General features: G+C 37.6%; 2 protein-coding genes across 2 annotated transcripts; both read right to left on the reverse strand.

Annotated features, from left to right (window-relative positions):
• Positions 1–346: 346 nt before the first annotated feature.
• LOC136982003 (chondroitin sulfate proteoglycan 4-like) lies at positions 347–64421 on the reverse strand. The gene is given in 5 exon segments (XM_067278438.1): positions 347–2248; positions 2250–3727; positions 7703–12140; positions 17208–17371; positions 64203–64421. Coding segments are annotated over 5 exon segments (7260 nt in total). The 5' UTR covers positions 64270–64421; the 3' UTR covers positions 347–1135.
• Positions 64422–93513: 29092 nt separating this feature from the next.
• Positions 93514–138457, reverse strand: LOC136982005 (alpha/beta hydrolase domain-containing protein 17B). Its single transcript, XM_067278440.1, has 2 exons — positions 137506–138457; positions 93514–96098 (listed from the first exon to the last, which is right to left on the reverse strand). Exons 1-2 carry the CDS (start codon positions 138162–138164, stop codon positions 95882–95884), a joined length of 876 nt encoding a protein of 291 aa, XP_067134541.1. The 5' UTR covers positions 138165–138457; the 3' UTR covers positions 93514–95881.
• Between the last annotated feature and the right edge of the window lie 5722 nt (positions 138458–144179).

Here is a 144179-nt window from a genome sequence, read left to right on the forward strand (position 1 = left end):
ATATTTGCAATAATCCGAGAAGTTCTCGAGATTGACGATAGTTTGAAGCGCCAAACGAATTTGTCGGCATTTACAGAAATTGGAAATTTCTGGCAAAAAATGGCGCCGGGAAAAGCGAAACTACGCCCGACAGAAGAATCGCGCCGCCGTGAGAAACAATTTAAACTTATTCCAACTCCCGTTGCAGAAACGTAATGACGATTACGCGGCTTTGAAAAAATCGTTGTTGTGACGAAATTTAGCCGAATTTACGGGAAATAAACGATTTGAATTACGAAGAGGCGCATTGGCTGGAACATTGTCGGTCGTCCGCGGCGCCCGCTAGGAAAGAAAAGACGGACGACGGTTTATAAAAACAAAAATCTTTATTTGTCGATGCGCGTGGCGCCACATACAAACATCGACGACGACATTTTGTAGAAAACGTGTCGCACGGACGCTACCTACCGTCGAATGGAAGACTTGTGTTTCGGCGCTCGAAGGGCTCGAGCGTTCCTAATCCGACTAGAGGCCCGCCGACGGCCAATAAATTAGTCTAAAATGGAGTCTATTCCCGGAGGGGGGTCGACTCTCGTCCCGAGAAACGAAACGTCGTCGCTCCCCAGACTATACAGACCAAGGCACTGGGGGAGGACGACGCCGTCGGGCTAAAAGGGCTAAGGGGAGTTCCGCTATACGCTACTCTAATGGCACGCGCCTCTAGGGCGTCGACCAGTTTTGATTTCGGTAAAAAAAAAAAAAAAAAAGGCGACGTCCGGTCCACCCGCCACCGTCGGCGCGTCCCAGGCTCCGACCGGCGGCGGGACGGATGAGAACTGGGCCCGGTTCCCCCGTCCCGACGGTGGCTGCGGGGGCCGCCGGGCGGCCCGCCGCTTCCGGCTCTAACTAACGTCTCTAAAGTAATCTAGAGGAGGGGAACGCCAGTGGAAGCGCGGGAGGAAGTTGGGAGAGAAGGGGAGGGACCGATCCGCGGGTGGAAGGAAGGGGATGCGAAAGAGGACGTCGTCGTTTTGTACTGATTGTGCAGAGGGCGCGGCCGGCGCCCGACCCTTCGTCGTCGGGGCGGCCGAGTTTCCTCGGAGTAAAGAGTAGAAAGTGCGGCTCCTCCCGCGGCTCCGACGTTCTGGGCGCCGTCTCACACCCAGTACTGGTTCTTCCTCAGCATCAGATTGCCCGGAGGCCCGTACCTGATGTCGCCCGGGTCGTAGTGGTTCCACTCCTCTCGATCCGCCATTTCCGCCAAGGGCGACTTGAGGGCGGTCTCGCCCAGTTCCGACCTCTCGCGGTGACTGAGAGGGGTCACCTTGCAGGTGGGAACCGTGGGACTGACCTCGGTCCAGTCGCCCAATCCCTCGGTCAAGTACGGCGGCGGAGGAGGAGGAGGCAGCGTCCCTTCTCCGCTCTTGCATCGGGACCCCGACGTCCTCTGGCGCGGAGTGGCGCTTCCGCTGCGACTTCCGGTGCTGGATGGAGAGGTAGGAGGAGCGGGAGGAGGCAGATCGTCGGACAGAGACAGACTCCCGTTGGACGGCAGGTGATCCGAGGCGTCCAACTCCGTCTGGGCCGTGTGCGAACCCGGAACCTTTCCGTCCTGCCGTTTTCTCTCTCTTTTTTTCTTTCGCTTCCTGGTCTTTTGGCACTTGACCGCCACCACCAGCACCGACAGCAGGACGGCCACTCCCACCGCCACTCCCACCGTCAGCAGGTGATCGCCGCTCAAGACGAACCCGTCGCCTGGGGCGGCGGCGGGAGGCGGTTCTTCGGCCACGCCTTCTATCGCCGTTTTTTCGGTGGTGTAGTCTCGTGCCGAGGGGGTGGTGGACACGCTGACCGTGTCGTGATCGGGCGGCGATTTGCCGGCGGGAGCCTCCGAGGCCGCGGTGCCCATTCCGGGTCTCAGAACGATGACGAACTTTCCCTTGGCCGGCTGCACGTTGGGGGCGGTCAACAAGTACTCGAAGCTGTCGGAGACCGAACCTCTAAAGTCCACGTGGCCGCTGTTGTAGGTCAATTTACCTTCCGCCACGTCCCCGTGAGTAAATCGAAATTGCTCCGACGTCTCCCTTTCCTTCCTCCCTCCCTTCAGCTGCAGAACCCCGTACTTCGGCCCTCTGGTCACGGTGTACACGGGGTCGCTCTTGGTCTTCCGGGCCAACTTGCTGGCGTCCAGCGCTTCCAGCGTCAATGCCGTGGCGGTTCCGGAAGTGGCGTTAAACGGTCTTTGCTTGACCAGCGGAACCACAGTGACTGTCTACGGTCCGATCGGCTATGACGTTTTCACGGTTGGAGACGCTGACCGCGAACCGATCGAAGGACACCGTCAGGTCCAGTTGCATGTACTGAACGGTCTCGGCGTCGACGTCCACCTGCCTGAACTGCGTGACGATGTCGTCGCCCAGGAAAATTCTGCCGAATTCCGGTTCTCTGGTGACGTTGTACCAAATGTCTTCCCTGTTGCCGTTGGTGACGGCGCCCAGATTTTGGCGTCGAACGAAGACCTCCGTCGAGCCCTGCAGCACTTCGATGCGGCTGCAGTTGACCAGTTCCAGAGACAGGGGCTCCACGTAGATGTTGAAAGCGGTGTACACCGCCTTGTGTTTGCCGTCGCTGACTTTAAAATGAAAGGAACCGGTGTCGTTGGTCCCGTCCTGGACGAAGTACACTCGACTCCGGTCCACGTCTTCTTGGGTGAAGTTGTAAATGGGGTTGGAACCGTTAACTCCGTAAACCAAAATTCCATTGCTGGGCTTGCTGATGATTTCGTAGACGATGTCGGAAGGAACGTTGTCCGGATCGGTGGTGTTCAGATTGTGGCCGGTCAGGGCCGCGCGCTGTCCCTGCACCACGTCCAGTCTCGGAACCTTGGTCAGCAGCTGGAAAATGCCGTCGTTGACGGGTCTGACGGTCACGTTTAAAGTCTTGTTAAAGAGTAGAATGTCCTGAACGGTGTCGTCGCCGTTCAAATAAAACGCCAAAGACACGGAGTCCGAAAAGGTGTCGGAATCGTCGTGGACGTAAAACACTCGTTTTTTTCTCATGTCTTCTCGGGTGAACGATACTTTAGAATAAGTGGAGTTCTCTCCGTCCACCTCCAGCCACCCGTGAAGTGGTTGGTCCCAGACGGTTATTTTCAACTTCTTGGCGAATTCGCTCTTTCCTTTGCCCTGCCACAGACCGGAGAGTCTGCTCAGGTCGACGTGTTCCTGACTGATGGCCGTTTTGCCTCCTTCCTTCACCGTCAGAGGATGCAACTCCACCATCTGATCGAAGTTTCCCGATCCGAAGTTGCCGACGGAGATTTCTATTTGGAAATTCACGCCTCTTAGCGTTTCGGCGTGTTGAGTTTCCACGTCGAAGCCGATCTCGTCCACCGCCGTCAAACCCGTGATGGATTCCGTCTGTTCGTACAACACCAGGTTTTTGTTAATCTGGTTCTGGGTGAATTGAGTGGCCAAACTTAAAGATCCGTCCGGATTTTCCAACAGGATTCTGCCCAGAGAAGGCTCCCGGATCACGCGATAGACGATCTCCCGGCCGCTGTCCTGGTCGTTCGTGGTGACCAACAAGTGGTCTTTGGTGATAGACTGCTGCATTCTGGGTAGCACGTTTAACTTTTCGTTGACTTCCATCACCATTCGCAAAGACTTTGCCGTTATAGTGAAGACACTGGACGAGCCGGAGATGAGTCCGTCGTTCACCTCCAGTCTGAATCCTCCAGCCTTTTCTCCTGCCAATGAAAAATTAATCCGTTATTCATCATCCACCAAGACGGAAATTGCCCGATTCCCTAAATACAGAAAATTAAAGGACGAAACAAATCGCCGTGTCCGACTCGATCGCGAAAATGCTATTCGTAGAAATAAAATGCAGCCAGCTTTATCTACCGAAAATGGTCCGTGTAAAACAGAATACACATTTAAGTAGGAAATCTTTGAGGCATCGACGACTGCCAACGTACCATGGATGTTCCCGCTTTCGAAAATTGTCCACCAGTTTTACAAATAAACGGCCTTAGGTAAAAAATATCTGCCAATTGCATACGCGTCGGCCATACGTAAATTTCTACTTAATATCGGCAGCGCGCCCATTTGGGCAATGGCGAACAAGACGACAGATTCCAATGGTCGATTTATTGCCGATCTTAACCAAGGAAAATTGGATTCCGACAATGCAGCCGTTCCTTGCCTTCTGTCATTTAAACAATTGGATAAAGTAAACAGTGGAACGACGGCCGCATTTGTGAATTATTCCTCGCGAATTTCGTGGTCGAAACGTGGGAACGACACAATGTTATTTTCTACTATCGACGATGGTCGAGGCCGCGCACAAAGTGCGTACCCTCCATCCTAAACTGATCTACGTCACGTACCTGTACTTGGCCCGTGACCTCTATCGAGTTGCGGAATATATGTAATATTAGTCTATTAAGGTAAACAATTTAATTTCGAAGACTAAGAAATATTTGTTAATTAAAGCACTTTGAGGGTTCAACAATATCGAGACACGATATCAGGGGTGCTTCTACCGCCAGAGTATGTGTTAAAGGGATGGAGAAGGTGAATCCAGGCGTGCAAATTTTAACGATCGTTACTCTCCGTGGCGGAGTTTAGCGGAGAGATTTCACCAATGAACATATGCTATCATTAATACAGAAACACTCGCAACTTTTTTCGGATTAGTGTTTGAGGTAGAAAATAGCGAGGATGAGGCCGAAGTTTAAACGCGAAAACGTGTACGTCGGACATTGAACGCCGCTTTCCTGTAAGCGTAGAAGTTTGACAATGGCGTTTGGAAAGTCAGTGGAATCACGCTCGACGTTCTAAACGCCATTGCCAAACTTCTAGGCTTACAGGAAGGCGGCTCCGAACGTCCGACGTACACGTTTTTGCGTTGTAAACTTCGGCCTCATCCTCGCTAATAGATCGAACAAATTGCACGAATGATCGGAAGAATATCACCTCGAACGTAGTACGGCGTGGCAGCGAATATAACTAATTAAGCAGGATAGAGAAGAATCCCATAATTTAACGAAATGATTTCGTCTAATTACGGACAGATTAGTGTGTTGTTCCGGCAAAAGTTATTATGTTTATTATTATTATTCAGTCCCGTTTCGTAAATTTATGCAAGAAGTAACTCTCACTAAATAATATAACGAACCAAGTTTTATTCGAATTCGAAAATTTAGTATCTCGCTGATATAAAAACATGTATAAATTAATCAAACCGATACTTTTTACTCTGGCAGAGAGGAGTGCTGTAGAAATAAGATTTCGGCAGTTAGTGTTATGTTTAAGGTGAAATACTTTCGATCATCGGTGCAATCTCTTCCATCGTTTTTGAACGAGAGTTTCCATTCGTTCAATTTGTCCATCGCTTTTTTGTACTGTACGTCAAACATTTCTGTAAAATTAATCCGCAAATAGACGAAAAGTGTTACTGTATTGGTAATACGCATATGTTCATTTGTGAAATCTCTCCGCTAAATTCTGCCGCGGAGTGTAATCATAAAAGCATCCAAGATGCGATTCAAAGTCTCGATAGAGATTCGTCTAGCCGCATTGCCGACTGTTATGATGCTTTTGAAAGTAGGGAAATCACTCAACAGTTGACTTATATCCGGAAGAGGGTGGATTACACCTGATAAAACATTGTAGGTGCTGAGAAATGTCTACGATTCGCTATCTCCAGTCCCTGCTCAACCGGCTAGAAAAGCCGAGGAATATTTTAAATATGTACTTCAAGGAAATCTCAGAATTTGAGGTTTTACTTTAGATGCCATTCTATTGGGAAACGAATTGCAGGTTCTTCTTGCGATGGGAAACGTCCCCAACCTGAACTACGTTCCCGCAACATCGAGAGATCTTTTTCTCTGTACAAACTCATTCTGAGTGTATAGTCTGGAGTTAAGACGGGTTCCCAATTCTTCGAAACCCGTCTCATGATTTTGAAATTTCTGTCTCATTTAACTAAACTTGTTCTCCGAATTTAAAACAGTTTACGCTGTTTCTTGATAAGCCGTGTTTACTTTTTGCAATCCTTCACTTAGAGATAAAGAGTGTAACTTTGTGCACACACTTGTCAAGATATACAATTCTTGACGACCGAAATTTCTTAAGTGATCTTTCGTCCAACTTCACCAAGAAAATGTGTCGAGAATTCTTCGCATTTCGAATACTCTTTCTTTTGTAAAAGCGCTTAAGAAATCTTGTTTGCTTGGCGATACGACCCGACTTCCATATGCAGCGCCAGAGCTTTGGGCTGACCGTCCACGTCTTCATATCCTTATTTACAATGGTCGACTTTTACAAAACGATAATCTGCATTAATTCATACACTTATTAAAGATGAAATATTCTTAACTGTTACTGCGTGTGACATATTGTGTAGTGAATGCTCGCGCAATTTTCGATAGTTTGTTCGTGTTACCACACCCAGTGGTGATATTCAGCGGGTTCGCACAGGTTCGGCCGAACCCGTTGGTAAAATTTTCAGTTTCCCGAACCTTGTTAAACACACGTAACATTTCTCAGTGGTTTTGTTTTTTTAAATAAATATATTAAAATATACGTATTATACTCTGTAACACTACTAAACTAGAGCCTTATACCCCGTTCGCACCGAGCATTTCAATATAGATTGTGAGCAAGATCGGGGACTATGCATTGGTGCGATCTCTCTCGACCGTTTCAATCTCGACCGAAACGAGGTTTAATCGCGATCGATTCGAGAGAGTTCTCGAAACTAGATCCAGTCATAAGAGAGATCCCACAATCCCACGCGCGCGAGATAATACAAGATGGCTGCGGAACACGTGTCGGGCTATGGACAGCGAAATAGAAAGGATATTGTATTTCGAGAGACGATGACATCTGTCTATTATCAGCAGTGCCATTCGGGGTGAAAAATTTCTCTGCTTAAAAAGAAAAAAGGTCGACAGCACTAATATACTAACGTTACCTGGTCTTCGCCCAGGGCCCCTTACGTTCCAAATACGCCACTGATAATTATATATATCGCAAGAAAAGGTATTGTATTTATTTCTAACCAAAACTTCCATTTCGTTTGTCGGTGATTGTTAGGGAAAAATTTTCTGCTAGCAAACCCTTTGTTAAATATTTCGAATATCACCACTGACCACACCAGCCGTTAAATTTGGCATCATCGATGCACGCATCGACACGTTGTTCCACGCATTGTCTAAAGTTATTGATACGATTGCGTGTGCTCTCACCGGCTGCATACTTTTACAAAATTTTACGTAAACACGTGCCTTCGTCAATAGACTTACTTATCTGAGTTATAACGTACAAACAGAAGCAAAATTTCGACCTTAATTCGTCTGATCGTAAACAGAATACTAATACAGCCTAAAAGTGAGCATCTTCTCCGTAATAACAGCAATACTGATTAAATACATTAAAACTCACTGTTTGGTTTCTGTTTAGTACTAGACCCGCTACTTAAACGCCCGATAAAAATATTTGACACGTCTTTCGAACCATCAACTTAAAAATTAGTTCGAAGCACAGATCTAACTTTTACGGCGTTTTCAATGTGAGATTACGTCAGTCGAAATGAAAAGTAAGATCGGTAACGAAATAGCTATGCATTTGAAAACAATAGTCTGGTGGGAGAGATGTACTGTACTCGCGAATCTTTTTAAATAACGCGAAAATCTGTTTTTACGTCACTCACTCACCTGTATGCACGAAGACCACCATTCCTTTATTGATCTGATCCTGGGTGAAACTCAGAACCGGAGTGCGGGTGTCGTTTTTTAGAGCCACGTAACCGTTACTGGGAGTGGAGATGACGAAATGCAGGTCTTCCGCTTCGGAATCGTCGTCCGCAGCCGCCAAATGACGATTGGAAATGACCGTGACCGCTCCTTCCCATACCTCTAATCCCGTATTGTTAACCACGTGGGGAGCTTCGTCGTTTACCAGTTCTACGGTCACGTGGATGGTACTAGGAGCGCTCTCCTTCTTCAGGCTGGGCGCGTGAGCCACCAGGGTGAACCAGTCGCGCGAAGTTTCGCTGCCGTCGTGGACGTAGCGGATCAGCCCCAAAGACAGCTGCGACGTCTGGAAACCTTCTAATTTCACGTCGGGTAGCTTGACGTTGCGAATGTATCCGTGTTGAGGTTGTTCAACCACCAAATACTCCGTCACCCGCTGGGCGTAGTAGGCGTTGGCCACCGTTATGTCGTCGGCGGTGATCTTCCCTTCTTGTCCTTCCAGGACCGAGATATTGCCCGTCTTGATCAAGATTACTTTGGAAACGACGTTGAAAGAGAATTTCAGGTCCTTCAAAGCCGTGATGCCGTTGGTGACGGTGAAGGAAAAAAAGTCCGTCGAAACGTTCTTCTCCGTTTGCACGTAAACTAATTTCCCGTCGTTCACCGCGGCTTGGTTGAAGGTTTTCAGAAGAGGGTCTTCATCCGCCTCCCGCTCGGCCGATCCCAGTCGCAGAAATCCGTGTCGGGGAGGTTCCGTGACCAGGTAGGTGATGTTGCTGGGGTTGATGTTGACGTGAGCCACCTTCAAGGACGACGGATCGATGACCACGCTCTTTCCTTCGTCCACGTACAGCGTCTTGTTGCTGATCACCTGCAGCGGCTTCCAGTAGATATCCGGGTAAATCTTGATGGGGAATGTGTCCTTTACCTGGATGTCGTCCATCTGAACGCTGAAGTGAAACGAGTCGAAGAAGACGTCGCTGTTGTCGTTTTCGTACTTGACGGCCGCCTCGTCCAGTTCCTTCTGAGTGAATTGGGTTATTTGCTTTCCTCCGATCAGCAGGTCTCCGTGTTTCGGCACCGAAACCACCTTGTAGATAATTTCGGCGGGTTCCGTGTCCAAGTTGGTCTCGACCGTCAAGTTGGCCGAGGTCAGGGGAGCGTTCTCCCCTCTTCTGACCACCAGACCGGTGTTGCCCGACACTCTCAGGAAGGGTTCCGAAGCCTCGATCTCCAACACTCCGGTGGCGTAGAACTGCCCGTCCGTCACCCACAGCGCGGCCTTTCCGTAATTCGCACCGTTATGCTTGAAAACGATTTTACCCTTGTCCAAATCTTCCTGAGAAAACTGATACACTTGCGTGTCGGGATTATCCACGTGGTACAATCCCCCGTTGGGAATCTCCCTTCTTGTGTACTGAATGTCGGACGTTTTCGAGTCGATGTCCATGTCCACGTAGCGAACGTCTCTTCCCGTCAGTCTCTTCTTTCCGTTGATCACTACGTGAAAAGGCTTCTTGACGGCGCGAGTGGGGGAATTGTCGTTCTTCATTATGACGTTTATGTGAAGAACGCCGTAGTATACGAAGCCGTCCGTTGCGGATTCTTCGTGAGCCACGAACTGAATTCTGTCGGTGTCGTGTTCGCTGTCGTCGTGAGCGTAAACTACTCTGCGGGCGGCGATCTGGTCCGTAGTGAAAAACGGAGGATGTTCTTCCGTCGACGTGTGAGTCGGATCCAAGATTCCCAGAATGCCGTGTTTAGGATAAGACGTAATGTTATAGATAATATCCGTGTATTTGGGTGTTTCGATGTGCAGATGCGACTTGGTGATGACCGCTCGATCGCCTTCCAGAACCGTCAATTTCTCGTTCACTATGGTGACGTCGGTTTCTCCCGGTACGTGACGAATGTGGAAAGTTAAAATATCGGAGGCAGCACCTCCCGGGCAGTTCACCCTGTAGTCGAAACGATCGCTAACTGCGGAATAAGATCGTCTGTGAAGTTTGTACTTGACGTGTTTACTGTCGATGTCCTGTTGCGTAAAAGTGGTGCCGACGTCCAGTTTTTTGTGTCTGTGCTCTAAATTCGAAGACTGGAAGAGCACCAGGTTTCCGTAGATGGGTGGATTAAGAACGGTGTACACTATTTGGTCGGCGGGAGTGGAAATGGGATTGGTCTCGAACTTCACTTCCGAATCTGACAGATGTCCTTCCAACACTCTTTCTAGGATCAATTCTTTATCCACGATCCTCCTTAAGTTGACGGCGATAAAAGTAATTCTAAAGTCGTAGACGTTGGCTACTTTCAAGTCCGCGCAAGATACCACAAATTTGAAATCGTCGTAGCTCGGTCGTCCGCTTTGATGAATGTATCTAATCTTTTCCTTTTTCACCTGTCTCTGCGTGAAATGGTTGACCGGTTGCCATCGTTCGTTCCCTCTCAGTCTCTGAATAATTCCGTATTGAGGCAGTCGGGTGATATCGTATCTTATTTCTAAAGTCTGATCCGGCGAATTCGTGGTAAAAGTCAGATTATCCGATAATATAAGAGCGCTGGAGTCGTACGGTAACAGTAAACCCGTATTATTAACCAAAGAAAGGGCCAGGTCGAAAGTAACCACCCTTAGAATTCCCGTCTGCCCGGCTTCTATGCCGTCGCTCACTCTCAAGGCAATTCGAGAATTGGCAACGCCTCTGTGTACGTAACTGATGACGCCATTGTTGATTTCCTCCTGAGTAAAAGTTTCTATAGGCTGACCCGGGTTCTTAGCGTTTTCGATGAAACCTTCGTTGTCACTGCCCAAATTTAGCACAGTGTACACAAGATCGCCCGGCCCAGTATCGGGATCGTCGGCGTCCAGTATATCTTGACCTAAATTCTTTTTGGTGTTCTTAGCCAATCTCATAACTCTGTTGGGTGGCAGCTTGAGTCGAGGAGGATCGTTAACGGGGGATATGTGAATGTGAAAGAGAAACCTGTGCCTCTGTTCCAAGTAAACCGGTAGACGATGATTTCTCTCTCGAAATTCCAGTTCGAAAGTAATGCTGTCGCGATGATCCTCACTTCCCTGGTGAGTGTATCGTATCTTGTCCGTATTCAAATCGAGTAAAGTAAAAATGCTATCGGCACTCCTCCTCCAGATTTCTATCTCCAAAGTTCCGTGGCGGGGAGGTTCTAGAATGTGAAATAACACTTCACTATCCCTCACCCCAAATTTTTGATAATCCAATACGACTCGAATATGTTCCGAAGTTATAAGATCGCTCCCTCCTTCCGAAATCTCCAGGGGCTGTAGAGTTAATATTTCCAAGTCTATGGGTAACGAAGATTTGGTGTAAAGTTTATAAGTAGACGAAAAGTTTGCCCTGACGCAAACCGATCCGTCACACATGCAACGAAAACTGTCCGTTCCTTCTTGAAAACACTCGGCATGAGGTACGCAGGGATCTTGAAGACAGGGGTATTCCCAAACACAGTCCGTCTGCACTCCGTGAGTTCCAATCACTTCTCTGAATCCCATTAATTGGTTGCTAATTTTCAAATTTTTGATGCATCCTCTCAAAGAGCTGTCCACGCCCACGGCCAGAACCGACTGCAAACCTTGCTGCAGGGCCCTCGACTGCTTGTTTACTTCGATGCCTCCTACGTATAGATAACCCGCCAAATCGAAATAGCGATTTTCGCCTAATCCCGGCCTTAGATTTTTGGCTTGACCGTCGACGGCTATCTCTACGTAAGTTGGACTGAACTGCAGATCGACCCCGTGCCAAATTCCGTCGCTGACCACCACTTCCGACTGCAAAACCAGCACTCCGTTGCCCTCGTTGACGGAGAAGACCAGTTTACCGTTGATGATCTCTAGAGAGAAGAAATCGGGTTTAGCGGGGATTCCGGAATTGTAGAAGAGAACGGCCATGGAAGACTGAGTTTTTATATTAAAAGAAACGGAGCCGCCGCTTCTGGAATTCCATCCCGGAAAGGTGACGTAGGAGCCTCTCTGCACGAAACTGATTGGCTGATGAGAAGAAGCCTCGAACTGATCGCTGCAGTCCCAAGTTACCCCGAAGATGTTCCTCTTGTCCGAACTCTCGCTGGCCAATTTGAGGATGTCGTTGTCGTTGAACGTCAGCTCGTCCAGACAACCCCGGAAATTGTGTAGATTTCCCAGGAAGAGTTCGTCGAACCCTCCCAAACCGCCGACGAAGATGCCGAATTTGATGTTGAGTTCGAAGAAGCGTCCGGGGATGTCCAGGTAGGTCGAGTGGATGTTGTCGATGTTAAGAGTCAGTTCGGCATCCGTCCGATGGATTTCTACTTCGTGCCACAGGAGATCGTTGAGTTTCAGTCCGTGAGGAGAATTGAGCACAGCCTCGCCGGCGCCCAAATTGATTCGGACCTGAAAAATGAAATGGCCATCAGAAATATTTTATGCGCAAATACGTCCGATTACGGACGAGCTTTCATCCGTTTGAATACACCGATTCATTTTTATATTGATTCGAAGATTTCAAACTACAAAACTAAATTTAAACACATACCTTGCCTTATATTCCGTATTTTGGTAACTTAGATTCTAAATTTATAATTTCAAATTATAATTCTAAATAAATACCATTTAAATAGTCGTAGTTTTCAGAAACGCTTGTTAAATACTATTATCATTAGTTTTCCTCTGACAAATTTATGTATATTATATATATATATATATACAGTATACGGGCTGTATAAGCAATTGTGACAAATTGTAAATTTTAAGACCACGTAGTGAAAATAATACAGAGATGAATTTAAATGTGTCTGCCCGGATGTATTCGGTATTTCGGGTTTCCATATTTATTGTAGTTTGCGGTAAGGTATTGGTTTGTTTTTCGATCTAATCGTCGAATCGATAAAGAAACCATTACTTTAACAAGAGTGAAATAATAGTGTGTAGCTCGCTGCTATTCGAATAAATTTCTTACCGTCTTCGAATGTGGCAGAAAGTTTACTTATAAGGATGCAAATTTTGGACGTAAATCCAAAGCCTTAAAACTTATTAATGATTTAACGTCGTAAATTTAAAATTGTATATCGTGGAGAGTTCGTTTTACATAAATTAGATATGCCTATATAAATAGTAACAAATTAAAAATATTTGTTTATTTGACTTCGGACTAAAACCGATACAAAAAAGAAGGGATGGGTGATTGTTACAGACGAGAAACATTTCGTAGTGTGACGATTTAATACGGAGATAAATATTCCGGAACTACAGTAAATCCCGAAGACAAAAGTCGTCCGGGCACACTTAGTAGATTTTTCAACGATAATTGCCCCTCGTTCGCGCTGTGAGAAATGCGGGAAGATTATAAAATAAAGAAAATTCACTTTGATTTATATATATATTTTCAAACACCAACATACTTATATAATCTAAACCAGAATAAAATACTTAATTTGTAATTAATATGCACCTTAGACAGATATTAAATTAATTTGAAAACCCAAAGTTGTTTTTAAATAAAGTCTAATTCCCATTACTTCGGAATAATCAACCTTTTATTAGGAATCACACTAGTAAACTTCGCACGAATTATAAAGTCCCAAGGATTAATTTACTTATTGAAATAATTTATGACAGTACAAATAATTTCGGGTCATCCGAATTTCCACCGGGAGTCTGCGGATGGGTGTAAACGCGACAAAAAACGACCCGAGTAATGTTTTGAAAAATTTTAATACTGTTCGTTGACGTCGGATCCTCGAAGGAAAGGTCGATACGTGTATATGTGTTCTTTTTTTATATCGTAATTGTAAACGTGTGCGAAAAATTTCGGGGCAAATTCTGGGAATAGTTTCGACCGTAAACGTTGAAAACGGTGCAGTTTTAAAGTTACGGGACGTTTAATACGTGGCCCGAGTACGACATGGCCCCGTCGAACCCCGCGAAATAATTCGACCCCCTACGGTTGGCGGAGATCATTTTCCACAGTTATTGCAATTACTCCGTTCCGAACACGAGTCGGTGCGCATTTTTACGGTTGGAATTATTGGAAGAATCGGCCCCGAAAACTTTCGCTTATACTTAGAATCGCCGCGTATACGCGTGTGCGCGTTTGTGTACGTGTAAAAGGCCCCCGAGACAATTTCTGGGTGCATCGGTAGTTTCGAGTAAAGTTCGTTTATATGGTAAAAGAGCAAAGTGTAGCTTCTGTCAACATTTCTAATTCAATTTGTAAAGAAATTCCTCTTTATTCCCGCTCGTACACTGTAGCCGTAGCCAACGTTACCAGAATAAATGAAGCAATCGTTTCATTTTATCTATTTTACATATTTTTCGTACGTATTATCTATAATTTCGATTTCGATCCGAACTGTGTGGAAAATATATAATAAAGTAGGGATACGTCCCATTACTCCTCGATAACTTTAACTAGCGAGCGATTAAACGGTAAGAGGATCCGGTGCACGTTACTGAAAACTTAAACGGATTTTTTGACTTTTACCCAGCAATTTTGGCTAAAGCGATACTCTCTCGCGAGTTATATCGTAATTTTGAAGAGAGTATTCGACGGAACAGAAGTAATTTTATTACATTCGCTACTCGCGGCGTACTTACGTACCGTGTACGTTTACGTGAATATCGTGTCGTAATTTTCATCAATTTTTCTGTCACGACTTTGCTTTATCGTCTCCGTCAGTTTTTCCTTCCGACTCGACAATTATCTTTCGGTTAATTTGTGGCTTTCTACCCGGCATTATTAGAAATTTCCGAAACGTTATTCACTTACTTTCAGATCTATACGCGCCATCCGCTTTAATACCACTTATTAGATTTAATTCTCGATCGGCGATATTCGCTCGAGGTGCATTACTTAAATTGCATCTATCAGTAATTTAGTCTCACTTGCCTCCCTCGCGCTATATTAATTAAAGAGATATAGTCGTGGAAATATTTATAATTGCGTGCTACGTGTGTCGAGAGCTCTTCCACCGCCATATAATTACAATCTGCGCATTTAAGATTTATTACTTACGCAGTTCGTTATATTACGATAAAGTAATACCGTCTGAAGACACGTTGGCACTCGAGGATAGCGCTTCTTTTCGAGATTACGAAATACACTAATTAGAGAGGGTGGAAAAAACAGTAGACACGATTGCAAAATAATTGGACGAGGAAAAGAGATAGTGTTTTGAGATAAAAACCACAACCGTATTATTAATAAATGCCGAGATAAAATCGATACAAAGATTTAATAACTCTACGAGTACGAATTCCGATTCGGGTTTGGACGACGAAAAATTTATTGTGGGACAGATAAATTCGTCATTTAATTTGGAAAACCAACGACATTTTCGAATGTTTTTCTTTTGTTTTTGCTATCGTAAAACGTTGCTCGAAGTTGCCGTTCCGGTGGCGGAGGAAAGGGCGACTCGAAGCCAATCCATTCGATATTAACTTAGTCGACAATTTTTTCGAAATTTCTCGACCGGGTTTTGAAAGGAAGGAAACAGAAATTGTTACCAAATTGAATATTTCGACGGTATAAAGTTTGATTAAAGATTGCCGGCAAACTTTCCACCTCCGTCACCGAACGAACGTGAACATCGAGTGTATTTACGGTACGAAGTTGTGCCGCTTTTGTGTCGATCTAACGACTCGTTTTGTCCTAAATACGTCAAAATATTTTGTATTTGTTTATATTTTCGTTTCTTTTTAAATGAATTATTTACAAGAATGGCTCTTTCTCCTACGTGACGGCTTCATTTTTAGAGATAACAAAGACGTCAATCGATATAAGTTATGGAATTTTCTATGCGCTCCAATATTTCTGACTGGAAATTGTATTTTTTCTTCGTTTCGCTTCCGATACGAAAATTCTAAAGTAACGTAACGAAACACAATCGGAAGTGGAAAGAAATCCCAAAGTTTCTTCCGACTTTCGATTATGTTTCGTCAGTCGATACGCGAGTCGGACGTCCAAACGTGGAAATTTTACTTCCATCGACCCGTCGTAAAAAAGTAACGAGCGTTTGAGCGGGTCGACTGGGTTAAGCGGCCAATTTCGGATTTCCGTTCTGCAGTTAATCGACGATGTCGAACGGAACGGCTGGAAAAGTACTCCGACAAAAGCCACACACCCGAGCTCTTCCTACGTCTTCAATTATTTAATCCAGGTAAATTAATAGAAAAGAGAAAACAAATTTCTTCCGGTAATCGTAATCACTTTTTAAGAAATTAAAGCAATCCGCGCAATCGTTACGCGCCTATAGAAGCTGTAGATAATATATATACAGGCACAACTAGAGGCTATAACGCGATATTTGTACGAGAGTAGTGCTTTTAAAAAATTAATAGATTCGAGTAAAGAATATTTAAGTAGCGTTTGTAAACGATTTACGCTCGACGTAAAACGTGTAATTAGTAAAATTTGTCCAGAAAATTCGGAAGACGTATTTCCGAAAATTAAATGAAAATTTAAACATACGTTTTAAACACGGCGTAATGTACTGAACAGTACAGTTTTTCCTCCATTTATTAATTAAATATTAGACGACAAAGTATCTTTTCTCGTAGCTAGAAATTTTAACCGCCACGTCTAGGATTATAATAGAAGCGGATTAACTTTTCTAATTTTCTTTTTTGCATATTCTAGTAGGTAAAACGAGTGTAGAATATTTTATTAAAGTGTCCGTTTATCCCGGTATCTTAGCCGAAATGTCTCGGTAATCGATGCCGGGGCTTGGCAATACTTTAATGCCCGTAGACTTTCGGATTTCGATAAACTTTCACCGGAAGAATAAAGTATTGGCAGAGTATTTTCGATTTTCCGCCGTAAGATCTTTAGAGGAATAGGTCGAGAAGACGCCATTTCCGTCCGTAATAATATCCCCGTGTACAGTTCGACATTTATTTCTACAAAATGTTAAAGTTATATCGGGATTTTAACCCACCGGTCCACTTCGAAAGGCCAGCGGCGGTTACCTATGGAATACACTGGACGTTCTTAACGGGCAAAAACAAAAAATTCCCGCGGTTTTTAATAACGTAGGTTAATTAAATAATTTAATCCGCGACTGTTATATTATTTGGGCCTACATCCGTTTATCGCTAAAAGTCCGAAAGGTAAATCGTAAGCGCGACGGTATTTCACCACGAATTTACCGGAGAAGAAAACGAACCGTGGGTAAAATAGAGCGAAGGTAAAAAAGGCATGGCTTACGGTTAATTTCTTGTATTGGCGCTGGGTTATGGCCGGGTACCGTACAAAGGGGAAGACGGCCCGACCGAAAAATGGAAAAGGCCGAGGAAAATTTACCACGGGTCGGGTTTTAATAGCCGAGGGCCGGGCCACGCCTCCCGGCAGATTAAAAAAAAAAAACTTTCCGTGGACGTTCGTCCAATTTTCCCTCGGTTCTCTCTCCCGCGTAAAGTTGGCGAAAAGAGGACCTCGGGGAAGGGCGGAAGAAGTGTTCTTACCTTGATTTCTCCGGCTTCCAGCACCACCAGGCAATAGTCTATGGAGCCGGCGGCCAAGAAGAGCAGACAGTCCGCGCGGTGGGTCAGGAACCGGAAGTAGACGTCGGTCTTGCTCTTGGAGTCTTGCAGGGGAACCGATAGGTGACTCACCCCGTAGAAGGAAGCTGCGGGATGGAAAAATTATAAATCATTTTAATTTACCGTGGTAACCGCGGAGAAGGCGCTTTTTGTCACTTCCGTGCGAAAGTCGTCCGTTCCCGTTAGAAAAACCCGTTTTTGAAAATGAAAGTGCCCTTAGCCGTTGGCTCTTCTTTGCCTTCGCCCGTCCATCGCCTCCGCGACCGGTATCGATAAATTGCTCTCCTTTCGGCCAACTACGAAGAAGACGGCGGATGGAGCGGAACGTTTCTTCCGCGCCACGCTCTCGTCTTCTTCGTCGCATTCGAACCTTCCTTTTCCGGTTTTAAATGGGAAAACCTCGATTCGATCCGAAATGTTTTATTTTCTTAAAAAATTTAAGTTGTCGGCCACCTTCCTTCTCGGTCTTTTTTCCTATCCCACGCGTCGACCGTTCCCGTCTTCGGTTCGAAATTACCGTCGCGATCAATTTGCAAAACGTTCGTCTTCCTTCTCGGTTTGTGCTTGTGTGTTAATTCGCTTAAGTTCGGTGCCCGCAAAGTTAAAAAGTCGACTTTTACCTACGCTACAGAATTAAATACGGCCGACCGTTTTCTGTCTTTTGTCTTCTTGTGTTCTTCGCCGTCGTCTAATTGCCTCTAAAATCGGAACCTACGAAAATTCAATTTTTGCTACGTCTACCGATATTATAAGGCGAGAACGTCACCGGTTTTTAATCTCGTCTGGAAGAAATATCGGGCCTTGACGAATCGTATTCTATCGTTTTAAATACGGGTATCCCCCTTACGACGCGGTTCGAGAATTGGGTAAATCCTCCGTACAGACTTTCGACACTTTTCAGTGCAAACTCTGTTCTTCTATATTTTTTTATTTTAATAAGCAAATTTTCCCACGGATTTCGGAATATCGAAACTCTCCATTTTTGTGCTTTTCGTCGGGTTTAATTAATGAAAACCGATGGTGCGATTTGTTTCGGCTTTTCTTTCGACCGGATGTCGTTGTCGTTGCTTTCGGACTTTAGCCCTTAACGTTGTCATCGTGTTTTCTTATTGTACATTAAGCTTCGTGTTTAGTAAAAGTTATTTAAACATTTTTAGGTAAGTGTTATTAAACGTTTTTAATCCGTGGGTAAACAATCGTTATTAAAATGACCGACGAAATAGGTCGGTATGTCGGTACTCGAACAATTCGGTATTCGACCACAAATTCCGAATAAAAATTCGCTCGTACTGGACTGAATAAACGAGGGTCCCTAGAACAAATTTTCGATTAATAACAATTTTTTTTATTTCTTTATCCGTAAATATAAAAAATAAACCAGCAACGAGTTGCTCAACTTTACCGGCAACATTTAAAATTTTGGTGGCTCCATCTGTTATCATGTTTTATTTTAAAAACTTCGTATCTCTAACTATTATAAAATGACAAAAAGCTTAATTTCGAGAGTAGGGACGAATTTGATTTTTTTTTAATTGTAAATGGTAATAACGAGTAAAATCCTCATTAAGTCCAATTCTACTGGAAATATACACGATCCCCATTATCTCCCTACCCCCTCGACCTCGAACCACCGAAATTTAATAGCCTCAATCCCCTGATAAACGAATTTCCCACAAAATTTCGGAATTTTTCGACATAAAGCGCAGTAGTTATTAAGGTTTAAACGGGGCGAACAAAATCGTGCCCCCCCCACACACACACGACCCACCAATGGCCAAGCGGATCCGTTCCCCGAACACTGGGAGTTCGGTCGTGGTTTCGCTCCTGGCCGAGATGGGCTGGCTACGAGGAGTTTTCCGGGTTTTTGCACGTCCAACACCCGAATAGGACCAGCTGCCCTTAAAAAGATCTCCCGGAAGGCATCCCCGGCAGATGGCCCAAGTGTTGAGTTGCCGTAACTTAAGAAACAAACACACTAACACGCATATATACAGAAATTACCCCGAATTTTTTTCTATTTCTCTGCATTTCAAAAATATAAAAATCATAAAAAAATCAGCCCAAAAATATAAAAATCTGGGGGGGTATTTTTTGCCGGATGTCCATACTTTCCCTCTGTTATAACAGCCGGGAAAGCAATACGAAGATGTTGCCGATATTTCTGACCAAGATCGACAACGAAGCTCGGAAGACGAGGATACTTAAACGCTCCGGTTTAAGTAAAATTAATATTAACGCGCCATACGGTACTTTTAATTGCGATTGTTAGTTAATTATCGATCGCTTTAATTAATAAACGCATTTCTCTTAGTAACGAAAAAGAATAGTACGCTTTTGCGAACCTCTGGAACGACCCCATGTTTTGCACTAGCCTTTGTTTCGTACAGCACGGATTGGCATAACACGGAACTTTATACGAGGGACACTCGCATATTTCGAATAAGAAAACACACGATACATTACATATAAATCCAAATTTTGTTAAAAGAAAATTCCTAAAGAATGTTAAAAGAACATTCTTTAGGAATTTTCAAACGTAAATACTGTACGTAGGGGAAGGTCGTCTAGTACCGGACAAGCGTTGTTTCTAATATTTGCTCAAGTGACAGAACCCGTGAAGATACCAGCATATTGGGTGAATAAAGAAAGTTCGGATTCCCGCCATATTTAGTCAATCGGTTGCGTCGTCGACACGTGGCAAAAAAATTGGTAGTTTTAATAGTGTTTCGAGTGAACGAAGACGACTTCCGGTCGTCGTAGCTCGCTCGAAAATGAGAATAAGTTGTTTTTATGTTTATTGTAGAAAACAACCTTTATTGTTCTTTAACTCGTAGGCCGGAAATCTCCTTAAGCTTACGTATGTGGTAACCTATGTTTTGTTTTACGATGGTTCGGGTCGTATCGGACAGTAACGTTGCGGTTTGTACGAGACAGAGGTGTTGCGAGTTGTATCGGAAACGGATTAAAATTGATAAGAATAAAGACAGAATGCATTTGTCATTAAAACGAATTGTTAAATTTTCAGACTGATAATTTTTTAATTTTTCTTATTTATACCGCTTTCTTCTCACATATTAACTTAGTTTTACAATCCGTAATTTGTACTTTTATAAATTTCTCGATAATAACTCTGCCTAATAATAAAAAGTCGTTTACGAAACCAAAAGTAATTCTCTTCTGGCAGATTTTTGTCACGTCCGATACAACCCTCCGCATTTGAACTCGGTAAAAATCTAACGACGTAAAAAGTATTAAAAAAATGATTAATGTTTTTGTCTTAGAAACATGAGTTTTAACGAGTGTTTTTATAAGACGACGAAGTTTTGTGCGGAATGTAATCTAGACCAATTGAGCTATAAATTTTTTTATAATATAGGAAAAGCTTAGGTGTCCGGTACTAGACGACCTTCCCCTACGTAGCTTAAATTACCGATTAGTATTTTTATTTTGTATTTATTCGATTGTGGATGATCCGTGGTACTTTCGTACGAAAACCCAAGAAATTCTGAACTGTTGAAAATCGAATACGAAGAAAAATTCGAAGCGTAGAACACAAAACGAAAGTGGAGAGATTCGGTGGTGGAAAAGGTAACAGAGATTAATTCGCGTTATCTATTTTGTCTCCGGACGGCATCGAATACACTAGTAACAATGTCGAGGGATGCACAATCGAGACAGAAGACTTTTATAAATTATCGTCCGAGAGATTTCTAAGTTTCAATTTCACGGTGTTTACTCGAAATTTTTAGAGTTTTCTCTAGCCGAACGGAGAAAATATCGTTTTAAAAATCTGCGGTACAAACGGTACAGTACCGTACATTTAAATTTCAACGTTTCCCGGACTTTTATCCTCCATTAATTCTCGCAATCGATTTAAATCCCAGCATCGCGGAGAGAATCGCTCAAATCGTTTTCGAAAGCCAAGCCGGACGTCGGCGATAAAATATCGCGCGGAAACCATTTAATACCCGCACGCGATCGGCAGGAAATTTAATAACGGGCGGAATCGCAAATATTAAAAATGCCGACGCGCGACGCATTAACGTGGCCAGACATTGATGCGCGCGCGCAATAAACAATGCGCCGGGTCTTAGTTCGGGGGGTTACTTTCCGCCGAAGGTCGTCGCTCGTCTTTCTAGTTTCGATTACGTAACACGTTTACGGCGTCGGACGGAGCCCGGTCGTTAACACCGGCTGGCGTTTAATTAAAACAGACGAAAATTTGTTTACTTATTAGCGACACGTTTGCCAATACAGAAGACGTATAACGGCGTAAAAATCCCCTACTTCGATAATCGTATACATTACGCGGTAAACCGGCCGTCGCCGGTCCGCGGACCGTATTCTTCGCCCGGAAATTACGCATCGAAATAAAAGAATACGGCCGAGGAACGGGTTCCGAAGAACGTGGCTACGTTACGGAATAAAGTCGAACTTTGTCTTCCGCTAATTTTCATTTAAATGTTTGAAACGAAATTCTCCGTTCCGTACGAAAATGTAAATATTTATCTCCGGCGAAAGTACGCTCGCAGTCCGAGCGAACCGTACGAAAGTCGCGAAATATCGAGCGCGCGGACACCGAAAAAGAATTTAAAGCGGGAACGATCGAAGACAAAGAAGCGCTTATTTCTTACAGGCCAAAGAAAGAACCGGGCATCTTTTCGGAGAAGGGACGACGCGGCGCAATAAAAATATATATTTCGCACCCCTTTAAGAAGAGAAAACGTAACCCGACTCGGTTTAGATTTTCGCGTGGAAGGAGTCGAGGATCGTTTCTATCTGTCCGTTTCCCCTTTACGCGTTTTCTAACGTTTACTCCTCACCCTTTTAATCGTTTATATCTGCCTATAAATGTTTCTACGACGGAAAAGTGCCAATTTCGTATCGTCGGTAAATATTTCGAATTTCTTTGCCAAAGAAATGCTTTTTGATATTATAATCAAATTAAACGATCCTATATCGCGCGTGATTTTCTCCCGCCATAACTGCAAAATCGGTGGTGTTCTACGTCCGCGTGACGGCGGAGAACGGCCAAACGACGTCCGTCGCCGGAGAAGGCGAAGCGGACGAGCGAAAGGTTCCAACCTCCCGGTTTCGGTATCCTCCTCCCGAAATCGAAATTACCCGGGAGGAGGAGGAGGAAAAAGGAATTTCGGACGCCCCGACCCGGTCCTCCTCTCGTAGTATTTTTGGAAGGAGGTTACCGGAGCGGAGTCCGGTCGGGTTCCAGCTGTCGTCGTTATTTTTACATTCGACTCCCGTCGACGTCGCCGTCTCGGAAACTGGTGGCGCGCGACCCCGGCTCTTACGAGTAATACGCATTTTTCGGATATCGGACGAAACGTCGTCCGATCGGACGGACGGCCGTTCGGTTCCGGTTTTTGCCGCAAAGTTTGTCGTAACGAAAAAGACGACGGCGACCTTCGGCTTAATTTTTCGGAAAATGCATTCGACAAATATCGGTAGTTTTCGGTAGAAAATTTTACGGACCGCGTTACTCTAAAGCCCGTAAAAATTAGGTCGAAGGTGGCCGCGTCGGCTCCTCCGTCTACGCAGTTTTCTTTTCTCGCCACTCGGTTTAAACGGTATCGCGAAGAAAAGAAAAGATCCCTTTTTACAAATTACATTTCCTTAGGTAAATTCTACCGGTAGTCCTCGTTTTCCGAAAAGAAACGAGACGAATTCTTCAAATTCTTACGATTTTGGAATTTATACGGATGCGTTTAAAATAACCCAATCGAAACCTAAGCTACGCCGTACGATAAGTTGTAAATACTAAATCGCGTCGAAATGCAGTTAATATAACAATATAACTTATTAAAATATACGAAATTATTTAAATATTACGGGTAAACGAAGAAAGCCGGAACGATGCCGAAAAAGACAAAATCGTTGTGAAAAGGTTGGCGTAAAATAATTCGGACGTTACGCGATTGTAAGATTTACGAATTACGACGCAAATAATTTTGTGCATCGTCGCATTAAAAATTTTTGTCTTTACCAATAAATTTGTAATTATTATTCGTTAAATTTTCGACTTTTCCTTAATATTACCGGGGTGGACTTACGGTGAGATTTTAATACACTAACAATTTTTGCAGCCGGAGTTCCAAAAGCTATCTTTACGCGTTTTTAATATAAAAGCGAAAGTACACGTTGCCATTGCCGAAAAATTAAACTTACGCAACGCCGAGCGACGTAACAACTTTCTTATAAAAAAGAAAACGTTTAAAGCTAGCTAAAGTGGACGGAAAATGACCCAAATCCGCGAGGAATTTGCTAAACGTAACGGTCGACAAATATATTTGACTCGAGTTAATCTTAATGCAGTTGTACCGTACTTAAGATACCGCCGACCGGACTCGGTCTTATTTCGACTTCGGTAACGTTTCCCGTCGTATTCCTCGCATCGTACGCAAAGTTGCGGAAAACTTCCTCGGCTTTCGCAATTAATCGTCCGTGTCGGATTCCCACGCACCAAAGCGCCGTTTACACTCCGAAATTTCCGACGGATGGGAGAGAGGGAGCCGAAACGGTTCTCGACGAAATTTTTAGCCAGTTACTAAAGCGAAAAAATCCCAGTCTCCCAGCCGGAGGGGTAGACGTCGGCCGACGTAAAGTAGCGCCGTATCGGTATACACCGGAGAAGCCTTTATCGATTGGCGGGCGATTTGACGCGCAAAAAATTTCCACCGGTGGGAGGCGATTCGGAAGCCGCGTCCGGGCCGAGGCGAGAATAAAGCCAGGTCGGAGGCGTCGGAGTGGCGGCCCCGGTGGTCTATTTTTAAAACCCTCCTCTCCTCTCCGAAACGGAAATTCTCGACGAAACCCACTCCGAATATCGGTCGATGGCGCGTTCCCGGCCTCTTCGGTAACCACGCCCGCGCGGTTTGTCCGGGCCTTTACTCCGTTCGTTTCCGTAGCCGTAAGCGCCGACGGCAATAACGTATTTCGAAAACAAAAGATAAACCGAAGAAATCGCCGTAACGTCCGTCGTGGGTTTTGCCCGTCACCCGCGCTATTTATCGTTCCGGGAAGTGGCCGGTTTTCGCCGACGGACGGGTTCGAAAGGCACCCGGCGTCTACGTTACCGGGGTGACGCGATCGTCGCTACCTAAGAACTTTTTAGCCAATTCCTCCGGTCCATTTTATTACAAAGTAATTAGAATTTCATTATATTTATAAAACTATAAAAATTGTTTTATAAATGTGTACCGGTCGGTTTATTTTCTTCTATTATCTGCCGAAAGTCGGGAACGGACGGTCGACATTTGTAGATTGTACTAGAGGGCCTCGGCTCGCTTTTTCGGTAACTCCCTGGCCGTTCGTCGGTTTCCGACATTTTTCCCTAAGCGATAAACCTCGATGACGAATTTAACCTCGTGTTTTGTACGCGTAGAATAGTGTCGAATTATTTTTTTCACCCGGGTAAAATATATTATACGCGCCGCTTTTACGTTCGACGCGAAGCTCGGACCGCGAAATATTTACCTATAAATAAGAAACGGACCGGACGGCCGCCGCGTAACACCGTACCGTACGTTCTCCTACCACGTCCGGAGATTCCTCTCTCCGTCCCGGTGATTCGAGTTTGCGGGCATCGTTTCCCGTTCCTCGATACTTTTCGGCCAATCGATGGCTCGAATCCGCCTATTCTAATCGACTTTCGTCCGTATTCGTTTATAAGTAAAAACAAGTAGGCCTACACAAAAATCGAAAAAAAACTGAAAATATTAAACGACATTTATCCGTCGTATTTCTTATCGTTTAGATATTAGTTATAAATCGATTAATTTTTAAGCAAAAGTTTTACCGTCGAAAATTAATGCCGGCAACCGAACCCTTTTAGGAAAAACCGAAAACCCATATCGAACGGGCGACGAGAGTGGTCTCGTTTCGTCGATTCGGCTTTGTTTTACTTTCGGTTGGCAGTAAAGCGCGGTCGGATGTAAGACGATTCGACACAAACGACGTACCACCACCGGAATATTCCGGTGTAACGCTACAATTTGTACACGGTACCGATTTACCACCTTCGACTTTTTAAAATAACTCACCGCTTACTCGTCTTTAAATTTTGAAATTAAAATTAACGAGAAGACCGATGGAAATTAATTTTTCCACGTTACTCGTTAAATACCTAACTCGGTATTTTAAATACGTAGACTCGCGGCCCGAGTCTTTCCGCGAAAAAAAAAACGCGATAGAGGCGTATTCGTAAACCTCGGCTAATAATTATAGTTCTCGACCGGAAGGAAAAAACCGCAGACGTCTTTTTCGTCGATTCCGTTCATTCGGAAAGACGCTGCGATTAAAAGAAACAAATTGCCTCGTCTTTACGAGTAAATGGAATTAATCGAAAACGAGTCTGTCGGTTTTTCGTCTCGTCCGCGACTACGATAACGTAATCCTTCGACCGTACGACGCTTCCGGCCAATAATACTTACCGCGCTACCGTATTACGTTCGTAGTAATAAAATAAGTTACGATAATAAACGCGGGTTCTCCCGAATTCGAAGCGTTTCGAAACCGGTTTGGCGTCTATTTAAAAGCGTTAACCCGTTTCGAAAATTTCCGCTTTCCGCCGCAGTACTTTCGTTTCGATATAAACGCATTCTAGCAAGATTTTCTCTCCAAAATCGTAAAGACGGGCTATACGTTTATAAGGATTTCTATAGTTTTTTTAATCGCCGTATACATTTATTACGTATATTTATTTGTCTTTTTTACATTTGTTAAGCTACGGAAAGAGCTTCGGCCCCGTTGCCTTTTACTTATTCTTTAGCCAATAATAAAAGTTATTATTATTATTACTTTATCGAATTTACAGTAGAGAGTCGTTTATCCGAACAGCGGTTATCCGAAACGTCGGCTATCCGAACGCTTTCCAGTCGGACCGGTCGTGCCGAATCGAACTTTTTTGATACTAGATTTACTTCTAAAGTATAATTTTCGTGCGTTTATATTCTTCGATATATTTATTTTGTTTGTACAAAATAAAGAAATAATTTTTAACGATAGGATAGCCTCGATTATTATTATAACAATTTTCGTTAGGCTTAAAATCGCCGAAAATTCGACGAGAAGCGACGGGCGACGGAGAAAAATTTCAACACAAGACGGGTTAATATATTTTTTCGTACGCCATCGGTTATCCGAACGAGTCCAGTCCCCGATCGATTCGGTTAAACGACTCTCTACCGTATCTTCAAAATTAGTGTTCCGTTAGCCAAAAAGTTTTTCCGCCATCTTCGGTATACGTTTCGCGTTAGCCGTGGACTAATTACCGTAAGAGCTTTTCCTTCGCAGAATTAGAAAATCGCTACGCGGTTTAAAACTTCGAACCGATATTTTTGTTCGGTTAAAAAAGAAGTTCCTAGCAAAGTAACGTTCAAACGCGTACTCCCGATTCGCGATACGTATCGCGCGGTAATATAATTGCCGAGCACCGTAAGCGTCGTTTTACAGAAACTAAAAAAATTGACGTTTAATTTTTCTATTTTAAAGGTCGTCGGTAAAAGCGGTTTATTCGTTTACGCGGTATTACTTCGAAGAAAGTATTCTATTTTTCCAACAGCTCCGAATAAGCTAATATTTCGCGACGTTACCGAAAAGTCGAATAGAAACTATAAAGCTATTTTTCGCCATCTTTATATTCCGTAGAAAGTCTCGGCCCGCCGGCGGATAACGCTACCGATCGCCGGTCCGGTCGGTCGCGTGCCGACGGGCCAATCACGCGGAGTTTTCCGGGTTTCTTAGCATTTTTAACACCTAAATAGAGCCCGATTTCCCTTAAAAGTCCTCTCGGGGGCGTTCCCCTCGGCGCATCTCCCGCCCGTCGCGTTGCCGTAACCGAATAAACCAAAAGAAACCGGTAGAAGGTCTGGGAATTAAGTGAATCCGAATCGGTAAGGAATGTATTCGATCCCCTACTCCGATACGCGCTTAGATTTTCGATTATAAGTTTAAAGCCGGGGACGCGGTCGAAATGGCAAAAGCGAAGGGAAGCTCGAAGGCCGTCGTAAGAACGCGACGCGAATCTTTCGTCGGAACGCGAACTCGAAAATTCCAGATCGTACCGGGCAAAATGCGAGTGGCAACGCGATTATTTAAATTATTCGAGCGGTTAATTATTTGCATCGTAACCGGGCGCTTTAAGGCGGTGGCAGTTATTTATTCGACGGCAAATTTTATTCCGTAGAAAAGTTTCAAAATATTTCCGAAACAAAAGTTTGCGGGATTTCGAAATCGCCTTTCGCCACGTTTGGAAAATTTTAATCGAAATTATCTTTACGACGATACGAAAAATGGCAACGAAACAGAGACTTATTTGTATATCGTAAATTATTTAAGTAATAAAATTCCTTCTCCGGCGAAAATTTAAAACAGAAATATTTCAATTTGTTTTAAAACTCGTTTAGCTTCGATTAATTTCGGTCTTACGAAAAAAGTTTAACCGTAAAATTTAGTTTCTCGCCACTAAACGCCGCCGAAACGAGAACCGAGATCTCGTCCGGAATATTCCGGAAATACCCGCGGATGCGGCCGGGGTTCGAAGCCGAATCCCATTCGGATTCGTAGATATTTCCGACGACGAAACGATTTAACCTAGCGCCGGTGCGGAAAAATGCTTCTCGGTAGATTATTCTACCCAAAATTGGTTCGCGTAAATGTTCCGAAAGATTAGCTAAGAAATAGAATCTAAGAAACATTCGATCGATAACGACTATAAACTCTTTAAGCGCAGATTAGGCGCCGCCGTTAAAAGATAACGGTTAAACGGAACCTAACGCGCAATCTTAAACTAAATCCCGAACTAAATTAATTCGACGACGCGCATTATCGTTAAGTATCGTTAGGATTCTCGGTCCGGCAATTTTCGCAAAACTTCCCGGAATCTCTTCCGTTTTGCACCGGAACCCAACGTCTTAGTTTACCACCGGCTCGAAACCGTCGAGTCGCCGTTTTCGCATCCCCCGATTAGCGAATATATTTAGGCGACTGGTAAAAGATTAAGCGATAAAAATAGAAAAACTCCCTCGGCAAATCTCCGCTACGTCCGTCATCTTCTTCGATAATTTATACGCGTCGCGTCGATAACGTTAGCGACGACGGTAGCCGAAATCGGGCCAGACTTTACGGTTTAGTAGAAATGTAAATGTTCTAATTAAAAGAAGGCGGCGTCGAGATAAACGGAAAACGGAAAGTCGCGATATTAAGTCGACGGCGCCGAAAAGAGAAAGCGCCATCGACCGGAACGTTACGACTAAACGTAGATCGATTTTGGCGTAAAGTTACGATTAAATAAATTAAAAAACACTTTAGTCGAATTGTATAGAAATCGGACGACGGGAGAAATCTAAAAACCTAGTTTAACGTAGTACCGACGAGGAGTAGACCTAACGGAGACGAACTCGACATCTTTTCTCTATTCTTCGGCCTAGAAAAGAGTTTGGCGATTCCGGATCGGAGGAAACGACTACGAAAAGTGTACGGGGATTTCGTTTTCGATCGAGGCGAAATTTACGCCGAGTCGACGCGTTTGGTAAAACGACGCGGCCGATCGAAAGACCGGCGTCGTTAGCCGAGCCGATTCCGTAACGCGTTCGAGCATCGAGAACGGAAGTCGGACGCGCCAAGACGGGAAGCGTAACTCCCCCGCCCGTCGATGGGAAAAGGATCTACAAATTCGGACGCGGCTCTCGATCGCGTCTAACCGAGGAACGTACCGAGCCCGTTTAACGGTAGGACTCCGGGGAAGGGAACGAACCCCGGCTAAGGAAATAATTCGATTTATTTTTAGTCTCTTCCCCGGAGGGAGACGGGTGTCGGGGTTTCCACCGTCCGTGGCCGTTTTAGACGCGGCCGTTAGAACTAGAAGAGTCCGGCTACCGACCTACGTTTTCCCCCAAGCCGCGCGTCGGGGACGACCGCCGGTGGCGAAAACCGTTCCCTCCGCCTTCGTCCTTACCGTCGGAATGCCACCGAATGACGAAATGTCGGAAACGTTTAACGGGCCGAGAGGATCCGCTTCGCTCGACGAGTTATCGCCGTCGTTTACTCCGACCATCCTTCCGCTCGCGCTTCGTTTACCGTCGGCCAAACCCGTCCCCGATAAACTTTATACCTCGCCCTCCCGTACGCGACTCGGCTTCCGTTCTTAAACAAAAATGCCACCGCGCGTCGCAATTCCTAATAAAATCGAGTAAATTAACGAATTTATCGACGAAAACGCTCTTCGCGTTATTTGAACGGTGTATTAAACGAACTTTTATTTCTCTTTTCGAAAAGTCCGACGTTCTTGTCTCGCCGCGGGCCGGTGCGACGCTACGCCGGTCATTATCGAAGATAAACAATAATCGAATATCGCGTCGAGAATAAAACCCATTTAAAACGTTTGACGGGAAGAAAACGCTCTTAAACCCCGGGATAAAAATACTTCGGAGACGTCTTTATCCTCTAAATATTCGAACGGAACGAAAATCGTCGGAAAAAAACTTACGATTTCGGTTCGGAACGGTTTGGAAGACGGACGAAACTCGTCCGACTATTATTATTTTTCACATTCCGAAATTGTTTTCGTTCGACTCTCGCTCGAATATATCGTTAAAACACATACTCGATCCTCAAAAATTACAATGTAATGTTCCAGATATTGTAAATCGAAGAGGATTTCGACATTTCGTAAATAAAAATAAAAAATGCCTATTTTATCTAATACTCGACCGCCAGGAAATGTCCCGGTAAATATTGTCGATATTTGCGGTGTTTTTATTTACATAAAATCGTCCGCCTCGACTAACTCCGGGTGTTTATTTGTAGAAAGCGCGGCACTTCGTCTACCGAACGAGTATTTTGGGGGATGAACAAAAACGACGTAAATATTAAATCGGAAAGTTAATACGAAGCTTTCGAAATGTCCAAGCGGATTCTCCGAAAATATAAATCGAACGACGGCGAGATTTTAAACCGGCCTAGTTTATAACTCGATTCGCTTCCGTCGATATCTCTTTTTATATTAGAAACGAGTTCTTTGAATATCGGAACGAGAAAACAACCGCCCGTCTTCCGGTCTCCTTTCCGGGTGTTTTTGGCAAAATAGTATAAAGTAATTGCCGACGAATGCGTAGGCGTAGCCCGGGTAAAAACCGAAGAAATCGCCGCCAAAGTCGAAAGTTCGTCCGATTATCTAATCTCGTTTTTCGACGAACGAAAACAGAAGAGTGCCGGGGATTTTCCACGCCGATTTCCCTATTTACTTTTCGTCTCTTACTTGTACTTTTTATCTTTTATTTGCGGATCCCCGTCGAATGGGAACGGACCGACGAATAAATATAGCGTTTTCCGCGGTTTTATCGGAGACGGAATAAACGGACGAACGTATCGGGTGTTTGTAACTTTGATCGTCGCCGGCCGCTTTCGAAGAATTAATAAATGTTTAGTTTAAGACATCGATCGAACGTACGGATGCGCCGAATGTCGAATCTCCCCGCCGACGTTAAGAAGAAATACACACGTACTGTACGTATAACGAACCGGAACATTTTTTCCCAGAATATTTACAAAATTAAGTCTTCTCCGCCAAAGGTCGTCGACCTCCTTCTAGCGGCCAATAACTTACGACTTACGATAAATCAAATGTCTAAAACGTTTCGGTTCTTACGGAAAGAGCGCCGAGTATCGAGTGACTCCGCCATATTTTACAAAAATAAATGGAAAAAATTTAAGGTTAAAAATTCTCGTAGATTAGACCTACCGGTTAAGGTCGGTACAATAATTCGTTTCCTACCCGTTCCCGTCCTTAACGAGGAAAAAACACATTTTTACGTACTTTCTTTTACATATTTATAAGGATTAAACTCTCGGTCGAAGGTCTACGAACGCGATAATGAAAGTATTTCGTATCGCGTCGTCTTTTATTTAAAAACGTCTGAAAAGTAAGACTTGTCCTTTCTAAGACGTATTGTTGTTTTTCGCGCCGATACTCGGGTAAAAAGAATAAGTTTGGCAACGAGATCGAGTTAGAATACGCGGTGATTGGAACGTCGCCGTACGAAACGCGGACCGCCGGAAGAGATACGCGGCGTATAACACCGGAGGCGTTTTCTGCCGCCGCTTAATCGAGTAAATCTTTTGCCTACGAACGGAGAATCGAATCACTCTATGCAATTAACTTAAATAATTTTAAATTGTTACATTTACGGGGTAGAAACTCGATATTTGAACCACGAATATTATATTTAGACGCGCTTTAAAATTAATTTGCACAAATTCTGGATATATTTTAGTCTAAATTTTATTAACGAATACTAATTCTAGTTCGGTAGACGGAAGATAAATATTAAACAAATAAGCGTTTAAAATGGGAAGGAGCGATTTACGACTTTTCCACGTACCTCGAACCGCGATAGGCGACGAAACGGCGAACCCGGATAGAGTCGGAAGTGGAATTTCCGGGGACGCGTAAGACGAACAATTTTTCCGTTTACCGAGAAGGAAATTTCGATCGGCGGCCGCCGTAACGGTGGGATAAAGCGTATAAAATAAAAGTAAAAATGTTGTTTAAAGACGACGTATTGCCACGTTTATTTTAATACGAAAATTGGACTGGCTTATAAGTTAGGAAGAGTAAATAGAAAGCGGCAACCGAAGTAATAAAAGTTTCGTTTAATACTGTATCTACAAACGCGATACCGGCCTATTAGCCTATTACGGCAGATTGCGGCCACTTATTACCTTTCGTCCGTACGCTCAAACCATTCCCCGCCATTCGTATATTCCATTTATTGACAAATACCCAAATCGTTTCGAATATTTCCGGATAAAAATTTACTCCCCGGCTCGTACCTATTCATTTTGATATTAAATTTATTACGAACGAAAAAAGCCTAAAGCGCCCGGGTATACGACCACCGAAAACTGGCAGCGGGCCCGTGGAGGAGTTTTGGCCTACCTAACGCCTAAACGGGGCCGGTTTCCGTCGAAAATTCTTCCGAAAAGCGGCCCGCGTGTTGCATTGCCGTAACCGCATCGAATTAACGAAGAAAATTATGGAAATTTACCATAGACCCGATATATAATGTTACGGAAAGTATTGATAACGATTCGTTTACTCTAAGTCGTGTCGGGCAAATTGACCCGACACGACTTAGTTTTTAAATCAAAGTCAGTCATACTATTTGAGTTTAAAAATGTTAAAAGGAAAATAATTATAATTTGTTGTAAAAATAGCCTAATAGTTGGGAAGAAACTCCCAATTCCTCTAAAGTCGACCGCTTCCGGAGTAAACATTTAGCAGAAATTTTAACAATTGGCTTATTTCGAAACCGGGAAATTAGCTTTGTCTTCTCAAAAAGTACGGCCGAAACTGGAGTATCCGAACCCAGTCCGGGTTACGGTCGGCGCGGGATCGATACCTACGTAGCGAGGATCCCCGGTGGTTGGCACGGTAACGAGGACGTCGTTACGGCGACGGAGCCGTCTTTTGTCGCGCCGCAAAAAGGGTACTGCCACCGGGTGGTTTAATATTCGTTGGTCCTCGCGGCGGACGACGTCTCCGTTACGTCTCTTCCGTCGCTCTCTCCCCTCTGTCTTTATTAATAGAAGGACGACGAGGAATCTTCTCGAGTTTCTCTCGTAAATCGCATCCCCCGTCCCAGTTTGTACCCGATCTGGTGTACACGCCGGGCAAATATTCCCCGGGCGCATTTAACACGCGCCGTCTCCGAAATTCGGAAAATTTGACTATTCTGACGCGGATCGTCTCCGCTTCCGTCACTTTCTATCTCAATTTTCATTTAATAATAGCTTCCTTTATTTGTTCTATTGGACTATTATTATTAGACAAAAAGAAAATGATATCATCGAGAGATTCCTATCCGTAGAACGGAATAAGATCCGCCTTTCTAAGGATCTCTCCTGACGAGGTTAAAAAGACGGTTCTTGTTTAATTAAAAAGGAAAGGATTGTAAAATCTACCGTCAAAGATACGAAAAAGACGTGGCGTAGTCCATCCAAACGGCCGAAAGTGAAGAATTTTGAAAGAAAGTATATTTAAATCTTCGTGGTTTAAATAAGCCGAGGTGAGAAGGCGTTGCTTTAAGATTCGCCAACTGACCTAATATCCGAAAACCGTGTCGTACGGACTACTTTCTTTCTCTTTTTCTCGTGTCGTCCACTTTCGTTACTTATCTTCCATTTTTTCATTCGTCTTTCTTCGTCACTTCCGGACGTTGCCCTCGCAAGTGTTTCGAAGACGTAACAAATTGTTTGTATTTTTGTTTTCGCTCTTTCCCCTCCCTTTCTATCACCGGACTTTTCCTCCAAACTCGTGTAAATTCTTAAATGACATTACACGTACGAAACGTCGGATTTAGGCCAAGGTAGAATTTCGTTTCGGTAACATTCTTCATTTCGTATCAAAACGGCAGAGATGCTATAAAAATGCCAGTGTTGGGAAGAGATAACGAACGTTTTATGCAACAAAGTGCTTCCGCCACTTTATTCACTTTTACAAAAGTTAAAGTTCTCTTCTCGCGCCCACCTTATTTTGCGTAACCGTCGTCTAGAAAAATAAATAGGTCTATTGAAAATTACGTCACAATGTAGTTTTTTCGCATTGGAAACTTCTTGTTGTTTTTCTCCGTATACTTTATTTTGACGTCTTTAAATAATGTTTTAAAGAATATTTATATTTTTCTTCAATTATAATTCAGATAATGCAGTATTTTCTCAACGATGGGCTCCGATATCTTTTCTCCCGGGTACTATATTAACGTAGTCTATCGAATAAACAATGTTTAATGTAGGTAAGAAGCGAATCGAGTAAAGATAATGTTTTGGGAAATTGCATTATTTTTTTGTTTTTTCCGTTTTTTCGGAATGGAAAGTAAATATTGCCCCGGAGCCCATCGGAAAAATTATTCGAATAATAGAGAATTTATGCAAAACAACGTCAAATCGGGTAGAAAAAGTCTTTCGTTACGTAAGGGACATTTTCGAAACCATCTAATGGAGTTTTACCTGGAAAACGGACGTCGACCGAGTTTTAGTGAACGAATTTCGGTATTCGTCTAAATACTTAACCGTTGCGGCGCAGTTTCCAACACTTTGGGTCCTCTCTGAAATTTCCAGAAACCTTCGACCCGTTATTCTTTCTCGATGGTCACCGGGGATTTTCGTTTAATTACCGTAATAAAATAACTGGAATGTGTCTTAATTTAAATACGAACTGTCCGAGACTACCGTTAGAAGCGTAGCAGCGGCAACCGGGCGTTTTCTAACGACAATTACGCCGACGTAATCGAGTTATACAAACGGAGAGTAGAATCGAAAATCGGGTTTGGAATTTACGCGGAAACCATCGAAAACAAAATTCGAGTAAATTAGGGCGACGAAATCAATAATAGAATCATTCGAGTGAAATTCTAATTAATGCTTATCGATAGTTCCAAACTTGGAAACTCTTCTCCTGGCCGAAGTGCTCTCGCGTTCCAAAAGGAAATTTATTTATTTAGTTCATTTCTCCGAGTCCTAGGAGATGGAGGAATTTCTCCGGTCCGAAAGGTGCGACTACCCGTTTAAAACGAATATGTGAGTAGAAAGGGGAAAAGAAGCGGAGACGACGGCCTTGGTTAATCAACGCGCTTATCCTAATACGTAAGTGAAGAGTATTGTAAGAATTCGAATTATTTTACTATCCTTAGATTATCTTTCCGCTTCTTTACTGTATCCGTTTTTCCGGGAAGAGAAATGGTAACCGTTTCGTCCCCGATTCGATCTTCGAAGACGTAGCGATCTCTTTAAACCCGGTTAAAAATCTGTTAACGAGATTGCCATAGATCGCATTTCCGCTTACTTAGCGCTATTCTTCTCCATCCCATCACATCCCAATCGTAATCTCTTTTCCTTTCTTCCCTAACCTTCCGCTACTATTAGTGTAATTATACACCTCCGTATAGCTTTTAATTCGTTCTGCCGTTTTATTTCCTAAAGAAAATTACCCGGCCTTTATTTCGGGGTGTAATTTCCGCACGACGTTCGTCTATATTTTTATTATTGCCAAAGCCAAGACGATTGGAAAAGCGCGTAAGGTTCTTAAATGTTTCGTCCGAGTAGAAAATAGTCTTTGGCGCGTAACGAAATGTTTCGATTCTTGCCGATAGGGAGAGAGGAGACGTAAGGGTGTGGAGGAAGAGGGGAGAAGCGGTAGTAACCGGGAGCAATTAGTAGTAGGAAAGGTGACGACCGTTCCTATTTAGTGGTCATCGTCACTCGTCGTTCGATATCCCGGTCGGATCGATGGCCGCTGTATCGATCGAGGACTAGCGACGATGGTGGCGCGTGCCCACTTTTACCGGGTCGGGTCGGTTACGTCACCGGTCAGACCGACGTCGTCACCCTTCGGTCTACCCAAATACCACGGGTTTATTAAACTTATTTCTGCGGTGGTGGCACCAACGCGCGGATCGGCCCATCTCGGCCGGGCTTTTCCCTACCGGAAATCGTAAAAGGAATTATCGGAAGGGTCGTTAACCGCGGGCCCGACAAAAACCGGAATAATTCCGAAAGCCGTTAACATTTCCACGGCCGAGTATAAATTTTCCGGATCCGTCGACACCATCCGGAAAATAAGCTGTCGATTTACGGGCAGATTCGGGGAGTCAATATCCTTTCTTTTATTAAAAGTCTTTGTGTTGGGGGAGAAAGAGATTCTTTGTCCAGCCCGACGGCCCTCTCTTAAACAATCTGGAAGCAATTTTGCCTTCGATTTTTCCACCGATGCACCTTTTATCCGTCCGGTGAAAAGGCTCCGCGGCTTCCGATCGAAAAGCCCCAGTGGCCACCCCTCCGCTTTCTCGGGATTTCTTCTTTTTAACGGATTGCAGCTCTGGCCTGGGCGCACAAAATGGCTTCCTTGGCCCAAACTATCGGCCGGAAACCCAAACCGATAAAATCCTCCGTCCGAGGAAGGAGATAAGAAACGGCCGAAAATTCGGAAGAGGAAGGAGAAAGGGGAGCCAGCGGCAGAATAGACTACGGGAAAAATGAAAATTTCGGTCGATTTTAAAAGGTCGGGACGAGGTAGAAGGAAGAGGCCGGCTTACGCGCCGTGACCGACCGGAACGGTTTCGAAGGAGGTAAGAAGTATCAATTTTACAGAAAGAGTAAAGCGGATGACAAATTGCCCGGGAAACTTTGAAAACGTCCGGGCCGGGATTCTTCTCCCCGTAGAATTAGGCTTTTCGCTTTGCCGTCTCATTAATTTGCGCGCGTCTACCCTCCTCCCCTCTTCCGCCGTCGGAGACAGATTATCCCGACTTCTTGCCGTTACGCCGACTAAATTAAATCACCTTAAGAGATTTTTTAGCTTCTTCGGAGCGTCCTTCCAATTCCCTCGGCTTAATTTATTTGTCTCTTCTGGAAAACCCTCCTCCCTCGCTCTTAATCGAGTTAAAAAGACAAAAAGAGGAAGAATTGGCCAAAGAAAAATTTTTTCTATCCGTACTAAAAAGACCCGAACCGTTCCGGGTGTAAAACGGAAGAGACCGGAGATGGAAATTCGGCCGGAAGAACGAAACCGCACCCGTCTATTTGGAATTAAGGCAGAAATCGAGTGGAGCGGCCAACGTAAAATCGAAGACGACTCCCAAATCGAAGGTAAAAGGCGCTCCCTGAAAACAGACGACGAAAACTCCGCTCTTCCGTCTACCGGGATTTACAAATTAGGTAATTAAGCGGTTTTTAATTCTGGTTATTCTCCTAATATAACAATTATTAAATATTAAATGGGCTCGGCGTAAATAAATAAAGGCTGCCTACGGCCGAGGGAACCCGACTTTCACCCCGGGGAATCGAGTGGCTGGGAAAAACCGCACTCGTTCCGTTTGTAATTAACAGCTAATTACCATATAAATTTTAATTTTCGTATTTTTACAGCATTTTTACTCGCCGACTGTTCTACGGACAACAGGCCGCCGAAAATGGAAACAATAAGAAAGAAATTTGAAAAAACCGAGAAACAATAGCCGGACCGTTACAGCCAATCGCAGAGACAAAGTTTACGTTGAACGGCGTCTAGACGTTGGCTGGCTGAACCGCGGTTTAAACAGCAAAGATCGTCTATTCTGAACGCCGTCGGAACGAACTTCGATAGAACGTTAATTATTACTTTCTTCGCTGTTACGCACCCTTCTCTGGAGTCGTTTAATCCATAGGCTCATTCGTTTACCACGCCAGAAAAATGGCCACGAACAACGTGTTCGGAGCATGCCGGAATTTTTCCGAAGAAGAAAAAAGTGTCCTGGCGGAAATTATAAAAATTATTCCACAGTCGAGGAGAAAGGTAACAACGATCGTATTCTGGGATGACGAGAGATGGATGATACAGAACGAATTTTCTTCGTCGTTTCCTCGTCGGTCCGCTTATTCTTATTCGTCAAACAAGACGTCATTCTTATTATAAACGTCTCTATCGCTACACAAAAAACTTTTTAAATTTATTTAATGGTAGTTTGACGGATACGTGCGTACAATACAGACGGGAACTCCGATAAGATCACCGACTACTTTCTGGAAGCTTCCGGTGGCGTAAAATCGTAATGCCGTCAACGACTGTCGTTCGGTAGTTAATGGAAATCCTCTTCCATCTAGATGCTTAATTTCGTCGTCAATACGATTTAAAATACGAACGAATCCAGATTTAGAAAATCTATACCGAATTCGAAATTTGTCTCGGGAATAGATTTCTAAAGGATTATTCCCATCTCGTATTACCCTCTCTCTCCGTAATTGTCGGGATGAATAATTCTCTCGATTCGTCTCGTTTACAAGATTTATTAAATGAACAATGTCCACTATAACATAAACTTTGCCACCAACAAATGAATAGAGTGACTTCTAATCGAGTGAAACGGTGTCTAAACCAGGTATCGAGGGAGTCTAGGACGTAGGTCGAATAACTCGTTCTAATCTCTGTCTACATTGTGGCAAGCGAGAAACGTCGTGTCTGCAATGATATTTTTCCGAACCGCGGTCTACGCCATCTCTAAATCTTCCTCGGCGTCTAGACGTTGTCTCCGCAATCGGCTGTTACAGTTTAAGTTAAATATCGGCACTGTACAGTACGTACGGAATAAGGATCGAGTCGAAAAAAAAAAATAAACAAAGCATTTTAAAAGGCCGTTTTGGAAATTTTGTGGCACGCCCAATCAAATAAATAAAACAAAACGCCCGAGTTAACGTGGCCCGAAAACTCGCAGTTTGGAGTGGAATCGAATATTCCCGTTTGCGTAGTTTATAGAGAATTTACTTTGTTAGACGTGTCTGGCGCCGAGATTAAGCGCAACGATCGGGCGTATAAGGAAACAAAACCAGACGTGGTGCGTCTACATTTTTCAAACTTACCTCCGTATCCGTGGGTGAAGAATCGAGAGACGGGCGCGCAATTTTTATGTGACGGAAGTTAAGTACTTTAAATACATCGATCGAAGGATCGCGCGTGTCCGGGCTTTCGTTTTCTTTCCGCTGTCGGCAACCGCCATTTACCCCGAGCCGTACCGACTCCCATTCGGAAAATTAATGGAAAGCTTTTTCTTCCATTTCCGGAAAAAGGAGAGTCGCGCCCGACTGTCTTCTATCAAATCTCCCAAGGATACGCCAGACGGACATTTAATACACTTTAAACGCCGTCGTTTGTAAAAGTAGGCCACGTTTCGCGCAACTCCTCCTTTCAAAATGGCGTCTGCCGTTTTTTATTCGGAAAGACGCGATAAAAGTCTCCGTTTAGCGTATTTTTTCTGGCTCTCGCCTTCCCGGGGGTCGTTTTTAATTTATTTAACCGTCTTTCGTGAGACGCTCGAAAAACAGTATTTTCTCGCCTCGCGAAGTTTTTTAAACGCGCGTACGTTTTAAAGTCGCTAGATGGCGGCACTCGAGCGAGTCCGAGACGGTTTTGATGTTTTCCGAAGAGTTTATTAATTTTAATAAATTCTATAATAAATATTTCCGCCATTTATTTATTTACACGCTATATAACGTATTTTAATATTCGCACGATTAAAAGTCGTGACGTCACCACTCTACCGTCCAATCGGGTCTGGCTAGTTCTTCCGAGCATTAAAAGCCAATTTTAAATAATTTATATTATCATTTATTATTAAATTTTCGCCTTCGCTTTATTATTAAATATTTATTAGAAACGCTAATTTTAATATTTATAAAAATATTTTTTGGATTCTTGTTTTTTTCTACTCGACGTGTCGTCGCTTCTCCTCATTACCAATTTAACAATATTACTCCGCGCCATATTTTAATAAGTATTTTGCCGAAAAGTCGGTGTTTACGCGATTATTAAATGGGTGACGAGTTAAACTCGTGTGGTTCTTAATCCGAAAGAAGGTTTAATTGCTACAGACCAATACTTTTTTATTAATTACAGCTGGAAAGATCACGAATTTATTTACGAAACTTTGCGAAAAAGCCCGATTAAACGTCTCGATTGGGAAAATTTTTTAAATACTAAAGAGAACGGGAACCGTTATTTTACGAGAGAATCCGCCATGTTTAAAGAAATTTAACGTTGACGTAAGACAAAGTCGGTTCTGGATTGGTTCGTTTGTCGGGAAATTTCGTGGCAACGGCGACATTCGGGAATTGACGTAACTTTCGCGTTTGTTAGCGATTCGCATTTGCGTGAATCGACCTACGATTGGTTAACCGACGTTGTAAAGAGCGGTTACGTTATCTGGAACATGGTTTATTTATTAAATCAATCTTCGAGCCGTATTCCGGCCTTGCGCAATTCCGATTCGGATCAAATCCGTCAACGTTATCGAAAATAAGATATAATATTTAGAAAGCTAACTTTTAACTGTTATACTGTCGCGCTTAATCTTATTTTAAGCAATATAAAAGTAGTTATTACAGTTTAAAACTTTGAAATATGAGAATCAAAACTATGATTTCCATATATATCTATACGGAAACCTACCGCTTAATTTAACCGTGTGTAATACGTTAACGTTATTATTTACGGTCATTTCGTCGGACGTAGCAAAATTACGAGGAAAGAAAAATAAATTGCTGAATTTTTTAACCCACAAAATTCAATTTTTTGGCTCTAAAGATTCCAAAATTTGTATAATTGTGAGGTATAAAAAGAGTTCTCGCGTTACGAGGATCCATTCGTATACGTTAAAACGTTGCTAATAAGCTTAAATTGTAAATTTTAGAGAACGTAGATTTGGCTAATTTATTTTCTTCGTTTTTCTGTTTTCCACTTCTCTGCGGATCTGTTGCAAACTTAGTTTTAATCATTGACCAGAGTTAAGACAATGGAGGAGGACACAGGACTTTTTAATCTGGTTGTAAACCAAGCTAATTTCGTAGATAAAAACGAGAAGGAAGCACCCCTTTCTTGTCAAGTTCCAGTCGAGATTGTAATTTTCTTGTAATGTTTCTCTTCTTTTTGTTTAGTTTGTTGTTAAGTGCTTGTAATTGCGGGAGTGGAATCTAATATTATTCCCACTCGTGACAACGTTACTCTTTGTTGGAAAGTTACGGGACATATTTACGAAACTTCCACCTTTCCTTCTCGAAACGTTAAGACGTGATGCTCTAAACATTTTAACGACATTTTAGGATGATTTTTACAAGTTTAACGTAAACCACGACTCTATTCGATAAGTTATTTTCGAACAAGAATCATGTTAATATACATCTAAATATAAGTATCATTGTTCGGAGCGAAACCGAGTATGGTTGAGGAGTTCGAAAAGAGCAAGGTTTGCACTTAACGAATAAAAATAAATTAGACCCGAGTAAGAAATGATTGATAAGGACCCTAAAACAAACCATAAGGTCGGGAAAGAACAAGAATAAAACCAGTTAGTGTAGCGAGAACACGGGGATGACTCCCATCAGAAAAATAATAATAATAATAATAATAAAAAATGAAAGTTCGAGTGGAAATTAATTACAGCAAACCACGAGCGAAATTAAACCAAGAAATTCCGAATTAGAGATGGGCAGAAGAATTATTTAAGTCATTAATTTCATTCTCATCAAGTTTTTTAAATAAATCCCAATGTAAAATAATTTCAATCGGATTTAATTAAGTAAAAAAAAATAATTTTTAAGCCCTAAACAATTTTTCATTTTTTTACAAAAAATAAATGATGATAATTAAGTCATGGAAAACCGATATTATTTTAAAACGAACACAAAGCAGTTTTGCCAATTAATTTTTATATATTTTGAAACACATCGTTTGACCTCTGCTAGTTGTTCTTCTACTTTAATATCTGATTACCCTAAGGTAATCAGATATTAAGGAGAAGAGAGAAAGGAAAACATCTTCTAATGAACGTTACTTCCAAAAATAAAAAAGTGATGTTAATGAGAATCTCGACTGGCGATGCCTTTTCAACGTAATTCTAACAAGAGAGCCGGAAATGTTCTTTTGCAATTTGATCCTCGGCTCGTCAGCCACCCACAAGAAAAATAAGAAAAATCAAGCATTACTTATTCCCATTTTTATTATTTAAATAAAACTCGTCTCTTCGCATCCGGCAGAAGAACAAACAAATATTTTCTCCTCCTTTTTTTCCCTCCCTTTTTATTAAATTATCCTCTTCATTGATAAATAATTTGTTCTTCTCTCTTTGGATAAATCAGATTTTCGTGTTAAAAATTCGTTTTCTTTCTTATTTTTTTAAAATTTCCACTAATTCTCGGTCGAAAGTAATTTGTCGAGGGATTAACGTTAACGAGAATAAAAATAAATTTCCATACGAGTACTTTTAATTTGGAGAAAATGTCGAACAGTGTTCTATATATATAAGATCTTTTCCGTCTTTATATAGCACCGACGAGTTTACGTTTAGCGAAATTAAAATATATTTTTGTAAATTTAAATTTGTAGTTTGACCTAATTTTTAATAACAGCCTTTCAAATCCAAATTTCTGTCTCTTTTATTTAAAAAAAACAAAACTTGTGTAATTTTTTCTTGATTTTTCTTTTCGGTAAAAAGTCAATGGTCAACGACAGAAGGCCAATAAATCGATAAATATACTGCAATAACTGCCAGCATTTCTGTCATTTTTGACGCCATTCATTCCACTTAAATATCGAAGGATATTTTTTAAAGAGAGTTTCACTTCATTTTCCGAGATTTTTTACCAACATTTTTATCGAGTTTTCTTATCGAACGATATTAACTTTTATCGATTAAAATTGTTCTCCCCGTTCGATAAATAGATACGCGCAGTAGAAAATTCCAGAAACCATAATATACAGAACAGAATGACAATCTACGAAGAAATATCCAATCGCGCGGGAAATAATTCAAACAAACCAATCGGAAAAGACCGCGTTCAAATCGAAAAAACGTAACAATCGATTGGAAAATAATTAACCAATATCGAGGGAGAATCGATTTCGCCAATTCGAACGGACAAATAGGAGAATTAATCGATGTTTCGTTTACTCGAACGCACCAATTAGCGTGTTTGAACGGGAAACGATTAAAATATTGCGGGTGGAAAGACATTAATAATCAGCAAATACCCGCCCGTAAAGATATAAAAAGGAGGAAAATAATCGACGAGAACTTCGACTGTTAGGAACATTTTTCCGTTATTACCGGCGACAAAGTAGAAAATTAAATTTTCGAACGGGGTATAAAAAGTGGTAAACGTTACGACAAGTATCGCTCCGCATATTTTTATTAAGCGAAGCGAGAAAATAAAAATAATATTTAAATTCTGTATAATCTTTTGAAATTGTTGCCGTGTGGAAAGGAGATTTTTTCTTTCTCCCGATACATTTTTACAGATTGCGACACTTCGGGGATTTGAGATATCGATGTAAAAGGATGAGGGAGGAAAAAACAGGGACTTTCCGAAATCGCTTTTGTTCTTTTCCGATGTCGATAAGGAGTTCGAAGACATCTCAATTTCGAATCTCTCCTACTTTTAGGCCATCGATCTTTATTAAATCGCCATTTAATTAGCGGATTTTCGTCATTATTAAATCGTCGATTTAATAACAATCAATCATAAACTCGAACCGGTGAACGAAACGTCGGAAACGACGGCCACCCGGATTAATTGTCACGGGCTCGTGTCTGTTTAGGTTACCCATTTTCTGTAATTCGATGTAAATGCTAAAAAATATGTTCGTCGCATCGATCTGTCGCGGCGGATGGGCGTTTTTAATTCTTTACGCCTATTTGATTTCTATTTTTACGCGGCGTCGCGTCGCGTCCATTAAGCTATATCGCCTCTTCGCGCACCCGATGGCCAGCGCCGAGCGCTTTCTTATTCGTTAAAGTAGCCCTTCTACCCGGACAGAAGCAATTTCTCCAAGCTAAATTTATTAAAAATAGAAAAAATTCTTTTTAATAAATAGTTGTCGCCTCGGCGTCGTCGAGCGGCGCGTAACGACGCGAAAACTAATTTTAAAATTTAATTTAATACCAGATTTTCGACCGAGGTGCGACGCGTGTTATATGTTCTTTCTGGCGAAAACACTTTCTATCGGCGAATCAGCCATTTTAAATAAGATATCCTCCACCCGGCATCTTTATAATAGAAATATTTCCAATGACGGACAGAGAAGAGCGGAAAAGTTTCGCGCCAGTTCTTTATTTATTGAGGGGAAAGACTGGCCGTGTGTCTAAATGCCAGTCGAAAGTGGAAACGAAATGACGGGTTTAAAGTTTTTAACAAGATTAATTTGGATGAGAGAATTCGGTCGACCTTAAGAGGGAGAGAGAAAGTGGGACGATAATTGCCCGAAATTGAACTAAATTGAGACGTGGAAGAGGATGTAGCGGAACCGTTTTCGACTCTTTAAAATTGATGGCCCGCGAACCACGTGACGGCAAATCTCGCTCCACCGGCGAAAATAATAAATTTAGCGGACGGAGAGTAATTCGAGAGAGATGCGTGGCCAACGACAGCTTATCAAATATTCAATATTCAAAATTGATAGGATTATTTCCAGGTGAATGTGATTGACATTTGCCAAAGCAGACGTGGTTTTTCTCTTCTTTAACGTTCGCTTCTGATCAAAATACGCTCTTCTCGCGAATAAGAAATTAATGTACGCATGTAACCAATTAAAATTAATATATTTTATCCATCAATCAAACTCCTGCAAAATCTTTGACAAGAGTTTCGAATCGATTCGAAACCGCGCTACTCGACTTCTCGTCTGCAAAAATAGAATCAAAATTAATAAAGGTTTACGATTTTTAATCCCCGTAAAGGGAATTTTACCACTGGTTTTATATTTAAAATTAAAATTCTCGATAACGACTGCTCGAATTTAACAGGATCCGCTTCTAGACGAACGTTTATTAACACTCCGGGATGGGAATTGCTCGTCTATCAAACGAGAACGGGTACTACGCGGTGATTGGCACCGGACGACTCCCAGAAAAATTGATCCTAGACAATTATTTCCGATCTCTCTGTTCGGTTTTTAATTTTCTCCCAGTTCGACGTCTTTAATTTCATTTTTATAAAACTTTACGCGTATTTCTCCGTGTTTTTCTTTCCGAATTCGTCGTAAAGTAAGCGTAATGCGTAAGGGACGGACGAGCGCTGTACGGTACCTATAACTTATGGTTACGGCGGAGCCAGTCGTACAGATTTGACCGTAGAAATAAGAAAATACGGGCAGATATGACCTAAAAAAATGTAGTTTTTGTGGTCGACTTAATGGCAAAAATACCAAGCACCACTTAAACAAACACGGAGGCTAAGAGAACTTCATAAAAGCTGTCTGGGATCCCGAGAACCGGGCAGAGTCAAGCTGCTCGATATTTATCATCTCCAAAAATAGAAAAACGCCTATTTTTATACAAACACCCCGCAAAACGAAACGGAAAAACACTTTTTGAAAGTTCTACTGACAGAATAACGACGATCCAACCGGTTTTCTAGCAAATTAGAGGCGTGCTTTCTCTTTCATTTCGGGTGTTCGCACTCGACAGACCTAACGAAAAGCGAATCCTCTTTTCAGAAATTCGCTCGACTTTCGTTAAAGCCGGCTTCCGACGGAAACACCCCCCGATAATGGTTTAAATAGAGTGACGTGGCCAGATAGAGCAATAGCGTTATTGCAATTCGGATGTTGAGTGACAGTCCATTTATAAGCTATCCGAGTGGGAGGAGAAGAACTCGAACCCGAGGGTGGAGATCAAAATAGTTGGGCGTTAACAAAATAAGAAAATTGTGTTTTCTCCCTTGTTTATCTTATTTTTATTCCAAAAGAAATTTCTCCTTCGTTTGAATTTTAAAAACCGAAAATTCTTCATCCAAATTTAACTTTTAAATGAAAAAAAAACTAAAAGAATTATTTGTATCTTTCTCTCGCGCGCAAGTTATCTCCATCGGTTTAATATTCTAACTTCTTAAACAGTTTTTCTTACAGACACAACTTTTTAATTTGTTTGCTTGTGCAAACGTATCCGAGCGTCGACTGTATTTCTTTTTTGTTTTTAAGCTTTTCCTCCGACTTTCGATAAATTTTCTGCCGCTTAATATCTTCCATTCTCGTCAAAATACGAGCGAAAAATATCAAAATTCAATAGGGGAGACCGTTGCCAAGTTCGGCGCGCTTCTTACGTTTCGATATCCGGTGGCCGACTGCCGTGGAAGAAGCCACGATCGTAGCGCGAGCTTGGAAAACGGGCGATTTCCACTCTTCCGAAGAATAATAGGTTTAAATATTTAATCAGAATGGAGCGTAGAGATTGGACACGTCTTAATCAAGAGCGCTGTTTAACATCCGAATCTCATCTAATCACAATGTTCGTACGGCTTCCAACCTACCATTCAACGGTACTTTTGGCTCGCGAAAATCTAATTTGTCGAGTAAACATATCACCTCCTCGCAGGCGCTTGATCTTCTCTCCTTAGCGAAAACATGTTGACATTGGAAGCTCCCGGATCATAAGTCAACAGAATCGCTCCTTTTATAGTTGCGGGAGCTAAACTACACTTTTTCTTCCTTCTTTACAGAACCGGCCATCGACTATTAGCGATATTTTGCCACAGACGCTAGGTCCGGTGTCAAAAACGTCATTACCGAAGACCCTGGAAAACTTTTGCTGGCGTCTCGGCGAAATGACCGTCGTCTCGACAATACTGCGAACAATACGCCGATTCGTTTCATTTTCATACAGTTTCGACTATTGTAAGTGCTTTTCCCACTAGGGAAGTGCAAACGAAAGGTTTTCCTATTCCTCCTTCGCTGGAATGGATAGGCCTATATACTACATTGATCGATTAATTGAATAAAACGGAGTAAAGCTTTAAATTTTGTTTTCTATCCAGACAATTAATTACTTTTGACGTCATTGTCGATAATTTCTTACACTCGACGAAAAAAATTAGCAGACATATTTCAATTTAACAATCGAATGTTGAGGCTCTGGCTATAAAAATAATGAAACAGAATTTATTTAAAATTTTTTTCCTCTCCGTTAACAATATGGAGTCTCGCGTAGATAATTACGTTGCCGAAATTAAAGCTATTGATCATTTTTAATTTAAAATTTTCGGCGTTATAATAGCACGCGCTTCTTTAAACATAATTAGATTTTTAATGAGGTATCATATTTATAAATTGGAGATAAAAATTAACGAAAAAATAGAAACTTTTACAACAATAAAAGGTTTTTTATGAAAGAGGTTTCGACGAAATAGAAAGCGAAGCGAGCATTTAAATCTGAAAATAACAATTTTTCTGGTCCGAAAGTCATTGCGAAATGGCAAAATACTCCTTCCTTGGGGTTTCCTCACTTATATCATCTTGCCCGGTAAAATTCGCTTTCTTACTTCTCTTTTCCCATTTACCGTTAGATCCTAAGGAAGGAGAAACTAGGCCAAAAGCGGAAAATTTTGTAACGATTAAATGTTAAAAACTATCAGTAAACGTGAACGAAAATCGAGTTTCATTAGAAGCTTGGCAATTATGAAATAAGTCTATAAATATCGCGATCGAAATCGCGTTGTAAAGATAAGTACTCGGGAACTGGAAATGAAGAGAAAATGGAAGGTTTCTACACAAAAAAGAAGGTGGATAGCAACGACCATTTTAAAGTATTCCGCTAACTCGCGATTTAGTGAAAAAGTCATTGGATGGCAGAAAAGGTTTTCATCGAAAATAATTACGTTTAACGAGGTTGGAGTAGGAATTACATTTAAGAAAAAAAGAAATTGTCCATTAGCGCCCGGTCGAAGATGGCGAGAAAGAAACTCTTTTAAGCAAAATTCTCCGGAAGCATCTACTGTAAATCGCATTACATCATTTTAGCGTGTAATAGTTTCTTCCGCATAAAATACCCTCGAATCGAAGGCCACGTCGACATAGTTTGAATACTCCGACGAAGAAAAAACTAGTCTTCGGGGCCCCGCCGCTAGGAGAATGAAAAGCGCTGCGCAAAATCGTTATAAGGACGATTATAAATTAAAAGTTAGGTAATCTATCGCTCGCGCCGTTTATTTCTATTATTTTACCATTTATTTTTTTTTCGAAGGAAAAAGTCGGCGCCATCTTGTTTTGCCAGAGACTCGAAGGAAAAAAGAAATTTCTTCGGGCAAATCTTATCTGCAGAAAAGAATTCCACTTGTGGCTATGAACCGTTTTTCTATCTCCTCTTTCAACTCGCACACAACGACGAAATCGAATAAAACCCTCTTCTACACTTTTTGCAGCTTCTCTAATCATTTTCTTAATGAAAAGAATTTTTTTTCTGGATAATTCTCTTCGCCGAGTTTTTATATTCCGATAAAGAGTAGTTGAGTGAGAAAAGTCAAAGCTGGACTTTTTTAGCCATAAAAAATAACTTTCTCGTTAATTTCTTTCGTCTGTTCACAAAATTTCTCGAAAGCCGAAAGAACTGAAAATTTGAAAATTCAGAAATTAAGTTACGTTTTCCTCGCCACGTTTCTGCCGTCTTTACGCAAAACAATACGTCCTTTAAGATTATACAAAGTATTGTTTCTTCGGCCATTTAATATTTTGTAACAGAGAAAACAGAATTAAAACAATACGGACTTCAAATTAATGAATAATTTTATAATTAAAAAGGTTATCGACGGATTTAGTTTTAAATATAAATTATGCAATTAACACTGCCTTACAACTCGTATGACGGACGATATTAATTTCGGTTGCATATTTTAGAAAAGAAAGGAAGTAGTTAAAAGTACACTGGCAGACGGCTCATTCGCGGATAGTATTAATAAAAATGAAAAATAAAGACGAAAGAGTGCGAAACACTTCGGGAAAATCCACATTTCATCCGGCACAAGAGCCATATTTTCTGTACGGCATATATCATTTTCTTCCACTCTTTCCCTCTACTTTTGTCTCGCCAGCTTTCCATTATAATTTTTCTCGTGTCTCCGGGAGTAGAATTTCTTCCGCCGTCGATCGTCTTCCTTCCCCTCTTCGTCCCTGGTATCGGACATCTTGATTTTTCCATCATTAACTTCCTTACGAGGATCACTTTGTATAATACGAGGGAAAAAAGGAAATTCTTTGGCGCCGCGGATCTTTGACAGATTAGACGGAATTTAACAATTTTTTTTTTTTTTTACGAGTAATTTCCCGACATTCGCAGCCATTCTCTTTTTCGGTCGATGACGAAAAGGTCAAAACGAGCCACGTTCTAATGATATCGCGAGCTACAATTTGCATGTTTACGATGTTTAAACCGAACTTAATGACAGAAACAACCTAAATGGATTCATTTACAATATTTTAATGGCATTATTATAATAATCGTTAAATTTTCTACTACTTCAACTTACCGAAAATAGGAGGGTGGACGTTTAATAAATAACTTAATTATAGCCTTTAATATTCGGATACGTCCTTCTCCTAACATTAAGTTTTACGATTTTTGCAAATTATAAAGTTCATTTTTTAGTCAATTTATTCGAGAACGACCGGCCACAGCGCTTTAAAGAGGGTATCGAATCGGTCCATTAAGCCGGTTCCCTCTTCTCTGGCGTGGAAGGGATCGGCTTCTTTTCTCCACTCGGACAAAAGCTTTGATTATAAGAGCCGCGCGACATATGGTGCATCTACCGGATATGGACTCGTGTCAGATAAACGCCACCCGACGTCTCTCCGACATTATAAGAAACTTCTGTTTCTGTCTCTAAATGCTTTAAACAATTAGAAACGCTTTCTCCAGTTCACTACACAAACCGCAGATAGTAGAAGAATGTTTAAATAACCAGTCAAAAACTTGAATCTTTTAAAGAATTAATCATACTACGAATTTTCAGATTCCGTTAGTAATACTTCTCAAAGATTATGCGGATAAAATGCGCGAGAATCCAGTCAACATTCTGGTGTAATTGCATCCGAACATTCGGTCCACCTTTAACACATTGCATTTTGATCCAATCCGGGCGAAATTTCGAAGATATTTAAAAATGCAAACAATCTGAACGGCGAGAAAGCGTTAGAATCCCAATCACCTCACACCGGGGGAAGGAAGCAGGCGAGAACATTGCTTGTTTCGATGTTGTAGGATGAAGATGGGTGACAAATCCCGAGAAAAATAGGGAAGTTGTCTCGAAAGAGAAATCGATAGTTTATTTAACTAAAAAGCTAATTCCGGTCGGAGAGGTGGCAGTCATCCATCAGCCGTAAAAATTTCGGACGAGGATCCGAGAGCATCATCCGTCTTGCTCTTCGTCTTCCCGCTCCGCATTCAACTTAGAATAAATCTGAATATCGATTCTCCGGCGAAAAAAGTAGAAGAAACTCCTCCGATTTCATTTCCCGAATGCGGATCCACTACAATAGTTTCAAACGAAAGGGGTAAAACAAATCGGTCACCTTTCCGCAATGAAAATCTCGATAAATCTGTCTCTAGTTTTGGATATTTCGACACTTGGCATACTTCTGGTTCATTTTTCAGCCTGGTGGCACTAGAAGATGTTCGTGCCGAGTGGACTTTAACGGCATTTACACGATTCTATATTTATTTAAATCCATTTTGGTGACGAACAAATATTCTACCGGGTAACACGTTTAAGAATCATCTGGCGAATGTCTGCCGAGTCAAGATTTAAGTTTGAACAAGACGGCTTTAAAGGTTACATGCCACGCTGGTAGCTGATACACTATCGATTCCAGGTAAAGGAAATTTATTGAAAATTCTTTTACTGGAATAAAGAATGTGGAAAGTTTTTATTAAGAAAAATCTAATATAATCGGTTGAACGGAATAATTCCCTTATTTTCGATGTTTTCCGACAGAGGGCGAGTGTCCCTCTTTCAGCCCTCCCTTTCTTTCTGCTTCGAGGAAGTGGTTCTTTGTTAATGAACTCGGCGAATTTCTCCATAAAACAATGAGCGCGTCAAAACTGGCAACACTTAGGATGAAGTCGACGACCAGGCAAACTTCGTGCGTGACTCGGATCGTTTTACAAATCGTGGCAAGGAATTTAACGCGTAGGTTAGAGGGAAATTCCAAGAAAAATCTCCAAAATTCGGCATTACCCGGACGAAGTAAGCGATCCGCTCGAGGAAAGATTCGCTCATCGATTGGCATTCGGGAGAGCAAAGTATGCAGACAAGCCGATCGTCGTCCTTCGTCCTTCGAAAAACCGTTCGAAGGACGCCTTCCGATGATGACGTCAGAAACACGCCGAGCGACAATAATGGGAAATTCCGTCACTGACTAGTCTGAATTTTAAATTTCAAACGGGAAATTCTGGAAGATGCGACATTTCGTACCACGACAACAATGCGCAATTATTGGAATAAAATTTAAATTTCTGCGCTCAAGATTTAAATTAGCCAATCAAATTTTCCATTCTCGGTAATTGGCTAATCGTTTTCGGCTTTGGAGCTCGTCCGTTAAAGTCGAATTTAAATCGATTACGTTAAGTTCTAGCAATTAAATTTAGAAATTATCGAGTCAAAGAAATGAGAAGCGCATTGGAACGGATCTAAAACGAAGTTGACGTCCAGAGACTTAACGCAAATATCTTTCCCACAGAAACTTTCTCAAAAGTCAAAACACGCGACTAGATATTACGTTATCTTAATTCCCCGTTTAGAAGAATGACAACTCTACTTATCTCCATAAATTTGAGTTACGTGGGCGGATAGGGCGGGTCTACGGCCGTGACGTATTTCGAACGTCGGCCGTCGGGATCGGGTCGAGTCATCGGATTCGAAGCGAACCGGGAAGCAAATTTCTTTTTAGAGGAGGATGACGGGAACGTCGACCTTTCGCTCTCACCCGACCGCCATCCATTAGGCGGAGATAAGAGGTAGCGCCATCTGTCGGACGATTAACATTCCCGGGTAGAAGAGGGCCACCCTCTTCTCGCTTTCCGCCGCGCGTAAATCGCCAATAGTGCAAACGTGGCGATAAATGTCGGTACGGAACGTTGCCGTTTGGTGGAAGAATTGGAATAAAACGCTTAACGCGGAGGGAAAACGTTTAAGTTAATTACTTTCTAGATTTTAACAGTTTTCGGCTTTTTATAACTTTAGAAATCAGAAAAGTTTAATATATTTTTATGGAGAAGTTCGAGTATGGCCACGCGCTAAATACATAAACGCTCTTGTTTATCCTCGCTTGACACGTTAACGCGTATTTTAGTATCGACTAACGTTTTGAAGACGAGAAACCTCCCTCTTCGTGTTACCACGCATTTATCCAATTACATCTAAAGAGCTTTTTTTTATATACGGTCACAAAAATTAGAACACGTAACACTTAAAAACGCGTTACCTCTCGTTACAGTATAAGAGAACAATTTTGTATTACGAGGAAGAGCACAGCTTATAGGATATTGTAAGCAATTTCGCTAAATTTTGAAGAAACAATATATAAATAAGTTTTTTGGGTGTGGTTTCGTCACAAATGTTAGATTTCGCATTAACAATATAGCGTCTAGGGGTGAACATTAACTGCTGGATTCTATCTCGATAACGTGACGAGATAAGTCGCCTCTAGAGTCATTTTTTATAAGTATTAGATTTATATCATCCTTACATACTGTTTACAATGTGTCAAAAATGCATTTTTTCTTCAACTGACACTCGCTTTCTACAAAAATAGATTTTTGGAAATGGAAGCTGAGTGCATCGATGACGTTGTCGATCGAATTTTTCTTTTATTATTTTTTTTTACCGATAACTGCCGAACAAAATTGGCTAGAAAGCGATAGTGTGTCATCATTAGACATGTAATATACTTCATTTCTTTTTTTTCTTTCAGGAATTTCATAAATGTTCTGGCCCAACAACGAGCACGAAATGGTCTTCTATGTCGGCCATTTTTATCAATTTTTATTTTCTTGTAGGAAGAGGATTTTCTCCGCTTTTCCGAGAAGAAAACCTTAAGAGATGGCAACACGCAGATAAATTTCCTACTCCAACGTTTTATTATTTTGTCAGTCGGAGGTAAAAAAGTTACTCGCGTGACTGTGGCTTTAAGTATCACGTAAGAAAGAAGAAACTCATTAATGGAGAAATACGGCACGTTTAATAATGACGCGAGTAACGCGAATATTTAATTAGATGAATACATCAGTAAATAACTAAGCATACATAAAAAAAATTGAATGTAATTACATTCTAGAACCGCGTTATCAACCAAATCAGTTTAAATCGGTATGGCAAAGAGAACAGAACGAGAAACGCTTTGTTACGCGTGACGTATATCCTGACGAAACACAGAAAAGTGTCTCCAGACAGATATCATTATTGACGTAAAATATCCTGTTTTTATTCCGAAAAATATCGGAGTAATTTTCGAAAAGTACAGTGTCACGTTTCTCGTGTTTGTAGTTTTGAGTCGGAGAAACAATGACGTTTCTGGGAAAACTCTTCACTACTTTATTTGCGTCACACTACTAGAAAGGGTGCGAAGTACGTAATAAAACAGATTTCTTGGATTTATGTCAATACGAATATCGTAAATTGGCTCCGTTTTCACAATAACCAAATTCGTATTTTATAGCGCGTCGTATCAGTATAAATAGCGCATAAATTCCAAAATTCCTGCCCAATCGATTTCATGCGGAGTTTATGCACTTCAAAGAGAAATAACTCTAAAGAAAATTAGCCACGTGTTTACCCTTATTGTTCAAAATATTTCGTGTTCTAACAGAACACGATATATCTTGAATATTTCATGCATTTAACTTCGATAAACTTTAAAAAGAACTTCCTTACAGACAATGCGACAGACTTACGGGCAACGGTATAAAAAGCCTATTAATATAACGATTAATTACAATTCAAAACTGTTTTACTGCGCATTTGTTACCACACACGTCTAGATTGACTTAAGTGTATTATTGCTAACCTCTTGCATAAAAAATGTCGACTTCCCGTATTTCTCTCGGGGTTATTTAAACAGTCATTCGAGTTTCTGGAGAAGGTAATGCAACCATTTTTCATTCTTATCTCTGTCGAGATATAAAAAAAAGCGTTTTAGTCGCCTCCAAACTCGATAAGTGGTCTTCCCGTCTGGGCTAGACGTTTTAAAAGCGTTAATTTTCGTAAGGGTGGTAATTTTCTCCTCTCGCCAGCGGGAAAAGTCGGATATTTTAATAAAAAAATTGTGGACGGAAGGAGCTTGCAAACTCTTCTCAATTCCGAAAAGTTGCCGAGTTCGGGGGTGTTTACCCGGACGTCGCGACACGAAACGACTCCCCTCCCCTACCGTGTTCGGTTGTCATTGGTTCGAGTGTTTTGGCTTGTGTGACGTCTTCGAACCCTCTTTCGAACGCGAAAGGAGGTTGTTCTTACAACTATCCTATCAAGTTGTGTAATTGCGCGTTACATCTTTCCTATTGTGCAGCTTGGAAACGCATATTACTCGTCGAAATACGGCCAAGAATCTATGAAACAAACGGCGCGTTTTCTGCATATTTATCCGTAATTTTCACGATATATTTCTTTAATTTCAATACAGTTCCACGTATTACAAATAATTTATTATAAACAACCCTACCGAAACTCCGTTTTGATTAGATGAAAACAAAGATGGAAGACGAAAAACGGAGATTCTGACGTTGGAAAAATTGGCGTCATCGGATAGAAAACGAGGCCAGAACACTCGCACAGCGATAGTAATAAAGAAAACCACGGAATGTTTCGCTAAATAATGATAAATTCTTTAAACGCTTTCACCGTTAGAATAAATAGGAACTGCTGGAGTCTCGCATTTCCTATTTGTTCTAACAGAGATCTTCTGTTGGTCTAGCAGCTAGACCAACAGAAGATAACCGAATGTTGCGATTTTATGTTAAAGAATTACGGAACAGATTCGGTTTGCATCGTCATCGCCCGCCATCTTCCGATCAAAAGCGCTTTGTTACCCGAATGCTAAGGTAAGGAATAGATCGCACTTCTATCAGAACCAAGGTGAAAGGACGAAAGATAAGGCAAAAGCTATTTGTCGGGAGGAAATTTTTGGCATTGTGGGTGGCGTTAATTGTATGTGGAAGAGAAACCGTGGCATCCGGAGAGGGCTTCCGCGGTCACAAAGCGGATTATTGAGCCGCCACAAAGCCGAGTGTCCGGACCGAGGAGGAGGAAAAAGGTGGCATTCAGCAAAGGGGGAGTGAAGGACAAAAGCGCGCGCTCCTCTTTCGACATCCAAAATATTTCTCCTCCCGGCGAGAACGTTAAAATTGCATTTACGACTTCGACAATTTCCTATTGTTCCATTTATTGCGATTTGGTCCGAGTTGCGAGAGAAAACAACTCTCATTTCTGGCTAAAATATTACTCCCGCATTTCCCCATCTTCCGATCAAAGACTCTTTTCAAATAGACTTTTTTGTGCTGCCCGAACACAGCAATGACTAATTTCTTTAAGTTCCTGGCAAAAGAAATGTCCTCGCCCAACGAAACCCGGAGTAAAACCGAGTAAATAAAATTAGCTGGCAGGTAGAGAGCTTAAGAAAAGTAAGATTTCATAAGAGGATCGAATTTTATAACGAGAAAAAACACAAAAAATACAAAAGACAGCTCCGGCATCCATTTGCGAAAGTAAGAAAAAGCATTTCATTAGGCGAATTGTGAAGTGGAAAGTTTATCGGAAACTCCGAATTTCGGATAAAGAACTACTACTCGGATGCGTAACAATAAAAAAGAACGTTCTCTGACGCAACGCAGCGACGTAGTCCTTTACGATTTTCGAATTAAAGAAAATGACGAATCTACTGGAAATAAATTTGCCTCGGCCACCAGAGGGCTAGTCGGAAAAAACCGAGATCTCGTATCTAGACGTCGAGATCTCGCCATCCGGTCTTAAATGTATTCTTGCATCAATTTAAATTCGAAAATATTGTAAAAGCGGCAATAAAATTTCTCCGATGATTTTCGTATTGATTTTTTTTCCTATTTTAATCACATTTTATTTAGGATCGGTCGCAAGTAAAAAATTCAAAAATTACAATTTTATTCGATTTATTTCGGCTACGGCCGTCCGGTGCAAATATTGAGCTCTCGTCCAATAGAACCGCAGCAAAAATAAATTATAAATTGTATGGAAAAAATTGAAAAGTATAGAAAAAAGTGCAAAAATTTAATTCTCCGTCTTTCGAAACTTTTGCAATATTAAAATAAAATTTGCACAAAGCAGGAAGCGCAAAAATACAAGCTTTGTTCCACACCAAACACCGCTATTTTTAATGCTCGGATAAAGGTAATTTTGTATCTAGAAATGAATCGTTGCAGTTATTGCACGATCGATTGCACGTTTCCTTTTTTGCGAGAAACGAAAAACTGCTCTCGTTGCTTTGTTCCGTGTTCTCGACGAGAAACAAGAAAAAACGTTCCTCACTCTTTAATAAAAAAATAAAATAAGACAGAAACTTTTAGTAATTTCTGGACTGTTTTCAGTTTGCGGGAAACGTTTAGTTGGATTGACGTTGTCCTTGGATGGAGAACGACTCGAGACAAAACCAATTTATTTGTGGAGAAAAACCGCATTAGACCTAATTTCCGGAGAAAGATTGACTATTAAAAGTGATCTACGTCAAAATATCGCCCGAAAAAACCAAATTTTATGACGTATTTAACATTTAACGCGGCTAAATTTATCGTATTTATTAACGTTACGTTAAAGATGAAACGATAAGAGACGAAACCCGCACCAGGCCTCACGCGACGTCCGATAGTTATTTAAATGCTCGACTCCATTCGACCATACGTCACGCGGAATTCTATATATATATATACCCGTAATTAACTCGCGTGACGTGACCGACTCGACAGCTCCTCAAAACGTCGAGACAAAAATTAATAAACACTTTACGGAGATTTTGTTGGCATTTACGTTTAAGATTAAACACTTGGAGCGATAAGTACATCGTAAGCTTTTTATCTACTCGGAGGCGAGGTGATAAATTAGTTTAAGAGAGATCCTCCTTTGGCGTTAGTGGCTTACCCACGAACTTCTCGCCAGAGACGGCACTCGGACGAGAACCTTTCGCACTTTTTCGGTCATTTTAACGAAGAAGAAAGTGTCGACACGGTGCAATTATTCGTCAAAGTGTATATTTTATCCAGGCCGAAGCGGAGCGGAGTGCCGTGGACGGAGCACTTTGTTTGCTAGTTTTCTTCTAGTATTTATAAGTTAACGAAATGGTAAAAATTCGATATATACAAAAGTAGGGGAAGAATCCCCGGATGCATTTTCTACTCGACTTTCCGGGGTCGAAACTAAAAATAGGATTTTAGGCGAGTTGCGCCGTTCGATCAACATTTTTAAACTCGTCGATAAATCGATAAAGTTCTATACTTAATCGATTTTAATTTAGAATCGGCGAAAAGAATTTGGAGGGACGAGATGCATTATTAAAAAGGCAAAAGAAATGATAAACACGTTACTTAAAAATAGATGATGCCATTCGGAGAGAGACAAAAGTCGATTGTTTATTATCGAAGAAATTTATCGCCGAGCGAACAAAGCGCGGAAACGATGTCAACAAACGTCATTTCCATCCAAAGCGAACAAAGATGATGCGACAAACTGGCGTATACATACAAATAAATGTCGGAAATGGAAGAAAAAACTCGAGCGGTGCACGAGAGAAATTACAAAAACACGCATTTTTCTGGTGTTTCGGAATGGAGCCATCCGTGACGAGCGACACGTTCGGACGACGCGGAGCGGCTGCATTAATGCCACAATATTTCGCCAGGACGTCGACGTATGTAAAAATCTTCCTTTGGAATTTATTCCCCGAACTGCCGAGCAAAATCTTCCTTAATCACGTTACACATTTACATAAGAGATACAGAAAACGACACATCTGCCATTCGATCTAATCTCGCGATAAAAAGGGCACCGGCGCCCATCGCCCGGTATTCGAAAAAGCAGAAAAAGGCAAACGAGTAATTACTAGTTTAATTAGTTAGGAAGACGTCGGAATTCTTTCTCAAATCGGAGTCGTCGTCGAGCCACAGGAATCTTAATCGGGTCGCATCATTCTTCTTTAAAATCCTCAAGAATTCCCACAAATATGTAAGTCGGGAACGTCCGTCTGTCGCGGTCGAGTTAAATTCCAAATCAACTTTTCTGCTGGGCCATTGTCCGAACCGGAAACAAAACCCCGGATCGAATAGAGTCGTTCGGTAAACGGTTAAAGTGGTGGGCGATAACGAGGAAGAAGATATTTTTCTGGCGAGAGGTGGGGGCGAAATGACCCGGTCACGAAGAAATCACGGATTGGCTGTCGCACTAGAATCGTATTTCATTTCTAACCGAATTTAGTCCATTATTCAAACGAGAGAGGGGAACGTATCGATCGACGGGGCCGGGCGCCGATGAAATATGAACGAGGAGGAAGTGTTTACGACACTTTGGCTACTTTTCACCCCCTCCTCTCCTACTCACGACCGACGTGGCGGCCGTAGAGTCTAACAGGCAAAAGTCAAACGTCGGAGGAATTTCTCCGCTTCCTTTCTCCATCAACGCGAAAGCATTATATATTCGCGAATACGAGGGCAATTAATATCGCAGGCAAAACATCTACTTCTTAACCGCTACTTATTAGTAGATAACGAATAAACGGATATTTACGGTGGCTACGGCCACGGCAAAAATTAGGTCAGTGAGTGAAGGGTCATTATCGAAACGTCGCGTTGCGAGGAGAGGAGCATCGCATCTAGTGCAATTTGTTTCTAGGGCGATAGAACGACTCCGTAGAGACCGCCGACAAAAATATCACCCCATTTAAAAGAGAGAGAGAGAGGCCACCCCGACACTCGGAGAAGATTTAGGTTACGGCTGGAGAAAACCCACCAATTAAATTCGGCCGGGCGGAGAGATTCCCAAAATGTCGATATCGCCGACAATATCTTCGATTTAAATGGACGCGGTAGTTCCTTTCGGGTAGAAAATAACGAAATTAGCAGCCAACAGGTAATTAACCAATGGCGGGCCGCTACGTCATTTCCGGCGGTGGTCCGAGCACCCGCAGGGAATTAATCCGGAGTAAACAACTGCGGACGACGTCATCGATCGAGCGACGACGTCGACGACAACACCGGAGCCCAAAATAAACAATTTGGAAGGAAACGAAATTTAAGCGATAAGAGCAACCGGCGACGGCCGAGAGTCGAAAAGTCGAGAGAAATCTTTACTCCGCAGGCGAGGAACTAGATAAGAGGTGGGGACGGTCGCGCGGCCCTTCTCGGAACGTTACCCAACACGCCGAAACCATTCGACGTCGTTTCCCAACCGGTAGGTCGCGACCTTCCGCGGTAACTCGACGGTCTTCCGGCACTCTACGACGAGGTCGTCGACTAAACGAGGTCGGGAACAATGGCAGATACGCTACGACCGGGAAAGCGTAGGTTGAGCATTCTCTGCCTTCCCGCTTTCGGCGCGATTGGAAACGATAGCAGACGGAGATGACGAGGGTGTCCCCCCGAAGAAAAAATAAGACCATTATTTTATTTGGCCGCCGGCGCAACCGGTCCTTTTACTCAACCACTTTCTTTCGGAATAATATTTCACCGCCAAAACTGCGCTCATCAATCAACTCTCGTCGCCGCTTTTTGTCGACAAATGAAGACGTTTCCGCGGCTCTCAATCCGCGCTCGGCAGTGGCTACGAGTTCTCCCGCATCTCTTTAAAAATGGCGCGGCCTCCGCCATTTTGAATGCACGCGGCGCGTTACTCTCGTTAGTAAGCCACGGCCAGAGAAATCGTCGACGGCCTAAGTGACTCTCGCGCCGTAATGCGGTCTCGGCTGCGCGACGTGGCGAAATCCGAGCCTCCTACCGTGGGGTTTCTTCCCTTTTCTAGAGTCGCGAGCGGGAAAGAAGCAAAAATCGCTAAAATTATCTCCAAAAAATCGCCCGGGTATTTTTAGCGGAAGAGATGGCCGCAGATAAAAGAGGGGAAGAGCGGAGTCGCCGAAAATCGAATTCGGTTCGTCAACATTCGCTAATTCTTAATTCGCATCGTCTGTGAGAATTTCTCTCCGACGATTAAATTTGCCTTCGCCTTTTATTAACGCCCAACTTTTTCAAAAATTTCGGAATTTTCGACTACGACTACATTTAATTCGACTGGCCGAGGGAGAAACGTCTTTTAAAATTTCCCGTCGGCCGGCGCCTTTCGTCACCGCCAATTCGGTGCAAAATATGAAAATATGTCCCCTTTGTGCGGAGGTTTTAAAATATAATCCCGCTAAGTGATCGATTGTACGTTGCGCTATTGGCAAAGGAGCGATCTCCCGAAGCTCCCGGGAAACAAGGGATACGCTTAGGAAATTTTCGCTATTTTTAAATATAAAAGTACGCAATTTTTCTAATAAAAATCCGAAAATTAAATCTTAAAACATTCGCCGTCTTTTAATTTAATCAAATAAAGAAACGGCTGGTACAATCGGGTGTATGATTGATGAATATTATAATTATTTACCACAATGACAGCACTCGTCCCGTATCGATCGGGCAGTTCTCGGTTTCGTTCTCGATTTTTAACGACATTTCTGTAACAAAAATGTAACTTTTCCTTCTATCGGGCGGCTCCGGCAAAAGAAGAATAGGAATTCTAGAAACGACCCGTTAGCTCCGGCTTCGATAGAGAAAAGAGAAGCAAAGAATCAATGGGTTGTGAGTATACACGAGTGGAGTCGGTAGAGTATGGGGATAAGAACATCGACTTGCCAAGCTAACATGCGCGAAAACACTCCCTGAAGTGTCATCGACGGTGCGGAGTTAAGTCATTACACTGGATGCCGTCGTTAAAACACACGATGTTAAATCTAACTGGCAATTCCTACTTTTGTTCTTTATTTTCCACGAGAAAAGAAACTTTTTTTTTTTTCAAAAATCTGATTAATGTTATCTTAACCGCGGCAATTGTATTTGGCTCGTTTGTCACTTTGACTAATATTTAATTAATGAGTGACAAAATTATTTATTTCTGAATTCGTAATTAATTAAAACACGTCATTTCTATACTAGAATTTTTCTTAAATATTTCACGTTTATCGCTTAAACAAAAAGTAAACTAATTAAAAATTCCGCCCGGGAACACGAAAAAAGTTATGTTTACCGGCAAAAATATGTTTTCCTTATTAAAATAAACTAGTGAATTTTCATTCATTTTCTAAATTAATTGCCTCTAAACAGTTTAAAAATAAATAAAACCGCCAGGTTTCTGTTTACAGCCGTGAACAAGTACATTTTTTTTGTTTAATCTCTGCACGAGGTCATTGCTATTCCGGATTTAGAATACATTTTATCGTTATTGTTTTATCTTCCATGAATAAGTATTAGTTTAAACCGCAGTTCCCCATAGAATGACTCTAGAAACGACAATTCTCTTTTTTCTTTCTTTCTTATAACCGAATAACCCTCAATCTATATAAAGCGTATATAAAGATAGGAAAAACAAAAGTGGAAGTGGCAGAACAGGAAAGTACAACGAACACTTTAACATATTCTCTAGGTGAAATGTTATGTAAAAATGAAAAAAAAACTTTCGAAACAAGAAAAGAATTTTCGCAAAGTGCAGCTCCGGCTCGTTCTTCCGACTTCGATCTATTTGTTCTCCCGTCAGAATTTAAATACGGCCAGAGAACCGAATTACGAAAAAGGAAAATTTGGCAGACGATTCATCGGAGTCGTTCGAGTAAACATCGCAACCGCCAAAATTGGGCGGAGCGAAGTCTAAAAAAACGATTTCCGAGAGGTCGATGCACGTCAAACGCACCCAAAACAACCACGACTTCTTTGTCGACGTAAGCGGAAACGACGTCGACAATTCGAGTGTTAAACGCCAGAAGCGGACGAGTCATTCAATTCGCAAACGACCCACTTAACATCGACACAATTAATGTCCGAGTGCCGGCGAACCCGGTTAACGCGGCGATAAGATCCGAATTAATTCGAAGGGGACACGGGAAATGACGACAAAAACTAATAAACACCGGGGAAGGAGGAAGGAGAAAGAAGAAGACAACGACGGAATCTTCGCGGCTTTAACGTCGTGCGGACAATCGTAATTATTTCATTTTGGGAACGATTTCTCCATTAAATTTATGAAGCTTAAATGCGCATCTCGTTATTCGAGTGATGCCGAGCTTAACGGGGAAACGGCAGTGGCCGCTCCTTTCTTTGTAGTCGAGGTGTGTTACACGCTAATAATATTAATTCCGGATTAATATTACGGCCCGACGGTTATTAACTTTAAGCGTTGGCAACGTAAACAATAGCTCTTTTTTCGTAAGATAAACAGAGGAAGCGACCGAAAGATACCTAATTAAAATCGTCGAAGGACGACGGTGGACGAGCATTAAGAGGAGTTCATTTCGTGCCTTCCGCCCTACCGACTTCCGAAATTCGAATTCTTTCCGTAGTAAATTGGAAGCTAAAAATGCGTAAACGAAAACGTTAAATGCGAGCGGGAATATCTTTTTATCCCGGAGATTTCTTTAAAAAATATCGACGACATTCAAAAATTTCGTCTAGGGTCAGACTAGGAGCTGTTGGATGAAAAGATCAGAGAGACGATAGCTTTTCTAAGCGGCGAGGAAAATATTTGAAGGAAAAATCGAACCATAAAATAAGCAGAAAAAAGTAGGCTTTACGGCAGAAATACACCACAATATGTAGCAAAAAACGCGGAGTAAAAAGAAAAGTATTACATGTTGCGATGACATGTAATGATCTTGTAGAAGAGAGAGAGGAATCGGAGAAACAAGCCGCGTACGCCAGGAAATTGGGAGAGAAAAAAAGGCAAACTACTTGTTGAAATAAAATTACACGGAATCTTCCTCCCTCCATTTATAAAATCAATTACCTTCGGGTAAAACGGATTTAAAACGGGTTAATAAAATGATTTTCTTCCTCCCACGCGGACGGATTCCGCCGCATCCTCTCACGTCGACCGTCTCCGAGTCAAAAAAGGAGAAACGGATTTTTAAAAGAGCGGAAAATAGAAGAAACGAAGAAGAAGCCGTCGGCAATTATCGAAATAAAATTAATTCGGTGGGGAAAAATCGGGGAGATTTGTGTGCCGCCGACTTAATACTTAAAAATACGGTCGACGGCTAAGGAAATATCGAGAAGTTAATCTCGTTTTGACATTAGAAGAGACAAAAAATAATAACATCGCGCCCGGCGCTTTCCACACGTGCTAAATCCTATTTTTACATCTTTATCCATTAAAGCGACTGCCGCGAATTTTCCAATATTTAAAAATAGACGACCGACAGCGATAAAAGTCTCTTTTTTGCGCTGGCTTTTAATCGCGACTCGAAACCAAAGAAATTATTTTCGCATTAGTTACGAAAATCGTAAAATAAAAACACGTTTTGTCGATAAACACGGAGTTTCCCGGGCAAAAGGAAAAACGCGGTATTTTAAATAGGCGACTCGCGCCTTTTTTAATCGATTCCCCTTTAAGAAAGGCGGAAATCGATCGTTCGACTTCTGCACAAATCGGTTGTATTTTTAATAATCGCTCGAATAAGGACACGCGTTTCCGAACGAAACGTTTGAATTTTAAAAAATGATCAATTTCGCGCGTGCTTTGAAATCGATGGGTTAAAAAACTGTCAATTTCAATTTCAAAAGCCCTTTTAAACCGATTTTAAATAGGAACGAGCCCGTTAATTAAATTATTAATTATTTATACTTTCGGCCGTTTTAACAGGCAAACAATCGTCTAATACAATTTCTAAAAGTCAAAACGTTCGGATATTTCACGTTCCATTTACTTTTAAGTTTTTCATTTTTCGAACGGGCGACGCCACGTTATTACCTCTTTAATTCAATAAGCGGCTGCGACTAATTTCGACGGAAAGTGTGTCGGCGACAGATACGATTCGGCCAGAAGAGAGAAGAGGAAAGAGAAAAAACAATTTACCGCGCTATTTATTAAAAAGTAAATTCGATATTTTATCGGCAAACTTCCGAAAGATTAATATCTGGAGCTAAACAACGCCAGAAGTGGCCACCGGGCGAAATTAATGTTACTGCGGCAACGGAACGGACCGGTTCCGTTTCGGTAAGCGATTCTTCGGACGGTCGGGCCAAAAAGGCCGGCTTTTCGGACGTAAACGAGTCAAATGCGCGATAACTACGTCGTTTACCGTAAACACCGACGAAAGACATTAAACGCGCGAATAAATAACGTCGGCGCTTTCGATAAGGCAAATACGATAAATAATACGCGTAATTCGTAAGACGAGGGAGCCGGGCCGGAAGGGCGAGGACGATACGAGCGGGAGAGAGGAAGGTAAAGGGAAGGGGAGATGCCGCGTCCGAGACGGGTGTAGGCGACACCCCGAATTGAACGCGGGCCAAAGTCGGTCGGACCGACCGATCGACGACCGGCAAGAGTTGTCGGGAGGACGAGAAGGAGGAAGGTGGAACTCACCGGGGTGCGAAGGTCCGACGGTCCAGGCCAAGGCCAGAAGGAGCGGTGAAAAGCCGAAGACGAACATCTTCGCCGCCTCCAGGTCACATTATTGTCAAGAAGTGCGCCGAACAACGACCGACTTTCGCTGGGCTCTTTTCATATGTAACTCTAAACCGCAGCCCGGATCGTCTCGACGCGCCTCTCCGCTTCCACCCGTCTCTTACCGGCCGCCGCGCCATCTGGTGGCCTCCGACCGAAACTCGACGGGCTAACCGGCCGCATCGATCGCCCTTCCCCGTCGCTTTCCTAAATACGAATCTGCGGCGCGGCTAATTATTGTTTGGCGCTTATTCTAATTTGTTTGGCTCTTTCCGCAGTAGCAGTTTTAACGCTTCGTCACATTCGCTTCTCTCTTTTACGCCGCTCCCTCCCCTTCTTCCTCCCTCTTTTTTCCCACCCTTTCTCCCGTTCTTCTCTCGCTTACGTTACGTAACGGCACGGGCGTTCCTAAACGTAACGCTGGCGGTGCCGGCGCGTAACGGACTGTACGGTACGTACCGTCGACTCCGCTACTTTCTTTTTGCACGTTTTCCTCGTATTATACGCCAATTAAGGATACTCCGACGATTTTTATCCCCCGTAATAAAACTAATTTTGGTAGCAAAATGTTTAATACTTTTTACCGGTTTCTTTTACCGATTGTTTCGGTGTTATTACGACGAATAGGTAATTTTCGGCGAGTTTACCGGATAAATTGGGTTATAAATTTACTTAACAAAAGCCCTTTAATTAAAGGGGATAAGAAAAGAGATGCGCGGGTGGAGCGAGAGGCGGAAGGGGGATTTACGGCGGGAACCGGACTCGAGTCTAATGGAATAAGCGAGTTATTTCGATGAAATCGAGAAAGTCGAAAAAATCATTATTTTTAATGGGAAAAGTTAAAAGATGATGATTTCTTTCCATTTCCAATCGTATTTATAAAAGAAAATATCCAGACTGAAATTTTAAAATTAAAATAAGATTTTTCCATTTGGCCTATTAATAAAGTCGATTTTTTAAAATTTCGTTTAATAAAATTATTATTTTATATTCCAATAAATACGTAAAATTTTATTTTTTCGTCTCTGTTTTTGATTCGTTTCGGATTTTATCCGGAAAATAATAACTTAAATTGAATTTAAGGTAAACTTTACTCTATATAAAGTGAATTCAATTACGCCCCGTCCCGCGAGATTGGACATGGAGCCGAGTATAAAATTCGATGACGAGTCGCGTCGTTCGACACAAATAAAAAGCGATGACGTCGAAGAAGAGTCGACAAATCTTCTTTGACAACGGCTCCGCCCGATGGGCCCGAGGCGGGGATGGCTCCCTCCTCGGCAGTCGCCCGTACTACTCGGTCGGATGACCCAAAGGGGTCGGACGCCATTTATAAGCGGCGCGACCCTCCTTTCCCGCCATCGATCGGGGTGATTTACGACGACGTATCGCCGGTAATGAATGAGAATTCAGATTAATCGCTTCGATAGAATCGATAGCCATTGGAGAGTCGTCGGCGATAATTTTTCTCCGGGTCCACCCCAAAGGTAAATCCGTTTGTCATCGATCCCGTTCGAAGGGGATCGAAGGATTCGATCGCCAATTTCTCTGCCTCCTTTTCTCCCGGTTTCGCCTTTGGATATCCACCACCAAATTTCTGCCGTATTACTCGTAGGCAAATGGCTCGCCCTCCCGTCCATTGGACGAAACCCGATCGAGTACTGCGCGTTAATTTAAAGCAAGTGGGCAAAAATCCACCCGACGTACGTTTGCATTGTGTTCGGTCTCCCTACACCCACACCGTTATTTACTATACAAAGAAGTCGCTTATCGAACACCTCTTTTGTATACTGGAATGCCACCGTATTGAAATTTATTACGTAACTTTTCAATGTTTTTCGAAACGCTTTCGCGAGATTGTTTTTCTAGAATATATTTTCATTACGCCGTATCTTCGCTTATCTGAACAACCGAAAGATAAAAGCCAAGAAAATACAATAACCGAGAGACGGAACAAGTTCCCTCTACAAATACAAACGTCTTCCCAGCCAGACGCGGATTAAATTCTATTTGTGGGTCCGAAATTTTAAAGAATTAAATACGGTAGACCGACTTAAATTTAATTATTATAATTTTCCGCCCGTTGGCCACCTCGATACGGTACGCTTCCGGCAACAAAACTTCGATTGACCGCTGGAAACTCGGGGAAAATTTGAGCTCGACTTACGACGTTTCGCTTAACGACGGTTTGTCGGGAATCAATTAGTTGGTAAAAGCGGGGTCTACCGTAAACATAGTTATAATTATTCGTTTTCCAGACATAAGAATTAATTTCTCGGATAATTAAGTGTCTAAGACTCGGTTATTACTGTCGTAACTAAATATAGAACTCGACCGTAATTGGTTACTTTCGGACGTTTTGAGACCGGAGGAGTGATTAATGAAGCGAGATCGTCCTTTCGTTATTAATTTGGAAACATTGTTTAACGGGTGTTTCGGCAAATTTAAAAAGAATTTATAGATTTTATGCCAATTTAGTGTTTAATTTTGATGGGGAAGACGTAAAGTCACTATCGGATTTATCCGCCGGTTGGCGTAAGACGTGGCAATCGTTCCGACGAAACTCTCCCGTTGCTCGGTTGCTAACGAAATAAAAATTTCATTCTCAATTAAAAATAATGGATTACGAGGACGAGTTTCGTTTATTGCGACAATTAAGTCCGTCGGTGATTGATCCGCATAATTAGCGTTAATGGGAAAGAGAATATTTGCATTTTGGGTGCAACCGATAATGCGATTCCGATGTTTGTCCGTTGTTTATTGTAAGTCTGCACTTTTTCCTTTCTCCTTCTCCTTCCACTAATTATAACGAACGGTTAGTGCCTTTATCTTCCGGTTGTTTTGCCAACGACGTCGATCTATCCCACCGGCCGCTAGGGAAATTCTAGCGTTGACGAAATTCGAATTTCGCAATTATTTCGAGTAACGCGGTTCCGATTTTCCTCAAAAAGTAAATTTTACGTCGATTCTATTTCGTCCGCACTTTAAAATATTTAAATTCATTTATATAAGGAATAAATGAAAATATCTCTCGAAATTATTAAAAATTCTTTTCATTTATAAATCTTCGATGGATATTATCGGGTGCGATGGAAAGTATTACAATACAAACGGTTGGCGTCCAGAAGTTTGTTTTAATCCTCGGAGGCGGATGATGGAGAGGAGAGAGAAATTTAACAAATTCCAGAGCCAGAGTAAAGTAAACAAAAGTCATTCTTAGATTAAATTAATTATAATTAGCGGATATCACTTTTATTACTTTAAAATTAATAATATTTGTACGACACGTTGCAAAAATTCTGCACAGTCCAGGGTTCGGTAGTTCTAAAATGTTCGCAGATACTTAGAAACAAGGAAGAAAGCGCATTTTAAGATTTTCGTCTGTCGAAGGAGATTTATCCTTCGGTAGGAAAAGTCGGCAAGGAACATTTATTCTTCAACGGATGGAATAAGACGTGGAATATTTCCCGAAACCTACGCGACACTATCAGTTACGGAATGTTTTCTTAATGACTGGCTCATCCAGACTGGATTTTCAGCTCTAAGGTTTCTAATACCAAATTACGAACCTTACGATGTCAGAATTTCTGTAACAGTCTCTTTCGAGCCGTATAATAATGGAAATCGCGCTCGGTTTCTAGTATCGAGGAATCCGAAATCGCCTTCGGCCCGGGATTTCGAGAATACAGCGCAATCCGCAGCGATTGAAACCTCCGCGAAGAACCAATATATATATACATAATTTGCTACCTTTGTTAGTAAGTACAAAGAAATCCAAGCATATTTCGTGTTTTTTAAACTTTTCGACCAATGGCGACGTTTCTTACAAACCCTTCTTTCGCGTTTGGCAAGGGGCAGGCAGAAACCGACACTCGCCAAAGTAATCGTTAAAATTGAAGTCATTTAGCTTCCTCGCTGTTCTTTCTCCGGTTTTCATCGCTTTTGTTGGTTTATAGCTGTCTAATTACCGAAGAACAATTACACTCGTCGACACTTTTTATTTCGTTTCGTGCAGATTAAATTTTTAGAGCGTTGTCGGCATTGTAACGCCTACATCGATTTTCCGCATTCTTTTCTCTACCGAACCAATTTCACACAAAATTACTTTATTCGTGTTTTTATCAAACTGATTCGTTTCTAAATATTGCATTAACTCCGACGTCTTTAAATAAATTCCCAGCGTTGCCGTCTTCTATAATTGCAATCCGCAAAACATTCCTTAATACCCGAAAGGATACGGAAATCCGAATTATTCCGAGTGACGAGTTTAACTTTATACATTCGTATAATTGTGCCTCGCTTCCTCCGCAATCCGTTACTGTTTGGTTTTCTATTCCGATAAATCAATTTAATTAGATATCGAAATCTCGCCAGCTGCGATACAAACGGCAAAAACAATACGCGAAATAAGCAAAATTCGAAAACTCCAGCGAACATTTTAAAACTCTTTCCACCTCGAGACGCCAAGGGTCATTTTTCGTACTTACCGTAGGCTCTTTCGGTCCACGATGGAGCCAAAGACGAGGTCCCCGCGGCCGGACCCGTCGTACTCACACCCGGACGTCCGACGATGCCGTGTCACGAAAATTTCGGAAAAATTGGAATTTCATTCCGTAATAATAGGGTAACTTGGTGAATTTCTGGAAGAATATTTAGATAAAGCGTAGTCGACGACAAACCGTTACCACACCCACTTCGTATCTGTTTTCATTTACCAAATATTCACGCCATTATTATTATTTACTTTTTGTAATCGTCTCCGAGTTTGATCGATGGAAATTAATAAAGAAGCCAGCGCAGAAAATCTGTCTTTATTTTAAAATACATTTAAGGCGCGTGTGTCGTAGAAATTTATTAAAAATTCACATTTTACGTAACCAAAGACCGCTTTAACGTAATTCTCGCGAATCCTTTTCTACGGAAGCCAATCCGGCAGTCCGAGATTGGAATTACGGTGTTCGGTGTGTCGCGGCACACAAACGCCAGTTTGGAGAAAAATAAGGTTCGACTTTAGTCATTGTAAAGGTTTTTTTTTCATTACGGAGATTGAAAATGCCGCTTTGAGTAAATCGCCGTACCGACATTCGTCCCATTTTTCACGTACAGAAAGGACCGATATTAAACTGTTTTGCATATTTTGACAAAACTTTAGATTGACGTCGTACGACGGCCACAATCGTCTCCGATTAGAGAGAGTTTAGAAAAATTATTTAATAAATGAACTTCCAATTGACTAAAATGGAAACATTTTATCGAATTTCGTCGGCTCCCACGAGACGAATTTCGGTTTCGTCGGCCAACTTTCGTCACGTGTCGTCGAAGCGAATTGGTGGCGCTTGGACCTCGTTTCTCCCACCAAAAACTGTTTTCGTCGAGACTTTTACGGAGTTATCTTCGACGAAAAAATTAAACGTGTTTTATTTGTTACTCGGTTAATGATAATTAACGAAATTAATTTTCTCTCGTACTTAATTATTAATTTGTACCTACGCGCCGATTTAATTTCCAGGAGCGATGACGCAAAAGGGGAGGAGAATTGATAAGACCGGGCATGTAAATACGAACTGGTTGTTTTAATCAAAATGTCCGAAACTAACATTTGTTGACGGTAGATATCGTCGGATACACTTCTGTTCGTTCCTTCCGTTCTACGCGATTACCAGATGCAGATTAATAATCGGGTCGAATGAAATTAACATTTAATTCTCTTAAGTTTCCATCCCGCTTTAATTAATGGCGAGTGACCAAAGTTTTAATTAATAAATCGGGTCTTAATAAATGATTTTAACTCTTCGCTCGCCGTCTGGACCGAGAAGTTTTCGACGGATCGGACGTAAACCGTCCGCATTCGACAGTCACTTAGACGATAATCGAAAGTTTAATGGACAGAAATCGCATCCCCGGAGTTCTTGCCCGAGAATCTTCGGCGCAATAAAGAAAATTCCGGGTTTATCCCGGTGTCGATAAAACCTGGAAGTAAATGGACTGGCGCGTATAGAAGCAAAATATCCGTTTAAGGAAACTGCTTACCGAAATCGAAGACGTCGACATCTGTTATCGATTATTCGTCGATTTTAATTAATAATTTTAAAATTCGACCTTAATCGGCTCGAAACTCCGTTAAAGTTCCAGTGACGCTCGGTGTATTAATCCCCGTGAATTTTTAAACTCCGTCTAAACCGCGTTTGAACTTTAACGATGCTTCTTTATATAATTTCTCTTATAAAATACGCCGAGAAAATTCCGAATGACACAAAAAAAGATTGAAAAAATATCTTCTTTACGCGCAAATTTAGATATTAACCTTAAGAAGAATATCTAAAAATCGTTACCGGGAGCCAAACAACGGATTATCGATGGTTCTATCGAAAACTATCGATATTAAATTTTCTTTCCGTTAAGAAATTTAATATTTCCTTTCTGGCCGAGATCTACAAAAGATCCTCTTGACGATAGGACGAAAAAATAAAGAGAAAAAGAAAGAAGTGAAGAAGAAATCGATCGGTTGGGCAGCTGTTGCATTGTTGTTTGCGCTTCTTAACCGGATTGAGAAAACTTTTGCGTGCATTTCCGAGGAGAAATCTCTCGAAAACTTATTGAAATTTGGCAATTGTAAACGTTTTCTCCAGTCGCCACGCGGTCCACCCGGCATCTGTGTTTGTGCACGAGTCGTTTCTTCCGGCCCAACATTTTCGGGTTAAATTACGTTCGGCCGCCCCGCCACACAATCCGCCGATTGCCTCTCGACTCGCAGCATTTTTAATTTCCTTTAATTTCTTTTCTATCGATCATTTCCGGTTAGTTTTTTCTTTCCGGTTTCTTGTTTCCTTTGCCGTCGTCGGTCTTACTAGAATATTATTAAAGTATAAAGCGCGAAATGTATTATTTTCCGCTTTATACTTTAATAATATTCTAGAATTAAAACCCAGGAAGCACAAAGTCATACTCAAAAAGCTGAAAAATGAGATTTGATCCGAGGATTAGGATCGCTTTAAATAATTAGTGCTAAAACTCTTATTTATTATATATTCGGTGGCGTGCAATCCGTCTCCTACCCGCTTATTAGCGCCCGGTCTTCCCGATAATTCTACGCCTGCCTGTGCTATTTCGCATTATCTTAAGTAACTCCTGGAAGACCTTAACCGAGTATAACCCGCGATTGAAACTCCACGCATTAGGCGTTAAGCCGAGCAACCTTTAAAAGCAAACTTATTAAGGACATTTTGCGGAAAGAGGAAGTTAAAGTAAACAAAGGGAGGCGGGCGAAGCGGGGAGAAAGACGACTTTCGCCGGCGCCCGACACCATTTCTGTTTTAATCTGGAAAAATTGTCCGACGAGCTGCGGGTGACGTCAAAGGGAGTCACGTGCAGCGGTAGATAGCTCCCACTTCTCTTCCTTCCTTCGACTACACCTCCATTATGAGAATGTCTGGCAATTGTTCCGGGATTTCCCAGGATTCCGGATTATTATCGAACCGAATGGTTGTCGTGGGGACGAGAATGATCCGCCATTTCACCAATCTCGCCTTCTTCTATACCTTTCATTGTTTTCTCTTTCTATCAACCGTCCTCTTTCTTCCTCTCTCACCCTTTGTCCCGGCATACAAAAGAAATCTTTCGTGTAATTTTCTTAATTTTGTTTATAGCTTTTCGGCTTTTTAATTTTCTTGATATTTATAATTTAATTTTGCTTTTTCTTTCTGCGCTTCTCTACGCAACCCCCAAAATCCGACGCAAAGCTTTGATTTTGCCGGGTGTAAAAGAGTGTTCAAATCTATTCATTGAGATTTTCGGTTAAAAATATATTTACGCTTTGCAATATTTTTTCTAAATGGACGGTTCTATATTTTCTCTTCCAAATTTTTCTTTTCTCCATTAAATTTCGAGGTGCCCAGAATAGAAACTGCACTTTTATTGCGGTTTCTATGACGTCGTTTATGTATATTACTTTCTGGTGTCAGAAGCCATCTTTCTTTCCGCTCGACTTCCTTCTCTTGTCTCCGCTATAATTCGTTCCCTAAATATTCCCGACGTTTCCGTCTCTCGTTATTTATAAATTTAATTACTCTTCACTTCCGGTGATGTTCCGATCGTCGCTCTATTCCTCAGAATTATCAAAATCTCGACGCCTCCTCCTTTCAAAATGAGCATTTCTCGACCTCCTCCTTTTGAAAACTTAAATTCCAATATCTTATTTTCTCTCAGAAACGTCTGACGTACTTTATAAGATTTGTCCCGGGGACAAATCAACTTGTCAGCTGTTTCTTCCGACGAATTGCACCTCTGGCGATTTCGACGTTCGGACATCCCCCTTTAACTTCCATTATCGCCCGCGTAACTTTAAAACCGTTCTTTCTAGCTTTAAACAGAGAAAATCGAGAGGTTGCACTTAAAGGGGACGAGCGAGAGATTGTGGAACGGGGCCACTCCTCAACCCCTCCATTGTAGAACCCGAGATGCTTCAATTAAGTCCTCTTTTTGTCCCTCTCGGTGGTCGGTAATGGATCAATTTATTACATCTAATGCCTTTTCCAATTCTGTAATCTTCTGAAAGAAGTTGCATCGTTTGAAGATCCGACACTTAAAATATATGAGCTAACCTTTTCTTTCCGTGTTCCAATGCCATTTCTTTATTGGAAAGTAACTCTCGAGTAACGTAATTGATGCTAACGCCTCCACGTCGTTACTCCTTTTCGATTTCTGCATTCTTTTTGCCAATGTCGACTGCACAACATTTATTACAGAAGAAGAAAATGATCGATTGGCTGTTACGCTTTTTTCTCCCAGCACAAAGCGAATATAATTATAAGCTAATAAATCCTTTAAAGACGTTTCGTTAGGTACAGTACAGCACGCTCTTCTTTCCTTCTCTCTGTAATTAAATTACTCCTATAATGGCGCCTTTATCTAAATTTTTGATAATAATTATAAAATCGACGAAAATAATATCCCAGCTATCCTCTTCCTCGGTCCAGTTTTCAGAATAATTAAATTGGCTACTGCGAAATGAGCTAAAAATAGATGAAACGATAACTTTTTTTAGCTTTCGACTTGGTTTTTTATAAATATTTGTTGGCAAACACGGTAGAGTTTAACCTTAAATATCTAGAGCACAGTTTGGGCGGAGCGGGATGATTAATTTGAGACGGGGTGACATCCAAAAATGTATTAACACCGGGCGAATTAAATTACATAAAAGTTAATTGTTTCTTTTTTCACGCATCCCCTTCGTAAGCTATCGAGAAAAATATTCCAAAATGATCTGGAGGAAATAAAAAATGGTTTAAAAACTCATTTCTAGTTAATCTGCGAAGAAAGAGCTTTAATACTCCTCTCTGCCTCTATCTGTTCTAACTTAATTACAATTTTGCCACCTGGGGCACGGACATCGCTCCCCGCTAACAAATTAAAAAAAAAGAGGAAACCACACACGAGGATGTAAAAAGTTTATTAAAAAAGAAGACCTTCTAAGGCACGTTTAGCAGAATTCTCGACATTTTGTGTGCCATTGTCGACTGTAATAGTCGTTAAAGAAGGAAGTCGGCAGCGCATTGGAATTGCATCTTTATGGCAAGCGAGTGTTATCTTTACGATTCTACCTCTTATCTGTTCGACCCTCCATCGAATTTAAATCCTTCCTGCGTTCATTTATTGTTGATGGATGCAACGACATTATCTGTTTAAAGTTTGAATGGAAAATTCTTTAAGAGTCGTTCTTTGCAGATCCGTTCCCAATATTTGCGTGGCTTTATTTTAAGAATTTAAATGGAATCCTCCTGTTTTTTTCTATTTTATAGATTACCGCAAACGGCATAATTCCATTTAGACGATCGACTTTGCTTTCTCTCGATCGGTAATCGAACCCACCTTTAAGTATAGGAAATACGACCTATAGGCCGATAAATTATTTTTCTTTCCTACTTTAAGAAGATTTCCGTAATTCTTCGGCACTTCGATTATTACTTTTGGTGTTTACGTAATTATCTAGTTAATTAGATAATGGCGATTGGAACCCGAAAACAGATATCAATTTGGAACTTAGAAATCCGCACTTTCCACTTCCAGAAATTGATTTTAGGATTTGACCTACGAAATACATCCAATTATCTCCCTATCGGTTCGATTAGATTAAGGAGTAACGTGTGATTAACAAGGGCAATCGAGTAAAAGACTTGGAAACTGATTCCTTAAGAAAATATTCAATTTCCAATAATATAAATTTGCACAATGATGATGTCAGCTGTTGAAATAAATCTCCTTCGCAACATGACTAGAAATCGACATCTAAATGTTGCGAGAAAGATCCATTTAAACAGCTGTTACGGTTTTCAAAATTTAATTCCGAGTCGTTTGCATATTTTGATAAACAACTTGTTAGGGGTGGCCAAATTTCAGTTAACCATCGCAAAAACTAAATCGCAATAAGTTAACTGAATTAGCTAAAAACGCTGTTAAAAAAACCGAATTCGCCAATCGTAATGAAAATACACAAAACAACTGACCTTTGGGACCACGACCAGCCAAATAATTCCGGCTCTTAACAACTTTTGTTTGAATTTAAAATTGCTTTTTCTCGCCTTATAATTTTTATAAGCTATTTTAGGAGCCAAACAACCCCTAAAATAACTGATTAAGAAATTTAATTTAAAATAAGCTACCAGATATTTAATTAAAGCGTTTTTTATACGCATAAAAGAAAAATACTTTTCGACGCGATTAATTTTTAACATAAACAAAACGGTTTTTAAAGTAAACCTCTGTTCCATCGACAATAATCGAAATTCGAGTTTGAAGTCGGTAACAATGCGCAATTGTAAGCGCTGTTGTATCGTAAGTCGTCACCTAATTAATATAACAAACAAGTTGTTACTTAGTTTCCAAATAACCCAATAAATAAGTTGTTATTTGATATTTAAATTACGTAATTTAGCATTTATAACTAGTCTAAAATTTCAATAAGGGGCCATTCACCTGTAGTCTATTCAGGTAGGAGGGTAAACAATTTATTTAAGCTTACAAACACCGGCCGATCTGCTCGAACCGATTATATTACGCGTATCGAAAGCCAATTGTCATCATTATAAGTAACTAAACGATTCTAAAGACGATAATTACCATTATTATAACCGGGTAGTTAATTATCGTTTATATTATACTTGGAGGATTAATCTACAATTGTTCGGAGGAAGGAGTCATTTTTGGACTTCAGAATAGAGTAGAATTTTCATAATTATTATTCTTCTATAAATAGTTCGTTTAAAGGGGATGACGCAAGAAAATAGGCAAGTTTTGACTGCCAATCAATCCTTTGCTTTCACACACGTTACGATAAATGAAGCGTGTTGGGGTGATGAATGTCACGTGGCATAGAGAAAGACAGAGGACTTACTATTTCTTTTTGACTGATGAGGTGGTGATGTTGCAGTCCGGCTCCATTAGTCATGTGTCGTTGGACTCTAACACTTTATCTTTTAATTATTGATTGACTCGCGCCTTTCTTCTCCTCTAATCTGATTTCCTTGTTAAAGCTAGAAAGCCTTAATTAATTATTTTTTTTCTTTAATTCGGTAAGTTATCGGCGGCATTTTCTCTACAAATTGACAATTGTTTACAACGTCCCCTCGTTTCGATCTTTCCAGAATCACGGCAAGATTTATATAACTAAAATTTTAATCGCAATTCGAGTTTTAAATACTGAAATATGTTAATTAAACGTAGAATTATATAAATTGCACGAAAAATATAAATGCAATTAAGGCTGAAATTATACAATTGTAATTTTCTCTACGCCATGTATGCAAATTACAATATTAACGATTCTAATTAAAATTAATTTGGAAACTCGTTAGCGTAATGATCATTGGCCGGAGAAGGTAAAATATGCTCGTTTTGACCAATAGTCGTTAAGAAGACTCGGCCATCGACCAATCTCCGTAAAATCTTTACGACTAGTGCTTATATATTTCTCACAAGCCAGCCTATGTTCATCGTAACGTTTATTTATTTAATTTTTATGTTATTTTTTTCTTTTATTACATTTATTTTCGGATATTTATTTACCCGTTCATTCTTCTCCTTTCCGCTTTATTTGAACAATTTACGAAAAACGGGTCCGTTTTCAGTTGGGCCGAAATGGACGGATATTCGTAACGTTTCAACAAACGGACACTTTTTCTCCCCTGTAATTAGGTCAACAGTTAGAGTAAACGACGAGACGGACGGCAACAATAGCCTAATGAAATTATAATATCATTTGACTATTCATTAATTTGCAGCCATTATCATATTAATACCTCTGGCGTTACGGGCGCCATTAAAGATCAGTCTCGTTTTCGTGCCGGATTATAGACATTTCCTGTCTTTGGGAGACAGATAATTACCATCCAGTAGCAAGTTCCAAATTATGTTGCTGACGGTCTCCACAAAGACCGAGACTCGGCTACATTCATTGTCTTAATGAAGACAGATGTTACACTTTGTGTCGTTATTAATGCCTTAACAGGAAATTACTGCGTTGCCAATTGTTCGAGTTATACGGGTGGTTGCGCTCCAAAGTGTTCTTTTGTTGCATTCCCCGTGCGGTTTGTAAAACGTTTGAAAAATTTATATTTTATTTACACTTGTTAAAAATTTCCGAATTTTCCTTTAATAATGAAAATTCGGGTGTCTTCGATGCGCCGTGCACGAGCTAAATCGGACCGTCGTGCGCTTCAAATATTTTAAAGAGAAATAAGTTGTGAAGTTAATTGATCGACATCTTTAAAAAGAAGAGGTTAAAATTATTCCACGGAGAAAATTTTCGGATTTACTTTACGAAGTAACAAAACTGTAGCAATATTGCAATGAGCAACACGTGGTTACGTGTTATCCGTGACAATACTGGGCGTTATATTTACATAATAATGACGTAACAAGAGTAAAACGTGATAATCATTGCGCAACAATATTACAATGCACACTCGGTTACACAGCATCTACATTGTTGCATCGTTGCGTAACACACAATTATATTATTAATATTTAACTTTTCTCGGTGAGATTTGTTCGGAATTTATTCACTTTTTAAAAATAAATACATAAAATGTATAAATCACTTTTCGTGTTGGTGTAAATGTAGCTATTAATTTTAATTTCTAGAAAATATTTATATTTTTCTGCAAGAGATTACCATTATTAATCCTTGTAATGTTTGCGCCAACTTTACTCGCGGTTATTAATAGAATTCGAGATGTGTTTCCCATGACATTCCGCAGTTATAAAAAGTGACGTAGGGCGATATACCCCCGGACTAAGGACAAAAATTTTCCTCCCCTACCTTATAAATATGTAGACAACATCACCCCGCGCCCTTCCACCATGTTCGGTGATATTTTGGCCACACGCCATTATGTAAGTTGAAGAGTCACCGAGGAGACATCTCTTCATAACGAATGGATCGAGGCGTATATATATATATATACACACACACACGTCTCGGTAATAAATGGAGAAGAGTAAATCTTGGTAATATCCCGGGTAAAAAATTAATATAAGAAATGACTGCGAATTATTCGAACTTCCGACCTCGAAAATATTATTTTGGAAAATCATAAGCATTATTTGTTAAATAATAAATATAATTTCGTTATTTTTATTCGAACGGATATGATAATACACTTATCTCGGGTGATACGAAAGTTGTTTGTAAGTAAAGAGGTGGAGCATCGGGGTTAACCCCAGAAGCGATTTGTGCACCATTCTGACGGAAGTTCCCAAGAGATGTTAGATAACCTCGACCGGGATTTCTCATTACCCACGACAAAAAACCGATAGTATTAGGCATTCGAGTCGATCCGCGCGGCCGACAGGGTCTGTGCCAGTAATGTCCCGACCATCTGTGCCGACATGGACCCGGCTCGCTCGTAAATTCGATCCAAAGTGGCTCTACAACTCGCAGTCTACACGCCCTACATTCTGCAATTCCCGACCCTTTGTCGCTCTAAAAATCTCTCTTCCAGTTCCTCACCTGACGGCAACGACATTAAAAAATTCCCCCACTCCTGGCTTACGTAGTGTTTTTACTCCATTAATTCCCTTAATTAGGGATTGTTTTCGGTTAACAGACGTAATAAAGTCGGCAGTAGATAACATATAATAAAATTGCCACGGTGCGTAACACGTATATAATAAGAATTACCTTCGGGGATATTCTTTTAATGGAGGATGCTATAAAATACTTTTAACGATGTGAATAAAATCCATTGTAAGGATATGTTTTCTTATTTAGAAACCAACACGCCTAGGATTTAAATTAAGCGCAATACAACGTAATTTTCGTGCAGAAATGTTTAAAACTCAATTTTCCTTTCAAATTCCGAGCTTCACTCTATCACCCTTTATCAACCGATCTGTACCCTACAGAGCACAGGGATAATAAAAATAAATTATAGTAAAATAGAAATGATTTGCAAGCGGCAGCGGTAGCAGAGTTACGATTATTCTACAACCGAAACCGGGGAGGGGAAAAAACCGAGGAAAGATGGAGTCGAGACTCGTTCCGATAATTTTTGGTTAAGGCAATTTATAACGTCGAAGAAAAAGTGATTTAATGGAGTTAAATTAAAGCAGAGTGGTGTTCGATTGGTTGTTTTTTGGGAGGAAGACGGGGTTAACGGCCTCCCGGTACAAAAGAGGGTGTCGGAGGCCTCCGAATAGAAATATTCGATAGGTGTCGTAATAAATCGGAACCATTAAGCCAACTAATCCGGTGGCTGCGGAAGACGTTAAATGAGCCATTTGGCAGGAAATTCGTTACCGATCCATTAGATACGCCCCGTTTAAATTTCATTATAAAACTGGGCGATTGACAAGCTGTCAACTCGATTTTTCTCTTCCTTAATTTTCGTTTTCGCCTCTTCGCCGTCCACCAATTACGGCAATTGCAGTTACGCCCCAAACGTCACTTCTGTCACCACGTCGCTCCTTCTCCCAGAACTTCTTAGAAAATCCGAGCGCGCCGACTTACCGACGTCGGAATCGAACCTAAAAACTTCGGAAAGTTTCGATACGTGTTTAATGAACTCCCGTCGCAGATAAGTATAGCCGGGGGCAGTCGTTCTCCGCACACTCGTTACCGTATTCCACTAAACAGAAATAAATACGCGAAACGTCACCCGATCGATTGCGGTTGTTTCGGGAAATATCTGTTATTTACCGTGTCCAAAATAACATTTGCGCATCGGAAAAGGTTTTTATCATTTCAGATAAACAGTTTTGTTCGCTTTCCGACGTTATTTTGACCCGGCGGTCGCCATTTCTGCCTTTTTACAACACTCGCCGACGAAAACTTTTCCACGAAAATTCCGTTTTTATAACCTCGGCAAAGTTTACAACGGAAATTCACAGATAACGTTTACCTGGTGGAAAATCTGCAGGAAACTTTACACATTTTTTACGAATAGAAACTCGTATTTTTGCTTCCCGGAGCGCAATATCTAGTAATTTACTTTCCTGCAATTCTACGGCGTAAGCACCTGTTGATAACTTTCATTCAAATTTTATAGAATTTGCTTAAATCTTTTTTCTTATCTAAATTCAATCGACAAAGCCTTAATTGCAATTTAACCGCACTCGTTCGGGAATAATCGATTGCCTTAACCGAATTATTTCAATTAATCGATTCGTTGAACAATAAGTTCGAGACGATTAAGTTCGGTCTTGGCAACGTTTTCGTAATCGACCCATCGCGGAAAGATAATTTTTAAAATTTCCAATCGCCATTTTTCAGTTGCAGAATATTTAAAGGAAATTGACGAAATGACGAAAAATACCGTACTCGGACGAAAAAGTGATTTATAATGTAGGAAGGAGCATCTTGAGCCTCTGACAAAATAGTACGCTGGCGAATTGGCATGTAGATGGACCGCCGAGCATAAAAATCCTATTAAAAAGTACGTTTGGGTTTAATTAAATTTCAACAGCTGAAAAAGAAGTTTTCATTAAAAAATACGATACAATGAAATAATCGATAAGGTTTTTAAACTTTGCAAATAAATCATCACTCCTCCATAAATACCTGCGAGTGAAGGATACCTTAAAATAATAGGCCCAGAGTCGAATATTTATTATATATTTTTAAAATTAAATTATTTAATAAATGGTCCGCATTGACTTATTTCGAGTTTCGTGTACGGATATTCGAGGGGCGTAAATATTCTGGGAAACGTTAAAAACATTCATTTTGACGATTTATTTATTATCTTAGGTGTCGTTTAAATCGTCACGCCATCGAAAGGCCACCGAAGTATAGTCGTAGCGGCGGTTCTAGGTATGGCAAAATACTAGGGCCTCTTACTCTCGGAGGCCTCGGATATATTCGTGTATGATACCCGATTTCGGTCCAGTACACACGTTGTAGGCTTTATATCTTATAAAAGAAAGTCACGAGTCCAGGCTGAACTAGAACCTAGCGCTGTCTAAAACCACTAAAGTGTAGACGTGGGGACTTCCGCCGATCGGAGAGTCCGGCATTTGAGTTAATACGAAATTCTGGCGTAAGAATATTTATATCCCTCTCGGAAAACATATCGGGCATCTCTTAGCTTCCGTGTCCAGTCCGAAACATTATTCTCCACGAAACTTTCACTTTAAAATATGACAAGGAAAGAAAATTTTAAAGAAGAGAACCGTCTGACGCATTTATTATCGAAAAGACTTTCCCGTTTCTTTTTTCCCAATAGAAAAAAAGATAGCGGAAGAACGGAGAGCGAAAGAGAAAGAAGAGAGAAAGTGAAGAAGTTTCGGCCAAAGAATTGGAAATATTTTGTTCCATTTTTTATTTTTAGAAATTTCTAAATCCTTAGAAATCGGTTCAAACTTGGAAATGTTTTTTTAATCATTTCAAAATACGAGCTGCTTCTGCCCTATTTTTGTCTCGAGATTCTAAGGAAAATGACGAAACGTCCCCTAACTACGCGCACTTTTTTAATTCTGAAGGAAAGCTGCGGTCACGCGCACATTGACCGGAAGTGACGATAAACGAGGACGTCATTAGGCCAGAAAAGTGATGCGGGTATTACTTTAAAATAGAAGTGGTTTGCTGGAGAGTAGATAGGAAGTAAAATTTCATTAGGAAAGCGATGGACGGCAAGATAAACATCGTAGTGTACTTTTTCCAGCCATTTATTTCTTAAGAAAATAAAAAGAAAATTCTTGAAGGATTTTTAATAAGATTTGGAAGCCGCAACGAGCAGTTTCTCCGATACTTAATATAAGAAATCAAACTTTAGTCGTCACGAAACTTCGTATCGATAAATTCTAGTCACGTGTCTCCATTAACTCTAAAGAACATCTGGAAGAACGATCTGTTTTAGACGTGTCGACTCGAGTTATTCCAATAAAAACACATTAAAAATTATGCCTTAACACACGGGAAACCTTTCCACATAATTTTTCAAACAGATAAAAAAGTTGATTATGATAGATCTTACATACTTTTTTCGCCCCAAGTATTCGTGTTCGACTCCTGTTTTTTGCCTACTTCATAGATTCATTGATTTTTATCATCAAGTCAGAATGACGTGTCTGGAATTTTCAATAGAATATTACAGAAAAACTTTTTCTTTATTTCTTTACGTATTTCGATTCACCTCCATAACGAAATCCAAGAATTCGGTACTAACCGAAATATAACCGAATTTTCTTCGTCTGCCAGAAGAAAGTAAAACCAGAAATCGCGTTACAACATCCGTAGAAAAATAAAAAGTAAAAACTCCGTATCAGAGCTTCCTTTCCTTCCGGTCCCGAAAGGGACCGCCAGGGCCCGGTCCCACCGACAGTGTATATCAAAGGTCTCCCAACCAATGAAGATTTCTGTCGGTGTCTTCGAGCGAACTCGACAACAATACGTTAACAAAAATCAATTTTCTTCCGTAGAAACCGAAAAGTTTCTTCGTTCTTCTCTGCTTTCCCATTGTTGTCGGTATTGTTAAAGAGAAGATGGCTTCCCTGGTAGTAAATTGTATACATTAAAAGCTCCATTAAATCCTTCCGATGTCTATTAGAGATTAAACTTTAACGAATGTCATCTCCGCAAAAATACGTCATCCGGTAATTGCCTCTATTAATCCGAAAGTTAAGTAGAAAGGATGTTCTGGTTTTCAAAACTGTAGTCGGAGTGTCCGGAATATTCACCTCCCCCAATTCGTCCCTAAAACGAATTTAACCGCGAGAAATGCCAGCAAACGAACCTAATCAAAACGGAGACGTTTTTATCCGACAAACTGGTAAATTTAACATTCGTCCATCGTTGTGAGAATTTCCCGGACACGGGGAAAGGCGACAAAACCAGTTCACCGAACCTCGACCGAAAACAATTAAGACGCCGAAAGTTCTGTCAAAACCGCCGAGTTAATTAACGGAGAAAGAGCGAAATTTGTAATCGAGTCTTGTTGGAAGAAGGTGGACGTTTGTCTAAGAGAGGCGCGCGATTTGGCCGGAAAGAACGAGAGAGGAGCGCGGAGGTCTTAACGAGTTTCGATGGCGACTCCAAGCTGTATTAAGCAGATAAGAAGAGCGGCATTCAATTCCGCGCGAGCGGAAAATTATCCCCGAAACGTGTTCGGGTCCGAGATTATCGTCCGAGTTATTAACTGCAACAAAGAATCCTATTGGTCGATGGAGCGAGCCTTTAATGACTCTCGACAACAGACTTTCTGTAATTGCCTTAATAAGCGCCACCTGTACCGGCGTGGGTTTTTTTAGCGCGAGAAATTACTAAAAGCGTAGATAACCCCGTGTCAAATCTGTTATTTTAATTACGCCATCGGTTCGATAAGGAAGATGCGATAACGAAATTTCTTCACGTTTGGAGAATTGATTAACTTGATACCCGAAGAAAAATAAATCTTTCGAATTTTTCCAACGTCTCGCGAGACCGACGGGAGTAAACTCTCGCTGTATTTCTTTCTTTCTTCTTTATACCTTCCGCGAGTTTCTCGAAATATCCGTCACGAAATACGACTGCTCTATTCCGGAATCTAAACAATTCTAGGACGATGGCGGCCGGAGTCCTTCCGGTAATTACGTCATCAAAGACGACGGAATCTCCATCGAAAAGTGGACCGTGCCGTGTTCCGACCTACGTATTACTAGAAACAATGGCAATCAATAAGCACTCGCTGGATGATCGCTGAACCGGAAGTAAAACTCGGATTTCTCTCTCTCGTATCCGTTCGATCGTAAGTCGATTCGGAGAGCTGCAGTCGTTTCTTGCTTCTCCCTCGGATAAATCAAATGTTTTTTTATTTTTTAAAGGAAACTTTGGGTCGTATTCCAATTATTAGCCCTTTAGTCTACTCCTTTGTAAGCGAATTATCCTCTTTCGCTCGGTCTACTTCTCGATAATGATATTTATACATTACTTCCCTTCTTTACCTCTTCCGACGAGAAGGAAGCTAAATAAATCGAATCAAAACTTCGCATTACAAATTATTATCGTGTTTTAAATATATTTGCGAGAGAAGCTAACGGCACGGAATTCTTTTACATTTTGTTTACGTTTTCAAATCGTATTTTTCAAAAATTCTATCCACGCACTTTATAATATAAAAACCACGAAAATTACGGGACAGAGTGCGGAGAAGAACGTTTCTTTACTAAGGTCCTCCCTCAGCACAAAAATATCGTTTTCTGTTTTTGTATATCTGACTTCTTTGCGCGCCCTTGGGTAAATAATAAAAACAAGCCCGAATTATTACATTTCAGATTCAATTCGGCATAGAAACTTAACTGAGATGTTAGGCAACGTATTGTGTGTCTCGGTAATTCCATCTCGTTCGCCAACCCTTCGACACCTTCGCGGGAAAGATTCGATATTTATCACGAAATCTCTAATTTCTAAGTGGTAAACAATAAAACTTACTCCCCAGTTTTCTTTGTCTTATAACAAAAGAGAATTTGTAAAGACTTTTTTACAAATATCGAATTACGAGTTCCACATCGACACGATAATCGCGTGTTAAGGCTCGGAAGCCACCAATCCTCTCTTCCGTGACTTCGACCCATCGTAATTAATAAGCTTAATAAATAACAAGTCGAATGAATTTTAACGACGATTTTAATAGATTCGACTCTTCGTTTCCAAAAAATTACATTTAGAAATTAATTTAAAATGGATGTTCCTTACACCCGGTTCGGTAGTCGGATTACGAGAAGAATAATCTGGCAATACATTAATTGTCGAGGTCGGTTCATTCGCCCATTTTGGGGTAGCGGCGGCAGATCCGATTCTATTAATAACATATGGCAGCGCTGGTTGAACGGGAGGAATATTCGCCTCGAAGGACCGGTTCATTTTCCGGTTTGTCTAGTCAAATCGCGTCGTAATTAGCCAGCGTAGGACCACGTTTCGAGTAGATATTGCCGGATGAGGCGCAACATCTCTCGTCGTCATCGCGCCTGCATAGAAATGGAGGAAAAACTATTTTAATCCCAAAGAACGACGACGATATTCGAAGAATCGATAGATTATTACCACCGCGTTTAAGAACATTTCCGATAGATGGCGACACGAAAAAGCTTTTCTAAAAAATTTTATAAAACCGGCACGAGATTTTTAGTTCCGAATGTGAAGTATTGAACCGGAAGTAGACGGAGATCGATCGAGAATTTATCTGGGACGAACTTCCGGTCGGGATTTTGGGGGATCGTCTAGGACGAAAATATTCCGTTTTAGGAAGATTTGTGTTCGCTAGATGGCGGCGTCTCGGCTTTGATTTATAGTAGTGGATAGAAACGGAAACGGAAGTGGATAAAGCGGAATGACGAGAGACCCGCCGTCTCGGTTCTGTCTCCGCGCTTTTTCTTTACTAATAATTTTCGACATTGCCTTTCGTACATTACGCGTCTTCTTCCCTTTCCTCCTTCGTCGGTTTGATAAAACTGACGAATGATAAACGAAGATAAAAGCATCTTTGCCACAAAATTTTCTAATTTATATTTAAAATCGATTAGGTTATTTATTAAATGATTTTTTTCGATAATCTAAATTAATAATTCTGTTCGCGGTAGTAAGAAATCTGCCATCGAGGTAATTTTTCAACCCTCTTTTATGTCTCCATCTGGTGACAAAAAATGCAAGAGAGAAAATTCCGATTTATAAACACCAAACAACCGAATACTTTTTTAATTTGAAAATGGCCAAGAAACGTCTCATTTTCATTAACATTTTTTATTTGACGAAACTGTCATTTTTACCACCCGTTAAACGAATATTTGAAAGAGATAATAATTTCCGAAGGATTTATCTAAACATTTATCACTCGACTACGACTTTTGCTCCACGGATCCTCACTTTCTTACTTATCTAATCGAGTTTACATTTTAAAATTTACTCGCATTTTCGAATAAACAAGTATTTTGCCATTCTTCAAATTTTCCTTCCGCGAATTCGATACGTAATGGCGCTTTGCAATGCCACAAAACTTTCCTTTTCACTAGACAAAATAATGCCGGATTGTAATTTCGTGATTTTTCTTTGAAACTATCGAATGCCCCTCGTACGCGCGTTTATTTTAAAGCTATTTTTCGAGGTCGGATCCGCGACGTAACAGGCATGTAGCCTAAACGATCCGTTCTTCGTCAATGAGGCGTTTAAAAATCTGTAAAAACGGATAATTAAATTTGTAACAATATTCAGTTCTTGGTCGTAATTATTCTACTTTTAAATATTTCGGTACACGTCTACTCCGTTGTAAATACTCGTTGGAAGACCACATTTCTCCACGGTCTTGGTATGATACCGGAGGCATTCGAGGCATTCATTTTTATACCTTACGGTGACAAATGCTAACGATTTAGCAAGAACGACTTTATAATCATTTATTTTAAAATTAAAACTAAAATTGTAAGTTAATTAAAGATTGGTGGAATAGAGTAAGAAGTGATCGGTTTGCGAAACAATACAGTAAACAGTAACAAAGCGAAGAGAATCTGCAAAGTGCGCAAATGCGGTATTTCGTCTCTCGACTTTCTAAGTAGGGATTATCCGGAAGATTTTATAAAAGGTTCTTATTAAATTAGTTCGGTTTGAAGGTCATTGCCACAGTTCTACTTGTCCCAAAGTGTAAACACGTAATTATAAAACTCAATTGTGAAACTGGGAGAAACGGGGTCGGCCGGTGACGTCGAGAGCGAACGATAACGGATGATGCGTCAGTTAATTCGAAATGGTGAGGTCATCTTTTAGTCACGGACAAGAAGCCGGAGTTGCGTCACTTCTGTTTTTAAACAAAGCGACGAATATAGTCTTGTCAGAACCGAATATCTAAAATCTCAATAATAACAATGGATTTATTACACCGCACTGATCCTTCGCGAAAACTCGTATGGTTCGCATTATTCGCTAGCGAATTTTATGTAAAGTTTCAGTTATTTTTCGGCATTTTATTTAAAAAGTGCAATGGCCTAATGTTTGAAATCTCGTCGTGGTTAAAGTTTAATCGATCGATACAACAATGTTTTACAAAAGGTTCGTAGCAAATTTTCCACCGTGGCCCGCAAAGTCACGCGTATGACATATGTGGTCGTGATTCGTTTCTAATTATACACTTCGAAATAAATAAAAAATATTGTCATATTGGGTATATTTTATAGACAAACCAACGTGTACCATTGCGAACTTTCTTAAAGTCATCGATGACTAATTGGTGAAGATTTAGTGACGTCGTGGCCGAGTTCGTTTTGGAAAATCCTTCACTGAGCCCAGCACGCCTCGGAGACGATGAGCTCGATGACCGATCGACGAGATACGTCACGATTAATGGTTTACGTAGCGTAGTCTTAGAAACATTTTGGACAAAGCGATGATTTCGGGAAAACTCTTATTATTCGTATTAAACGATTACATTTCTGCCAAATGCCCTGTGGTTCTACAATGGAGGAACATCACACGCTTCGATGAAGTTCATTTTACTGGAAATCGCGCGAGTAGTTCGATAAGCTGTTTATAATGATTTAAATAAAGCTTTCGTTTAATTATTTGTTTAATTTCAATTATTTTCCTTGTTCGTAGTTAGTACGACAGAATCCACTCTGTCGAAATGATAAGCTCACATTTCCAGTGAAATCATTTTATCTGGTCACACACAAGGAATATGAAGACAATCCGTAGAAAACAATACTGTGTAGAATTTTTACGATATTCGATTGTTTAAATATCGCAATTCAAGTTTTGGTATGTCCGAAAATAAGCCGTTTTTGTCCCACCATCTACGTGATTTTGGCGCGATTCATTTCAATATTTCTCAATGACGAAAAATTATAATAACGTGGCGAGAAAAGATTCGTCGTAATTATAAATTACAATATTGTACAGTACGAGTAATGTTATACGATGCTATCAATTGCTTTATTCATTATACATATGTAATGAATAAAGCGATAACTACGCATTAAATTAATGCACCTAAGACGATTGTCTCATTGTATAAAATGCAATCGTAAATTCCGATCTCAGAACGACGAGATATCTCCATTCGTGTTTCTTACCAATTACCGGGATGGGCGTTTTTACAAAATAGATAAGTTATCTGTATTACCCGATTATATTAAACACGGAACGAACGGTTTTTCTATCTAATATAATCATATACGCTAATTTTATGGGTGACACTTATTGCAAGTAATACACGCTATTTAATATAGAATTATCGAAAGAAAGTAACGAACAAAATCTTTCAACACCAAATTGTCGCTACGTTTGACTATTAATTAAATCTTTAATGTTATTGTATTTTGTGTAGTTATTGTATTCCGAATGTATGTATAAAAGTGTACGTTGTGACGCAAGCACATTGTCATAAACTAAAGACGAGGAACCCATCAGTTTATTTTTATAACTTTTTTGACAATTCTTCATAATCGAATCCGGGCGAGTAATCCCAGGAATATTCCGAGGGTAGACTGTCTTAATGTGCCCAATGTTTTATAATAAATCTATCCGCAATGAAAGATCCAAGCCAAGGTCCGTAATATATATAGATATATTAACGCTTTTCTTCCAGTGGGCACTAAGACGACCTCTTTTAGCGAGTCCTTTATGGGTTCGACCGGGCCCACAATAGAGCGGCTGGGAGGTGAGGGACGAAACCGACGTATACGCCCAGATAATCCCGGACGGGTCGAAAAACTCCCAGGAATTTTTCGACCCGTCCGGATTCGATCCCGGGCCTCCAGAGAAGTAGGCTGCCATCTATACAGTGATATTTCGATTTTCGTCGATAATCCGTGCGAAAACAATCGGCGAAATCCGAAACCGACGAAAACCCGGGCAATTATTCCCATATGAATCAATGTAAATCCAATTAATTCGTTCTAGACACTCTAAAATACGTACCGAAAGCATATTTTACAGAAAATATAGTGTTTAATCCTAAAAACAATAAGAAATGAATATAAAATGAATAAAAGACTAATGTAGAGCAGGGCCGGATTTACCAATCCAGGGGCCCTGGGCACAAATTCGGTGGGGGTCCCCCCTTTAAGAGTAGGAAAATTTGATGATTTAGAAAGTTTACACAAAATACTGTACTTTCAACTAGATTTGAACTAGGAAGTTGTAAATTTCATTTAAAAATAAGGTTATTGTAAACAAACATATATTTTATAGCGTAAAACTAATTATTTTAATTTAACTGAAAAATACTTATGTGAAATTTTTTCCCGAAATTTTCCGTTGTTTCATAGGTTTTTTTCCCGGGTTTGGTTTTCTCTGTCTGTTGCCCTCATGATTAGGCCACACTAGGCTGTCGCGGTAATAGGAAAAAAATTATGTTTAAACATAATATTTTTTTAGTTTTGTGGGGGCCCCGGGCACAGGCCCCAAATGCCCTTATGTAAATCCGGCCCTGATGTAGAGAATCAATGAACATTTACCATGGCATTCGAAGGGCTGCTAACTCTGAAACTTTCTTTAGTCCCACGATGGAGCTAAAAGGAAAGGAAAGCGATGGAATTGTTTGGCTAGACGCGCGGGGTAATGCTGACATAACGAGAAACAACGCCACACTGAGGACGAAAACGCGTGGATCGCCCTTTGATTTCGCAAAATTAGCAGCGAGGTTACGTGGGCACGCCGACAAACCCAGACCAATTTTTCGCGGAAAAAATTGACGAAAACCGAGGTATTACTGATATTGCATGTATTATGCATATTGCTTTAATAGAAACCAGATCGGTATCATAAAGGCAGAAGATATACGAAAAATGCCACGACCGTGCAGCACGTTGTATGCCCAAATCGTCTATCATGCAAGCCGAATCGGGTTATTTGGCAACACTGAAAAAGTTGAGTTGAAAATGGTCACGTCCACACGGAAGTGCGCCGAAGAGAAAACACGACTTGGGGAAAGATTCCTTGTGACAGAATATACAAAACTACTAGAAACCTTCTGAACAACAACAACGGTATACGGATCTTCGTGTTCCAGCAGAATCCAGGGGTTTGATTTGCCCAATAAATTTGCTCGAGTGGTGCAAAACGTTGCCGACGCATGGCAGCCCGACGAACGCATTGTTCGCCCACACCACCGGTCTAAGCCGGAGTAAACCGTCGCTTTGACACAGCGTCCGAAGCCCGCAATGTCTAACAAAAGAAGCGATCTGCGCGGCTCTACAGCGCCACATCGCGTCTCCTCACCAGACCCCGGACATAATCGACCACTCCAAATTCGACGTCTTACCACATCCAGCGTATTTTCCCGGCCTATCTCTTCCGCGATTTTCGTTTATTTGTTTGTTTAGTTAAGTTACGGCAACGGAACACTTAGGCGATCTGCCAAGGGGATGCCTTCCGGGAGGTTTTTTAAGGGTAACTGGCTCCTATTCGGGCGTTACGGTGATGGAGAAAACCCGGAAAACTTCACGCGGCTAGGCGCCAACCCACGACCGAGCTCCCAGTGTTCGGGAAACGGAACCGCGATTTTCGTACATTTGGGTCGCCGCGGTAAATACTTTGGGGTGACAATTTGTCTCCGATTAGAACGCGCAAAGGGAGGCGCATCACTTGCATCCACACCGGCGAAAATACTTACGGGACCCTTAGACTCGGTATCGTGCCGAAAAAATGCGCAGAGCTCAGGCGAGACCGTATTGAAGATTAAAGTCCCGTCCTGTATGTTTCTCCTCCGTGTTGCATTTGTCACTATTTTTATCGTAAATCATTTAAATCCGGTTTTCATCCGATCCACATTAGGATATACGTAGGCGGAATATATTAATAAATCAGAAACCACCCCCGTTTAGTTGTATTTTAGAACACTAGAGGGCACGCGTCCAACGAAAAAGCCATCGTTTTCGTAATGTTTGTCAAGCGAACAAATTAACACGGTTTTTCGTTTCGAAAGTGTAAAAATAACATTGTAAATCCTGTTTTGCGGTTATTGCCAATAGCCATAACCGCAAAACATTCGACGGGTTGACCGGTTGCCGGTTTTTGGCACCAGAGCCGCGCCACGACGGAATGTTAAATTGTGTAGAGGCAAAACACGAATCAACGAAACACCCACAGAATCTAAGAGGATATTTCGCAAACGAGAATCGTACCTACCAGTTTTCGTTAATCTGGCACCCGGGAACAGATAATAAAGTAGATAATACGTCGATATCATTATTGTTAGGGTTTGAAAACGATTACGCATTCTCTATTATAATAATCTTTTTAATTTTTTACAAATCATACACAAATTAGAGATAAAGCCGTATTTTATTATCGGGGATAGAATTTGCAACGCAAGCGCGAAAACCGGGAAGTTGGGAAGTTACGGGAAGAATAATTAAAAACATTTTATCGATACCACAACAAAATAATGTCTGACAGATGTTTCTACCCAGCGATATTTTATTTATAATAGTCAATCGATAAATTCAGGTCGATCGCGGCTTTTCCGGAAATTGCCGCCAAATTACCAAACTAAAATATCAATTTCAATAGATAATAGAGCTACGCCGCGGTACGGTACACCCAGAGAATTCCGTCCCGTCGGTCGGCCGGCTCCTTATATTCGGGTCGAAACACCCTCTTACCATTTATTTTCTATTATTGGCGGCGTATTGTTTATTGGCCGGGTCGGACTTTGGCCACTTTCGGTTTTTATTTAAACTAAGACGAAACGTCTACTCGGCGGAACCAATTTTCCACCGGTCTATATTTAATATTTGGACGACGGTCGGGCTCCATTTCTCTTCCGGTATTCGAGGACGGAGCGTCCTCGAATACCGGAAGAGAAAGTCGCCTCCATTTTTCATATGGCAACGACAGAACAAACGCCTACGCCAGAGACTCACTTTTAGTGTGTGTAAGCGCCGGTTAATCCGACTTTTCTCTTCCATCTAATGTTAAATACCGAGAAAGTCTATTTGTCAGTTTGAAAGAAATTCCTATTGGTGTAGCGCGTGCGCAATTAAATGTTAATTATTAGCCATAATTTCTCGTATAAAGCAAAATATTTTTATCCGGGTTGTCATTTCACGAATTTCAAAGTGTCGACTTAACGGCGATTTTCGTGTTTTTTAATCGATTAACGTTAGCACTCCGTTAAACGAAAATATCGTAAGGAGTGACAATAAGAGGAAGGCTACACTTCTTTCCGTCACTAATAGACTTTATTAAATTAACGTCGATACTTTGATTTCCTCCGCCATCGACAATCGTCGCGGGAGACATTTTCCCGCTATTAACGCTGTCGTTTACCATTCGGAATCCCCCGCGATAATGTCGGCGCTATTTCTCGTTAGGGAAATTTACCCGGACCGTTTTCGGTAAACGTAAAAGATGGTCGAACGGACGGCGGGGACTATTTCGCGTTACCACTCCGTATCCGGGTTGGGCCCGGATTAAATCGGATACTCCGTAATCGGCAAATTCGAATCGATTGCCCGGATTTAACGCGCCAGTCGCCACGTTTATAGATAACGCCACGGAAGGACCCGCGGGACCGCCATTTCCATTAAAGCGGCCTTGGGCATTGACTAAATTACCTTTACTCTCGCGTCGGAAATACAGAAGACCCAATCACCGTTGGGTGGGCATCCCCGTTCCTCTTTGAAAATAGCCGGAGAACAAACCTTAGGCGCGTGATCGAGTCGAAAAGGAAATGGCTCCGGATGACCTCCAACTAGAGGAAGGAAAACATCACACCTATACCCTCTTCCTATAAATAACCATTAAATTATCGCCACTCCAAATTGCCTCTTTCGTGCCTCTGCCGACAGAGGCACGAAAGAGGCAATTTTCCCAGTTCGAAAGCCCTTATTTTAAAAAGCGCGCCCAGGCGCCGTTGGATAAAAGGACGCTTCCTCTAGAACCCTGGACGGGGACGAGTCCGTATCGATAAACGCCCTTCTCGGAATTCCACTCGGAAGTGGCGTTAACCAACCGGAAACCCGTCCTTGCGGGGTAGAGTTAACGCCCCGGTCGTCGATTTCCGTGGTTTGGCCTAATTTCGGGACCTTAATCGACCGCCGCATTTAATTTCAAATTAAGAAAAATTCCTGCGTATACACCACACTGCCTACTCGCACCTTCTTTACTAATAGGACCGATTATAACGGCCAAGTTTCAGATTAGCAGAGATAGTCTTAGTCAAAAGTCAAAACCAGGTCCGAGAGACAGCGTATACACAAAAATGCAAAACAGCAAGGTTTGCGCAAAGGTAAAAAGTATAAGAAAAAAAATTCTCCCGTTAACTAATTTGCGTGCGAATTACAAACGACTTGTAAAAAGGATCCCGATTTTAACGATTTCGTACATAATTTACATCCTTTCCGACGTCGAACCCATCACCCGTATAAAAAATGTCTACCGATCGATGGCATTAAAAGGGGGGCCTTTTAAAAAAGTCACTTTCCGAAATTTAAAGAGGCTTAAATGAAGCTATTCAAAAATTGGAAAAATCGATTCCGTTTCTAACGTTCGACATTTTTTCAAGTTGGCATTCGGTCGACGCCATTTTCGTTTACGGAGGGAAGGGAATATCGACTTCTATAGAAACCCTGGCCTTTTTCGGCGAAAACTAGACGCGTCGCGCCGGAGGAGCGTGAGAATGCGAATTAAAAACAAAAGTGCCACAGGTAGGTAACGACGCTATTGCGGTTTTCCCCGATCACGTTACAACTTTCGGCATTGGGAAAACTAGGTAGAAGAGACTATTGTTGTTCTTCCGCGTGGGAGACAACACCGTTCGGAATAAATGTATTTTTTTCATTTTTACAATATTTTTTTCTTTTATTTTGATTCGTTACAGCAATCAAAACTTCCATCTTTTCGTTTTATACTTTCATCAACGAAAGAACGTTTCATTCAAATCAAAAGTATATTAACAAAACAAAATTTCGGATGGTAACGGAGCGTCGATTGAAATTACAATTCGTCACTCGAACGAAACCTTAAATAAACAGGAAAGAGGAAGACCGACAACTTATAACTCGCCTTTTCTTCTTTCGAGACGACCCCCTCTTTATTCTTAAATCCAATTTATCGGCCGTGGCTGGATTGACAAATTCTCGACGGGTCCGAACCGCCACCGGCCAAACCGTTAGTACCGCAGCCAGAAAAGAATGCAAAATTCTATCTAAAAAGCGCGTTAAAAATAGAACTTTTTAATAATTCTAATTAATTCGTTCCTAAACGAGAGGAGATTTTCAAAAGCGTAAGGAACCATCCCCTTCCTCGCTACGTTAATTAAATAATTTTAAGTTTCGATTTTCGTTTGTATCCGGCAAATTGCCTTTGCCGTGTTAATAAATTCGCAAATTTACGTTTCTACCTCACAAAAATATCGAGTAGGCTATTGGAAGAAACCGTTGCAGAATTTCGTATGCATAGTAATAGAATTTTCCTTTAAGTTTCCCTTACGACGACAGAAAATGACCATTAACGTAAAAGTAACCAGGTTTGGGCCAGGACTGCAGATGATTCTGTAAAGTAACCTCGAGTCTCGATTAGCAGTCCAGGTACATCTCCGGGGGATGGAATTAGTCACGTGTTCGAATCTCGATTAACTAATGGGAAACGAACGGCTTTACTGCTAAAATTTAACTATAACGTCGACAAAAACGAGGGGATGAGACTAGATTCCAAATCACAAGCATCGTTCTCTGAAAATGTGAGGAACTTGGAACGAAATATTTTTCATTATTTACACAAAAAGACAGTGGTTTTCATATATATTTATGACGTACAAAAGACGGGACCGGGATATAAACTGCGTCGAATGATAAATTAACCACGGATAAAACTATTTTATTCTGGTACAAACCGTACCCAGGTCGACGAAGGTGTGTATAAATTTACCAAATCATTAAATCACTCTGTCACAGGAACTATGTACGATTAAATAACTTTTTTAATATAACACTGCGATATTTCACACAAACTCTCATACCTGTGCTAGGTGTAGACGATTGGAGTTTTTGAATTAAGAAGTGCCGTTATACAAAAGTGGAGCTTTTATTTAAAGGTGTATGTACTCTTTAGACTATGATACGAACCGTAGGTACAAATGTTCGATATCACAATGCCAATTGGAATGATTCGATAGAAACATCGACGTTACGCTAAATTAATTGAAGTACGCTAACACACCTGCAGCCCTGTTCCCAAACTTTATATTAAAACTGGCGCACGAGAAGAACATTCGTTCGTCAGACACTCGCACTCACTCGTACACAATAAGCGGAATTACGATGATTTTTTCCTTTTATCATCTTCTAATTTTACATAGAAATTGATAAAATAATACCAATTTTAGGCCAGAAGTAAAAACTTGGAAACCGTAAAAAGCCAGCGACGATCAAAAAACGAAGAACAACTCAATAACCGCACCATACAAAGCAAAAATGTTCGAATATGCAAAATATATTACCGTGACGATGGCCATTTTTTAAATATATCGATGTGGACACAAAGCCAAGCAAGGGGAGACCATTAATTTATATATGGCTACTGCTGCATCACGGATACTAAAACTTCTACGCTACCCAAACAGGTGCTACTACTTCGTCACGTTTCTTCCAGGTGCTACTCTTCTTCCGAGTCCACCATTACCGAAATCGCTTTTTTGGTAACTTTCGGACGACCCCCATCAACACATCTTAGACACTGTTGCAATGTTGAACTGCATTAAAAAATAATCGATGGAAAATGTAGTAGTTTCCAAATGTATATATGTATATATATTATAGAAATCGTGACGTTACTCCGCGAAGTGTCCAAAAGAAGAGAGTGTCGAACGGAAAGTAATTACGAGATAATATCGTAAATTCGTCACGTTTTCGTATCGTAACCATTATTTAAATCTGGAAAGAAAACGTTTGTCTAAGTAACACTTTCCTCTCGTTGTTCCCTTAAACGTGCAAAATGTTTAGTTTCTTCTCTAGAAGTTTGTTTTGCACCGAGAGTTAAATGCCTTTTTTGGGCCACGAAACTATTATATAAACATTTTGGAAATATTCAGGCGGAATTTACAATTGGGATATCATTTGTCGTCTCGTTGGGATGGTGTAGGATCTTCTGTATTAGAAGAAGGCACTCGCCTTTCTCGAGGGAGGCCGCGAAGCGCGTGTCAGTTGATGAGCTCCATGGATACGAACTTCTTCAAACGTTCCAAGTATTGTCCGTACAGCTCGACGTCGTTGTGTCCCGCACCTTCCACCCACAGAGGCTCCACAGCCCGGGGGCACCGCTCGTATATTGCTAGTCCGTGAGAGAAATCGATGACTTCGTCTTCGGTACCGTGGATGACCAGAACCGGGGATGTCACTTTTGGAACTTTGTCGATACTGAAAGAAATTTCGACAATAATCAATAAATATGGCACTTAAAATGTAATTACAGACATTTGTAAACGTAATTTCTATATTAACGGTTTAACCCGTAAAGAAAACCGATTTCTACACTTTTAACGAATAAATACTCGTATATACCCGGATAAGAGCTAACAAGACACTATCGTTATTTATTGTGGCATCGTCACAACTCCGGGCTGAAATGTTTCTCGGCCTCAAATTAGTAGTGACTTGCTCCTGCGCATCGTACTTTCCCTGTCAGCAATACAGTCGTGCCGGTCATCTAACTCCTTTCGGGGGAAAATTTTTGAATTGAAATAACGTGACTTCCAGTGAAAACCGGAAGTTCGTATATAATTAATCGGGGATCCCGTCCCGAAGCTTACCACAACCTGTCTCGATTTTCGTCTAGTTAACGCCGTTCTCGAGATTAAAGGAAGACAGAGACCTACGGATGACAGTGGAAATTTATGTCTACAAGTTTTTCAAATTGCAGCCTAACAAAAATACTCAATATTCTTTCACTATTAAAACGCCTGACTCGAAGAAAGATTTTTCCCTATCCGCCAAGAGTTTAGACAGGATTAGTGAGGAGTCCAAAGAATCTCAGCCAGACTATATCCAGGCTCTGTCACCCGCATCCAACCACGCTTTCGTATTGTCATTAAATTCTAATGAAAGTGGATTTATTTTCCAGTGACCATACGAAGGAAAAAAGCCCATTATCTTCTCCTCTCGGAGCCATGTTTTTGATCTATTTGATTTATTTAACGGGGATGGCATACATCTTTAGCATTTAATTATTATAGCGTTGCTACACGATAACTATTAAATTAGTATTTAATTGTAATTGTAATGTAATATAATTAATATTACAAAACTAAATAAGTTTGTGGCTGGGATTCCGTTTTGTTGCCACATCATCTTTAGAAAAACGTTTTAAATATCGCTTTTAACTTCCGTAATGAGAAACGTTGTTATTAATTCATTTAAAAAATATTTAAAATTATATTCAAAACTATTTATTCTTGTTTAAATGATGGGATAGAAAGTGAGACCCAATCAGAAATTTTCAGTTTTATTCAAAAATTAAATAAAGTAATTTCGCGATTTCCATGCAATTACAGCGGTTAATTGATTTCGATTGCCAATTCAAAATTCTATATTCATAATATTGGTATTGGGTGAATGTTTTTACACAAAACCAAACTGAAAAACTCTGGTATGCAAACTTTTGCTTCTAGCTTTCTAACATCCAGCAAGCTACTTGATATACCTAAGTTTTATTTATAAATAAAAATTCTCTCTATTCAAAAGTTTTACTTGAAACTTTTTTACCAGTGAAGAAATTTCTAATGCTGAACTCTTTTTCACTAATGAATTTATTATTAATTACAAACTATTCTCTTGAATACCGCCTTCATTTAATATTCTATGTATAGAGAAAAAATTTAACTGGAACATTTCTAGTGAGATGCTAAGTAATTGGATTTTCTAAATTCAGGAAGTAGCTTAGTCTAACAATTATATCATTTTGTAGTTAGAACTCATTATGCTTAATTAAAGAAATGTAAAATAAGATGCTAATTAAAATAACTAAGTAAAAAAACATGCAAAATTAAATAATGGTTATGGGTTCATTACAGGTTCCAGTATTAATTATAAATCTTGTCATACAATGAAAACTGATCAATTCCATCCATTTGTGTGAGAGGCATTCAATTTTCCTAAGTAAAATAGGGATAAAATTCAAAATATACTCACAAAACATATTATAAAAACATTTTAATTAAAATTTATTAAATTAATTAAATCGAAAGTACTCAAATAATTTCTGGAAGATAATCTATTTGTACTGTATATATAAACTTAGATTATTATTGCTCCTGTAATTTGCAGAAATTTACACATTACTAAAAATTAATTCCTCGAGTATGTGAGACTGTTTACCAGACAAGAAAACTTTTTACAATTCACAGAGGATAACCAAAACATTGTTTGTTGGATCTATTAAGCTTATGAAAAACGAAATTACTTCGTGTTCCGTTTACTTCAAATATTATATCGATTAGTCCGATCCACGCCCGTAACCGAGAGTATTGCACCGCCGGAGTTCTGCATTTTCCCAATTAATAAAATTTTGGAAGTCCTATTTGAATTTAAAAATAAATTTTATGTTCTGGGAATATTTTAAACTGCCTTCTCAGAGAATTAGGTATAAGGTTAGTAATCCTACCTTGTAAAATCACTAATTCTACAGAAACATAAAAAAAAGTCCATTAAATATAATCAAGTTTTTTATAAACTAAGAATCAAACAAAAAATATTTACATATGATTAATAAACCTTTTGTTCCACTTTTAAGCACAGATACTAACTAAAACAGTTTACTGAACATTAAATGCTCAATCTTAATTTACACATGTATATTTTAAATTAAACATATATATTCTTTTTATTTTAAAAACTGACCCATGAAATTTTACTACTTTGGAAAGTTTACTTCTGTTCTCAGCATAATGGACTTCAAATGTAACTTGTTTTCACCATAAGTTATTTGCATCCACAGTGAGAAAAAACATATTGTGGTGTAGGAAATTGTGTGTTCTAGCAAAGAAATACAACTGACTGTACCGTAATAAACAAAATATTCACAACTTTTTCAAACAAAGTAGATTAATACTGCATGGATTTTGTAATATAATGTTACAGTTTTTATTTTGTATCAATAGAAGTTACAGAAATATTACTTATTTAAGGCCTCCTGCACTGGTTGTCAGGAGTACTTAAAAATGTATTCCAATGATGAGTATAAAAACCCTCCAAAAATATTGGGAAAAATTAATTTTTTCTTTCTGAAAGTAGCATTTCTATAAATAACAATTTACAGTTATGCTGTAAACAACCTATCCATAAAAATTTTCTCTTTTATATGCTCTCGTATATATATATATATATGTATACACAGGGTGTATCGATACGGCGATTACAAACTTTCGGGAGAGATAGAGTACACCTAGACGACGGGAAATCGCATAGCAATGCATAATCGGAAACGCTTTCCCGGTGCAGTAGTGACGACACGTAACGCAAGAAAGGAAGGACACGAACGGGGTGAGAAAACATGTTTATTATTCTTAGTACGGCAAAAATGCCGGGACGTCTTAAGCTGGTGTACGCGATAGATGTTGCTACGCCGGCCAAAGACGTCCCGGCATTTTTGCCGTACTAAGAATAATAAACGTGTTTTCTCACCCCGTTCGTGTCCTTCCTTTCTTGAGTTACGTGTCGTCACTACTGCACCGGGAAAGCGTTTCCGATTATGCATTGCTATGCGATTTCCCGTCGTCTAGGTGTACTCTATCTCTCCCGAAAGTTTGTAACTGCTGTACTGATACACCCTGTATATAAGTTATAAATTAAATATTTATTTATATAGCCTAAAGTATACATTTCTATAAAAGATAAATGAAGAGAATAAAAGAATACATAAAAAGATGACTATTATTCTTACATCATTTAGAAGAGTCACAAGATGTGTGTTTTCTTCATTTGGCTATATTAAATGCTTTAACTTTTACTTGTAATAATACAGATTTAATTTACTATAGTATGTGTGTGTGCTGATATGCACTTGCACTTAGTATAAACTTTCAAGAATTTCCTAACATTAAATGACTGCTGATATTATAAGTGATTATGTATATTAGAATACATAATCACTTATAATATCAGCAGTCATTTAATGTTACCAGAATTAGTATGGCCTACAATATATAAAAAAAAAAAAAACACATACATACACTTCACTTATTATAGAATTTGATTGTTGTTATTAGTATTAACCACTGCTTAACATTGAACATTAATTGTAATTTGCTCACAGTTTAAATTGCTAGCAGAATGTATTTAGTGGAAAAAGGGGGCTTAAGCCCTTCAAGTGAACACACAAAAAAATTAAAATTTGTTTATTCAAACTTCAAAATGTTTTTAAAAACATTTACAATGGTATGTAAGACTATCAGGTCTTTCGGGTCTTAATAAAAGGTACTTATAATTATGCAGATACAGTAGAGCATCGATTATCCGATTTAATTGGGGACTGGGGTTGGTCGGATAACCGAAAAGTATGAAAAAATACATTATTAGTATAGTGTATTAGGCCTGGTTTAAATACTAGCCTCCATTTCGTGGTCGAGCCAGTGCTGCCAGCTAAAACATGCAAAAATTTAACAAAAATAATAAAGTAGCCAAGACATAACCAAATATTGTGGCGCCACATCACTAGCGGACATTTGAATTTGCCGACTAGAATGCAGTCGGTTAATTGGGGGTCGGATAATCGATGCTCTACCGTATTTCTTATTTTTAGTTAGCCCACCCTAGTGTTGTTCTGGATTCACCACTAATTGCCAATATTTATTATTTTAATTATATGCTAATTGTTTTGTTATATTTGTTTATTATTTGTTACAGAAGTAGTCTTACATGCCTTGGAATAATCAGTTCCTAATAACAATAACAAACATCCTATTAAAATTAATATAAAAAGGATAAGAAGATAAGTTGTTAAAGATCTGACTGTAAAAAAAACTCTGGTAGCAACAACTTACCCGTTATCATTTTTTATATTCGGAAGGCAAACAATACAATGAATTACTATTAATTAATAAATCCTTGAGTTAGATATATATTAACTGTTTTAACATATTCTTTTAATGCCAGTCAGTGAAATGAGAATTTCCACTACTTGTAGATTTATTTACCATATTTTACAACATATAAAAAGCACCCCATTTCAGCTTAAAATATTTAGGTAAAAGTATTTAATGTTTAATTTAAGTCATCCTGAGTCTTTGATAATCAGCCCCAAAATTTTATTGTATTCTGGTTAAAACCAAAAGCAAAATTAGAATGCATTCTTTATTTATCAGGAATAAATACGAGTTTAAAATAAAGCATTTAAAATTAAAATAGTCTACATGAATATATTCAAAAGTTGCTTAGCTATAGCAAATAATAATACATTATGTTTAACTAAATAGTAATAACACTTTCATATAAAAGTTGGACTATGTAGGTGTTACCTGCAATCTATGAAGGCAATTTTCCTAAATATAGAAAAATTCATTCGCCTACAGGATATATTGATATATATCAAACATATGTGAGGTTGCAATATGCACAACCTGACAAAAGTCAGATTGTGTATGCCTGTATACTGTATTTTTACAGTACTTACCATATTTATTTCAGTTTTTGTTATCAGTTTAGGCATGTTCAAAGTAACTGCATTAATTTTTTTAAATTAATGCAGCGATGCATTAATTTAAAAAAACGGGAAATTAATGCAGCGATGAAAAGTAAAACCTTTTTAGGTTTTACTTTTCATCGCTGAACAAATTAACATGTGAGATCCTAGAAATGGGGTTTTTGTTGATAATAACGACAATCAAAATTTTAAGACAAGTTTCGGTATTTTGTCTCCCACAGGATCAGTAAACAGGAGATGATCGAATGTTATATCAAAAGTCAACAACCTCTCCTTTGTTTTGGGAAAGTTTCTTGGATAAATCCCAATAACTAATTGACGACACGTGAAAACATCGACAATTAAATAATTATGTGGTAATAGGAGTCGCATAACCTAACGGAGAGCATAAACAGCCCGTCCGGTATGTCTAATTCTCACGACTCTTACCGGCCCCCGACAACTCATCTGGAATGACATCGTGGCAGAGACGTCACCCAATCAAATTCCCACACTCGATGGGGATATAACAGGACAGCACTCTAGGTTCGGGGCGGACGTACCTCAAAGAGCTAATAGACGAAGCTCTACCCGCCAACTCTCGCCTCCCGACTCCCTCTGAAACAACCTCCAAGGAAGATCCACGATCGTCTCTCCGACCTTTGTATAACCCAGATCTGGAGACATTGGCCCCATAGAAGTATTTTACTTAGAGAATTGTACACAGTCTCTCTTTCAATCAACTTAGACTTGAGTCTTTAGTTTGCAGCCTATATAATTTAGTCCAATAGATGTAGAGTCGGATAAAATGTTGCTTATGCCTGTATGTAAATTTAGTGTATTAGTTTATTGTATTGTACGCTTTCATTCAGCTCATTAAATTGTTATTATTTGTTAAACTGATCTCGTGTGGACTTACTCGGAGCCAAACCACCCTATCGACTTACCCACGGCACTTCCCATGTTAGATACAGACCTTCTATTTAACTCTAACCCTTTGTAGCCATCCAGTGACAATCGAGCGGGCTTCACGAGTCTGACGCCACCATTTGGCGATAAGAGACCAACCCCCCTGCAAGGTGGCTTCTCATATAATTATTCCAGTGAACCGTGTAGTGTTTGTGTGGAAAAAGAGATTTTGGATGCTTTGCATATTCTGGCTAACTGCATGCACTTTAAATTGCTATAACCAAAAACTTTTTCTTGTACTGTTTTTTCCAGGTCTTTTTTCCTTAATTAAAGTTCTTTCTGATTCTTGTTTTTGATTCAAAGTATTTTGTTTTTTTAAGAGAATCTGTTCATATTTTGTCTTAGGGAGTGAGATACCTTGGCTTTAAATTTGGATCAATTGCTGATGAAGTTTGGGAGATCTGTCAATTGGTGCCTTCATTACTAATATTTTATCTTTTATAGGTAAGAGATATATATATATTTTTTTCGTTGTTGTTGTTTTTATTTATACTAGCAGATATTCCCAAATTTTAATCTAAATCTAATTTAATTAATATTATTTTGTTTTAATTTTGTAATTTTTATGTTGCTTTGTATGTAATACCAAGAGTTTTATATTTGTAAATAATTGTTTTTCTCTGCCCACATCATAGAGTGTATCCATTATGCTTAAATAAATAAATAATAATGCACAAGAGATGTATTATCTCTTGTGCATTATTAATCTATTCTTAAAAATCTATTATGTGAGCAAATTTGTTCTTTTGTAAGTTACCATTTGAATATATATTATTTTATCATTTTGTTAAATACCTTACATGTTAAAGTACTATTCTATGATTAATTCACAATTATTTACTCTTTATTATATAAACATTTAATAAGTTAATAGGTAAATGTTTATTTTAACTAAGAAATACTTTTGAGTATTTAATAATAATTTATAGTTTAATTTAAATAATTTGTTTCATGTAAAGATTATATAACAAACAACAATTATTGAAACTACTGACTGATTAATTTCATTACTAAAAAAGTTAAATTAAATTAAATATCCTTTAAGGAAGAGAAAGTTTTTGACTGTGAAATCCTATTAATCAATTATAGCAATTATGGCTTTCTGCCAAATATTAAAGATGCTGATGCAAACTCAATACGTTGCAATGCAAACCGAACATAGCTAGCCACATCCTTTCGAATAACAGATACATTAAATTAAACAATTATTATATAGATTAAATATTCTACACAAAGTAAAAATTATCATGTAAAAACAATGATATTTAATTTATTGAAAAGAAAAAGATCATAATATATCATTGAACCATTAAAAATGCCTTAATTTCGATTAATTTTACAAATTTTAACAGGTAAAAATGACTTACAGTTCAGTTATACATTGGGATATATTGTATATTAATTATTATTCTAACCACTTAATGATTTATGTTATATAAAAACATAACCAAACAATCTGCTGCAACATTTATCAGTATATATTAAAGCTAATTAATAGTCTAGCAGATCATTTGGCTATACTAGTGGATGGGGCGTTATGTAAAATCAATCAACTTTTGAACTGACGCGGGCCGCACACAAGAGAAAAGAGGGGGTACTGTCGGTAAATCACAATTCTTTATTCATATATAATTATAAATTAGCATAGGTATACTTAATATAGCTTCTGGCACTGATCTAAACGTAATATATCGGAAATATTTGCAAATATTAGTCACCGCTAGTTTTAAATTCGTTTCCATTTGTCTGTTAGTCGGTTTCTTGTTTTAATTTTTACTAAACTCATTGCAAAAAAAAACTATTTACAAATATAAGTTGTAGAAAATAACGTTTGAATTTTTGTTCAATATCTCATTAAGCTGGGAAATTGATATATTTATTCATATTTTATGTCACGCGGGCCGCAAAAATATTACTACGGGCCGCATGCGGCCCGAGGGCCGCGGGTTGCCCATCCCTGGTCTAGCAGATCATTTGGCTATACTAGTGGATGGGGGTTATGTAAAATAATCAACTTCATTTCTACACTTTGCATTTTTTAGTTAGTATTTGTCTTTCATGCTTAATTGAAAACACAATTGTTGATCAACGGTTTTCTTTAGATAAGCAAAAATGTTAATTCTTGGAATACATTATTATTGTATCAGTAGTAATCTAAACTATTACCATATTTTCCGGCATATAAGACGACCCCCGACTTTTGAGAAGATTTTCCTGGGTTAAAAAGCCGTCTTATACGCTGGAAAATACGGTAAATAAAAACCATTTATTAAAAATCCCGAATGTTAAAACATTTTAATTATGGTAAAAGTTGTTTTCAAATTTATCAAGTATATTTCCTAAATAAGACCAGTAAAAATGCAAATCTGATTAAAATAAAAATGAAGAAAAATTTTTACTAAAATTTAAATAAAGTTTAATTAATATATAGTTAAAGTTTAATTAATATATAATGATTTCATAAAAATTTTTAAAAAATTCCTCTATTTTAATATTTAATAACGTTTTTCAGCTATTCAGGTAAACTCATCAAAATTCTTCATTTTTCTTTCTTATTGTTTCTTTTTTTATTTTTCTCGATTAACGATCTCTAAGAGATATTAATCTTCCAATTGACTTTAGAAGATAAGAGAGAGAGGCCGACATCTCCGTATCAAAGGAAAAAGACTGAAGTATCAATCATTGTAATGGTACATCCGATATTTCGGTCACATTTTCTCTTCAATTAACAGGAACTTTTCATTAAGCTTAGTAGATTACAAGTGATCAGAATAGTTGTTAAATTTCAATATTTTACTGTTCCTAAAACATCAAGTTTTACCAAATGAAAAAAAAAGTCAAAATATATAGTATTTAAACTAATTCGGATAAATTTTTTTTTAAATTCAAAAAGCATACTTAATATAAAAATTTGAAAGGAACTCATATAGTTTTTAAGACATTCATTATTACCTAAAGAAACTCCACAAAGTAATAATACATTTCTTACCTCAATTTACACTCTAGTAATTTATTAGAAACTATTTAAAGTATATATAATGGAGAAACTTAAGGAATGACGATGGCAGGGGCTAACAGAGATTGTGAATTTAAAAGGAAAGACACCCAAAGAAAAATTATGGTGGTTCAGACATGTCATAAGAGGAAAGAAAAATATATTAGTAGGTCGTGAAGATGGAGGCTTGTGGAAGGCAAAGAAGCTGCACCAAGGAGATGGAAACTGAGAATGAAGAAAGACATAAAAGAAGTTGAAGAAGATATATTAAAGAAAAAGAACAAGTATATAATTAGAGAAAGCTTACTAAAAAACTAGACAAAGGGGTAGAGGCTGATAGAAGAATAATAATAATAAAAAATTTATTATATATATTACAGTTCACTTATACACTGGAATATATTGTATATTAATTATTATTCTTACCACTTAATGATTTATGTTATATAAAACATAACCAAACAATCTGCTGCATCATTTATCAGTATACATTAAAGCTAATTAATAGTCTAGCAGATCATTTGGTTATACTAGTGGATGGAGTTATGTAAAATAATCAACTTTATTTCTATGCAATTTTCGGAGTTAGTATTTGTCTTTTATGCTTAATTGAGAACACAATTGTTGATCAACAGTTTTCTTTAAATAAGCAAAATTCTTAATACTTGGAATACATTATTATTATGTCAGTAGTAATCTATACTATTAAATAAAAACTTCCGTTTATTAAAAATCCTGAATGAAATATTTTAATTATGGTAAAAGTTTTTCAAATTTATTAAGTATATATATATAGATATATATATATATATAATATTGTGATTAGACACTTCCCTGTGGTATTAAATCACGTAATAAATAATAATTGTCAAATCAATAGAAATAATGTAAAAGTTTTACATTTAAAAAAGACCCTTACAAAAGAAAATTTAAAGAGCATATAGAAATAAAAAAACACCCAAAAGAAAATATAGGTAATATTTCAGAAGGTGTTAATTGATCCTCAATTGTATAAATTAATAGAGAGGGCCTCCACGCATTGAATATTGTAATAACAAATCTAAGATTGCAGTCTAAGATAGTTGTGTGAGATTGTTTATATTAAACACTTATACAGTATACCATTTGGATAAACTGATACCCACCCACTTTAAATATGAAAAATGAAATTAAAACATAATTACTGGAAAAATGTAAGTTTTTTGGAACATCTTAAATGAATGTGTTTTATACTGTTAAAATGTATAAAGTTATGAAATGTTTTAAACCACAATAATTTATATTTTTATAATGTAGTGGATTGTTATATATACCTATGGAGGATAAAGATAGAAATATAGAAATAGAATTTTTAATGTGTGTCCTAATATAACATGCAAGTGTTTGTATTGTAGAAATCTTTTTACATGATATTTAAATGATGTCTTGTCCTTAATTACAATTTGTATATAAATTTTTTTGAACAGCACTAAAGAGGGGTCGGAAACAAACTAACCCGAAATGCATTTGTAGTTCAATTTTTGAAATAAAGCCGTAGTTTTCTGACCGGAAAGCTGTGACCAAGAAAACTTTTTGAATTAAAAGGACGTCATACATAGAAATTGATTCAATTGAGTTGATGTTTTTGTTACAGTAAATTGTTATTGTTGACAATGAAGAGCTCTAATTGTAATAAATTACAAAGTGTGAACGATATTAGTAGCTTGCTATTTGGGTCGATAATTCATATTGACGATCCAAAGTTTTTGCCTGATAAATGAAGATTACGAAATTAGTAATTCTAACGTGTTACAAAATAAACTTGGAGTGTTTATGAAACCGTGCCGGTGAAGATAAGGTTATTGAAAATGAAAAAGAAGAAGGAAATGTAATATCTACTCAAGGAGAAATTCAATGAAAAACTTTTTCCAGAAAACTGTCCTCTTTCCAGTTTACAGAAAAATCTGGAATTCAAGTAGAAATTGATTCGAATGCATGTTCAATGGAAATTTATTCATTATTTTTGGATAACGAAGTAATTAAAATAATTGTCTGAGAAACAAATAAATATGAACAAACAGACATTAGTAAGATTGAAACAAAACCAAAATCAAGCTATTTTAAATGGAAACCTGTTTCTGTTTATGAAATAAGACAATTTCTTGAACTTTTGTTATGGATGGGTCTTACAAGAAGACAGCCAGACGTTATCTTCTCCAATTTGAATGAAACTTGGTAAATACATAGCCCTAAACACAAATAGTTCTTTGTCCAAATAATAAGACCCACTTCTCAAGTGTTTCCAATGTGCTAAAATGGGCCTCTGGAAATTGAATATATAAGTCTTTGGAATGTTCAATTGTTATAATTGATATAGCCGAGTGGATAAGACACTAGGCATAGGAGCTGCTTGATATAGCTTCAAGCCTTCACACGTTCAGATTTTTTGTTTTTGTTTTTAATATGTAATAAAATTATCTTATTATTTTACCATATCATTAGCTTATTATTATTATTGTTATTCTTCATGCTTAAAGCTTATAAAAAGAAATTTAAAAAAAATGTGACATCATTTCCCATTTAGCAAAAACAATGTCTCTGTAGATTTAGCTGTTGTATGTCATTAAATAAAATTTTACTTCTTCCTATTAATTTCAGATAGGGTTATATTGTTATATTTGAAGTGTAACAAGTACGAGTGCATGAGAAAATTGTCTGTAATATTAACAATTAAAAAAATGCTGTGATTATGCTACTCTATCTTCATATCAGACTTGTCTTTTCAACACCTGAAGCTTATTCGCTTGTGTTGTCATTGTATGTAATCAAGAGTGAAAATATCTGAAAATAAATATGAAGAAATCAAAATTTTATTTAATGTCATACAAGAGTTAAATCTACAGAGACTTCGTTTCACTAAATAGGAAATAGCATGTTTTTTAATCTCGTATGTTATGAGCTGTAAACATGAGAAATAATAGTAGTAATAAAAATGCTAATGATACAGTAAAATAATAAAATAATTTTTTTTTTGAGTCCACCATTTATTTCTTTTTTGTGTTCCAGAACACCCTTTCACGACCGGACCTTTCCTTTGAGGCTGCTAGGCCGCCGGGTTAAAATAGTTCCTTTAAAAAACACATTAAAAACATCCAAATTAGAACAATAGTAAAATGCTTTTTGAACAGACTGTGTCTTCTTGGATCGATTAAAAAATTATCTAAGGACGAAATTTAATAATCAAAATAATTTTTAAAGTTACTTCGTCACCAGAAGGACACCAGAAATCTACATTAAACAGCGCTCCTCAAGTGGATATAAAAGTCTGGAAGTCTCCTACTGGATAGATTAAAATTGAAGATGTCTGTAAGATCTGCCAGTTTCTGAATTTTTACTTTTGTTCTAATTTGGATGTTTTTAATGTGTTTTTTAAAGGAACTATTTTAACCTGGCGGCCTAGCAGCCTCAAAGGAAAGGTCCGGTCGTCAAAGGGTGTTCTGGAACACAAAAAAGAAATAAATGGTGGACTCAAAAATGCTTTTTGAACAGACTGTGTCTTCTTGGATCGATTAAAAAATTATCTAAGGACGAAATTTAATAATCAAAATAATTTTGTTAAGAAACATTTAAAAAAAACTAAAGTGAAAGGTGCAAGTCTACATCGTGCAGTTCCTATGCCTAGTACCTTAACCATTTGTCTATTTCAATTATAAGAAGTGAATCTTCCAAAGACTTACAAACTACACACTCAATTTTCAGAGGTCCATTTTTCCAAAACTCTTGAGAAGTGAGTCCTGTTATTTGGACAAGGATCTGTTTGTGTTTAGGGCTACATGCTTGCCAAGTTTCATTCGAATCAAAGAGGACGTCTGTCCATCTCCTTGTTAGTGAAAGAGATTTAATTTCATCATACTGATCAACGAACTATGTCTATTTCTTCTGATATAGTTATTGTATTTTTGGTTAATTATTTAATTGTATTTGTGTAATTATTCAGTAAAAAATATATTTACTGCTATTATCATCTTTGCTTCACATTATTTTTTTAATATGCAAAATTTAATTATTATTCAGTGCCTGAAAAACTTTATTTGAACTTAATCACAGGTACACACAATTTAAAACCCATAAAATACTGTAATACATTAAATTAAATGTATTGCAGATGCATTATACAATATGATTTAAGGAAACTTCTGTAAATTACACCTATAAATGGCTTCTTCAGAAGTGTTACTGTATGGCACATACGTAATACATGGCAATCAATGTGGTAATTAATAACAGACTCAACTTACATAATACACATAGCACATTGGCCATGATTTAAACAAAAGTACAAAGTATTTTAGTATTTCATTAGCCTATAACCTTTTAACTATAATCATTTATAAATTTCAACCTAAACAAAAATAAAGTATTACCATTGTATTTCATAAACATAAATAAGAGCAATTATATAACTTAAAAATATGTAGTACTTGATTATTTCTTGTTCTCTCTTTTGTTCTTTGGAATTAAGCACAAAATTGCTATGAAGAACTTATCACATAGGAACACTTTTTGATGGAAAAAGACTGCGTATTTTCTATTTTTTACAAAAGAAAATGTATGTTGGGCCATTTTCCCCTTTTCGATCCAGTGTATAATATGACGAAACTGGAATGATAACTAACGGTGACCACTGAAGTAACCAAGTACAGTGGAACCTCGCTTAGTAAGCACCTCTTGTAACGAGTAATTTGCATAACGAACAAATTGTAAAAAAATGACTCGCTTAACGAGTGGCGAGAAGAGGGGAAGTCCCGGATTGTGCACTTACTACATCAGTCTGTGTTTAGCACTCATAGTGTCACTTGTAATCACATATTTTTCTAAACTTTTGTTCAGACATATTACATATAAACATCAACAACTGTAGCCTCTTATATAATAAGCATGACAAACAATATGCCAAATTCTTGGGCTATAATTAAATATTAGAAATTAGATAATTTGACTAGAAATAGGCAGTTATGCTTCCATCTCATATTGAATTTAATGACCAATTCCAAATTAAATTTTGATTTTTTTTGTTTTCTGCAAATCAAATTCGCATTCCAAGTTGGTTCATTCTGTGCTAGAAGAAAAGATAAAGATGATTCACACTCCTTAACAATGTATATTGTATAATTTTCTTTGAATAAGCCATTACACATAAAATATTTGAGTATTTTTTTTTGCACGAAACACATTATCATATTTTACATAATTTATATGGGAAAAATTGTTTCGCTTAACGAGTGTTTCGCATTACGAGTAAGATTCTGGAACGAATTATGCTAGTTAAGTAAGGTTCCACTGTATTTAAAAAATACAGGAGTAGAACTGAAAAGGTAAAACTAAAACTTTAAAATAAAACCATATTTTATTTTGAAGTTTTTATGTTTTATCCTTTTTTATTCGTTAACTTTTGTATATTTGAACAAATTTTTGTAATAATTTGCATAGTTTTATTTTCAAAATTATGTAAAACTAATAATTACCATAACAATTTTATAAAAGAATTTTTAAATACATTTTTAATAAAAAAAAGTAAGATGACAGTGAAACAAAAACCTATTATAATAAGAAATGAAAATATTATAGTTACATGTATTCAAAAATCTATTATGTTAAATATAAAAGTTAACTAAAACATGTTTACATTATAAATAAAATCATTTTTTGCTGTAATTAATTACTCATTTAATATCTATATCTGTTATGAGAAATAACCTGTTATTCTAGTCAGTTGGAGAAAAACAATTGTTCCTTTTTACTTTAGGCCAGTTTTCCTTTTCTTTATTGATTACCTTTCAATTAATGCACTGGTTGATTTTTATATTTGTTTTAGTCAATAAATCACAAATGCACTACTACTTATATTAAGAATATATATATATATATTCTTAAGAAATATAAGTAGTAATGCATTTGTGATTTATAAATTTAAAAAGCATACATATATATATGTTTTTTAAATTTTCATGCAAAACTAATTTTGATTCTTCTCCACAGACTAACCAACAACTAAACTCTTCTTCCTTGATTCTTGTATCCACATAACAGTTTAAATACACATCTGGAATGCAGTTTCTACTACATCAAATATTGGAAATGTCCCCAAAGATCTTAAAATACAGAGTCGAAAGTTTTGGAGATCCAGTGGGCCAGATTGTACGGGTCTTGTATGCGATGCCGGACATATAACTTGAAGAGGCTGTATTTGGACATATAACTTTAATGCCATTACAAATTTCTCACCACACGGTAACTTTTTGGGTACCCTGTACTACAAATTTTATGAATGTAACCTTGTATATGTCTCGGTTATGAGTTAATAATTTCTCTGTAGTTATAATGAAAGATGCATAACTCTTTCTTAAACAATGTGAGAACTCTATGAATTAGAAAAATTAATTATTCAAGTTAAGCAAAAAAAAGAAAAAATTACACATGAATAATAAAAAGATTCTTTAAAAAATTCTTCTTTTCTGATAACCAAATTTAAATTATACAACATCTAAAATCCAATACTACTACTCAGTAATTATCAAATTCTTTCTATATTTATATCTTCCTTAGGTTTAAAACAAAAGCAATAATTTTAAATCTGTAAGATTTTTTAAATTTAAATATAGAAAATAATTACATAATTAAGGAAAAGTCGTTTTAGATTCTAAACATTGTATTATATTATTAAAGGTATCATCAATCATGACTTTGAAAGTCTTTTGTGTTGTCTCTAAGATACAATTAACAGTATTAGAAGAAATAGGAGACAGATGACCAAATTAAGGAAAAAGTAAAAGTTTATACAAAGAGAAATGAGCAAGAAAAAGAATCTAAAAAAAAAGATCTTGTGACAAACCAAAAAGATAAGATGCATAAGAATAATTACATTAAAGAATTTCTTTCATTAGTCTTTTGAAATGAATCTTAAAAAGGGAGACAAATATACAAATCATTACTGCCAAAATTTACTCGATTAGTCTACGATCCATTAAATTTAGTAAATAATTGAAAAATCCAATACTAATTTAATCTGTAAAGAAAATCATATAAAAAGATTACAAGAGGAAAAGAAGAAAATTTACAATAAGAGCAATAATAAAAAAAAAAAAAAAAAATCACTGTACATTAGAATAACTACAAAATAAAAGACACAAATACAATGAGAATAATCTTGCACCTTTTGACAATGTTAATGAATGTAAACATATAACAATCCAACTAAAAACACTTAGTGATGAAACATTTAATAAAAAATTTCAAAAATATTAAGGACGACGAATTAACTGTCAATCTGCCATCTTGCCAGTATTAAGCTCCGATCTCTGCACAAATTTATACAGATTTACATGTATCTAAAACTGTTGGTTTCTTTGATTCAACAATAAAACAATTTATATATATATATATATAATTTAAAATTCAAACAAAAACACTATCATAATAATTTTAGATTCATTTAAAGAATATTAACATATACACACAATCAAAAAAATCTTTCAAAAATAATGATCTTTTAGAAATTAAAAGTAATTTTTGGAAGAAAATGAAAGTTTATAGTTATACCGATCGAGCGAAACATTGATTTTCTTTCACAAAAGGAATTTTTCATGAGGATGAAGATACATTATCTATCACATCACAAAGAAATTTAGGCAATTTATCAGAAAGTGATTACACAGTTTATTAAAAAATGATTATGAAGAAAATCATTTTAAATAAAAATTAGATTTTAAAACAAACAATGAAGATCATTTGAATATAATTTATTCTAATTATAAAAAAGTGAAATGTTGGATTTTGATTGTTTTGTTTTTATGACAAAAAAATAAACTATTATAATAAATCCTTTTTTACTTACAAAATTCTTAAAATCAAACATATTATTAGATTTTATTAGGCTATCATAATAAATAGATCGTCATTATTGTCATTTCTAATCTAAATTTTATAATCAGTTAATTTATAGTGTTGCGATAATCTAAAAAACTCCAATACTGTTTTGTTACACATTACAAATAGATAATCAGCATTATGATTGAATTAACTAAATTAAATCTTTAATTCTACTGAGCATCAATTAAACTTCACTAACACTGAATGCAAAGATATTGAAAAAGAATCTGATGACAATGAGTTAAATCTCAAACATTAATCAAAGGATTTATTAGTGTAAAGAGTTTATTTAGTTTACTTATTCTTTTTCCTCTCACTTCCTTTTATTTGTACAGTTAATCAAACTTTTATATTACTTTTTGACCCACTTCGGTTTTGTGAGACAAAAAACATCTGAAATGCATATCCCTCTTTTTGAGAATGGCTTCTGGGAAAAAATACTACTCAAGTTTAACTATTAGTTTAATTAGTTTAGATAAAGAAGTTGGAGATACGTTGCATTGTCTAGAAAATATCTGATTATTTTAATTATCAAAGAATAAATGAGTGATATTCTTGTGGCATATTTTTCCTTCAACTTTTATGTCAGTCTAATAAAATTGGAAAGATACACACAAAAAACATTAATAGAACAGTTATTTTAGCTAATATTATTGTTAATTGTCTACTTGGACTTTACTTATTAATATGACTTTATACTGGTGTTTAAAGATTTTACAATCAATTAGTTATTTTAGCTGTTTAATCTGTGATCATTCAATTATGAAAATTTATATAATTCTCTCAACTGTGCATTAATATTTAAAACAACTATCAGCTCTATAAATACAGAAGAATTAATGAACACAAATAGTAACTTAAAAATGGACAGATGATAAATTAGCTACTGTAAGTCAATATTGGACAAATCATTTACAATTCTATCAACTGTCAGAATATATTTCATGATTAAAAAATATTTTTTTTTGGTACAATTTTTTGGTATTTTTTTTACTTAAGCATTGTTTAGTGCATATATACATCTTTAGAACCATTCTTAGATATATTCTAAAAATTCCTCTAAAAGATAGTTGTTATAAAAATAGTATTTTTGTGGTTAATTCATTCTAAAAATAAGGTAGAGTAGTTTGAAAAATACTTTTCAGATAATGACAAGAAGCAATGATTAACTACTATCCTTCTGCAATAAATGTTTGTTTAAATATTACCTCAGATAAATATTTATTTTATAAATACAATCATCAAAACTAGATAAACTGAAAGTAGTCTGAGTCAACATTTCTAGAAAATCACATCCTATCTATGAAATTTTAATTCTGAAAAAACATGTAGAATGAGAATAAATTAATGTCTTTATGAATCAAAAGGTGACAAAGCACAAATATAACTTTAACTATTTGGAAATTAGTTAATTAAAAAAAAACAAAAAAGTAGAAATAACAACATTATAATGTATAAGCTAAAACATTATATTTAGGAAATTAACTATGAAACAACAGAATAATCCTCTAACACAGTGGTTCCCAAGCTTTTTGATTCTCAGCACCCTTGCTAAATCCACATTTTCCCAAAGTGCCCTGTGTCAAATTCTAACAAGTATAATTTGTGAAATAGCCAATATTTTTTTAATTAAAGAGTTAAGTCATTAAATAAAACACACATTTAAGATAACAAAATTGTAATTGAACAAATTCAATTAATTATAATTAGTGAGATGGATGAGCCTGTTGATCAGATGCACATTTTCTCAAATCTTGGAATCAAACTGGACATAGCCACCACCTCATTTCCTTCACATAGATTTTCGTGCAATGCTTAGTTTTTATCACAGCGACAAACTTGGCTTCGCACAACTAATAAGTTGTAAATGGAATTAAGATTCTCTGTGCTTTACCGCTCGGAAGGGATATTTGTCTTTTACCGATATCCAAAATTCGGTTAATTCCGTGCCGCTAAATACCGTTTTTGGCATATTGTCGAAAGACAACTCAATAAGATTCTGTTCTTCTGCAGCAGTAAATTCAGATGGAGCACTGACATTAAATGGGTCCTGAATCCATGCAAGATTATCGATATTATCACTTTGAAAATATATCTCAAATCACGTGATAAACTGTAATAAATATTCTTCAAAAATAGATTTCATACATGAGAGAAATCAACTCCATTGGAGGTCAAAAACTGTTGCATTATTTTCCTCCATCTTCATTTATATTTTTCTTTTCCATAGTTTAAATTTTTTTTATAAAAGCTGAAATTTTCTCAATCGACTTTAAAAGGTGCATGTTGCTTCTCTGCAGAAAGAGATTTCAGAGCATTCAGCTTTTCAAAATATCACACAAGTAAGCTAGTTTTACCAAACAATCTTCACAAAATTTTCAGCATTCTTGTGGTCTTCCTCTTTAAGAAAAATGTAAATTTCCTGTCACAGTTCAAACATATGAAACAAAACATTACCTCAAGAGAGCCATTGCTCTCTGGTGGAAATGTTTTGTACTTTCTTGGAGTGTTGCAGTACAACAAAGACATGTGCCCGAATCTAGTTTTTTGAAAAATCTTGCCTTCAATGGCCGAGTTTTTATAAAGTTTACTACATTTAATACATATTCTAAGGCCTGGTTTAGTGTAGGACTCAGATATTTTGATGCAAGTGCTTCTCTGTGAATAATGCAATGGGTCACAGTACATCAGGGTCTTTACTTTGAAAGCTTGCAAATCCTCCGTAACACCTGGACATAGAACAAGCACCATCAGTACAGATACTAATGCATTTGGTCCAGTCCAAATTATTTTTGGATATAAAAATATCAAGAATCTCGAACAAGTCGTGAGCCTTAGCACCAGCAGTGATACTTTTACAAAAGAGAAAGTCTTTTACAATGTTATTACTATATATACTGTACATAGCAAATGAAGTGAGCATCATTATTATTTTTATCTGTGTCCTCATCCAGCTGCAACCCAAATTCCTTCTCTTTTATTCAATTAGCTGAACATTAGAGGTCCTTTGCTATGTGCTGTATTCTGCAATTGATGGTGTTATTGGACAAAGGCACTTTTGAAAGCTGCTTTCCAGCAGACTCGCCGATCGTAATGTTCACCATATCTACAGCAGCTGGTAGAATGATTTTTTCTGTGATGGTATGAGGTTTTTTACATTTTGCAATTCTATGTGCCATCTTGAGTTAATGATTTGCACCAGGTCTGCTAGATGTCACATCTTATCACATTGAATTAAAAGCAGAAGTAAAATTATGAAAATTTTATATTATTTTGCAGTGCCCGTGAGGAGAATGCTGCAACCTAGGGCACCACAGTGCACACTTTGGAAACCACTGCTCTAACAAATAATACATTAAAAAAGGCTGTGATATTATTATCATGTACCATTCTGAAGAATAAACTACCACTTTAAACAGTGAAATATTTTGTAACATTTTTGGCCTAGTTTTGGGACTGGTGCAAACTGGGCATTCACCCAGGGTGGCAAATTTTCATAAATTTTGTGAGTGAAAATAACAAACAGTGAAACTATTATAGTAATGTAAGTCAAATTAAATTATTTTTAAAAAAATTAAAATTTAAAAACATTCAAAAATTTCTTCCCACTTCTAATAGGTATGGCATTTTAAAACTATATAGGGGGATAAGGGGTGTCAAATGCATGTCTTGCCCTGGGTGGCGTAAACTCTAGTGCTAGCCATGCCTGGTTTATAGACAATAGTCAGGAATTCTTTAATAATGAATCTTTAGAACATTCAACCAAAACATTTGAAAATTTGTAATAAATGAAAAATAACATCAATATATATAAAAACATAATGCATGAAAATACTTAACCATACAATAACAGTAAGACAAAACTTAAACATACAACAGCTAAAGATTTTTGAATATTGCACATTTCCATGTCAGGGCTAGACATTCACCATCTTTAGCCTTCAGGCAGTCCCCATAAGTTTCTTGTCAATATATATATATTGACAAGAAACTTAGGACTAGGACTAAACAAATGTATATATATACATTTGTTTAGTCCTAGATACATTGGAAGGGAATGCAGTATTCCACAATATCTTTGCATAGTCTCAAAAGATGCTTGTGTCATCCATATTAGCAAATTGCTAACACTGTATTGGTCCTATTAATGTATTTGTGTATGTTAATCCTTTGTACAAAACTTCTCGTGTATTTGATGTATGCCATCTTCTATCCATTGTTATCTATTTGTGCTGGAATTATGTAGACTCCTAATTTTTCATCTTCTGATATCTTGTCCTCACTGTTTCTTAAAAAGTGATGTAATCTGGGGTCATGTCTGTGTGTTACGCGTTGTATATGGGCCTAGTGTCATGTAGTTCTACCTGTTTGTGTATTGATTTCAATCAGGCAGAGAATTTGAACTTTGGAGCAATTTTTTGGGATGGTGTATTTGTTAGAATTAACTACATGAGACTATTGATCATTTTAATTTTGTAATATAATGATTTTGCTACCTTCCTTATCCTGGACTACTATACAATGTCTTAAATGTTGATATATTGTATTGAAGTTTATCATAACAACAAGATAATACAGTCAACACAATGAGAGGCTGCACTTGGTCAATACTAACTATGCCTATTTTAGGGGAGATAGGGTGACAGGGTGGATAGTACTTTGTGTCAAAACTTTTCTCTGCTGGTTTTTATAAACTCCTTTTCAAAGCTCCAAGCTCCATTAAACTTGCTCAGAACTCAACCTTGAATCCCAAGACTCTTCAGAAAACAGACTCTGTCAAAGTAAAAGTGTGTGTGACTGACTATTAATTCCATAGATCAACCCTCTGCCCTCCCCTACTTTCCCAATTAACATTCAGACTACAGAAGATTCATTTTTGTTTACACAAATGCTCTTTGAAGAAAAATATTGTTTTGTAACTGACTGATGAAATTTGTACAAGTGGTTGCATTTGTAACAAAATTACCACAGAATTATTCAATACTGTCACCTTACCTCCACTAAAATAGACACAGTTAGTATTCACCAAATGTAATCTCTCATTGCACTGACTATCAGTATAACAGATAAGAAAACAGTTTGATGTTCATGTTAAAACATGAGAAAATATGTACTAAAGTCAATAAATTATCTAAAAAATATACTGATGGACAACTTTTCTATTCCACTTTAAAACAGTCCATATGAGTTCTAATTGATGGAGCCTACAATCTATTAACATAATTATCATTCCTCCAGATGATTATAAATTCTTTCTACACTAACTGGACCTTACAGTAATTCAAAATACATCACAAAATCTCACTTGTGTCCAGCAATGGAATTAAAAATTAATAAATGTTTTCGAACTTGTTCTGAACTCTGCTTCAGCTTAGTGATGTTGCATGAAAATAACACTTACAGAAGAACATTGGCTGGATTCAAATATAAATTGTTACATTACCAAATGACATATTATGTTAATTTGATGGTGACACATTACTTTAAAATTAATGATTCACAACATGTCATTTATTGGCACTAGTGTTTCTCATTTCCCGGCCTTTTGCTTGTCACGGGATTCCAGGATAAAAGTGAACTGTTTCCCAGGATAGAATTAATAATTTTTAAGATATATAAAATATCTTGAAATCAAATAATATAATTATTTTTCATTTTTAAAGTAATTTAAAATGTTCTGCAACCTCCAAAATCATATTAATAATGCTGTGTAAGATATATATTAAAAATTACCTTTGAATTACATAGAAATTTTCACAAGTAGAAAAAACTTATTAAAGTTTGCTGTGAACTGCGTACAACAACAACAAAAATGCCTTTAAATTGAGTTGAAAATTTAAAAAATAAAATGAACTTCTAAGTTAGAAGGTAATTTTCTATATTTAAATAAAACATAATACAAAATATTATTGTAAATTTTTATAATAAGAGTTTAAAAAGCAATGGTCAATACTCCGATTACTCGATCTGGTTCTTATTTCAGTAACAAAAAGTCCCGCTACCGAGAATGCCCTTTCCGGTTCAATTGATGTGGTAGAATCGTGTTTAATGCATTTAAGAGAAGACAGATGTTATGTGTTTTTTCATCTGTAGCCTGGAAGATTTCTAGTTCATTTTCGAGATTGTAGTACTTCTTTTACTTTCTAGTATTCTTGATTTGTCTATCTGGGCTGCTTTAATAGAAACATCAGGCTTACAGCCTAATAATTCGGCAGTTCGTTTGTCCTTAATAATCGGGTTTATGAAGAAAAACTTTATACTTGCATACTTCGTACTCGTTTGTATCCTTGTCTCCAATTTGCACAACCTGGTGTTACGCAGTTATTAAAGCTACTGGGCATGGTTAAAGATTAAGACAGCGTAAGCACAATTATTCTATATATTACAGGTTCTGACAAGTAAAGAATTTTCAGAGTCTGTCACAAATAGGCTACATATTGATTATTGACAATTTGTGACATGCCATAACAAGGAAAAATTAAAAAAAACAAACTAATAAGTAAGTTTAAAATCAATAAATACAAATGTATTCTGACAGTTTATGAGTTAATTATACTTTCTATTGGAAAATTTCCACAACCTTAAAATAAAATGAGAAAAAAGTGAACTTTTAAGAAATTGGCGGGATTTCTCGGGTTAAAAAATAACCGTGATCCCATTTGAGAAACCCTAATTGGCAATTTATGAGGATGATAATATATGAGACTGCATTTTATTGAGGTTTGACTGTAATCATTGAATAATATAATACAACAGGAGTGGGCAAGCAAGAGTTCAGTGGGAACCGAAATGTAGGTTTTGCAAAACGCATGGAAGCCGCAGTTCTGTACTGTCGTGGCGGATAGTATGGTAAGGCGCATGATTTTATTATATAATATAAATATAATACAGTAATCGCATAACTCTGGGTTTACGCAAACTCAGAGTTATGCGATTTTTAAATTTCATCAATTTGTCTGTTGTTTGAGTACCACGCAACTCTCGATTACTCACTCCTCCACACTATTGTTCAGCTTACATGTTCGGACATGTCCTGCGGAATCGACGCATAGCTACAATTTATTTTGTGTTATTTATTTCTGTGTTTGTTATATCTATGGAGACTTGAGAGACTCTACTATGTCACCCAAACAAAGTAGAACTGATTCTTCTGCATCAAACAAGAACAGAAAAACTTTAGCTTTGGAGTGTAAAGATAACATTATTAAAGACTTCAATACAAAAATGAAAAGAGGTTACAAATTTTAGAAAATATAGATTCCAACAAAGAGCACATTTTTTTTACAAAACGAGAAATAAAAAGTATTAGCATGCTACGAGGAAATTTTGCGAGAGAAAAAAAAACAATCTTTGAGCCGTCGGATGAATTTGTTAGATTTTATGAAGTAAGCCAGTTACTACATCAAAATAACTCCGGGTTATGATTTTAATAATATAATTTGTTATACATATGTATTATCTAAGATTTATTAAACATTTTTTTCTAAATTATTGTTTTCTTTAGTCTTTGGCCCCAATTAAAAATAATTTGTATGTATTTATATGCGAAATTATACCCCGACTTACACGAATTCGACTTACGCGGTTATCGCTCGGTCCCACCTATCGCGTAAGTTCGGGGTATTACTGTATAAAACAAATACTGAATTTTTTTAATAAACATATTTTCACAAAATTATAAAAATAAAATTGTAAAAATAATAATAATAAACAGAAATTCACAGTTTTAGCAAGAGCCGCATTTGCCCATGTCTGTAATATGAAGTCACATCTTCATAATTCCTGGGAATTTTATTCAATATTTTTATATTAATACTGTTTTGTTAGTATTCAGTAGTTCAGTGTAAATTATGAAACATTTTCTTACCCTTTAAAAAATTTCACAAAAAATTCTTTGGACATAACTGTATAAGTGTCCTTAATCTGTTGTTCCTTTGTATGCCTTTAGGATATAACAATTTCACTGTAACCTTTCTTTTGAGGCTACTATTCCCCACCTCAATATGTAAAATGTCAAAAAAGTTTCATCTGGCAGCAGCTTGCACACTTTAAAAAATGTAATAAATATGAAGAAACAACAGATGAAAGACTTACACAGTTACGTACAAAGTAGCATTCTTTTGTGAAATTTTTTAAAGTATGTTTATGTCCCAGCTAATATATTTTTATTCAGTTGAAATATTCATTTCTTTCACTTGTGTATCAAACGGGAAGTTTTTTCATCTCTTAACATCTTATTTTGTATATAACACACAAATGCACTTAACTAGGTGAATTTAACAGTGACTTCATTACTCAACTTCTCTATTTTACTCAGAAAATAAGGTTTTTTTCTATCATGTGTAACAACAACAAGATTTATCTCGTTTGGTAAAATCACATTTACTATTTCAATATTTTATTTATGTATTTCAATAAATGTCTAAAAAACTAAATAACCTTATTAATTATTTTTATTATAAAATGCCAAATTACCAATACACAAATTTTTCTATTATCTGTATTTAACAGCCGCAAAGGCTATAATCTCCATATTAAATTGTGAAAGAAAGAAAGAAAAGAAAGAAACAACACAAAACAAGCTGAAAAATATAATTTTGACAAGTGCCTCCATCTTCAGTTTGTATTGTTAGTAGATTTTACACATTGGACTTCACAAATTATGTAAAAACTAACTTTATAAACATAATAGCGTTTGTAAAAAAATTTTTCTTTAAAGAATAACTAAACTTATTGTTCAGTTTTCACGAAAGTGAAATTTATCAAGTAATACTGTTATGCATTGTTGATTAAACATAAAAGCAAAGCTGTTACATTCTATTTTTATAAATACTATGTTTCACTGTTTATTTTATTAAGTGTCATTTTTAAAATTAAATACTTTATTTTGTAGCCTATATAGAAAATATCCATTTCTTAATTAGATACTTTATGTAACAAAAATAAAATAAAATTAATATATAATTTTTTAAATTAACACACAGTCAATCTTTTCTACAAAAAAAGTATTTTTTGATGCTTTGTTAAAAATCACATTTTTTACTATATATAAAATTGCAAATTGGTTTTTGTTAAGTTTCTAACATTTACTTCTGATGAGTTTTCCAAAATAATAAAAAATATATGAGTTTATATAAATATACCTTCTTAATTTGCCAATTTTATGACTTCAAAACTAAAAAATTTTCTTATATTTCTATTTACCAGTAATTATGCATTTTTTTATTTCTTCTATCATAAAATTCATCATCTAACATCATCTAATGCTTAAAATTTGTAAAGTTTTATTCATACAAAAGGTGCAACTGTAAAAACAGTTTCAAATTCATTCAAAATAATATGAAAGTTTTTGATTACTTATTGGACTTGTCATCATAAACTTTAGATATTTTATCTTAACTCTTATCTATTTTTACACTCTACTACCTATCAGCATAGTCAAAGTAAAGTTATTTTGATATAGATCCAACATTAACATAGAACTAAATGTAAACATTAATGTTAAAACAATTGCTTTAAATCTAACACTGCAACTATAGTTCCATATTTAGACATATATACACTAAATTTATACTTGTCACAACAAAATTATTTACTTTTATCATATTATACATAATCCTATATCAAATTATGAGTCATATTTATTTGGAGAAAATGAAAATAGTGTATAAGACATTTTAAAGGTTTTTTTTTGGTTCATCTTTGGAAGAAAATACCAGACAACAGTTGAATCTTCAACTGCCATTTGGTATTTTATCCTGAAAATGAGCCAAAATGGTTAACAGCACTTTTGCTAGATAACACAGTCTATGTAATGACTCAATATTTATTTTTGACTAATCTACAGAACATATGGATGCAATCTATCGTTCAGAAATGCTTGAAGATATACTATATGGCATATTAATAATTATAGTATAATAATTTACCAATACTGGGATATATTAATTTAAACACATATGACACACCTATAATAGCATATTTCAAATTAACACATTTTTACTAATGTTTTCAACTATTTATAACAGATGTCTTCAGGTATATATAATGCAGAACAAAATATACAAATTAAAATTGTATATGTTATTTTTTGCATAATTATTTTAAACTGTAGACATGATTTGTTAGTAAAAATGGGTTAATTTGAGGTATACTCTTATAGGTGTTTTGTATGTGTTTAAATTATACTATAATGCTATATTACTAAATTATAAAAGAATAACAGAAACTAATAGCAATTATAGTCAATTTAAAAAAGTAAAAAGTAATTTTTCTATTCCAGAACAGTGTTGCCCGTAAAATAAACAGCATACGTGTCGTGTTTCACCCCTCCGACCCCGCATGCGCAACCGAGTCCCCGTCCTTAAAGTTGATGCATGTGCCCTCGACGCTGGCTTTACATATCTCCCATGCCTCCAGGTGCCGTATGTGATAGTAACGGAAGGCACGTCGTATTAACTTCCTGCCCGGGAAGTTAATACGACGTGCCTTCCGTTACTATCACATACGGCACCTGGAGGCATGGGAGATATGTAAAGCCAGCGTCGAGGGCACATGCATCAACTTTAAGGACGGGGACTCGGTTGCGCATGCGGGGTCGGAGGGGTGAAACGCGACACGTATGCTGTTTATTTTACGGGCAACACCGTTCTGGCAGTCTGATGGGGATGACTTTTAACTCTCAACCTGAAGAAGGCCTCGATGGAGGCCAAAAACGTTAGTTGGTTCTCTATCGTATACAACCGTGGCCAAATTGCATACAACTCATAGGTAGGACACTCATAAAATATTTTGTACATTCCATATATGTAATGCAAATGTCAATCATATTATATGATCAATAACAATTGAGTGGAAAGAGAATAAGTAAAAATATAATTACCACTAACAGATTTAAAAGCAAATAAAATAGGAAAAAATAAAGTAATAATATGAATCTGGAACCATAAAGACAGCCTGCAGAACATACATTGATTCATATAGATCTAAATCTAAAGAATGGAACAAGTATGTATAATACATCATGTAGTATATTGTACTAATATATTAGAAAGTCTCAGTTTAGTTACACAGAATTTAGCAATTCTTCTGTTTACTATATCACAGAATCCAAAATTACATTTTGTGAGTATTTTGACAGTAAAACTTTCACAAGAGTTATTACACCATTATTTTGTTTTTCCAAGTCAAAAATCATCAATCATCCTAACCATTAAGATAAACACAGATGAGTACACACTTTAATCCATAGCCTTGAAATGATTAAACTAACATTTTTCTCTAACTATTTTCTACTTGACAATGTTTGCCAATAGTTTCTCAATTATGTTAAAGATCACTGTAAGAGCAATAGACTTTAATTAAATCAAAAATTCCATCGCTTATAATTAATTTGAGTGTTAATTTGATATTTCAGAATGTAATGAATCCAAAAGAGAAATCATAGATTCCAAGAACATTAACTGAAGATAAAACTCCCTTTTCTCTCTCCTATATATGTGTAAATTGGTACTTTTAGTTAATAAAAAAAGTTTAACTCATTTCATAACTTCTATTATAATTTTATTCATTATTGGTTACTGCTGTTGTTTTCTGGCAAAAAGGATACCCAGGCCAAACTCTGCCATGATCTTCAGTACATTAGAAAAGGATATTATATTGATAGTAAGAGAGAAAATTATTATTTATACTTTACTAAGAATTCAATCAATAATAATAGATTGTCTTTTGATCAAAAAGGAGCTAAATGATATGTCATTTATAAAATTTCTTACATTTGTGGACAGTAAGAAAAGTCTCACAAAGCTCACAGTTCATTATAATTCCATGGCATTTATTACAAATTCATCCAAATATCTTTTTGTAAAATGTTCTTTCACTTGGCCATCTAAAATAATCTAGCTTCTCTCTCCTACAAATCATAAAAACATTAATCATGAAAATGGAAAGCATTATATATACTTTGAAACAATCAGATTTAAGATTATTCTTTTATAGAAAATATCAAAAATTGTTCTGACTTTCTATTGACTCCTAAAAGTTATAAGAATAGTTATATATGACAATCTTGACAAATGAAGCTTCGGAAAAAATCAAATTATAATAAAAGTTATTTAGTAACTCCTTATATGAATATGTATAAATTTACACCCTCTTTGAATAAGTTATTTATCAAAGATATAGTTCTGAGACTAATCATGCACTTCGTAATGTTTAAAAAATCTTTCTACACAAGGAAACCGTCAAACTGAACTGTTTTCACTCAAGAATTTATTGATATATATCATGTACAGTACACGTACAGTATGTATTAGACAAGAACAGTCATCTAAACGTTAACATAAAGTTTCATAGAAGAGCTACACAGATACTTATAATAAATTTAAGATAATGAATGACACAACAAAATAAATAGTTCTCTCTCTCTTAATCATAAGTTTAGACAATAACAAGTAAACAAGTAAGAATTAAATAAGAAAAAAGTTAAATTAGGAATTAAATCAGCAAACAAAATTTTATTTTCCAGTTAGTATTAGAAACATTGTAATAGATTATGAATTTAGTTTTTAAAATTTTAATGAATTTTTACAATTAGTCAATCTAAATCTATTAATGCACATTTTATTCCAACAGGAAACAATTTTATATGAAATATAAAGACATTTACGCCAATTAATCATAATTTTCTAACAAATTAATTAGTAACTGAACATACAGTTGCAAATTTAAATTTGGACAGTTAATTGCATTTAAAAAATAAATTAAAATCAGAAAAATATAGAGAAAATAATATAAAAATATAAATTGTAATTTGTACAGATGGAAACACATTGTGTTTTTTTGAACAACTAAAAACAATATACATTTAACTAAACAAGTTGGATCAATACTTTCAATCAAATGTTAACATTTAGAATTATAAGCTAACAATCACAAAATTTGAGTAAAATTCAAGGAGTCAATAGTTTACTGAGATACTATGCATATTATATGATTAAAAACAAAAAATAAAACACTGTTAAAGTTTTTGATCTGATGATGAGACTTACACCATTCTGAAAAATATTTTATTTTAATACACTATTGCTTTATTGAATTCTATTAGCATTTTAATGGTTGTTAAGATTTCAAATAGACTCACAGAGTATTTGTTTTGAAGAAAATGGCAAATGTCAATCACTGTACACAATTTAAGACTTAATGTAGAACTGAAGAACTAAATAAATATTTAAAATTTTACAACAAATATATTTAAATGTTTTATATATTCATACTTAATGTCATAAAAGAAAAATTGTTCTTGAATATTAAAATAATTAAAACAAAAGACTTATAAAATGATAAGCTTATATTCTTTCTGTTGTGTTTAAAGGATGTGCAATATATTATTATTTATAGCTTTTCTTTTGCTTTCCTGTAACAATTTATTCAACGAAACTATTATATAGAGCAAAATCCTGCATATTAAAAACCCTGGCTCTGTTATTTTAGTTGATAAAATTATTGAACATTTCCTGTTTCCTAAAGTCATTCACCCTTTCACCTAAATATATTAAAATTTCATATAAAAACTAAATACAACAGTATCATATTAATACAACCCATTATTGCTGATGTAATTAAACAGAAATTGATCATAGTGGAGTGGGTAGAGATTATATTAGTTGAACATATGTTTTATCTGAATTGTTTATATATCATATCTTTTTGTATTATAGTTATCTTGTGGTTAACTTCTACTTTACAAAGATTTGTTTATATTGACAAAGAATGATCTCAGTAATGCGCCAACTTTCCAACTGGTGGCCAAATTGCATACAACTCATAGGTAGGACACTCATAAAATATTTTGTATATTCCATATATGTAATGCAATCTATAAAAAGGTGTAATAAGTCAAAAAATCAATTTTCATTTTTTAAGTGTATCTTATTATACAGACTAAAAATAAATTTGAATAAAAAAACTGGTAGTTTTTGTATTTAATGTAGCAATAAAATAAGTATTTTTTCCTTTCATACTCGTATTGGATTAATGACTCAAACCACTGACACAGTCACAGCCCTAGCAGCAGACTATTGTTGAGAATATACTTGTAAATAGCAAAGTATCACAATATTAACAAACTGCACACAATGCAAATTAGACAGTGCAAGTCGGCAAGTATGTAGACAGATCCAGCTCTAGGCACTAGCAAAGCAAGCATATGCTTGGGATGGCACATTTTTAGACACAGCATACCTCCCAAACATAATTTTATAAAAAATAAAAAACTTAAAATTTGACATGAAAACAGCCACATATCAGATGCTGGAGAAGCTGTAGAAGTAAACAGATATACAGGTATACCTTGCTTTACATTGGTAATTGGTTCCAGGTGAGGCGACGTAAGTCGAAAAACGACGTAAATCGAATTTTCTTGTCACTAGGCTAAACCACAAATTACCATTCCCAGTTCTGTATTTTATTTATAAATGCATTTTTAATAATATATGGTTAATAAGAATCTATTTTAAGCTTACAAACAAATAAATTTTAGTTTTTAATATAGTACAGAAAAAAGTAATTAAATTTACGAATACATGTACATGCTGTATGTACATTTACAAGTATGTGCTGTATGTACGTTTACAATTTGGTGATGTTACAGTACATTGCGGACTCTTTATTTGTGAATGAGGTTTCTCTAAGACATTATAAAATAAGATGATTTTTTAAGGTTAAACAACAAATATAGTTATTAAAATTATTTTGCAATAGTAGAAAATAAACTAATTTATGTTAAATTTACCAATATCAAGTTGCGCCGACAACGACGCCAAACGGCAGATATTGGAACTACAGTGGAAAACACCAATAATGAGCAATAAAGGCCGCTAAATAAGACGACAACAGAAACACAGATGTTTTCACGTTTCGTTCTCTAGGAATTATGATGATTATATTAACATTTACTGTAAATGTACATATTTTAATATGATTTTATGTGCTTTTAACGCTTTTCTAGTGATATTACGACTTCGATATTTGTGGCGGACGGATGTAAAGTCAAATAAAATGACTTAAACTTGATTTTTTTTCCATATACTTTTTTGCTCGAGGTATACCTGTTGGTTTGTTTACCATAAGATGATATCCTCCCCCGCTCAGACTGAAGAAGAATGGAGAGAGTCCTCTTAATGGAATATATATCTGGCATTAACCTGCCAGAAAACAGACAAGAGGGTCAGATGATGGTCTTCTTTAGCCTCAAAACAGACCAAAGGCATGTTTTAGTACAACTGCTAGAACAATGGCAAGAGCGGAAACCTATGGTTGTCCATACTTTTTCACCACATACTCTAAATATCAAGATTAGATTTTCCTCACTTTGTTCAAACTGTTCTGAAAATATGACAGTATTCCAGACATAATCTTTGATTTTTATTTGTAAAACTTCTAGTCCTTTTTTCCTTAGGATTTTATTCTTTTATAGCTACTTTTTTGGCTATTAAATCAGACCTTTTACATCACAATTTTTGAGGAATTTTACTTGGTTCGTTTTTTACTAATGTAAGTTAAATTTTAATTTTCATCTTTTAAAATATAAGAAACATTATAAGATAAAATTTCAATGAGCATTTATTTATTGTGACATGGTCACAATGCCGGGCTGCAATTTTAATCATACTTTTAATTTATTTAAAATATATGCTCTCCATCTCAAATTAGTAGTGGTGTCTTGCCCCTGTACATCATACTTTTCTTTTAACAATACAGTTGTGCCAGTCATCTATTAACTGCTTTCAGGGGAAAAGTTTTGAACTGAAATAACATGCCTTCTGGTTTGCATCAGAAGTTTGTATATAGTTAATCAGGGCCTTTTGCCCCAAACGTTTCCATATCTGGTCTCAGATTTCATCTACTTAAGTCTGTGCTTGAGATTAATGAAAGACAGACAAATGGGAGGACAACAGTTAAATCCAAATACAAAATTTGAAATTTTAAACTGATACAAACAATTATTAATTTATCAAAAATATTTTTATAAAAAGTGTTCTTTTTCTTCTGAAAAATATCTCACTCAAATTCTATAAATTATGTTCACATTACCTATAAATGGTTTGCAGAGATAAACCTATCTACCAATCAATCATATCTGAATAAAAATCATAACTTAACAAAGCTCTACAAACTTAAACATATCAATACTGAAACTTTAATCATAGTTTTAGTAATGACTGAGTAAGTTTCATTAACCATATTTAATATAATTGATACCTGTTACATTTAATTTATGTATTCTTTACTGATTACATCCAATGGAAGATTTTGAGCTGCTATTTTGCTGCTATTTGAGTAAAACTAAATAAATAGACTACAGGTAACCCCCGTATAACACGGGAGTTACATTCCAAAAAATTGCAGTGTTATGCAAATCTGTGTTATACGAAACAAAGAACTAGTGCGAAAAGGGGGGTTAGGTTCCAAGAATTAAAAAACACGCTGTTAAATCCTTCTTTAAATTGGATTTATTATTCACAAGTCGAAAGGCCCAATGCCAGGCATCGGGGCATACAAAATTACAAATAAAAATAACAATATACTGAATATTATACTGTAAAAATATAAAATAAATATAAAATAATTTATATTGTTAATTTAAATTAATTTAAATACTTGCTAGGGGTGCCCCTAGTGGCCATTTTTGGCATACATTGATAAAATCCGGTTTAACAGCTTTATATAGTAGATTTTTTTCATGGGTAAAATACTTGGTTATTATTTAAGTAAATATTTTACCAGAGGATTATTCATCCTATATGATGATCTCAGCTTGAGCATCATCAACTGGTAATAGTTTTTATTACATTTCATGTTGTACGAGGGTTTTACCTAATTCCCAAACCATGTTAGAGTGAACCCGTGCTTTAGAAGTGCCGTGTTATACGGGGGTTACCTGTAATTATCAATACAACACTTTAAGCATTGTAATAATTAATAGAACAAACAAGTGAAGCAGTGTTTATTAATAAAAATAGAATGCAACAGTTTTGCTTCTCTGTATGGTATTACTCAATAAATTTCACTTTTGTGATTTCTTTAAACAATAAATTTAGTTTTTCTTTAAAAATAACCCTTTTGCAAACAATACATTTGTCTGTGTTAAAAAACAGGTACTGTCATTTAGATTTTTATGCAATTTGTAAAATCCAATACTGAAAGTCTGTTATATTGCTTAATATTATCATAATTACTATATTTCTATATTCCATAGTAAGCAGGAAGCTAAATTTTTCTACTAAATTCTTTCGATTGCTTCTCATCCATACTAAAGTCCAAATTCTAATCGAACATTACCTCATATCCAAATGCTTCTTCTTGAACGTAAATTCAAATTTTCCAAACTATATTTCAAGGATTTGTCTTCTGACAGACATTTGAATTTAAGTTTTAGAAACAGCGGGTATACTATAGATTACTCCCTATGGAATTTCGTGTGTTTGGGTATATATCTGAACTCAGGGGACCGAGACGAGTTCAACGATGCTCTACTTTTGAACCGAAGACGAAAAATAAAAAAGTTATCATACTTTTTTTCTGGCGATCGCGCGATGATAGGGAGTTGCGTCGCTCTTCGCTAAGTCGGCCCCGCTATCGCGATCGGGAGTCGCGTGGCTTGCCGTTAAAATTGCCTTTAGTAGACGTTTCCCCCCCTTTTTTACTTTGTTCAAGAACTACCGTGAATCGATCACTAGTTTAGCACATGGTGGTGGGTGGTGGCTCCCGTACGAGAGGTCAGTCGGGCCGCCATGTTTGCTGCCATAAGTAACATTAACCAAAATGGCGATTGCGCGATGATCGGAAGTCGCGTCGCTCTCCGCTCTCGTATCGCGTGTTTAACGCTCCGGGAAATGACCGTAGTCTGACGTCGCGGTTTGCAGACTTTACCGCAAGATGGCAATACTAGCAACTATGGTGCCGTCTGCATGAGAGCATTAAAAAAGTATGGTAACTTAAAAAGTGTGATAACTTTTTTATTTTTCGTCTCCGGTCCAAAAATAGGGTACCGTTGAACTCGTCTCGGTCTCCTGAGTTCAAATATATAATCAAAGTCCTGAAATTCCATAGGAAGTAATCTATAGTACACCTGAAACAGCAATTGAACATGAGGTAACATTTGACTGGAATTGAGAACATACTTGGACTCATGATAGATGAAAAGCATCCAAAAGTGTTTAATAAAAAACTGATAATATTCTGTCTTAAGTACAAAGTTAATGTTGTAAAGAGATAAACTTAACTTTTTATAATAATAAAAATTTTAATTTGTTAACAAGAATATACAGTCTCTAAATTCATTAAAATTGAAACTAATGGATTTTATCTTATCTAACAGAACTGAAAAGTTAAACTATATCTAACTATAACCAATTCTGTATTATACTCGAAACTACATTATCAATATGATAAAAAAATATCAAGTTTTCCAATATCTAAGATTACTTTAACATTAAAATAAAAATTTTCTTTCTATAATTTGATAAGAAATTGATATAAAAAGTATATTATTTACAATAAATTAATTATTGTTCAGTTTAAATCAATTTTACTAATTAAGATAAATAAATGTTATAATGTCCTTTTATATTATTTCATATCCAAGATATTAAACTGATCAATTGTTAGCATTGTGTGATTACAGTCATGCATTTAAATAATATTAGATAATTAATTAAAATTTACAAAATTATATTCTAATTTACACTGAAATCTAATATACTGATGATTATATTCAATATATAAAATAATTTTATTTTAGCTAATCATTAGCACAAACTAAAAGATTACTTAATTTCTAATAATTTTGTGGAGACAAAGTACAAAAAATGACACTTGACATTATATTATAATAAATCATTAAAATGCCCAATGATTTTGCTAACTGATTGACTAAGACGACAATCTTTATTCAAGAAATGTAAATTTCACTCTCACTTCTGCTAAAGGATGTTCAATTCATTATTATCTATCAATTGATCTGACACATTAATTAATTAATGAGTTTTTCATGTTTTGCAGAGGATTTTATGGCAATTTAAATCTTCCATATGGCAGGTTATAGTATAGAAATTTACTTTAATCCTCTCATATTGTTAATGTAATTATTATACATATTATTTTATGTTGAAAGTATTAGCTTAATATAACTTTATATCATTTATTAACTAAAGACTTAACCAAAGAAGTTCAGATGAAAAATTTATAATATTTATCAGTATGTTTTAACAGGTGATCAAAATATTACAGACAGACTGAACTATTTTAAATAAAAAAAAATAAAATCTAAAATTTTATTTTTTTTTAGAAAAACAAATTATTAGAAGGCAATTTCATTTGTAACTTTTCATTTTTTTTTAAAGTATTGATAAGATTAAATAGCTTTGAACACACAAAAAACTTAGATTATGCTTTTACTTTTATTTAAAGTTAAATGAATCAAAGTAATTTTAAAATAACATTAATTTTTCTATTTTACAGATAAATTAAAAAGCAATTCCCATAAGAATTACTCCACTCCAAGTAATTTTTCGGTCGACACACCTCAAAGAAATGAACAATTATTGAATAAAAGAAGTTATTCCAGAAAAGATAACAATATTTATAATGAAAGATTACGAAAAAAAAACATTCAAACTAATAAAATTATTATTAATAAAAACACAAAAATAACTAAAAGAAAAACAATTCTTCACAGACCGATGAATAAAAGCTATTAGTTTTATGTTATATTTTATGTAATTCCATTTATAAACTCCTCCGAACCATTGCACTCGAGTGATCAAAACAAACAATAACGTTCTAAATAAATAATAATAAATGTTACAAATATTTTAAAAAATGAATTAAAAAGTTAAAATAACATTTTGAAATATCTAACAAGCTTAAAAAATCCAATTCTAATGTTGTTATGATATTACTGACCATATGGAATATCATAGTTGTTTTCTCATACAGATAAAAAAAATATACATGCTGAATGTAGATTTCTATTTTCAACATATTTAGACCCTATATATTATCTTCAAGAAATATATTGTAAAAATGAATTTATACTTTCATTATATTATGGATATAATTTACAATACTTTTATAAGGCATTCTGATGATTTTTCTATAAAATTATAGTTTTATGTATTGTATTAACATTTGTCTTCTTTAACAAAATTACTTATTAAATTATGACTTCCATCTTTAAGATTAGAAAATGTTAATAAATAACTTAATTCTGAAAACTCTTTTGGTTTACTTATATTAGACTTTCAGTTTTGAATAAAATTAATTTATTATTTTCTAACAGCTACACTAGCAAATTAATCTATTGTATAATTTTAATTAGTTATAATTTTACCTAGACTAATAGTTTCACTCTGCACAAAATTATTAGCAAGATTGAATGCAAATTTTTCAGTCGATAAAATAAATTCTAATTGAATCGACGACACTAGAATATAGCCGAACGAAGACCCGAATCCGTGCTAATTTATTCGCCGATCGACATTATGTGTCCGACCGAAATCAAAAAACAGAAACTTTTCTATCGGATTCTACGAGTCGTCCTTATTACCGAACGAAAAATTTGTAACAAAAATATTTCCGATTTTCAAAAAGTAAAAATTTCCTATTGTCGACAGACGATTGCAAAACCTCCAAAACCACCAAGAAACATTTAATGTGAACATATGCTAAAATATCTCTTAGCTTATTGTTGTAATGTTAAAATAACTTTTTATTAATAAAATAAATGTACGTTTGATGACATCTATCCTATTTATATTATATTAGTATTCATTTTAAAATTTAAAAATAGACTATTTATATTTTGTGAAATAAAAACAATATTCAATCATAAAATATTCTTAAAAATAACCAAAAAAATGTAAATACATTTAACTCTCAACAACATCAGTAGGTGGTTTGTAATTATACACACATTTAAAATCAGATAAAACATAATTATTATTATTATTAGCATTAAAATTAGATATGAATATTGATTACATATATAAAAAATAAATATTCAAAAGTCCTTTAAAAATGTATTTTTGAAATCACAATTTAAGAATTTCGAAACAACCAAATACTAGTTAAGTCTATAGGAAACATCTCAAAAAATTTGTGTAAGATATATAAAGAACATTAACCTAGAAAGTGGTAAATATTGTCACTAAAAAAGTGAAAGCTCCCCTTATTCGAGTAAAATGAACTTAAAGAAACTGGAAAAAATTCCCCAGTTCATTGAAGAACCAATAACAAAACTGTATAACAAAATTATATATATAAAGATAAATAGAATATTTGTGATTTTGACCAAAAAATATTTTGTCTGTATGAAAGGTGCTGCTTATTGTTTCACACAGATATATTATTTTGTGAAATTTATTATAGTCAATAGATGAAGATCTAGTACTAGTTATAGAGCCAGTGAAACTGAGTTGAGAGCCTCCTGTATGCAGGCAAAGAAAACTGCTTTGGGAAAACACGTGCGTCTTTGGGTTGGATATGCACTGAAACGCGGTGCTTGTTTTCTTCTTGTGATAATGAACCACAGCTTTCTGCCACACGAAACTTCAAAAAATAACTGTTGTGTGGTGGGTCGTAGTGTTATCTATATTAGTGCACCGCCACGTACAAAGTTAACCACTGCAGTAATCGACGATATATCCGTCAAAGGCAATCACGTGGCAGTGGTGAATGACGTCTATATCTGCAAAATTTCTTTGCAGATATCGCCAAAAACTATCCAAAAACGACTGTGAAAAAAATTCACATAAAAAAGGAATTATATGACAATAAAAAAATATTTTTCTTTACTAGACATAACTGTTTAAAAAAATTTTTTTGAAACAGAAACAAGAAAAACACGTGGGAAACGTGTTTTTTCCACATTTATTCTCCACTATATCGTCGTAGCTCTATATCTGACTAACCCACTGTAGAAAGGCTAACCAGTAATGTGCAATAGTATTTTTTTAAAAATCAATATTAATATCGATAATACGACATACGTACGTGCAGAATCAATACATTAAGTCAAAATGATCTACAGTCACTTCTCGAGTTACGACCATTCGCACTTACGACGAAAAATTTCGTAAAAAATTTTTAAAATGTATCAATTTTTTACAGTTTTTGTCAAATATATATCATATACATTTATATCTTGCGATTGATTGCATCATCTTTAGCTTTGTTCTACAGTTAGTTACCCTTTGCACGTGCTTGTGTAAGATGGCTAACCGTTTTGTTGTTAAGTACAGTCACTTCTTGACTTACGTCCGAAGTTGCAGAACCGAACCCCGTCGTAAGTCGACAAGTGATTGTACTGACTAATGCAAGCATTACTTTGACCATAAACTGCTGAATGTATGTATATATATTATATATTATTTAAATATATACTCATAAATAATACATAAATTTCTATTTGTTAAAATATATATAGCGTTACATGTAACATACAAAATTCATATATTGCAAGAATGCTATTATTCCTCGACGACAATCAAATGAACAAAATGTCGAAACAAAAGTAATGAACATGAAGTACTAAACTTTAAAATTATCACATTGAAAAATCACTGGTAAGATCATCATCATCAAAATCTTCCTCACTAAAATGTTTTTGTACGGTTGAAGCATACGTTTTGTATGGTTTCCAAGTGTAACATTTTATCGTCGTTGCTTTTCAGTAGCTCCTTTGCTAATAACAGTACTTCACGGGAATTGGTAAGAACTCAATTTTATAGTTTAGTTTTTATTAAATTTACTTGCAAAAAAATATGTTCAACTGCTGCACTTGAATAAGGAAGCAACAAAAACATCTATTTACTGCCAAAGTAAAGTAAAAAAAATATAGAAATATAGAATAAAAATGAATGTTTTAAAAGGTACTAAATTGAAAGGAAAGGTATTAGAATTTCATGAATGGTACTAGGAAAATGGTGTTGGGTATCTTGGTACTAGAACAAGTAAAAAGGTACTAGATTAGTACAAAAGTACTAAGTGGAACAACAATGGTGCCGACTTTGTAGCCCCGATTCTGTTACCCGGCGTTGCCATTAGAGATGCCTCGATCTAGTTTTGCCATTCCTTCCACTAGCTCTATAACAAAACATCAGAAACTTTTAAATGATTTAATGCTTTAAATACTAATGATGTAGCTAACCTTTATAGATCTGGAAATTTTTTACATATCTAAACAAATAATGGATTATTGTTAATAAATATGTAATTGAGTTCATGGTTCACAATTACTAAATTTTGAGTAAACCTACTGAATAATCTATATATTCTTAATGCTGTATATATAATATTGAAGAAATGTATTGACTTTTAACACGTGGATTCAATTAATATACATTCTTTGGACAAAAGGATATAATACTTTTACGATCACTCGAAATAATTTTTCTTAATTACAGTTACATAAATCTTATAAAAAAAATATTTTATAATTTTCAAGTCATTAAGTTTTGGAATTTTTCACAGTTGATTATACCACACAATTGGGAATAATATGGTAGCATCGAAAACTTATTTTCATTCTGTTGCCCGGCAAAAGAATTTAACAGTCACACAGATTATAAAACGACGCACGTCGCACTGATTTTATTTTCGAAATATTATCTTTCTCGACAAACTACTTCCAACAACCTTTACTCTGCAGCTAAATTATTTCTTTAATCTAACGTTTTTTGAAGCATTTTTTGAAATAACAGTTTTTTGTCAATCCCGAAGAGGGTTAGTAAAGCTAACCGAAAACGTTAGATTAAAGAAATAATTTAACTGCAGAGTAAAGGTTGTTGGAAGTAGTTTGTTGTGATTATCTTTCTCGTACGAGGAAAAACATTTTCCTCTCGCATCACACATACGTAATGCATTAAACGATAGAAAAACATAGGTTCTTTGGGCAACGAGGATTAAACGGATCACGTCGTCGTTATATTGCAGTAAACGAATCAATTTACGAATATTTTTAAATAATATACCAGTAAAATCCGTAAACTACAACCTACGGAATATGCCAAAAACGTCTATGTTCGGAAACCACCAAAATATTAAAATTTCATCTCGGTTACCTCGACGGAATCCTTAACTTAAGTCGACACGCACGAGACGACCGTTTCGGAAGAGATTTCGATTTCGGACCCGGGACGACGACGCGGATCGTTCCGAAACGACCGTCCGGCGCGTGCGAACAAACGAGAGAGAAAACGTAACTCGAGGGTCTTTACCTGGGAAAGGCGTCGAAGAACCACGTCCTCTTCGTGTTGGGAAAGGCAACGCGCATCCCAGACATGAGGGGCGAGTGGAGGATGACGGCGCCCACCTCGTACCTGGAGGCCAGGTCCACGGTGGGCACGGTGCCGATGCTCTGCCCGTACAGGATGATGTTCTCCGGACTGATGCCGTACCTCGTTCTCAGCGCGTGCCAGGCCGCGTCCACGTCGGCGTACAGGTTCTTCTCGGACGGCTTACCGGTGCTGATGCCGTAGCCGGAATAGTCGTAACTGAAGATGTTACAGTTAATCCTAGAGCCAAGACCCAAGTAGAAACTACTCATCTGGCCCAGATCGACGGCATTTCCGTGACTGAAAAGAATGGTAAACTTAGCATTAGGGCTGCATCTTACGTACATGCAAGAAATCCTGTTTCCTCTCGTAGTTCTAGTATAGAACACTTCTATGTCTTCGAGGTCCCTCTGGCTAAATTGCCATTCTGCTCTATCTGTCAGATTCAAAGTAAATTTCGTACCGGTATCGTCGGCTAAATAGGTATAAGTAGGTTCGGGAGGTATGAAGGCCAATTTGGCTGCGATTCTCGACGGAAAGGGCGGACAACAGAAAAGACAACAAAGTTCACTCAAAGATAAACCGTTCATTTCTCTGGGCATTTGAGGCTCTCTTAACGGCTTCTTTCCGAGGCGATAAGCGAAGATTCAGTCGTCATAATACTACCGATTTGCCAATATCTCCCATTAGACAACACTCGAAAGAGTTACCCAACAACAAACAAAGAAAGATGCTCCAAACCAATCCACTCGGAAACCGTCCGCCATTGTACGCCGTGACGTCATCCAACGGAGGAAGAAACGGAGGATATTGCCCCACTTGACCCTAACAGTAGACTGCTTTTTGCTTTTTACGCACAATTTTATTGGACGTCGATAGTTTTATTGTCTCTTCTGGATTTTTATTCGACGAAATCGCCGAAAGTCGAGTTAGATTCGACTAGAATAAAGCTTCTCCGGAATTACATTTCCCCTGACTTTAATTAAAGAAATTAAACTAAATTGTTTGTTATTTCGATGAATATATCATTTATTTTAAATTTAAAATTATGTTCGGGCCATAAAACAACTAGGAGAAAAAACTTAAATTTTTCCCCCTTATCTTTCCGTCGCCATTTTGTCAGTTAAAAAGTAACTCGGCGATACGAACTTAACCTGACGGGAATAAAATTAAATTTTACGGAATAATACTGTATTTTCTGCGGTTTTTTTCTAAGTATTAAAATATTGATCGAAAACCAGTCAACAATTAGACTCCCGACTAGAAGGGAAACAAAAATCCTTACAGATGGGTTGATTCGAACGTTTCGGGCCCATCATTATTTAGTCGTCCCCGTTAGGGGCCAACTAAATAGACAATTAGAAAGGCCTCTTAGCGCCATAAGAAAGAAAAGAGTTTTAGAAAGCAGTTAGCGGGATCGTTTAAAGATTTTAATTTTCATTAGCGACTTCCTCGAAACGGATATTGCAGAATAACATATAATACAAATTCTGTCAGTATTATTAAAAGGATTTTGTATTTTGTAACAATGTCTGTAGGATAGAAAGTTTAAAAAGTGTGGCTTCCATTAGGAAAATTCGGATTTCCGGCAAGTTTTAATTTTTCTAAAATTGCAAAGGAGCTTCGACTCGGACTCTCTCTGCGCGAACAAAAAGAACAGAAACGAGAACGTGCCGACAATACTCGATGATAATTTACTGAAGAAATTACCATGCAGATTTTAATAAATTTGAAATAAATATAAATCATAAATATGACGCGATTAAGATGTTTCTCTATATTTTCAAATAGATAATAGTTCGAACACAGCTCTCATTACACTTTAGGAGTGTATAAAACATAGAGGTTTACCATACGACGTATACATAGATACTGTCGAAAGAATAATAATTAAATTTACATCTATAAATTTTTTATGAAACGGACGTTAGAATCCGGGAAATCACCTATTTAAAACGGCGTTAAACGAGATTTAGAACGTCAAATCAATCTACTCACATTTTCTTTCTCTCTCCCTAGTGTGAATATAAAATTTCCAATTGCTTACAGCATTCCACGTTTATTACTGTTATCGGTATATTCCAAACAAATTCCCAAATTCGTGTTTAAATGATTCGACAACGTGTCTTACGAACAATTATAATCGGAGTCGGGGCTGGACAGAAAATTAAGCCCGAGAAAAGCTACAATACATTCTCACAGTCAGTAAAAAGTTTTTAAGCATACAAGATGTAAGTTTCAAAATTTTAATGCATGAAATATAAAAATTTTGAGGGCCACCGCGCCCCTCCGAATATCCGCGGGCAGTCTGCCACACATTGCAGAATCCCGAGGAAGCAGCCGTTTGTAAATTTGCGGGTGTTATTACTCGATCCACGATTACCTAAGTTAAGAACATTAACTTCAAAATTGTGGCCATCTTTTCGCTCCTTTCGTTTTCTGCAAAATCAGTCAACGAAATTGTCAAATTTTATTTCTGCATTTCTTTATTTACATCTGTCTTGACACTTTCTTTGATTATCGCGAATGTTTTCGTAAATAGTTGGTCCGGCGGGCCACAACCGCGAGATTTCGCAACGATGCAATAAAGAACGAGGGACAGACGAATACGGGATTCTTGCTATAAAAATTACATAGAATTATAAAACATTAGTGTTGTGATTTATTAGAACGTCATTATCTCGTATTAACTGTTTTAACGACGGCTCACCGGAAAAAGCCCGTCGATCACATCTTTCTTCCCGCTTGTTATTTGGATTTTCGTTAGATTTCGGGAAAGAATTGGGTACGGGACGCGACAAACGAATCATTTCGTCAAAAAATTAAAATAAAAAAAAAACGCGAATGAATTGTAAACGTGCCTTCTTCGTCGTCTTTTCCTTTTGTTCTTTGCGACTCTTTTCTATGTTTTTCCTCGTCTTTCTTCCCGCAGATCTATTTTAAAAAGCAGGATTCTTTAGGGAAGGCGTCCGGAGATTATTAATTTAGATTAAATTAAAAAATATTCTCTCCTTTAATCTAGCATAAGTAGTTGTGTAACAACATAAATGCTTATTTTGCGTATTAATTGACCCATCACCTACATTCATTATACCCCAAAAATTTTTTTAAAACTCTTTCCGCCCTGTGGGAACTAAGAGGGCCTCTCTTAGCAAACCCATTATGAGTTCGGTCAGGCCCACAATGGGGCGGCCGGGTGGTTGGAATCCGGGTCCCTGTTAAGATTAGTCATATTCGTTGTCGTAAACCGCCCGAGTTAGGCGCCATCTGTTGACTTTAATTCTGTTCGTATGTCGAACCATCGAAAGACCGCTTTAGATCGAGTCTGTTTGTAACTAGAAAGATAACTTCGTCAGTAGTAGGTACTGTACAAAAGATGCCTTTTATATAGAATTCAAGTCGAGTGTATATAATCTAATAAATGTTCTCATCAACTATGTTTCGCACCTCGATTCGTTCAAGGCGTTAAGAAATCACCACAGTCCCCCAGAACGGTAGGCTGCCACCTTGACCGTTCGACCATTCGCACGGCAGCAGCCTCAAATTTAAAAAAATACCCCGATTACATTAAAATGTGTACGGAAGGCAAGGGTAATTAGCGATAAGACATCCGAAAGGAGAGGAAATTCTTCATTTTGATAGGAGAATTTAGACTTCTCAAGCTATCGTCGATTATCTGGCGACTCGAAAATCGTTAAAAATGTGAAACGTGCAAAAACAAAGACGGAGCCGTTTATTGTTTCGTATCTATTGTAATCGGCATTTTGTATCGCGTCGACATTATTTTTGAAATTCATAATATGAGATGAGGGAGACGCCTCTAAGATAATAAACAGAACCAAAAAGGAAAATAAAATTTTTCTACGCCATTAAAGAACCTTTAGCCTAAGGTAAGGTGACCAGACGTCCCGGATTTGGGTTGTTAGTCCCCCACTGAACACCGTCCCGGAAAGTGTCCCGCATTTGATCACGTAACATTTTCAACACGTTCGCGAGTTGTCGAGAGCACAAAGTTGTCTTCTTTTACTACTAGTAGAGCCCTCTATAAACAGAGTATGGTCAACTGGGGGGTCAAAATATGATTGGCTACTGCCGATCACGTGGTTTGTGAACGCCATTATGAGGCCAGCTTCCGATCCGCTTATGACAAATGAGTTTCAATCAGCTATTTATTACGATAAATAACAGGATTCGAAACTTTATATACCAGGTAGTTCCAATCTAAAATAGATTCTAAACATCGAGTTAGTTCTTACTTTGCTATACTGACGTCAGAAATTATTATTTTAGCCTTTAGGTCTATCGATACATCTATATCGCTCTTAAAGCTACCACATAAAAATAGATCGTGCCGGGTCGATCGGCCATTAATTGCTCAAAATAGAGCTCCTAAATTCAAACTGCATCGATTTCCAAGTGATAAAGCTAGGAAAAAAAAGCATTGGCGATTAAAGTAAACAGGCTGGATGAAAATAAGAAATTATGGATTCCTGGAAAACATGCATTGCTTTGTCAGAATTTTTATGAGAAAAGACTTCCGCTTTGCTTACCTATTTTATTGTACATTGCACATTAATAAACTAAAGCTAAAAAGTATTAAGTCTGTTAATACATTTTAACCTTTATAAGTATATTGGTTTAGTGATGTGAATGTTTACAATTAACTCTCATAGGTTCATTTTGAGAAAGATCAGTGTGAGAATCACAGGAAGGATGGAATCACAGGAAGATTGCCGAAGCTTGATGCCGTCCTACACTTTTTTCTCACAGGCCTGCACCTAAGCGAAGATGCTCCGAATCAAAAACAGGGCATAGAAACAATTGTGAGCTTGACCACAGTTATGCTACCTTGGACCACAGTTCTGCTACAAATTATCTCCTATGACATCTATGCAGCCCAGTACAGGTATATTTATAATATAAATTTAAAATATTCTTATTAAATATTCTATTTTCTTATTGCATACTTTGATTCTTTTTGAAGAAAATGCTGAAGAATGTAAAAGCACGAATGAAGACGAAGACAATGAGACATCCGGTGCAGTATTTCGAGACTCCGGTAATCTTGTTAGCCAGCCACTGTCACCAAAATCAAAACAAATTAATGAATTGTAATCTCAATTACATAATGCATTACATAGAGTTAAAAGAGTGCAGAAAAGAATAAGGATCTCTATGAAGAGATAAGAAAATTAAAGTCTAGAGTCAACACACAGAGTACAAACATAAAATTAATTTTCAATCCCGATCAAATAACAGCCCTCGGAAACGTGTCGACACGGAAAATAAAATGGCAAAATAATACAACAAGAAAGGCTCCGCAGTTAAAATTTGCTTGTGGAAGATCGGGCTATGAAATGTTAATCGAACGAGGCTTGCCTCTTCCCTCTTTACGGACATTGTAAAGACGACTACAGAACACCCCCCGTAACGGGGAAATTACCCTTTTTATTAATAAACGATTGATATTTAGTAATTATCCGCATTTCTTGCAAAAAATGCAGAGAATCACTATTTGTTACTATGTTACACTATGTTACTTGAGTTTTTCTTGTTGAAAAATAAACTTTATTGATTTTTTTTAATAATTTTTGTCTTTAGTTATTATATTTTTAAATTTAAATACATATTTTTCAGATTATTTATATTGCAATAGTGCTGTGAATAAATGTAATCCACTAAATATAATTTTTTAATATATTCACTTTTTTGCTTCTAGCCCTGTTATTGTTATATATTTTGTCCATCACTTATAAACTACAATTATTCTGAACATAATTAAAAATTATTTCTAAAAATGTTTAACTTAATATAACTTCTTTCTGAATCTAATTTCTGTTTTTAACTAACATTGCTCATTTAAATGCTAAGCAGTACTGTGACACTGCAACTTTGGCCTCAAAATGGCGTCCATACGTTAGAGTGGCCATACTCTGTTTATATAGGGCTCTAACTACTAGTAACTCGGGACGCCCCCTAGTGGGCGTTCTAGCAGCAACGGTGTCATTCCGTGGTATAAATAGTAAATTCATATAAATAATTCAATAATAAATTCCTATTGCAATAATAATATAATGAATTTATTATTAATTTAAATAATATTTAGAGGCGTTTTTAGTGGCCGTTCTAGGCATACCATGACAGATATACAAACAGCGCCATCAAGTTGTGGAAAAAACAATTTTTTTTTCTACAAAGAATTATTTTTAAGTTTATTTATGCATCCGTGTATTTATATTTTTCTTTTACTAAATTATTTATTAATGAATTAGTTATTATTATATATATGTATGTCCGAGGTCCACCCCATTTTTACCTTCCACGACACAGAAGTGTCCCGCATTTCAACCTGACATATCTGGCCACTTTACTTTAGCCAAACAATCGGAAGCGCGCGGTAATTGTGTCTAATTAATTAAATTTACCATAAATTATTAGAAAATACTTCATATCAAAATCTCGACGAACAAAGTTAATCGTATCCATGGTAGGTTTGGACGGGCCCGCAATGGGTGTGGCGAAGTGGGCGGAGCGGAACCCGACTTATCCCAGACTTACCGTCTCAAAAAATTCCTGGGACGGCTCGTCCGAATCTAGGGGCGCTCGTACATCGGGGC

This window comes from Centruroides vittatus, unplaced genomic scaffold, assembly GCF_030686945.1.
Source record: "Centruroides vittatus isolate TY-2023 unplaced genomic scaffold, ASM3068694v2 contig_8, whole genome shotgun sequence".
NCBI lineage: Eukaryota > Metazoa > Arthropoda > Arachnida > Scorpiones > Buthidae > Centruroides > Centruroides vittatus.

Excerpts from the sequence above, each read along its gene's own strand:
- LOC136982005 (XM_067278440.1), bottom strand. The coding sequence starts at position 138,164 with ATGCCCAGAGAAATGAACGGTTTATCTTTGAGTGAACTTTGTTGTCTT. Across the intron at positions 96,099-137,505 it reads TTCTTCGACGCCTTTCCCAG|TATCGACAAAGTTCCAAAAG; the intron begins GTAAAGACCCTC and ends AATTTCTTTCAG.